A 142,652-nucleotide genomic window follows, 5' to 3' on the forward strand; every position below is an offset into this window, starting at 1 on the left:
AAAGGAAAAAACGGTCATTGAGCATGCATGACCGATGGGAATTCTTGACTTAAGGGACCACACAGCAATGGCATTTGGAAAGCATCAAGGTTCAATCCGCTTCATGATTTAACAGAATTGAGTTTTTAGGAGGTTTGTGTAGTTAAAGGACAGGATGCCATGAATATCGGGTGATTCTTGTATCTAATGGTTGTACATGGTAAACATGTCTTTTCTTCTTTTCCTTTCCATTGTTTTGTTCTCTGTTCTGTAATTTAATTAGCAAACATTGACATAGCCTCTGAACTATTACAGGATATGTTGAATATTGTTGTATTTCACAAATTTATGCAGCATACCTTGATTCTTTAACAACGACAACTTAAAATAACTCTTCTTCCCTTCAATATGTCAAAGGCAGTGCAGAGAAACCTCTCCTCTCGAAAATTTAATACCCCTCCCATCTCATTGGTTAAGGGAGGGCTCTCTCTAATCACTAACCAAGATATTTAAAAAGGCCATGTTTGACATTGAGCCTCGAGGAGTCAAGAAGAATGGACTTACCAAAATGTGGTTAAGTGTGGTATGTCAGGCAGTATTAACTACTATATTCCATTAAGTATGATATTACACGCGAATGCCAGTTCAGATTAGATAGATTTCTAAATGATAAAATAAACTAAAATTTCTTTCGTTCTATAATTAAGATATTACAAGCTAGTACAGTTCATATTTTGATAAATTTGTAAATCTCTTATGTAGGAGAAGAAAATGATAAGACAAATAAAAATTTATTTCATGCTTAAAAAAGTTATTTATCTCATTTTTGTAAAAAGCTCCTTTTGTTTAATTTCTTTATAAGTTAAGGTACATTTAAAAGAAAAGTTTTATTCTGATAACAAAAGAAGAAAAGTTTCATTTGTTTTACTTTCTTTTCCCATTTTTTCTGTAAGTATTTATTGGAAACTTTATCCAGATTAAGAAATTATACCAACTAATATTTGCCACAACTCATAACTAGTTAGCTTGAGTAAATCTTCAAATTGGCAATTTGCAATGATAGGGATTTAGATTTAACTAAATGTGCTATTTGAATTAATCAATATTTTCTAAAAGTTAAAATAAATATACTAAATATTTTCAAAACATATTTTTATATAAATAAAAGCAATTTTTATGAAAAAAAATGAAACAAATGAACGCTAAGCAATAATAAATAGCCTATTTAAATCTTAATTAATAAAATGTTTATTAAACGGGCATTTATTTGTAAATTTGAATGTTAATTCATGAAATTTATTCGAATAAATTAAAATAATTTATAGAAAAAATATAATAAAATTTCATGAATTTAAATAAATTTATTAGATATCCCTCAATTCGTAATAGTAATAATAATGATATGATGATGATCACAACTTAGTAATTTAGAAATCTTGTGATTTTCATCCTCCTATTCTTTTATAATTTTATTTCTTTTATTTTTAAATCAAGACATTTTATCTTTCACTTTTAATAAATTTTTATTTTTTTTAATTTTATCCCCCAATTTTAAAAAATCCATGATTTTACCAATTTTAGAGGTTGATGGTATACTTCTTAATTTTTTTATATAAATTAATCCTATTAGCAAGTAAAAAATTTAAAAAACATTTGGCGCATAACTAATAAATAGACACTTGTTAGTCAATGCTAACAAAATACACATTAATATTTGAAATTGATCATTTAGACTAAAATCAGATTAAAATTATGAATTTTTTAAAAATAAAAAATAAAGTGTCTCAGTTACAAAAAAAATTAAAATCCTGAATTTTGAAAAATAAAAATACAAAAATTACTTTTTACAAAAAAAATATTGATGTAAACAAACTAAGATATTTTGAAATATAAGAGTACAAAAAATTACATTTTACAAAAAAAAAAAATATTGATGTAAACAAAATAAGATATATATCACTATCCTATGTTATCAATACACCTTCCACTGAAGCTGTAATTCCAAGGGGATTAGATTCACATTCAAAAACTAATGATAAAATTAATATTTGATCATTATATTTATCGTAATAAATAATAACTTTTTTCCAAGTAAGATAATTAAACATAATACAGTACATAGTCTGCAATTTTGTTACTCAGAGAAAAAACAGTACGCATTTTGAATCAATAAATTTACTAACAAAATTAAAATTGAAGTCTCTCGAATAATAATATTTTTTTTGAGTAAAAAAAAACGGATTATTTCACTTTCACATAAAAGTAAAATAATATTATTCTTAGGACACATCGACCGTAAAATATCTAGCCGCGCTGAGCCCTTAAACCTAGGCTACTGCAATGGGATGACGATTAAAACCTAACAGATCCGGGGCATTGCAGAAAGACTAAAAGGCTCTCTTAAATATCATCAAAATCTGTAATAAATCTTCAGCAGTTAGCGAAATTCGGAAAGGGCAGTTTCGTCCCTTCGATCCAATTCTGTGCCCTAGCAATCCAACACGCGCGAGTGAGTCAGTGTTATTATAGCGCAAACAAGCAAGGAATCGGGCCCGCGCAGTAGAAACTCGAAAGGAATCAGTGTTTGTGTGTTTCGCATATTCTTCTCCGTTTTAGATTTGAGAGAGAAGAAGAAAGAGAAAATTGGATAAGATAGTTTTCGTTTTCGGCGAAGAATTGAAATCTGAGTGAACGATGGGAGTCCCAGCGTTCTACCGATGGCTGGCGGAGAAGTATCCGATGGTGATTGTGGACGCGATCGAAGAGGAAGCGGTCGTAATCGACGGCGTTCAAATCCCCGTCGATACGAGCAACAAGAACCCTAACAACATCGAATACGATAACCTCTATCTCGACATGAATGGCATCATTCATCCTTGCTTTCACCCCGAGGATAGGGTAACATTTCTCCTCATTGCTCAAATTTACTTCAAATTCCTCTTCGTAACTTGATTTCGTTTATTTATTTATTATGCGTTGTTTTGTTGCAGCCGTCTCCGACGTCGTTTGATGAGGTGTTTGAGTGCATGTTCGACTACATTGACAGACTATTCGTCATGGTGCGGCCGCGGAAGCTGCTCTATATGGCTATTGGTGTGTGTTTATTTCTTCGTTGTGATTATTTGTGATTTGTGATTTGTAATTGCGTTGTTTGTGTTATTGGTGAGGCTTATTTGTTTTTGTTTTTTTGGTTCAATTTGTAGACGGTGTTGCGCCGAGGGCGAAAATGAACCAGCAGCGGTCTAGGCGGTTTAGGGCTGCGAAAGATGCAGCTGATGCGGTATGTGTTGTGCTAAACTTTTTTTTCTCCATTCATTGTGTTGGTGGGTTTGGATGCTTTGAGATGCGTCAGAGACTTCATTCTTTCGTGTTTGTTAGTATCTAGTAGAGAAATGTTATTTGTACAACAAATTTTACATTCAAGAGAGAAAAAATAGTGAGAAGTATGAGATGTCATGATGTATGAATAACACAGCTCTATCTAGCACTTGTGGAATTTGTATGAACTTACACTCTTGGGTTCTAATAAACAATTCAGTTGAATCAATGTCGTGCCATACTAGCTGGTAATTGAAAGCTTTAACTGTGCACTAGTCTGATTACTGATGATATATTGAATACTCTGGTCTTGGTCTTGAGTATTTAACCATTTATCTACTATACTTTTAAAATTTTTATATCAGTTTTGTGGCTTACATCTACTGGTAAAATATTTGTTGAATTGCGAGATAATCTTATTATAAAATATAACTTCTCTTGTAACTGGTAGTGTCTCTTGCTTTCGTCCCTTCCTTTGTGTGATTAATGCTGTTGTTGTTGTTGTCTTATGATACGGGTGTGTATGTGAGCAACTTTCAAGAAAATCATGAAATATTTGAGAAGATACCTAGATAAGATTTTTGCCTATGTTTGCATGCTTTTCTCGTGTGATAGGCTGCTGAAGAAACAAGGTTAAGGGAGGAATTTGAGAAGGAGGGAAGAAAGCTTCCTCCTAAAGGAGAGTCACAGACTTTTGATTCAAATGTCATTACACCTGGAACTGAATTTATGGCTGTTTTGTCAATTGCACTTCAGTACTATGTTCATCTTAGGTTGAACAATGACCCTGGTTGGCAAAATATTAAGGTAGAGAGTTCATTTTATAAAAACTGTGTGGCTGTGGCTAATGTGTACCAGTTGAGAGGAGGATCTTAATTAATTTTATGGTTTATGTTTGTCTGTGAAGGTTATTCTTTCTGATGCAAATGTTCCTGGTGAAGGGGAGCATAAGATTATGTCCTATATCCGCCTGCAGAGAAATCTTAAAGGTTATGATCCAAATACACGACATTGCCTCTATGGTTTGGTATATATCTTCCAACATCTTGTTGCTCTTCAAAATTTAACTTTTGATTTTGTTTATCAAAAAAAGAAAAAAGAAATCTTTTTGACTTTCACTCAGTGTCTTTGTTTCTTTATTTATCATGGATATAATTAACTTCTTATAATTTGGTGTCTGATGACAGGATGCTGATTTGATTATGTTGGCATTGGCTACCCATGAAATTCATTTTTCAATTCTTAGAGAGGTTTGTGCCTAATGAGTTGCTCGCTCTTTGTCTCTGAAATAGAGCTTATTAGTGTAGTAAAATAATTACATGATGTTGACAGTGAAGAATGATTGATACAAATTTATGCAATGTTTTTCGGTTCTTTCCAACAGACTTTTTTGTGATTGAATTGTTTGGTAAATAATGGGTTATGCAGGTTGTATTTACTCCTGGACAAGACAAATGCTTCCTCTGTGGTCAGATGGGTCATATGGCTGCAAACTGTGAAGGAAAGGCAAAAAGGAAGGCAGGAGAGTTTGATGAAAAAGGAGAGGCTATTGTGGCGAAAAAGCCCTTCCAGGTTAGGATTTGTGATTTGAAATTCCTACATGTCATAAAGTTATCTTATATTGTGTATGACAACATATTTTTTGTTACTTTAGTCCTTAATTCTCACTTCCTTTTTTTCTTTTGTAGTTCCTAAATATATGGACTCTGAGAGAATATCTGGAGTATGAGATGAGAATACCTAATCCTCCTTTCGAGATTGATTTTGAATGCATTGTGGATGATTTTATCTTCATGTGTTTTTTTGTCGGCAATGATTTTCTACCACACATGCCTACACTAGAGATTCGTGAGGTCTGGTATTCTAGATCTCTTGTTATCTCACTCCCTCCCTTTTCTATTTTCTATATATTTGGTGTGAATCAAATTATAAGACTGGTCTTCTATTTTCTAAGCATTTGTTGTGGATTTTGTCCTTGACTTAACGTAACTGGTCTTGGACGTATATTGGAGCTGTTTTTTTCCCTTTTCTCATTCTTTGGAGTTTGGTAGCTAATGTAAACAATTTGGGGCAATTTTGAAAATGATGGGTTTGTTCTTTTATCAAAATAACAAGGAACCAACTATCAAGAAAGCTTAAATTGTTAGGTCGAACAAGGCTAAAATGCTTTGCTTTGATTTGTTGAAACATGAATAAAGTATCAAACCCCTCTTCCTTCTCTGAAATTTAACTTAATTTAAATCGTGATTGGTCATGCAGGATTTCGTAGCTTAGGATTAGGAACAACTAATCCCAAAAGTGCAAGCTTTTAGATGGAGGCAAAACAGACATTATAATATATCTGACATGAAAAAACTTTAGAAGTAGCTTATAGACTAGCATGCATTTCTGCATGTGTCTGTCACTGAATCAAAACTTTTAATATATATGGTATTGGACTATGAATCAGTTTTCACTGTTTTCAAAAGTAGTAATGGCTTTGAAATAACATATCTGTTTTTTCACATATTTTTGTTGGAAGATGTATGAAAGTTTAGGTGGTGTTTAATTTGCAGTGACCTAGCATTTCATGAGGTTTGCTTTGTATTCAGTTTTGGACAAGTTTGGAATTTGGGTTGAGTTTAATTTTGACATGTAATAATGAGACAAGCTGTAGGGTGTTATCATATCAAATTATCAGTATGAACTTTACAACGGGTTTACTGGAATAATCATAGGGAATATAATATGTGATTCAAACCTCAGTTGAGTTAATGATTAAGACAAAATATATGGTGATTTTTTTTTTAATTTTTGCATAGCATAATTCATTGTACAATTTTTAAGTGCAGAAAAATGTGTCAGAATTTTCTTTCTCTCTAAATTTCAAGAATTGTGTCAATGTTGAGGCAGAAAGAAGTCCTAAACTTTACCATCCTATTTAATTCTTTATTTTTGATGTTTGGCAGTAATTATGGTGTATCTGTTATGAACTTATGATATCAGCAGTGTATTATCTGACCTGATGTGCGATATTTTATGCTGCTTTAGGTTATGTAACTGATCAATTTGTTGGGAATTTCATTTTTTCTACATAGGGTGCAATTAACTTGCTGATAGCAGTATACAAGAAGGAATTTAGGGAATTCGGTGGTTATTTAACCAATGGAAGCACGGTACGTGATGGTAACGGGTGATTTGTGTGATATGCTGTGCCACTTTTCATCTAAATAATGTTCATGTACAATTTTTCTTTTTCTTTCGTGCTTTTTTCCAGATAAATTTGAGCAAGGTGGAGCACTTCATTCAGGCTGTTGGATCTTATGAAGATAAAATATTCCAGAAAAGAGCTCGATTGCATCAGGTCTGATTTTAGCCTGCAGTTAGCTTTGGTTGATGGCCAAGTAGTACTGTAAATATTATTCTGGTTCTTATCTTGAGAGAATTATGAAAAGAACCCGGAGGCTTTGTTATGCAAGCATCTGAAATTGTCAAGTTTGTCTGGCTGCATGATAGTGATGTTTAAATTATTCAGATTTTTTCACGCACATTGAATTGCAAGACTCTATGGTTTTCTGGTATTTAATTGTTTTTCAATATATCCTTTTGTCATCATGTCTAGTTGCATCTCTTTTCCCTTTTAAGGACTAGATAGAGAGAGATCATCCATTTGTGCCTATGGGCAGAGTGTGTATGTCACACTATTGAAGAAGTGTGACTGTTCAATTTTTGTCACAGTTTAGTGCCATGTGGTATATACAAAAGGAACATTTTTGAAGGAGTGAGAGATAATAAAAATTTCTACTCATATAGTTTTTCATCATGGTTAGAGATGCTTGGCTGTTTATGAAGGTGATTCTTCTTTTGTATTTATTGTTCTGCCTTCAGCGACAAACAGAAAGAATAAAGCGTGAAAAGGCACAGGCAAGGAGGGGAGATGATGCTGAGCCTCAATTTAAACCAGAGTCTTTAGTTGCAGTTTCACGATTCCATGGTTCTCGTCTTGCTTCAGCTCCAAATCCTTCACCATTTCAACCATCTGGGCATTATAATTCTCAAGTGTCTGCATCAGTTAGAAAAGACAATAAAGAAGCCTTTGAGAGGCCTTATAAAGTTGCTAGGGTTTCTTCAGGAGCAACTGTTGCTGCTGCTATTGTTGAAGCTGAGAATAATCTTGAAATAGATGTATGTTTTCCTGCTTCAGGAGAGGCATTCTTTAGAACTATTATATGGGCTAACCTATTACTGGGTATGAGCCTGGCAAGAAATTTGTCATGTTCTCAAATCATTATTATTCTAACTTCTAAGGTTTTTACATTGAACTTGTTATTTCCTTTGTGTCTTGTCTGAGTTTATTTTTCTTTTACCTTTTAGGCTCAAGATAATAAAGATGAATTGAAAACAAAATTAAAGGAGATACTTCGTGAGAAATCTGATGTATTCAACTCAAAGAATGCTGAAGAGGATAAGGTAAAACATAGAGTTCTTACAGTTCTTTTGTTTGTATTTTAGTTTTCCTATGCATTTTTGCTTGCGGCTTTATTTGTATTTAGTAAGTAATAAATGTGTAAATATCCTGCCTTTGGATAATAGGTTAAATCTTAGTGAATTAATTATATTGTATTACTAATTTTCCCATATTCACGTAGAGGTATTGGGCATCATGATGGTAGTTAGAATTTGATGAATTTGTATCCTGATTAAATTATATTTGCTTTTTTTTAAAACATTTGCTATGGAGCTGAATTTAAACTAGTTTTTTCCCCATTATTTTGAAGTTTACATGTCACTTTATTAGCTGTTTAGTAAGTTATTTCACTTTAAAATACCAATACATTAATATTTTTAATGGTTTTGTTTGTTAAAATATTTGTTATGGCATATTTAATTATTGATCATGAATTGATTCATGATACGGTTCAATTCATGTTTCGGTAAATAAATCTTTTGATTCATGATATGAATTCCGATTTGATAACCTTTGTGAGTTTTGGAGATAAGTCTCTTTTGTTGGTAATTGTTATTAATTGTCCCATACAAGAAACTATATAAGAAAATTATCTTGAGGAAATTTTGGGAGTTTGTTGCAATCTCAGAATGTTAACTATGCTGATGTTGACAAGTTAACTTTCCCATAAAAGAAAAAAATGAAAGGAAATATTAAATGATTAAATTGATGAAACAAACTGAAATGGATTAATTTTGGGCTTAATAATACAATTTTGGTGCCTAAAGTTCAATTGGGTTCCTTAATTATTAAAAAGTTCAATCAGGTCTTCAATTGTTTAAAGCCACTTCAATTGGGTCTTCAATTATTAAAAAGTTCAATCAGGTCCTCCAATTGTTTAAAAACACTAACAAATGGAGTTGACGGAAAAGGGTTTGATTGTAGTGTTTTTAAATAATTGGAGGATGTAATTAAACTTTTAATAGTTGAGGGACCCAATTGAATTTTCAATTATAATTAATGGCAGCTTTTGGTAAATATTTGTGTTTGGGTGTTCTAATGCAGATGCTCACCTCATCTTAATTCGTTATGCTACAAGGACTGGGATGACCACATTTTGGAACTCAATTTTGTCCAAACAAACCTAAGTTCTTTTTGGATATAGGTTATAGATAGTATATTGAGAAGTATGACATGCTTCCATATGTAAACTTGCAAGTGTGACTTTTATACTGCTTTTTTATTTGTCGAAACTGATTTCTCCTTTTCTTTTTAAGTTATTCAGTTCATTCAGCTTATATTTCTGGTTTCAACAGATTAAATTGGGAGAACCTGGCTGGAAAGAGAGGTATTATGATGAAAAATTTTCTGCCAAAACTCCTGAGGAACTTGAAGCGATACGTAAAGATGTTGTAAGTTAACAAATTGAAGTGTTGCTAATTTTGATTCATATGGAGATCTGGGTGTTCTTATTGCAGTTTATTGTTTAGGTCTTGAAATACACTGAAGGGCTATGTTGGGTGATGCACTATTATTATGAAGGTGTTTGTTCTTGGAATTGGTGAGTTCCTTTTCTAGCTTTTTTCTGGAGACTGTATGAGTCTGAAATTATGTTGGCTTTTGTTTACCTTTAATGTATGGCACTTGTATTTTTCTCTTTTCTCACCTTGATGATTAAATTTGTGATGATGTAATTTTAGGTGTTGAGTACTTAATTTTAACACTAGTTTGGTTGAAACTTGTCTGATGCTTGCTCATGACCTTGTTCCTGGCCTGTTATTTTATTCTTCTGCTGCAGTTTCTTTACCAAACTCCTTATTTTATATTTTCGGTGAATTTGGGTATCCGTGTCTTAGGTCCCCTCAGACCAATTCTTGATATTATAATAGAAACTGGTTCAGATGAAGTACAGAAATTAATCTTTATTGGAAATTCTTCCTCTGACCCAGTGCCAGGGTGGTGGCATAGTAGAGGAAATAATAAAAAAAAACAGTAAACCTTACTGATATTTGAGAGACCAGTGCTCTCCTCAACAATGCCCTCCTACAGTTTTGATGCCTTCCCTCCTTCCCATTTTTTTTAATTTTTAATATTCTTTTTTACCATATTTTGTAACTAACTACTGTTGGTCTGTTAACATGACTATGATCTATTTTAAGGGAATGATCCCTTGTTTCGCCTCTATGCCTCCTCAGTCCTCACATAAACCTTCTTAATAGGGGGTCGGAGTCTATCAGATTAACTTTGATAGTTTTAGTAGAAATGAAGAGGCTAAAATTTTATGGCAATGTGTGATCTATGAATAAGGTTAGAATTTGTGAAAGTACTTTGAAGTAAGTACATGTTTGGTTGGGGTTGATATGTGGAAATAAGCACTTTGTTTATTTAATCTCTGTTATCTAACTGGTTCTAAGTATGGCTTCCTTTGATTTGTTGTAATTGTTGATTTACAATTTAGCATCTTAGCTTTTTCTAAAATGTCAAACACACCCCTTTTTTAGAGATATTGATGTCTGATTTTAATTGGAAAACTGTAACTCCCACCCTATGATTGCGAACTACTTCAATTGGACTAAATCCTTTGTTTGAATATGTTGGAACAAATGCTGTTTTGGGCCTTTAATACTTTCATCTCATCACCTGTATTGACAATATTAACCACAGCACAAGCTAATTGCACTAATGTTTGCTGTGTGACACTGGTAATGCTACATACATCTATCCTTCCTAGACCTACCAGGGGTGGGGGGACCTTGTGCACTGTGTTTGTTTTTTAGATAAGGAAATCACGACAAGGACAAGAACAATAATATACTTCTATTGCCTGTGAATTTCATATGTTTTCTTGATCCAGATGGCATCTACAGGAATTGCATGTCTTATTTTATAAAATTTATTTTGTTATAAAACAGGTTTTATCCTTATCACTATGCTCCCTTTGCGTCTGATCTCAAGGGCCTTGGTGAACTTGATATTAGCTTTAAGCTGGGTACCCCATTCAAACCATATGACCAGCTTCTAGGGGTTTTTCCTGCTGCAAGGTTTGCATGCTACGCAACTTATTATTTTTATAAAGAATTGTAGCTTTCTAAACTTCAGTTAGTGTGACATTGGGACTATCATATGTCTGCAGCTCTCATGCACTTCCTGAGCCATATAGGAGACTTATGACTGATCCAAGCTCACCAATCATTGATTTTTATCCAGTTGGTATGTATTTATTAAAGTGGGTTATTAATTTTAGTTTTAGAAGTTCCTCTGTATTATGATTTGCTCCCTATTTAATATTAATGTTGTGCCTCAGACTTTGAAGTGGACATGAATGGCAAACGCTTTGCTTGGCAGGTTCAATCCTAATTTACCTTTGCCTTTTCTTTAGTATTTTCTAAACATGGCTGCATCATAGCTCATAATATATCATCCTTCCTCTTTGCAGGGTATTGCTAAGTTGCCATTTATTGATGAAGTGCGTCTTCTTGCAGAAGTTCAAAAGATTGAAAACTTGTTAACAGTATGTCTCTGTCCTCCTTTGAGTTCGGATGCACATTTGGTTCAATTCACTCCCCACACCCCCCCCCCCAAAAAAAAAGATTATTTACTTATTTTTGCTTATATTTTGGTCATATTTCTATTAAAAAAATAAAAGCCAGAGGAAAAGCGACGGAATGCTATAATGTTCGACTTGCTCTTTGTGAATTCTTGTCATCCTCTCTCTGCGTGCATAAGTACACTTGACAACAAGTGTAAAAACATGCCCAACAGTGAACGGGCTGTGGTCAAGGAAAAAATCAATCCCAAAGAAAGGTCAGTGCATAATGTTTTGCAATTTTGTAAGAAAACATTTGATGATAAGGTTTTAATCGAATTTTGTTCTGGTCATAGTTGTGGATTTGTTCTGATGGAGCATTATTTATGCTTGTGAGTCACAATTTGTCTCAAGATTATGCGGCAAGCCATAATATGATCTTTGATCTTGTATGGAGAATACATATTGAATTTAAAATTTTCTTAAGAAAAAAATTGTGAGGCCTCTGTGTTTTTCATCTTTTGATTGATAATGAAACAGTATTTTGAGAAATTAGTCAATTAATACAGAATTGCTAGGTATCTATTACTTTTAAATTTAAGCTTGGATATAGTGCATGTGAGTGCTAGGAACACACTCTCTAACACTCTTTTAAACACCCTTTCTGTAATTGGTTGAAATTTATTGAAAACTATAAAATTGGGAGAGAAAATATTAAATATGATGTAGGACCCACAAAATTTTCAGTTTTAATAAATTTCCAACTAATAAGAGTGTTACAAAGCATGTTCCTAATATTTCTCTACATGTATTACTGTCACTTTAAAAGACATACTAAAACAATAGTGTGCAGCATGGCTGATCAAAATGTGGTTTTAGGTAGTGAAGCATTTATCGCCAGTAAGCTAAATGCTGCTGAAATTCTCAAAATGTATTGGTTTAGTCACTTGGTTTATAATTTTGAAGTAGGCATAGCTGTTGTTTTAAACGATACATGCCATTTGTGTATGCCAATTGCTACATTATTACATGAACATATACATATTACTATATTATGATATGATAACATGAAGGGGCCTTGTTGTAAGTTTTTAAGGAGGGTAGTGTTTTTTAGAGTAGCAAAAGACGCACAATAGCTGCTGCTGCTGCAATAGAACTTCATTATAGTTTTCAAGTGCATGAAATTGTCAAGTTTGTTTACTTTATATATTCAAATTCAAAATGACATTTTTAAGATCTTGCTGGACTATTTTCTGATGTTATTTAGGGATACATGCAGTGGTGGAATGAATGGTTACATATCCTTATGTGGTGGAGAACCTTGCCCTCCTATCTTTAGGTCTCCTGTTGCAAGCATGGAAGATATCATGGACAATCATGTTATGTAAGTCTGTCGAAGCTGTGGGTATAATTTAATAAGAACATGATTTATGGTCATGAATCTGAAAGTTGCTGTGATTTATCTTATTTCTTTTTTCATACCTTGTTGCTCAGATGTGCAATATACAGACTCCCAGATGCACATACACACATTACCCGACCACCTCAAGGAGTTAAATTTCCAAAAAAGGTACTAAATTTAGTAGCTGCTCCTTATTCGTACCCTCCAACTTCCAAGTCCCTTTCCCAGTCTTGGGTTCAATTTCAAATGTTTGTCACATTAAGACACTGGTCTTTTTAAAGTAGTATGCTTCCTTGTGTTTCGTCTACTTATACTGTAATGTTGGTGGGAAAATAAAATTATGTGCTGTGTGTACAGATTGTTGGAATTGAGGATTTAAAACCTGAACCTGTTTTGTGGCATGAAGATTCAGGCAGGAGACACCATGCTGAAAATGGGAGGTAAGGCTTTCTTTTAGTGTTATATTGAGTTAAATTTATGATTTACTGTTGTATTGCATGCAGCAGCTGGTCATCTAGTAGGGCTAAAACTGACTGGTTCTCCCTTTTTCTGTATCAGGAAAAACCCTCCAGGATCTATTTCTGGTCGGGAGCTTGGGGATGCAGCACACAGACTCATCGTCAATTCCTTACAGGCAAAGGTTGATACTAATGGATACCGCCATCCGCATAATGGTCCTCCTATATCTTATCCTGCACCCATGGGTCATCATCGACAACCATTGCCTTCACATGGTTATGAATCATGCCCGGGATACGTTGCAATGCCGCCACCTATTTCAGCTCCCTCACTCCAAGGCAGACCACAGTTTGCACCTTACAATGCTGTCCCTACTGCTCCGCAGTATGGTTATAATCAACCATACCCTGCGCCACCGGTGGGGTACAATCATCCTCGCCAGCAATCAAATCCTGTCGAAAGAAATGACTATCAACACCCTAGATCACATAATTATGAAAGAAATCACCATCAAGGTAGTGGGGGTAGTTCAAGGCATGGATATCAATCATCAGGAAATAATCACAATGCTAGGTTTAATAATTCACATGGTAGTCACCACAGCCAAAGCTTCCAACCTAGAGCTCATCAGAATTGGACTCCACGAAACAACCCGAGTGGGCACAGGGATCATGGTCAGTATTCGTCCAATCAATATTCTTTGTTAGATAGAAGAGGAAACAGGAATCAAATGCCACCACCTGGTTACAGTCGCAAATAAATGCACTTCGTTCAGGGAATATTCTTCCCTACGAAATAAAAATTGTTGTACCATATCTTTTTCTTGCATTTCTCCTATTAAGTCTAGTCGAGACAATACTTAACCAATTTTCCATTGAAGAGTGTCAAATTATAACCCCCAGAACTCAGGTTTGATAACATTTTTATACTTTGATAGGTTATTAAAATTGATTGTGTATTTTGTCCCGAGGCTTGATTGTATATCTCTAAAACTTAACTTTTATTCAGTCTATGACGCTTGGTTCCTGTTTTCTATTGATGTGTTGAGCATGAGAAATGATGGGTAATTATGTATTTTCTATTGCACATCTGTTAAAAATGTATTTTTCAATTTTATAACTAAAAATATCAGTAGTAATTACGTTAACCAGTTATAAATCTAGCAGTAATAAAATAGTTATGAATCTTGCATATGTAGAAGAGATTGTGCAAATATAGCATCTTTTGGTACAAATGTTTTTCGGTCTAAACCGCTTTATAGTTTATACGTGAAAGATGCAAAAACTACATCAGTAGCTTCATTTTAGACGTGAAAAACCGCATCTCTGTTCTAGGAAGGAACATGTTTTTTACTTTTTAGAAATGTGTTACAAGTGGCTAAGTTAAAATTTTATTGTCTTGTGAAATTAGTGGGTCAAATTTTCCTTACTAGTTTGATTGGGCTTGGTTCTTTGGGTGTGTAACAATGAATGGGGACTTGAATTCTGCACCTCCCATTATTTAGTCAAAAGATCATTATATCCTTAATGAAATTTTCACCTCCCATCTCCCCACCCTAACACCTCCCTTATCCCTTCCGTCAATTTTAACACCTCCAGTGATGGCATCTCCTTTGACGGCCACCTCTTGTGATAACATCTCCTTCGGTGGCCACCCCCAACAATGACATCTCCCTCCCTTGACACCCACCCCTTGTGACAACATCTCTGAGAGGATAAATGACAATTTTGTAAGCAAAAAAAGTTTTTGGAACTGTTGTTTTGGAAGTATTTTTGCTCACAGAAAGATGATTTTGGAAAATATTTTTAAAATTCAAAACAACTTTTTTGGAAGTGTATTTTATACATTCTGAAAAGGAGATTCTTGAAATCAATATTGGACTTACAAAAAACCCATTCCAGAAGCATAAGATACAATCTGGAGTAGCCTTTCTAGAAGTATATTTTGCAACTTTTAGAAAACATTATTTTGGCTTATGGAAGGATCATTTTGGAAGCAAAAATTACAATCTATAATGGGCTTTTTTAAAATACACTTCCATAAAATCTAGAATAGTCTTTTTGGAAGTATAATTTGTACCTTTTAGAATGGTCATTTTGGATAACACTTTTTTTTCCTTATAGAAAAGGTGTTCCATAACTGTTATTCTTTTGGAAAGGTCATTTTGTAAGAATATTTATAGCCTTACGAAATGTCTGTTCTAAAAATAGGTTCACAACATAAATGTGAATGTGTTTAAACATACCTGTGGAGTGGAGAGGGACTTCTATGGTGTTGAGTTAGATTTGCTTTGTACCTTCATTAACTACGAGAAGAAGAGAATAACTAGAAAGGGAGTCTAGACTTGCACGGTGGAAAGAAGAGAAGAACATGAACGGGCTACGATTGCAGGAGAAAGAAGAGGAAAAAGATAAAAGGAATAGGTTGGGGTTTTTCAAAAAATGGGAGGTGTAGGATACATTTAAGAAGGTACAAAATTCAATTTCCCAATGAATGAATTTTTTAGTTAACATTATGACAAATTGACTCATTGAGATTGAGATGAGAATAATTAAACATAATAAATAAATCAGGTGAAATGTCATATCCATATTGAAATGTGTCATGTCCATATTGAAATGTGTTAGGTGTTGAAGAATGAAAGATATATTATCTTAAATATGATATTGACTTATTGAAATTAAGACGAGAATAATTAAATATAATAAATAAATCAAGGTGAAAGGTCATCTCCATATTAAAATGTGTTGGGTGTTGAAGAACTAAAAATAAAAAGAATTATTTAAAAAATTAGTTAAGAAAGTCTAGAATCAGGGTAACATTGTCAAACACTCAAGTGTAATGCGGTTAAGATTTAGAGCAATTGCGATTTTTGCTTTTGGATTTTTAACGTTTGTTTTACTATTACCAAAAAAGAAAAAATCGTCAACCGATATGCGCACGAGGATTTCATAGAAACATCCACATGAGTTTGACAACTTTATAATCCAACAATTATTGGATAAGCATAACTTTTCCCTTGTGAGCCCCGCTTTCAAGTGGTTTATTTTAAAATAAATAAATAAAAGAACGAAATAAATAATTCAGTTTTGTTGTTTTTATTATTATTATTACTTAATCATGTTTAGTTCCTGAAATTTGGGATAAATTCGGGTTTGGTCCCCAAATTGAAAAAAAAAATAGTTTCTTAAATTTTAATAAATGCATTTTTACTCCCTACACTATCACACCACATTAATGGAAATAATCAAGGTAGTGACATGTCAGCATTTGATAGTGTCTACTTCCAAATACCAAGTCACCACTTTTGTTAACGCTCTTAGGCTCCAGGGATTGAAATGTATTTTTTTTTCAATTTGGAGAAAAAAAAAGATTTATTTCAAATTTTAATGACTAAAAATATAATTAAGTCTATAATTATTATTATTATTTAAAAGAGCAAAAAATATGAATCCTAAAACCACAACAGTTTGCACTCTCACGCTCTTAGGTCTCCAGCCCCAAACAATCCTAACCCTAAAACCAAAATCATTTTGAACAACACTGGCTCATTTTTGTCATACTGGATTTCTAGTTGTCTACAGACCCCAGCACCACCGCCACACCAATCCCTCTGTCATCACCAATTCACTGTCCAGGAACAACACTTGACGCGTATTCACCTTTGGTTTGACTTGTTTACACCTTAATAAAACATTTAACACTAACGCTGTTAATAGAAAACTGACTAAAAGATCAAAACAAAATGGACCAAGATGATATTTTAATCAATCTTTTATTTTAGAAGATATTTTAACCAATCTAATACTTAATTCTTCCGCACTCGGAAGACCTATCAACATTGTTCTTTAACAAAACAATTAGTAAAAGTCAAATCCAAGAGTCTTAAATCAAAACTTTTTTGTCCTAATTAACCAAACCATTATTTACTAAAGCTATAGTACAGTTAATATGATGTAATGATGTCTTCCCTTTACGAAAAAGCATGAGGATACCATACATGCATGTTTCCCAAAACAATGCATCCGATCATGGATTCCAAATATCTGGATGCAAGATGCGAGTAGTGGTTTTCAATGGTGGTTGCCCACCTGATTATTTAGTATTAAGAATAGTTTTTTTCCCCACCTGATTAAAAGATGAGATCTAATGTTTTTCAGTTAAATTCAATCAATCAGATAAAAATTAAGAAAATCAATTTAAAACAAAAGCTTTTGTTTATTTTTTGTTGTTGGAATTCCAATCGTCACAAATACCATGAATTATTATCATTTTTTTACTATTAGGACATGAAATTTTAAAGTCACGATTTCTTATCGCATTCTCAAATCATTCACTAATCAATCTATACTATATCACTATTAATATATAGTTTCATGAAATTGATTTTTGCAACATGAGTCTTGGCTCTTCCAAACATGTCACCACGATGCTATGGCTACTATCTCTACTTTCTTACTTAAAGGGGTGTTTGTGGATCAGTTCGAGTTGGTTTTGGCTAATTTCAAGACCTAACCAATTAAATTTGATTGGTTTGGTTCAATTTAGTTTTTGTAATTTTTTTAAAATTCAACTCAATCATGAATAGTTTGGTTCGGTTCGGGTTAACGAGTTAACCATTTAAACTTGTTCTTTTTTTTGTCTTAGAAGTACTATTTTATATCATGATTCATCCGAATATCCAATACAATTAACACAATATTATCAAATGTCTGAAAGTAGTAAAATTGATTCATTTAATATTATCAACATAATATTCTAAAATAGATTAATACAACATAAAACAAAATATTTTTCAACGAGATGTACTATAATAGTCTGAATCACAATTATTTCTTATCAACTAATTCTTTGTAATAAGCTTTGCTGCAATCAAATTTGTTGCAACTAGATTTATCTTATATTTGTGATTTTTTTTAAAAAAATGTGTTATTTTCATCTAAACTTTGAAATTATAAATTAAATTATATTTGTGCCAAAAAAACACTTTGAAATTATATGTTATCATATATTGCCATTTTATTGTGATTCTCTGTGAACTTAATTTTTTTTAAAACAAAATATAAAAGAGTATAAAATTTTATTATAAATTTATGTGTTTATATATAAAATAAAATAAGTTCTTCGTCCCTTTTAAATTTTAAAAGTTTACTTTTAGTTACTCTAAATTTTTTTTGTTACAAAAAGCTTAAATCTGTTCTTCTTTTTTTTTTTTTGTCACAAAAAGTTTAAAATGGGCCGAGAACACGTATGACGTATCCCTTGCAAGGTTAAGAAAATCACCAATTTTATTAAGGATTTATAATGAAATTTACATATTCTCTACCAACAAAAACAATTCTGAGAATCAAAACTCAAACCACAGTTAGTGTAAGCCAAAGATTCGACCAATTACATCAATCCATATTGATTCTTTGGACTGTTCAAGTATCCATAAATCATCACTCTACCGTTAGTGTAAGCCAAAGATTCGACCAATTACATCAATCCATATTGATTCTTAGGACTGTTAAGTATCCATAAATCATCACTCTAAAGTTAAACATCATTCATTACTATTACTTTTAAAAAAATCTACTACTATGACAATTTTGAATTTGAGAAAGTATGAACTATTTGGTGGAATTTATGCAAATTACTTTTGTAGAAAAACTAAGAGTTAAGAGCAATTTTAATTAGATTGAATTCAAAATTTTAATTTAAAATGGTTGTGAATAATTTCTTATTTTTCTTCATATGTGATATAGACTATATAATCTCCTTAACAATCTCTATGTCCTAGGTCAGTGTTTTTTCTATGAATATTAAACTCATTCGTGGCTAACCATGTTACGGGTCTGTCATTTTGTGTATGAATAGCATAAAATTGGGATACAATGTTTCAGGAATATTTCTTCACTTTACTTATAAAAGGATATTAAAACTCACACTTCAAAGAAAAAGAAAAAAGAAAAAAGAATGATCGATTTAGCTAAATGGATAAAAGTCCATCTTTTCACAGTTGTTAAGGAGTGTGGATCACTCTTTCCAATTTTCTTGCCAAGTTAAATGCTTTCATATTGTGGACTTGTGGTCCTCTCTGTTTTCATTCTCTGAGCTATGATATATTCCAAATGAGTTAGGGATTGGATCCTTGTTTTAATATTTTGTACAAAAAAGATAAAGAGTTGAAGATAAAAGAAAAGATAAGAAAAGAAGAAGATGCACTGAACTAATAACATTTCACTTTCAATTTCATTCATAATCTTCCACGTATTTAAACCTTTTCAAAAACATTCTTCTCACAAGTAGGCCAATATTTCCTTAGAATAGTGTTTCAATCTTGAACTTTACCTCTCTAGTTTACAAAAGAAGAAGATATTATATCTCTTAAGTTTAAATTTTTAATTATAAGATTAAAATATGAAGCAATACAAAAAATTAAGATACTTTCAACACTTAAGACTAAACTATTCAATGTCACCCTTACAATTAAACAACTTACTGTGTGTGAGATTGAAAGCTGAAAACAAGAGAGAATATAGAGTGTAAATTGAGTGTAGTTTTAAATTGATTAACAAAAAATTAAGTACATGTTACAAAATTTCGGGTTATTGTGAAGGAGAGGATGACTGATGATGAATTGAGTAGAGAAGAGAATGGGACAAATCGAGAAGATAGAGAAAAAAAAAACATTAATTGGGGAATTATGGAAGGCGTTAGTGTATAAGGATTAAGTCCACTTAATTTAATGTATAGAAACTAAATTAATCGATTTGAAATTAGAAATATTAAAATTAAGTTTGATAAAAAAAATATAAGAATAAAAAGTATATTTTATTTGATTTTTTATTATGAAAATAGACTATATATTAATAGTGTAAAATAAATTGATAGTACAAAACTATTTTATAATGTGAGTACATGATCATTGTTAAGAGAACTATCATATATGAAAAAGATTTATTTAGAAGAAATTAATCTTTTTCTTTTAGTTTAGAGATGTCTTTATATAAGCAAAAAAGAATTAAGAGTTGCCTAATAATTAAATTCAAATCATAAAGTAAGATCAATACTTTATTTTTATAATCAACCTCATTTTTATTAATTTTAAAATACTAATCATTCATTATTTATAAAGGGTTTTATTTCACTGTCATCTTGATTTAAATATTAATAATATCATTTCTTCTTCTTCATAAAAATACCTTATCAAAACCAAAAGAAAGACGCTCTTATTCACGATAAGTTTCAATTTACAAGCTATAATATCTTGATATATACCTAATGACGTATATGATGTAATGCATAAAGTGGACTCAATAATTTGTCATCGTTATAATCAACCTCATTTTTATTAATTATAAAATATTCATCACCCATGAAAGGATTTTATTTAAATATCATCTTTAATTTAAAGATCAATATCACAATTATTCCCATTAAAGCATCTGATAATAAAAAAAAACATTCATGATAAATTCCACTTTCCAAACTCATAATGCCACGTGAGAAATAATGGGTGGAACCAAAATACTGATGGAATCCCTGTTCCACGCACAATGCAAAAAGGTGGATCTTCGGGTTCTCAGTTCTTTAATTTGTTTGTTGCTTTTCCATGGAAAAAATTATTTCATGTACCCGGTGAATTATAATAAAATTCTGTGTTTATTTTTACTTTAACAAATATTTAGTGAAAGAAACAAAATTTCAATATAATTTTATCCAGTCAAAACTATGCTATTATTTTTCTTTTTTACAATAATAATTATATCATTCGGATCGGATTGTAACACGATCCTTAAGCCTTAATCTCTACGCCCATTGTGTATGAGATTTAAGAATTGTGTATTCTTCGGGTCGAATAATAACTTGATTCTTAATTCTTAATTTCTACATATATTATGTTTGAAGTTCAAGAGTTATGTAACTTGATTCTCAAATATTATTTGACCTGATTATTTCAATAGATATTTATTCGATCAAATTATTTTTATCTTTATAGTATCAAAATTTCCAAGAATATGATATAACATATTAATACACCATATGATTCAATCCTTGAATATGAGAGGAGATGTGAGCAGTACTTTAGGTTTAAAAGGTTATCATGTTGATATAGTAGGTAAGTTAAGCAATACACTTTAATATTTTGAACTAGGTTGTCTCCATCTATTAAAAAATCATTTTCTAGAACAATAACATTAAAATTTAAACTTAAAATCTCATACAAAATTACAAATTACTCAAACCATTCATCATTATAATAACCCTAATAGATTTAGGTTATTAGGTCGCATAAGAGAAATCTATTGCCACTTGTTAATTCTCATGGCCTGGTGTGAATCACCCTCTTCTCGAAGTTAGTGCTGCATACATGACGCCACTTAGTTTTATTTGATATACTTTAGTATTCTTTTCAATGAAATATTAAAATAGGATTCCTAAACTTGTCTTTCGACTTGTGAGTGCTGTACCTATTATGGCAATAGGAATGAATCTTCCACGCCTCAATTCAAACTTATCCAATTCAGAGCTTTCTCCACATTCTTATCTAATTCAGCTGGTGGTTGCCTCGTGCTTCCTTGTAGACTCTTTATTGTGTTTGTATCATCTCTTTACGTTTTTTCAGTGTAAGAATTCAAAATAAGTATAAAAAAATTTATAATAATTCACAAATCTTATTTAATTAACTGAGTTAACCTCCCTTAATATTTATCCATTCGTTTAAAGTAAAAAATAATGATTTCTTTTCCTTTGCTGCAGTACGTAATTCTTGCAAATGAATATGCATGATACTTTTTTAGAGTTTAAGTTTAGTGTATCATTAATATATAATAAATATTCAATTATCCTTAGTAATAAAACACATTTTTTACATTCATAATTTATTTAACTAAAACTCTGTTTCTTAAGCTTAATTAGCCAGTGAGCCTGCTGTTTCCAAAAGGCAGGGCCACAATATAAAATATAAACCACGCAATACTGGCCATAAACGTGAACGTGATGTTTCTCCAGCACCTCACACGCAGTCTTTGCATAATCCTAGACACTAGCTAGTTGATTAATTACTTGATTACATATATTTAATTCAAGGAAGATTATTGACTGTACAATATATAGAGTCGGTTTGAACATTGAACATATAATTTTTAATGAATATATAGTTTATTCAGCAGGGTGGTGTTTGACTGAGGTTTATTTAAATTAATAATTAACAATGATGATAACGTGGTTTCACAAAAAGAAATTAGACAATTAGGTTAGAAGCCGTTCCATGTTTAATTCGATGATCCTTTAAAAGGCTGGAGATGAAACAAAGCTAAATCTTTCTCACTAACACAAATATATAAGTTTTATTCTTATAATTTATTATTCTCTCGCATGGATTTTCTTGGGTTGGTTACGTTCTATCAACTATATGTCTACTCCAATGGTTCTGGCTGAAGAAATAGCCACTTGGCACATTACTAATACACCATTCTTTTAGTTAGTAAGTAAGCATAGTGTTCACCGTAACTGACATCCGCGAATTTGAATTGAACAAAATCGATCTAAACAGTTTGAGTTGAATGTATTTAGATTAAAATCGAACTGAACCGATCAAAATTATTCCTATACGAATTGAGTCACGAGTTTAGATTTATAGATTCGATCAAAATCAAACTGATCAAAATGTTTAGAATTTTTTGTTTTGACTTTAAATACTCCTAATATTGAGATTTTAAGTGTTGAAACTACCATTATAAGAACTATTAGTGTTAGAACTTCTTTAAGGTATTATTTTCAAGTACATTATTATTTGTTTCACATTTTTTTATTATTATGTTTATAATATTAATGGATCATATTTTATTCATTTATTTTAACAAAACAACAATATATTTTTTTTAGATATTTTTGCAACTATAATTGTAAGATTTTATAATTCTTATGATGATTCAAAATTTAATTAGAATGTAATTTTTTATATTGTTATTTAATTATAAATTATTATTATTTTTACAAATTTCTCGAATATCCTAGCTTGGTGTTATAATTAATAGAACACCTTGATACAAATGTATATAACTGTAACTTTACAAAAGTATTCCTATAAGTAGGGACTACTTAATTTGATGATGGGGAGATTCTGGCAGGGCTCTAATTCTAAAGTGTACCGGAAGCAGTGTTGGTTAGGGAAACCTCTTATATAAACAATTTTTAAGAAAAATATTGGTGACACATTCTTTTAATCATATTTTATCTTTGATCTAAAGGGTTAATATAATAGTGTAAGATTTTGTCATGTTGTTTATATGAGTAGAAAATTTGTATTCGATTCACACTGTATTCAAAATTTAATTTTTAAGTTAGAAACAATCCAATCATGCATGAACAAAATTAATATATGATTCAATAAGTTGGAAGAACACCCATAATCTTTAATCAAGACAAAATAACATATCATCTTTTTAATTGGATTTTTTTTTCAAATATTAAAATTTTATGAGTCTCACATCATATTTAATAATTATATCTCATGAATTCATAAATTTTAATCAATTAAAAAATGCATCCATGTTTAAAAAAATATGTTAGAATATACTGTTATTACTCCTAATTTGTAATTAACTGATAATATAAAACTTGTTACATTATATAAAATGATCAAATGAAATATAAGTTCTTAAGAAATAACAAGTCCCAATGTTTACATTTTTAAAACTATAAGAAAAAAATAAAATGATGGGAAGCAAAAATGAGATTATAATTAAAGGAAGAATATGTGACGAGTGGAGATGGATGACGATAGATTGAGACAATGATGTAAGATATGATGCATTGCAGACATTGATATGCGATATTATCGTGTGTGGGAAGGGGGCATAGAAGATGGATCTGATTCTCAGATTATTTATTTAAGAGATTATCTGGCACCAGTTCTATCTCACCACTTCAATTCTTCTACTTAACTAGCATAAAAATCACGTTTGCAATTCTGCGTGTTCTTTCCCCACCCTTCATTATACGTACATATTCATCCACCCACCCTCTAGCTACCAATAAAATTGTTCACTTTCACTAATTAATTTTATAGTATGGAAATTGAAGAGCAAACGATGAAAATGATGATGAAGTCGTCGTCTAGGTTCAGACGTATCTGTGTTTTCTGTGGCACCAGCCCTGGCAAGAACCCCAGCTACCAACTCGCTGCCATCCAACTCGCCAAACAACTTGTAATGTCACAACTCAATTATTATTATTTCTCTCTTCTTCAATTCGGACAAAACCACCTTTATTTATTCTTTTAATTATTTAATTAGAATATATATGCACTCACATATCACACCACTCAATTTTCTTTCTTTAATTCTGATCGTGTGTGTGTACCAAATCAGAGTAAATATTCCCTTGGCTAATTAAAATTTGTATGAGTTGGAATAGTAATCAGGGAATCAATAAGTATTCATATTAATAATCTAGTAAGTAAAGATGAATAGACAATTGAAGGGCTATTATTTATTAAGAGTTTAATTAACTAGATTGATGATGATGATGATGTGGTAAGATCAAGAAGAAGAAATGATGAGAATTGGATATATATATATGCAGGTGGAGAGGAACATCGACTTGGTTTATGGAGGAGGGAGCATTGGGTTGATGGGTTTAATCTCACAAGTTGTGTTTGATGGTGGACGCCACGTGTTAGGGTAATTGGATCTTGTTTCCCTAGCTTAGCTATATGTTTCTGTACTTGTGATGTTCATATTAATATTATTATTGCAGGGTGATTCCAACAACTCTTATGCCAAGAGAGGTATTTTTATTTTATTCTATTTTTCATAAGTTTAGAAATGTTAATTGATGAGTGGTTTAATTTGGGTTAAATAAGATAACGGGGGAAAGTGTCGGAGAAGTGAGAGCAGTGTCAGGCATGCACCAACGCAAGGCAGAAATGGCGAGACAAGCCGATGCATTTATTGCGCTGCCAGGTACTCCATAATATAATAACTTCATTTCTTTCTTCTTCCACTTATGCATATACCTATCTATGTCACAGATTCTCACCTTTTCTGCGATAACTATCTTACCTTTTTTTTTTAACCGCACATTATTTTTTTTTTCTTTCAACAACATCATACTATTTATTATTTTTTTTTCTTATTTTCCTTTCTAAATATTAAGTAAGAATTGATTCCTATATTTAAATAAATAAAATCTATAGCGTATGGTCATAATTAAGCTATACTTTTTATTGATAATTCTTATTTTTCATTTAGATTTTTACTTTTTTTTTTCTCTTTTCATCTCTCTCTTTTAATATCTCAGTATTTGTGTAATGAATGATATAAATTTTATCTATAATTATAATTTATCTATTTATTTATAAGAAAAAAACTCAATAAAATTGTTACATGGGAACTTTTTTAATTTTTTTATCTTTTAAAATTAATTTAATTTTATATTTCATTTATTTTTCTATTAAAAATTTATATATATTCATGTATCTATTCCTTAATTATAATAATTATAATATTATATGCATGTGGATATGTTTCTTAAGCATCTCAAAGCATTTTATCCTTTGACCAATATAGAAAAGCTCTTGTTATTGCATATTTCATGAATTAATGACCAAGCTTTTCAATGACCGAGAACCTGGATCTACCATAAGTATATATAAAAAAGACTTTTAATATTATTATTATTTACGAAAATATATTTCTCAAATTCAAAAGGTGAAAGGTTAAGACTTAAAAGTAATTGAAAGACTAATAATAAAAATGCAGACATAAAACGTAACTGTAAAAAAATTAAGTTGAAAGTCGCATTGGTGACAAATGCTTTGTTTGAACTTTTATATTCAACTATATAGTAAATAAATTAGTTTGGCCTCCCTCTTCATCTAAGCTTAATTAAAAGCCTCTTCTCGCGCGCCTTCTATTTTCAAAACACTTAAAAATAATATATTTATTAAAGTGTTAGTAAATTTTTGTGGTCCCTTTTTATATTACGCACTGAATATTTTAAGATAAATTCAGATAGATTTTCACCACTGATTGTAATCAAATAAATAAAATAACTGCCTCTTTAATTTAGTGCTTGTTTAAACTTTTTTGGGGGTTTTCTTTTTTTTTTTTAAAGAAAAATCATATTAAATATATTTCTTTGGAAAACTCTTAAAATAACTATGTAGTTTTGAAAAAAAATAAAAATGAGTAATTTTATATAAAAATAATAATTAGGCGAAGTATCCTCTAAAAAAAATTAGGCGATAGTAACTTAAAAAATTGACTTTTCTTCTTTCTCGATCTTCATCTCTCTCCTTTCTCTTTCCTCACTTTCTCTCTTGTCATATATATATCTGCACTTTTTTATTTTTCTTTTAATAGTCTCTTTTAAGGAAAAGATGATAAAAAAAAATTCCACAATTTAAATTTTATTTTTGAAGTTCTCATAATTGTTTTTAAAAAATGGGGGCAAATATCCTCTGTTGTCCTGTGTTCCGCGCAGAGAAAATAGCTTCTAAATATATCTTTATCAATAACGAATCATAACTGTCAACTGTATGCTGCAATTAGTAAGATTCCTGCCGTGGTTTTGATTTTATTATGCATTATTGCATTTGCATAGTTATAGAATGATATATATATATATATATATATATATATATATTGCATAGCTATAGAAAAAGCAAGTGCACTTTAATGTGCAAAAAAGAAAGAATATAATATACTGATTTTATTGGAAATTTGTATTCCTTTAGGTGGATATGGCACCCTGGAAGAACTACTTGAAGTGATCACCTGGGCTCAACTAGGAATCCACGATAAACCCGTAAGATATTGAAAATCAAATCCCTTCATGCGTTTTGTTTTTAATATATTAAATATTACTAATACTTAAGGAAGAGGAAGTGCTAGAAAATATAAATTCCTTAGTGGAAGTGTACCTAAAGTCCGTAGAGTAAAACATTATATTATTGTAAGTTCGTATAGAAGAAACATTACTTTTGGGCACGTATCGAAAAGACTAAAACCCATTACAAATGTGACACTCACACACTAGAGCCGTTTAATATATAATCGAAAACACTTTTTTTATTTTGATTTGTGTCATATCCCTAGCTCACATCACATGTAAAATACAATAAGTTAGTTTCGAAATTAAGTGTTAACTAATATGGCATATTATATTATAATGGGTTGATGACGATAAAGAAAAGACAGAATCATTGGAAAGGGATAAGTGTGCAAAATGAATGATTAACGGGGAAATTAAATGAAGCAGGTGGGGTTGTTGAACGTGGATGGGTACTACAACTCGTTGCTGTCATTCATGGACAATGCTGTAGACGAAGGTTTCATTACACCCGCTGCCCGTCACATTATTGTCTCTGCCCAAACTGCCCAAGATCTCATGTGCAAGCTTGAGGTACCTACGTACAATGCAATTCCCAATTTTCCATTTTCAATCTCACATGCTCTAGCTAAATTTATTGTTTAATTTGCAAATCATACCTTCTTAAATCTCATTAAAATACTTCACAATGTTATTGTATTTGCACATTCATACATAACCATTCCCCTGTTTTCCTTCTATTTTTCTTGTCATTTCATGTGAGAAGGAGACCAAAGAAATCTAGGAGATAAAGAATATGAATATCTTTGGATAAGTTTTTCATTGAACACTTATAGAAAAAAAAAAGGATAAATATAGTTTTTCACATAGCTTAAAATTAATTTATACACTACAATTTTTAACAAATTAGAAGAAAAAAATTTCTATAAAAATTAAGTATAGAAGTTAATTTTAACTTATGGAACAAGTTCAACTTATTTTATCTTTTTTACTTATTTTATAGGCGTGCAGGGAAAAGTTTATACAAAAAAATAATAATTATATTTCTTTTAATTTTCTATAAATAGCATATGTTATTTTGTCTGATGTACAAAATATTCATTTTGAGTCTGATTAATGAATCCACAATTTTTAACAAAAAATATATATATATAATATCTATAGATGTGGCTAACATGCGATAACATAAACATATATATCCAATTTGATGTGAGTTGTTCATTTGATATCCACCTTGTTGCTGATTTTACCAGGAATATGTCCCGAAGCACTGTGGCGTGGCACCAAAGCAAAGTTGGGAGATGAACCAACAGTTATAAAAAAGTTAACACTGCAAATTACCAAATTCAGATACTTGTCGTTAACCAAGTCGAATCTACATATTTTCTCTACCCCATTAGAAAATAGCTTTCTCAATACAAATCAAGCCTTTTTTGGCTGACACTGTGTAATTGCGGATCAGAATCTGATCTGTATGATCAAAGAACGTAACACTAGAAAACTTCCATCATTAATTGTTGGTGCTTATAGATTCTGTGTTATATAGTAAAGCTTGCTTCAGTGCAGTCATGGGTACTTTCTAAATAGCTTTTTCAAACAATTATTCAGTTCTTATATCGATTAGCTATTTTTCTATTTTTTGTTCGTTGATAAAGTACACGCGTTTATATAAACTTTTGTGTATGAATTTGGAAATCTCTTATGCTATAATAACAAAAGTAATATGTAATAAATGTAGTTTAATTGGCAACATAAATTAAATCTGTGGAGAAAAAATTGTGAACCAATCCATAAAAGTACTTTGTGGGAAATATTGAGATCTCACCGAAAAATCAAAAGATTTTAATTATGATGATTAATTTTTTTAAAAATAACAATAAAAAAAGTAGTTTAAATCTACGATATGAAAGTTATTATAGTAATATTTTTAAAAATATTTCAGAAATAGATGCTCTAACATATTGTTTTTCTTACAGATGCTCTTACATATTGTTATACTATTTTAGTTAGCTGCTCAAACATATTGTTATAATATTTTACTTAGTTACTTACATCAAGGATGAATTGCAAAAAATAATTTAACTAATAAATACTTATGGTTAAATTACTTTCCGTGACACTAAGGTATTTGCAACTTTTTATTAGGTTTTTGAACTAATTTTTTAATTACCTATGTCATTAAACTTGTATTTATTTTTTAATTAGGTAATTTTGTCTAATTATCATTACAAACAAATAATTATTTGAGTAAGTTCTGTAAGTTTGTAGTAAGCTAGGTTGTTGTAAGGTGGAGCTTGAAAAGTTTGTGAAAAAATAATTGGGTTGAGTGAATCGGTAGAATTGATAATACTAACATGAAAAAAGTGAGAATATCGACTTGGATATGTAAGAATGTTCGTTACAAACCCAATGGATGACAATATTATACTTACAAACTAATTAGGTCTTGATATTTTTCATAACCACTGTTAGACAAGAGGATAAGTTAAAAAAATAAGTATTTCTTTCATTTTTATATATAAGATCCTATCACATCTTTTAAGAAAATTGATTAATTTAATTAGTGATATTAAATATTTCAATAATTTGTACCATTTCTTTCAAAATTATACTTAATCTTTTTGAAATTAATAACCTCTCTTTTCACTTCATTCTTTTTCACCTAATTATTCGTCTTTTTCAATTAATAGGAGAGAAAAAGAGTTTATCTCATTAATTTCTAACATTTATTATTTTTTGACTATTAATTAAATAATTAAGAGTACTTAAGAAAAAAATAATTAATAAAAAAGACAATTAAAAAAATAATCTTATAGAAAAGAATAAACAACTTTCTAAAAAGATTCTTATATTATATATATATATATATATATATATATATATATATATATATATATATATAAGAAATACAAATTATAGGACCCAAGTAAAAAAAAAAAAGCTTAAAACTGAATTAAAAATTATCAAATAATTAAGAATCTGTAAAATAATTTAACAGATACTTATTAAATAAATTTGTCAGTCAAAGATTTATATCATAAAATTAGATTCATTAACAAGTTATCCGATCTCGGCCTAACACTGATAAAATGTTTTGCCTTTAAGATAGAAAAATATAGTAACACAATTTAATAAAAAAAAATTGAACACACTTGTCATTAATTAAATATTTATAGATTTTTTTAATGAATTTCACTAGTATTTAATGAGTTTTTTCTTACTCCTAATTTTATGGTTTTTAATAAACTTTAAATCAATAAAAAAAAAAACATATTAGAGTCTCTGAATAGAATATTCTCAATGACTTCATCATAAGAGAATCGAATGATGCTGAAACAGTTGGTGCACATGTAACCAGATGGTCTAACTTTGATCACATGGTTCTAATTCTCATCTTCGTGGGAACACTTTATTATTATTCCACTTGGTTATTTGTTGACTTTAGGCATATCAAACTATTTTTGTAATTACCCACCCTTTTCACCTATCCGCGGTCAACACCACTGTACATTAAGTATTTTACGGAAGTTGCAACCATTAATTAGTAATGTGTTGTTGAAGACAACTTTTAATTAAAAGATTGATATGGAAAGGCAACGATTGTGACACATTGAAATAAATAAAGAAAATTTGAATTAGAGGGGGGGAGGTGCAATATTGACAGATGAACTTCCATCGGCATTTATGAGCACGAAATTCTGGATAATATGAATTGACATTGCTAGCTAGTATTATTAAGTGTATGATAGATGAATATTATCTTATAAATATTTTAAGCCAGTTCCATCATTATCCCTGTTTGTTTTCATCTTTTTCTGTTTTTTAAATAAATATTCAAATACAGAGTGAAAACTACATTTTTCTGTGTCTCATGGTGAACATCGAATAATCGGACCCACCTGCAATTTGTCTGATTAACAGAGTCGTACAACTTACCTAATTCCAGGTTTCCCAATTTTGTTCTTGTACCATTGGTTGAAAATGTTCAGAATTCAGACTGGTTGTGATTGGATCGATAAAAGCTAGATATAATTTCATTTGATTTAGAAATTGTTCATCGATCTCTAGTCTAAGGATGAGATATTCAAATAGAATTTATTCTAATTGATACAAGTTGAACTCCAGTTAATATATCTATAATTGTGTAAAAATTAGAGAAAGCATATCTAAGGTTTCAAAGCTCTGTTTATCTGACTCGTAATAATAAATATTTCTTATGTTATGAGGTGTGAATTGCATTTCTGAAATAAATCCTGCGATTTATGCTACTGTCAATTGTTAATGCTTTACTATCAGTTACAATATTTTTGCTATTGTATGGGTCTTGATACATGGTTTGGAAGGTTTTTGATTCTCATAGAATGTTATATTTGTAATCTTGTGATTGGATCCAGGTTTAGTAAGAGCAATCTATTTAAAGAAATAAATCTAACACATAAAAAATGAGATAATGTGTTAAAACACATGAAAATAAGACAATATAAAATTTTAAGATAAATACTTATAATTTTATTAAATAAAAAATTGTATTTGTTTGAGAAAAGGGACAAAGGACAAATTTAGCTTGTGTTATGGGGCAGCTGTCCCACTTAATCTTTAATTTTTCTTAATATAAAATACACATTTGCTCATTTAATTTAAAATGTAGTTAAAAAATTAATGTATAATATAATTATATAAGGATTGTCCCCACTAATCTAATCTATATAGGTAGGTAAGTATTGCCCCCACAATTTAAAATTTTTAGATCCATCATTGCATGGGAATACGTCAGAGAATTCAATCTTATAAAATTGTGGGTACAAAATATGAAATTTTATGATAAATATATATAATTTTATTAAACTGAGGAGGTATGTGTCCATCCTTATATACATAAATAGGTTTGCCATTGATATTGAGTATTCACTTTGTTTATTATGTGGACCAAAGTTTTCTGGACAAGCTCTGTAACGCAAATGAATTAAAATATTTGAAATAACATCTATTAAAAATTAGAGAGAAGAAATAAAAAAAAATAACTATCATAAAAATAATTCATTTCATTTTGTGAATATTATTATATTTAAGTTTAATTAAAATCAATTAGAGTCAATTTAATAATAGAGATTTGGGTAGTTTGCACAAAATACTATATTGAAATTTTATTATTGTCATTATATATAAAAAAAAAAAGAGTCCAATTACCATCTTCTAACATGGATATTGAGAATTTGTCCCTGTTTTGCTGCACAATAAAATGCCAATAAATTCATACTTATCTTTTTATTTCCGTGTTTTTTCTATTAAAAATAATATTTACGAGAATAATAATTGAAATTGAACAAAACAACTGATGGTGACCATATCCATTGGTACCACGTGTATAAAACAAAACAAAATGAAAGGACAAAGTAAGTGACAACCGACAAGGGCTGGTGAATGGCCCCTGCCCCTGTTAAAACTTAAAACTTTAATTGGTGTTCTTGAAGAGACGTAGCTCTAAGAGAATTATAATTCTAATTATGATTTACAACACTTCAGAATTTCTTTATCATGAGCTATATTGATGTTGGCAGATAAAGGCCTAAGGACAATGAACCGGTGGGTTCTCATGTGCTCATGGCGTTCCACTATTAGAATTAGAGTCAATTATTCCATACTCTTTGAGTTTGAGGTATCTTAATTTTCTCTTGATACTGGCTTTTTTAATATATTACTATTTTTTTTTTATCGAAATCCTAAGTTCGAATGGTAATTTATCTTTAAAATTTGTCATATGAACTGAATTTGATCCCAATATAAAGTATTCATTTTTTTAATTCATTAAAATATATTACACTGGTACCTCTTATTTATTTAAAAATATTGTATTATATATCTCTACTAAGACAATTGTTGTAAACATTAAAAGTTATGCATAATCTCAAAATTTTCAAAGAATATCAATGGTTATTCTTCGTCTTGTTATTTTTTCGAATTGGCCCAATATAGGTTCTAAAACACCTCAAATGCACGTTATTGTAAGACTCTTACACTTCGTTTAGAATGCAAGAATATGCGGAGAAGGGATAGAAAATAGAGGGATACACATTTATTAATAAACATAATTTTATAGTATATTTGAGGAAACAGACGATTCTTTCTTTAAAAGTCTTTCACTATAAATTTATATGTTAAATTTTTATCAATATCAAAGATTAATTATAGAATAAATTATAAATAAAAAGTGATGAGTTTGAATAAAAAGTAAAAATTGAAAAAAGTAAAATTTTGAAAAGAAATAAAAATTGAAAAATGTAAAGGATTTAAAGGAAAATAAGAATTAGAATTGAAATGTTGGTTAACAACATTATCTTAACCCGTCAATATGTGAGCGTCGCATGGATTTATGAACATTGTGTGAAAGGTGTTACATATTTCAACTCTTATTACAATGGTACAAATTATTATTTATAGACAATAATTCATAATTACTCATAAATTCTAGTAACTTTCGGTCATCTTGTTCATTATCAATGATTTTTGTCTTCAATCTTTAGCTTTGTCAATGGTAGTTGTTAAGAGGAGCGGACCAATGAAAAAAATTAAGGAAACCATATGGTAACTTAGATAACTTTATAATAAAATTCTACATTAATTATTTATTTATAAGAAAAATATTCAAAATTTATCTATTAAAATGAATTTCGATGAATATTGTGTACAACTTATTAATATTTCTTATTATTATACCATGTTTTTGTATGAAATACTTACCGATTTTGTTGATAACTAAGCTTAGTCAAAAAATTTAATTGTCCATCTTTATTGGGTCTCTTCTCTTAATCACATTTTTTATTTTATCCACATAATTCCATCCTAAGATCTTGTTTGAACCCACTATTACTCAAACCAACAATATATTAATGTATAACTTAATATTTGATTTATTTTTCTATAATCAATGTCTTCAGATAAAAATAATTAATTTAATATTAAATATAATATATATATATATATATATATATATATATATATTAAAAAATAAAATTTAAAAAATCAGAGAGACCAAGGCCCCTCACCTATACCTTAGTTCATCCCTTCGTCTCTCTTAATCATCCAACATATCTTATATCTACCCATCTTTCTTGTAATAACATTAATATTAATATATTTTCTTTTGGCCGATCAATAAAAAAAAAACTATACTTGAGTATAAGACTTGTTTTTCGCCACCTTCAATCAATTATTACATATTAAACAAGTAGTAGTTGTAATCTTTAGATTTAGAAGGAACAATTGAGCAAATGTGAAAAGTTGATAAAAATCATTCAAAAGAAATAATAATAATAATAATAATTAAAACACCCTTTGCCCCCATGACTTTCAATTCATTTCGTTTCCATAGCTTTGTTTTCCTCTTTATTAATTTCTGGTTTTGGATAAACATCAACAGCTTGATAAAGTATATATCCCATGGAAATGGGAATCACACGCATTTTGTGATCATCAGTCTTTCAATTTTTCCTTTTTCTCCTTGTCAAAAGATTAAAAGAAAGGTAAAAGAAACTAATAACGGATTTAAGCATTGATAATAATAGCGACCTTAATGACGCAATTAGTATTGGTCGATGTCCCACAAAAGTTTGTTTGTAATTGAAGTTCGAACCATTGCGTAGCTTTTTCCTTATGTACACGTGTTAATGAACTATGATTCCAATATTTTCCCCATCAATTTCTTGTCAAAACATTAGTCGAACTTTGAAAAATGTATAGCCATCGAAATAGAAATAGGAATCCATTCGCGCACTGTGAGTTGTGATAAAAGAGACAAACGGATTCACGCTTTGAAAGTTCAGGCAGTTTCATGAACGTACTCAAATTCAAGAATATGGGACCTCCACGCAAATTTTACACTAAATTCAACAATTATTCTTCTGAATGTTAACATGCATGAAAGTAAACAATTATTCTTTTGAATCACTCACGTACCTTATTCTCTGGTTTCAAGGAATTAGAGAGGTGAGGAGAGGAGAAGATTATTAATATTTTGAACTTTGTTTAATTTAGTATTTAAATTTAGATGGGAGAAAAAAAAATAAAGGGATTAAAATCTCTCTTTTGTTTTTACTAACTGAAAGACATTTACCGCCACATTTGTTTATCTATATTTTATATTTTTTTTCGTAAGGTGTAAAATTTGATATTTTATTTTAGTTTCTTTTCTTATACATTTTTTTATATACAATGACGATATAATAAAATTTGAAACTTGGTGAATGAATGGGATTAATTTAAGACTTTTTTTTTTCAATTTAAGACATTTTTTACTGCAATTTTCTAGTGGATTCTTAAAATAATGTTTTGTTTTTTACAATAGTGGTACTGCGAGGTTTGATTCTAAAACACCTTACAATTAAATGATCAAAATTCTCTACTGTTACTGTCAGGTCAACCTTATATTCATTTTAATAGTATTTTTTTAATCTATTAAAAATACTAACTTATTTGAGGGAAGGAACAATGTATTTTGTTAAGAGGGTTAGTGAGGTAACTATATGACCTATGGGAAGTTGAAATATGGGAAAATTCTGACTTTTTCTCTTTTGATTTTTTCGCTTCTTAAAGTTAATATAGATATTTAGTAATTAAAGTTAGTAATAGGAGCACACGGTTATAATTCTTCTTCAATATGAATATTCTTCCACTATATAGAAGAATAATAGTAGGGTTAGAATAATGTGTTTACAAAATTGTCTCACTCTAGTGTGGTCCACTCAAGCTTGAGGATAGAAACTTCCCAAACTATTTATCTTATCTCTCAAAGAGGCTCTCTAACTTGAATGAAGACTCTTACCCTTATTTATACTACTCCACCTCCACAATGAATGGTGGAGATTACTTATATCCTATGGTGGAGATTAATTCTCTAGAATACTTCACACATTCTAGGAGTTTCTATACTCTTTTACTCCATTCTATATCTTTCCATACTCTTCCATAAGATTTCAGAGATTTTTACAAGCTTCTAGAGAATTTTACACTGCTCTAGAGTTCTCTAAAACATTCTAAAAAATTCTACACTTTTTTAAAAAACTCTAAATTTTTTTAAAACCTTTTCAATTAAGGAGGAATCCTAACAAAACAAAGTGTAATTAGCCTATTTGTAGAATTAAAAAGATAAAAAAAAATAAGAAAAAGTGTACAGAAAACGAACCTATCATATCTATTATTGTTAAGATTATATTTTATTTTTAATATTGAGATATTTAGAGCAAAATAAAAAAAATGATTTATAATTTTTCCAGGGCAGTAAAAAAAATATTTTCTAAATATTATATGCTTATACTCTCATTTCTTTAATTGATACTCATAAAAACATTATAATTTATTATTATTTTTCATTCTCTTTGGTGGAATTTATCCTGGAATTGAAAATGGTCGTGCTATAAAATTTGTATTGTACATTTAAACACTAAAAGTATAGTATGTAATATGGTACTTGTAAAGGAATTATAGTGACATATAATATTAAATTATTAATACAATTTTAAGAAATTACTAATCTCTTAACAAATTTTTGGAAACACTCATGAGCATTACCATGGAAGTACAACACTTAAACTGTATACATCAATAGAAGAAATGAGAAAAGGGAGAGTTGAATCTAGTGAAAGGGAGTAATCTTCCACAACGTGTCAAATAAAAGTTTGAATCTTAATTAGATAATGCGTATATATTAAAAAAATTTAAAGGCAAATAATATTATTAAAAATGGTATTTTTGATGATACAATGGGGAATAAGAAAAAAAACATTGAGGTAATAAAAAAATAAAATAGCACATCTTTCTTCTGATCCAAAAATAACAGATCAGAATTATAAAGTCCAACGCGTGGGTGGGCTCAATATTTGGTGACTGTCCAGTCCAAATTACATGGAACTTTCATTTGGGTTCATAACTAACCACCCAAAAAAATATCTTTTACAAAATAATTTAAAATTAATAACTTATTCATATATTCAATCTATGATTATTAGCATGGTATTTTAAATCTATTTATTAAATTTATGATTTTTATTTAAATTTTTATATATAAAAAATATATTATTAGATTAAAATTAATTATAATAAAATCAAAAATAGAAATCTACTTAATGTAATAATTATAAAAAAAAAGTATAAAAAAACATTAAAAATATATTTTTAATTTTTTAAAAAAACTTAGGTGATACAAATTTATAATCCGTATGTTTATTAGAAGGGATCATTTTAAAATATTTGAAAAAATATTGGGTGCAGAAGTTTTTTTTTAATATGTAGGAAGAAAATCCCAAAAATAACTATTTCATTTAAACTTTTAAATAATTATTACTTTTCAAAATATAAACAAAAATATAAAACAGAAAAATGTAGCCAAAACATTGTTTTGACTTTAGTGATTTTAACTGTTTCACCCAATATTTGTATTTTTTTTCAACAAAATTGTTTTTTTATTGTAATTATAATTTTTAAAGTTAATTATGAAATTCTATTATCCAATAAATAAATAGCGTAGAAAACTGGCACACCATAGAGGGAAGGAACTGTGAAACCACCCAATCGAATCACGACACGTTTCCTTCCGCATAATTAATAAATATTAATATTCCATAATTTCCTGGGTTGAAAAATTTAATTAGAAAAATTTGATAATGCTCTTTGTTGGGCGATTCGATTGAGTGCGTGTTTTTTGTGTGTGGAGAATGGATATACAGAGTTCAATTTGAGAAAGAGGATTCGCCATTTCAATTCTCTCTCTCTCTCTTTCAATTCGCAGGTGAGTTTCCACAGTTACCGCGCTTCTTTCATTCCGATTCTGATATATTATATAAAATCATCGATCCCCATTGTCCCTTCATCAATTTTTTCACCCTCTTAGGGTTTTAATTTTCATTCGATTTTTGCCCTTTTACTTATGTGAGTGTCTGTAATTTTGTTGATAGGCATTGCCATTTTACTTAATCACTGACCACGGCCTTCAAAAAGGGTTTATCTTTCATTCCATGCAGTGCTGCTTTTTCATTCGTACTTCTATTTTGGATCACTATTTATAATATTTCCATTTCAATTTTTACTTTGAGACATTAGAAATCTGGATAAAAAAATTTATTTTTTATTCAATTTATGGTGCTGCTATTCACGTTGTCTTTGTGTTTGTAAAACATGCAGAGAGGTTCAGTTTGTGTCATGTGCATACAGCAATCGGATTGTTTGGATCAGAAGTCAATTCGAGGTGAAAATTACCAAGCTTTTGTTCTGTTTGTTATGTACCCATCTTTTTTTTTTGTTCTGTGAAAGGAAGTTATATTATGATTTTTTTAGGTTTGATTACTCATTTGATCCTTATATTTGTGCTAAAAACTCTTAGTCCCTATATTAGCATTCTTTTTTAATGTTTTAGTCCTTGTTGTTGGTCTTCAGGCTATGCGAAACCACCACAAAATGGGGGCATAACGACTAAAATGGACAAGAATTGCTTGTATTGGGACTAAAATGTAGAGTTTTAAGGTATATGGACTAAAACAAAAAGTTTGCACCGGATAGGGACCAAATGATTAATTAAACCAATTTTTTTTATGATACCTGTCACAGAATAGATTAGTAGAATAACACATGACTGTCTGACAAGATTCTTTATATGAGAGTGTCTGATAGTTACTTATCGCGAATCGAACCGTATCGTGAATCGTAAGATTTGTGATCAATAATAAAACATGTCATATACAACTAATAAAGACACATAAAAGCACAAAGTGATGATCAATAACTAAAAAAAAATAACTCTAGGAGCATTTTAACATAAATAAATGTACCAAAAATCAAAACACACCCATATATATTAGCATTTAGAAGTCAAATAGCTAACTAAGTGACATGTAAGCTTCAAAACAAACAAACATCCAAATCATAACGGCCGCAATGCCAAAAAAACAGTGGTTGCTGCTGCGCAAATTCAGGCAGTATAGCCTCCCAAAAAAACAGTGGCTGTTGTTGCACAAATTCTGCAAGAAGCAACTGCTGCTGCACAAATTAATAAGTGTAAAATACAGTTATTTATTCAGCAAACAGAGGGACCATCAATGTGTAATGGTAGCACAATAAAATTCAAAGAAAAGGAGAAAAGAAGAGTGGCTCACTCTGTTTTGTCGATACTCAGGAGGAACAAAGAACAAGTGAATAAATGAAGAGGAGACGACAATGAATGAAAAAGTGAAGAGACAGTGGGCCTCCCTGCGTCAGATTGGTTTGTCCCAGAATCGCACGATTCATGTGCGGGATGTGATTCAAGCAATTCATGTGTGATCCGTATTGCCAAGGCCATGAATCATATCATATTGCATGTATCATATCGTGAATCGTATGATACTGATAACAATGCCTAGGATCCATGAACTCCAAGCAACCGAGAGAACTATTGTCTGCATGGTCCTTTCATTGCCCCATGCAAGAATCTCTTGTTGATCATAGGCCATGGATAAGGGATGTCCGTTTTGTGATGAACTTTTGACTGAATGTGTGACTTCAGTATTTGTGAATATCATTTATTTTCTTCCTTTTCCCAATTAAGCCAGATAGTGCATCAACATGTATTCTATTTCTAGTTTTCTAATTTATTTAGTCAGCTGCCAGTTAAATTCTTATGTGTAGTGTTTTTCTGAGCTTGAGTCTTTCAGATGTTGGAGGTCTTTCTATGTTATTGCACGTGTGTCTTTTTCTTTCCCTTTTCTCTTCATATAATATAATATGGTTATTCATAATATGAAAAAGAAAGCTAGGAAAAAAAGGCAAAAGGATGTGAAATATGAGGCCTTTTTTCTTTCCTCATTTTCTTGCTCAATTAGCTTTAGTGTAACCATTGTCAAACTGATGCTAGTGGTATTTAAGTCCTCACTATTTCATACACCTAGTATCCTCCATGGCCCACTTATTAGTCTCTACTATTATTCTTTAAAAAAAAAACAGAGATTGTCCCAAGTTTCCCCTTTTTGAGAATGTTAATGAGTAAACTATTGAATTATACGTGTTTGTGCAGGTGTAGATGGAACTTGAAGCAAGTAATCAACCCAAGCAAGAGCGTTCAAGGACAAGATGGACAGCATCCCTTGACAAGATATTTGCAGACTTGGTTGTCAAGCAGATTCAACTGGGGAACAGACCAAACAATGTTTTTGACAAGAAAACATGGAATCACATTCGTGATGAGTTTAATAGGCAAACAGACCTTAATTTCAACAATAATCAATTGAGGAAGCATCTAGATGTTCTTCGGACTCGCTTCTATAATTTGAAATCTGCTTATGATCAAAATAATGACTTTGTAATGGATGATTCCTGTTGCATTGGCTTTGAACAGTGGGAAGATATAGGGGTAAATTCCTTTCATTGTAGCAACTTTTTCCTCTTTATTTTTAATCTGAACTTTGCTAGGTTTTGTGTACAGGTGCAGCCTAGGAATGAAACTGTTAAAGTGAAAGATTGTCCAATATATGAGCAACTCTGCACAATATTCATAGATTCAGCTGCTGATGGGAAATATGCCCAATCTAGTCATTACGAAGAGTTGGACAAATCTATCGGAGCAGATGCAACTGGCTTTACTCCATGTCCAGAAGCTAAGGTCTCACATTATGTAAACCCATCAACATCAAAGTTTATTCCAGGGAATATCTCAACTGCTGAGAAGCTGACCAAGAATTCTATAGATAGGAAAAGGAAACGATCATGTGAGACGCAAACTACTAGTCTGGATCAAGACACCTGCAATGCTATGGCAGAAGCCTTGTTAGGTATGGTTGCTGTTTCAAGGTTAAGGGCAGTTGTTTCAAGTGTAAGTGATGATAAATTCTCCATAACAAACTGCATTAAGGCTCTAGATGAGATAGAAGGCATTGATCAACAGCTCTATTTTTCTGCCCTGGATCTCTTTGAGAACCCTAGCTTAAGGGAGACATTCATTTCCTTGAAAAGTGTCAAGATACGGTTGACATGGTTACAAGGAAAATGCAGCAAAACTCCCTTCCATTAGAACAGACTTAAAGCCATTTTGAAATCAACTGTAATTACTTAGTTATAAATACTTCGTTTAGTATACCCTTCTTTTTGTTTGACTGTAAGTAATCGCATTTGAAGTTTTAACTCTTGCAACAAGTGGTAGTTGTTTACAAGTGTTATTTCATCTGAACTTTACTTGCATAGTTATTTCTTCAGATATGACTTTTATGAACCATTTAGAGCATGTTTGGAAAAAAGATGAAAAATGACTTTTGAGGCAAAAGTATATTTGTAAAAGGATCAGAATTCTTGTTTTTGTTTTTATTTTCCTTTTATTCATTGGATCGTGCGTCGCAGTAATTTTAACTGCAAACCAAACAATCAAACATGCACTTAATTTGCATCTTTGTGACTTGCTGATTAAATGTAAACAAGTGCCAATTTAGCTCGCATCTTTGTGACTTCTGATTAAATGTAAACAAGTGCCAATTTAGGTCGCAAATGCCGTTAGCATGTTTTGTGAGTGTGATTTATGGACCTTTGGTTTGATACGGAATAGATATGCAGATTTAAATCATTTAATGTTTCACTTAGCATGTCCTATTTAATTGGGCGTGAACAGATATAACGTTTCTATGATGACCGTTCCTGAAATTTTTTGAATGAGAACAATGATAGTATTATTTTAAGAATTCAATCCATTTTGAAAATTATTTTATACAATATTTATGATTTATAAATCGAACCAATTTAGATCGAATTTGTAATTCTTTTTATTTCATATTTTAAAAAGAGGATAAATTATTAGATTTGATTTTTTTATTGTACATTCATATAAACCTAGAACAGATATTATAAATTAATATTTTGTGAGGGTGGGTCAATGTTATTTGTTTTGTTAATCCTTTAAAATTAGACTTTAATACTTTAACTATTTTAGACATTTTTTCATTTAAATATCTGTGAAATTAAGTCCTCTAAAAATTAAAAGACAGAAGTGCTAAATAAATAATTTGTAAATTTAAATATAATAATTTCATAGAATGATATATTGAGGTCACTTTAATTTAAAATGGTCCTTAATTTTTTTTAATTAACAAATTGATATCTAGTGAATTTGTAAAGTACTATATAAATAGTTTAGTATTTCTTTTCTAAAGTAAATTATAATAATCTATTTATTAACATATACTAATACAAGTAAAAAAAAAGACATTATTATTAATAAATTGTCAATAACTATTAATATAAAAATCTAATATTACATTTGTTATAGAGTTTAATTTTTATTCACTATTAGCATAAATAATTTTACCTTATTAACTAATTAAAAATCATCTTAATATAACTTTAAAATAATTATTATAAAATTTAATTTTAAATGATTCATAACAATCTAAACAATACGTTCCAATTAGCATCCACCAAAGAAAAAAATTAGTCATAAAGAACGCTTAATTACTTTCAAATATGAAGTCAATTTTCCTTTGTTTTTTTTTTTTCTGATTACTTTCCTTTGCTAATACCCTGTCAATTCAAGCTTGAAACTACTACTTGCTTCTTGTGTTACTTTCAGTCACTGCGCAGCCAAGGCCATTGCCTTCTTGCAAATATTATATAATTCAAACCCATCTTAACAGGCCTTAAAAAAGTAATTTAAACTTAATAAAAACGTAATAAAGAAAAGAAATTGAAATAACGAAATTTTTATCGAATGTGTTGATAGTACAATGTTTAAATTACATTGAATTATAAGATAATAGAAAACTAACATCAACTTATAAGCTCAAGGTACAAGCTGGCCTCTTCTACTGCCAAAAAAAATCATGTTTAACGCAAGTGATGAACTATCCTGAGTTCTTTTAAAAAAAAGTATAGTTTGCTAAGGTTTAACATAGTATAAACATAAACCACAGACAAAAGACAAGACCTGTCCAAATTCTTACAACAGGAGACATTGAACAATTGAATAAATTAATGCCTAGAAAACGTCAAATTTTTACACACATAGGCAACGAAAGTGAGTGGCCTAATATCATATGATCATCGATTGAAATGTAAACCAAATGAAAGCATCAACATGATTTTGACAGTTGTATTAGGTGTGTACACAGATCAAAGAAATTACACGAGTACAATAACCTCATACTTGGATACAAAATCGGCACCACTTATTCTTAGCTTGCCTCAGTCATCATCTTTGAATTCTCTGATTAATATGAAACACAAAACACTGGTTAACAATACAATTCAGAAGACTTCAACACTCTTCTATAATTATCATCAGTTTATAGCCAGATGTGATTTTACTAACCCAAGCAATGCTCAAGTTTTTGTTGAAGAAACTTATATGATGCAGTAATTTAAGGTTTCTCAAATCATTCATCCATCCTTTTATCCTCTTATATGTTGAATCATTCTTTATAGTTTGATTGCTGATTGACAAAATTGTCTTGGTATCACTAAATTTGTTCAATTAATAAATTATAGACCAAACTTAGATGAAGTTCCTTATGTTCTTTTCGTACTGCTTTACAATCAAAATTGTAATTTCTGTTTGGTAATCTGTGTAATAATGATTTACATTAAATGCCACATAAATTACTGAGTTAAAACTCTAATTTTGCCGAAAGCACTTAAAAAGAGCTGTATATAAATTGTCCCAACAGGCTGCAGAATTTCATACCTGCGGTCAAGGTAACGAGGTTGAATTCCAGATCCTTGACAAGTTGTGCATGTCAATGAACCAACACCGTCACAATTTATGCATCGAGACACCTCCTCCTCACCTCCACCAAGTTCAACTGTCACATTGCCATTTCCCAAGCAAAATCTGCATTTCTCTGGCCAAAGTGTAACAATTTCAAAGGAAAGAAGTTCAAATTTGTAAATATATGAAATAGCAGATCCATGGCTTGCTGCGGTGTTTTCTTCTCTTCTTCATTCTTATTAATTCAGTGCGGTTGAATTGTTTCCCTTTTCCATTCTTATAATTGATTGAAAATTTTCAGCCATTCATGGGGAAGACAAAGTGCCTGTGAGAATTAATTTTAATGCCATAGCACACACACAAAAAAAGACTTACTTCATTGTCTGGCACAAATTAAATAGTTTCAATTTGGCATCCTCATAAGCATCACGACCTTTTATTTTGTTGTATTTGGATTTGGAGGTTCAATTCCCACAGATGCTATTCATTCCAATTTCCCTATCCCCCACTAATAAGAACCTTGGGAGAACTATACCACAAAAGCTAGTTGTTATGGTTGGAGAGGCCAAGACATTATTATTATTATAAATCTCATACTTTCAATGTCACTATTTCAGGCATCACCGTCCACACACCGAGAGACATGTTGAAATGCTCTCATACCAATCTTGCAAGAACCACACCACAAAAAGCTAGTTGTTGTAGTTGTAGAGCCTTATACACCCCACACTAGAATTTCATACTTCCAATTTGAGACTCAAGTCTCACACCTTGCAATTGAATTCTAACACCCATCACCAGACCACATTAGTAAGTTTCATGATCAAAATTTTGACATAAGCTCTTATAAGATAAGAACACTTATTAACACAACACTTAAAGTTATTTAGCTGAACGCATCCTCATTCTACTACAATTACAATTACAATTACAAATTGTGACCTGCTTTAATAATGGTCAACATTGAAAATTTAATTTCCCTATAGAGTCCAAGCTTTAAGTATGAAAAATGATGAAGAGGAAAATACTTACGAGCGCCAGATCCATTGCATGGGAAACAGGGCTGTGTGTTTTCTCGCTTAGCCTGAAACAAAGAGAAGCTGTAATCAAAACCCAACTAGAATTGCCAAAACAATATTAGATTAGAATAAATAAAATAAATGTTATAGTGTGGAGTCAAAAACACTTCACAGCATTATCAATTTGGGTTTCATAGAACACTGGAATGCCAATCCCAACAGCCACACTAACAACACCTACACTTATAGCCACTACCTGAAATTAAAAACATTTTATAATTCAATATTGATTAAAACAACAAAAAGAAACAAGTAAAGAAGTGAAGGAGGAAGTAACCGTGTTTTGATCAAGGTCCAAAGCTCTAATGCGTGGATAAGAAGTGGGTTTTGGTTGAATATTTCTATTTGTAGGCTTAGAATATTTGAGAGGGCAACAAAGAAAGGAAGATTGCAACTTAGGCCGAGAAAGAGAAGGAGACAGTACTGTCATCTCTCTCTCACTTCAGTTTAATTTTCTGGTATGGTATGGTATGGTTATGGTATCTGAACTCAACTGAAAAATGAGAATTGAGGCAATGAAACTCCCAACAAACAACATCATCCAACCAAAAACTAGTGGCAGGAACTAAACGACCACATAGTCATTGTCCCATCTTCCACGTGGATCTATTATCATGAACCATGCATTCCAATTCCTTATCACCCCAAAAGCCCATAATTTATGGAAATTAAGCCCATGATCCAACAAGCCCATCATTTTCTTTTGCCACACTTTAATAAGATTAAGAAGAATAAGTTCAAGTCTAAACTCTAAAGAATTTTGTTTCAGCAGATAGGTAACTCGAAAACTAAAAGTGATTGTTTAGATTATAGTTTCTACACTTAAGTTTGGGTTAAATTTAAGTTTGAGTTTGCAAAAATATTCTGAGGACATGTTTGATTTTCCGTTCAACTTGTTGCAAGTTCAAAGAAAGATCTACGGGTCCAACATAAAATTTTAGTCTCACACATATTTCTAAGATATAATTAAACATGATCTCAAATTAATTTTACTCTTATACATACTTTTAAAACTTCTCAACGAAAACCCAAACATATCCTAAGTAATAACAAATTTAATGATAAAAAAATAACACACATTCCTTTTTAAATAGTTATATCACTTTAAGTTCCCTTTTGCCCTTAAGAATAGGTATGAGCAAGTATTATTTTTGTGGAGATCAAAATAAATTTTCCAAAAAAAAATTATTACTAAAAGTAAATATTTCCTTAGATATTTTATCAAGTTCAAAATAATAATAAAAAATTATTTCCATAATCATGTAACTAATAAAAGGTGTTAAATAAATATTTAAAATTTATTAATATTTTACACAATTAACTAGAAGTAACCATCTTTAATAGATGTATTAGAGGAGCAATGAGATTCAACTTTCACTCTTCCTTACACATAATTAGACTCTCAAACCTAAGATTTTTTTAAAATACCGATTTTAAAAAATGGTCTTTTAAAATTATTTTCCTTAATTAATAATTTGTAACGACTCCATCGATTTTGATCAAATTTTTTTGTGCCTTATATCCCGATGTCCTCCGAATAGTAATACATTGTCACATGCATGCACATAAATCTTCTACTCAATAATAGCCTTCTGTGCCATTTGCATTTTATTCTCAATAATAGCACTGCAAACACGTTGGAGTATTATTTGAACTAGTTCGATTGGGTTCGGTTTCTAATAGATTTGAAGTCCAAAATTGAACATTCCCACTACAACCCACATGAAATCGATTTTTCAACTCTCTCTGCCCAAAAACTCACCCCAAACATTTTTGTCGGATTAATTAGTCGGGTTAAGATTGAGTCGTCACAGATTCACGTCCACCTTTATTTTTATCACCATATTATTTGCTTTTCCCATGATTAGGGAAATGCTAAAAGCTTTTATTTTTTATTTTTTTTTTGTCATTATTTGAATATTCCACACTATTTAAGTGAGAGATTGATCTAATTTGGAGAAATGAAACTACTTAATTTAAAATTGGGTTATGTACGTAGGTTGAACTCTAACATTTTATTCAGGCTCCAGTCACATGATTTAAAGCTCACTATTAAAAGCCTTTTTAGAACAGTTTTTAAAGAGAAATAATAACTTTTTTTAAAAAAATCTCTTAAAATGTGATAAAAAAATAATTACTGTTATGTATCCATGAAGGAAAGAAGATAAACATCTTTTTTTTCTGAGATTCTTTATAAGGTAAAACAAGAAAAACTACGAACGAGTTGTGTATAATAAAACGAAAATGATGAGAGGATGGGCATTATATATATATATATATATATATGAGAGCGACAGGCCAACAAATAGACATAATTAGGTGGCACATGAGGGAATAACCAACATTGAACATTGATGTTGAACGTTGGCAATTGGTATCATGGTACATGATATCTATATTGAACATTCGTATGTCCCATATAACATGCAATGGAAATATGGAATGGTCACTCGTACCTTTGAGAAACGTAGAATCCAAGGCTTTCCTTCTTATTTTTCTTTTTTTCACCCCCACTTTTTTTTTCTCCTCTTGATGAGGAAACATCATCTTCTCCAATGTCCACATGGCTCCCTTTTCGTTTGGTTTTCCTTACCTTTTATGATATGTATATAATATTATTAATGATACCCTTATAGGGTCCCTTTGCCTTTCTGAAATATACTTGAGCCTTTTATTACATGAGAGTCTCTTTTCTTCTAACCTTTTACTTTTGATGTCAATAATCTACCATGGTTTGTTGTTGTTCTCTTAGCTTTCTTGTGGTTGACAAAAACTCTCAAGACCCGTGGCCTCCACTCCACCGCTTAAAGATAATAATGATCCCAATTGCTTCTCTATGCAACTTCTTTCTGAAGGGACAATGGCATAGCATGCCCCATCAAGGGCATAAATTTAAATGGATGAAGATTAGGTATAACTAAATGTCAGCGGATTTTTAATTTATCATACCACATATGTATTCAAATGTGACCAGGAAGTAAAGAGATAGTTCAAATTGTGGATAAAAATAAATGGAGAAAAATGAGTGTTCTAGTGCACTATGCCATAGTGTATATTTTTTGCTTAAAGTGAATCGATCTATTTAAGGGTAAACTGATATTTTTAGTTAGAGTTTTATGGTCAAGTTAAGAATCGAATCTTTTGATTAAGAAACTCAAATATTAAACTATTTATATTAACAATTTTGGTTGTTATAGTGTATTTTAAAACAATTTAAATTTCAGATTAAAAGATTCAAGTACCAAATCATGTATGGTAATAAATTTTTTATTGTTATAATGTATATTAAAACAGTTTAAATGCCCAAGTGAGGATTTTTTGAAGGGTTGGTTAAACCATTTGATTTTCTATTACTACAGTTTTGGACACGTTAATGTTTTTTAATGTAGCACATAATTTTGTGTTGGAGCATATTGCGCCACGCATCCAAGCACAAACAAAGAAGACGCCAAAACCCATATGATATCCCACGACCACGTGACTATGGGGGCTTCACAAATGACTTTATTTAAAGCAATGCGCTGCTAGCTGCTCCTTGAAACTTAACTAGTTGCTTATTTGTTCATAAATGAATGTGTTAAACCTAATTAATGAAGTTAGAGAGAGAACTGGACTAATTAAGCAGTGATCCAAACTACAAATAATGTGTTCTAGCTAGCTTGCACTATTTACCTTTTAGTCAGATCAAGACCATTCTTGTTTGTTCATCTATCACTACATGCATGTTGCACAAAGAAAAAACATTTACCCGTCATTTCTAAGTTATATTTAACTAATCTATCTACAATCTGATTAACTTATCTGAAGATAAGTTTTCACAACCAGACATTTCTAAATTATATTTTACTAATCTATTAGCAACCGGATTAGCTAAGTTTAAATTTAATAAGTTTTCTTTATGCTTCTATTTTTTAAAATAAATTTTAACTCCTAAAAAATATTAGAAAGAGTATTATTACTAACTCGATTCCAATTTTAACATATAATGTTCCCACTTTAATGGATTGTCAGTATTATTGTAGTAAAAAAAATGTATTAGTATTCTATTATTCATTCATGCGCTATGCTTTTTCTTACAATGCACTGTTAGAGACTTAGAGTGCATCTTAATCTATCCACAAGTTTACCAATTAACTAACATAATTTAATTTATGCTGATTACCCACACTGATAAGATTCTCTGCTCAGATTAGACGCCCCAATTGGCTACCTCTCCTCTGAATTGAAATCTGAGTGGTTACTTTGTCATTTTTTCATTCTCGCACCATCGCTGAAAGTTATTTTTGAAACAAATAAAACATTCTATCACAAATTTATTTCTATAACAATCACAAAAAGTTCTAATTTTCTGCAGTTGCTTTTGTTGAGGTATCACTTCAGATTCCTGTTCTTCCTGGTTATAATAGCATTACTCCTAAAATTAAGGCAAAACAAATGCGGCTAATTGTTTACAGTTTTTTTAATGTTTTTTTTTACAGAAATCAAATACATTACAGTATTATAAAACTTTGTAATATTATTATTTAATTAAAATAAAATTAGAATTTAACTTTCATTACTCATTATTGACGGATTGAGGTGGATTTCATTACCGTTACCAATATAAAAAATAAGCAATTAAATTTAAAATTAATACTTTTTAAAAAATATATATCAATTTACTCCAATTAAATGTAAGCAATATATAATGGCTATAAACCATTTTAGTCATCACATTTTTTTTTCTCTTTTAACTCACTCAAATGTGATTGCACACATTATAACCAACTTTCCAAACCACTCCTATTTTCTCTTATAAACTCTTGTGACAAATTAGTTATATTAACTTTTTTTTTAAAATGTTAAAAAAAATTTAAGAAAAAAAATTATGTGCTTAAAAAAGTATGTAGTACCTACATTTTGAGAAATTATTATGTGATTTATAATCATTATGATCCCATTTAATTATTTTTATAATTAAAAATTTAGCTAGATCTGATCCTAAGGATTCATTTGTGTCAATACAAGCCTTAAGTCTTAGTGAGCCTTTACCAATACACTTATAAGTTATTTACCAATAAAGTTCTTATGGGAATCAAACTTATGTTTTTTGGAAAGGTTTTTTTTATTAACTAGATCAATCTTTATTGACGATCCATTTAATTTTTATATAACATATAGTTAAGTATAATTAATAATTTCATGTAAATTAAAATTTTTAAATGTCACAAAAATAGATTAGAATCATGAATATTTGATAGTAAGAATTACACATTTATTTCTCATATAAAATAAAGAAGATTGAAAATGGGGAATCAATCTTGTAATTAGTGAATTCTCAATGTTAACTTATTTGGCCTGCAAAATCCTAAATTTTCTTTAATCATATTCATTGAAGTTAGTGTTTATATTTGTATCAACTTGAGTCAAAAGTTAGTTTGGTGGTGAAAGTAAAAAAGATGAGAGAGATAATAAGTTTTTTTTTTAAAGAAAAAAAAAAGATTAACAAACTAATAACATTAATATGATAGTAATATATCTGAATTTTTGTGATGATTAGTTGAATGTAATGCAAGTAAAGAAGTGAAGGATTACTTGAATTGAATATGACCTATGAGTTATTGTAAATAATCTTATCAACAAATTAAAAAAAATTGTATGTGAAGGGTAACTGATGAGGCACAGGAAAAGGTTACAAGAGGTCGATGCAGAGGATCGTTTCCCATAGTCTATAGTCTATAGTGTATGCTCCAATAGACTCACTCATTCTACGCCCACACACTGACACTGACCCATATCGCTGTGAAATGAAATTGCAAAGCTAAACAAACCATTTTCATTTAAAACGGCTCTTCTCTTCTCAGTCACTCCAACTTCTAATCTTTTTTCTCTTTCACTCACTGTTTCTCTTCTCCTCCGCATCTCGCAGCCGACAACGTAACGGTTCGCGGTACCCGTTGCTGCCGCCGCCGATCTTTCTCAGCCTCCACCGCCAGATTTACCTCTTCTCCTTTCGGATTCGCATTTCTCTTTCTCCACCGCAACACACTCACCTTCAGGTATTTCCTTCTTTCTTTTTCTTTTAAATGTTATTTTTGTTGTTCATTTGCGATCTGTAAATCAAATCAGACGGCTTTAGTGCATTACTCAAGATTATCATTGTTCTCGGAACTCTGCACTTGCATACGGAAAAAAATGTTTTTTTTAAAAATAGGAAAATGGACTTTAGGATATTGTCATGATGCAATTTAATGAGCGTGGAATTGGAGGATATTTGGTCTTCAATTGTAGGAAGTTGCTTGAATGTTACTTATGTTATGCTGTTTGGAGTAACCGTTTTTATTTTTATTTTTCAATGTCAGGGATACAAAATGATAGGATCCTTTCTGACCTGGGCCCTTGTGTATGTATTTTTGTTTGCTGTTCCAAATTTTCAGTTTTTTTATATGAATGGTTTGCTTTGTAATATTTGAAATTTAATGATTTTATTTGGCATTTGGTGTAATGGCAGGATGGTTTTTGGCTATGCTTATCCAGCTTATGAATGCTATAAAGTGGTTGAAAAGAATAAGCCGGAAATTGAACAACTTCGCTTTTGGTGCCAGTATTGGTATGCAGCAAATAACATGCTTGGTTCTGCTGTTTGTAAGAGAAATAATCGATTTTTTGGATTTTCAAGAGGTTGTTGCAAAAAAAAAAAAAGATTTTTTCCCTTCAGAATAGAGCTAGTTGAAACACACACATTTGTTGTTTGTGCTTAACTTAACATGACAACTTCTTGTGACAAATACTGATACCAACTTTCTTTTTCTGTGTTGCAGGATTTTGGTGGCTGTTTTGACAGTATGTGAGAGAGTTGGTGATACTTTTATATCATGGTAGAGGATTCTATCTTGCATGTATTCAGAGAATGTTATACTTAGATCTGCTTATTAACAAAAAAAAGTTTGTGATTTCTTATTTTTGAATTGATTTCTTCATGAAGGGTCCCAATGTACAGTGAAGCTAAGTTGGCATTTTTCATATTTCTGTGGTATCCTAAAACTAAGGTATAAAATTACTTGCTTTGTTAGAAAATCTGATATCATTTTCTTATTTGCTTCTCTTCAATATGACAGTAAAAATTGAAATTTGTGTTAGGGAACAACATATGTGTATGACTCCTTCTTCAGACCATATGTTGCGAAACATGAGACAGAAATTGATCGCAACTTATTGGAACTAAGGACAAGGGCAGGGGATATTGCAGTTTTGTATTGGCAAAGAGCTTTCAGTTATGGTCAGACTAGAATATATGACATTTTGCAATTTGTTGCTGCACAATCGACTCCAGCTCCTCGACCTGCTCAGGTAGTTAATTATGATTATGCATATTTTGTGTCTGCTATTATGTTTGAGGGTGACTAAGTATGCTAGAATATCAACTGTCAGCTTTCTTTCATGTGGCATTGAATTATACCGCATATCCTTGTTTATTCTGTTTTTTAATGCCAAGATATGTTTTTTATAAGTATGCCATGATACTGTTGAAGATACCACTATTTCCTTCCATGTTTGTATGTTGTTAAAAGTTATATACAGTCGATATTCATTTGTAACTTTTAATTGGTAGATTAATTAATTGTTGATTGGTCATTGAAAGGATATTTTGTTCTTTGTTATGCTACCTTTGAGGATTTTATCTCATTTCCTTCGCATTCTTCTTTATGCATAATCTCATGAACAAACAAATTGTCTCTTGAAACAACAGCCACGACCGGGTGTGAGGGGGGTTCGTCAACAGGCACCTGCAAAACCAGCTGCTGCAGCAGAACCACAAGTTGAGGAACCTCCATCTCCTACCTCTAGCACATCTTCAAGTCAGCTCCAGAGGGAGGTAGAAGAGGAATTGGGTTCTTCTCCACAAGTTCCTAAAGCACCCACATCTGTAACAGGTTTAAGTAACCAGAAAACTCCTGTAGCAGGTGTAAGTACTCAGAAGTCTGCTGGAGCAAGTTTAAGTACTCAGAAGTCTACTGGAGCAAGTTTGAGTACTCAGAAGTCTAATGTTGCACCTGAAACAACCAACCAATCTGCACCAGCAGAGGCAGAGCCAAAACAAATTGAAGCAGCTCCATCTTCAGCAAAAGAAAATGGGAACTCTCCTCCTACTTCTACAAAAGAGACCTTAATGGAAGAAAGCATTCGAGTTACACGTGGTAGACTAAGAAAAACCCGATCAGCAGGAACTCGCTAGCAAATGAATATTGTCAATTTTTAGTCTGAAATAGGGGTAGGTGGACAATGATGGGCATTGAATTGTTGTAAAACTTGATGTAAATCTGTTTTTCTAAGTTTCCATTCCATCTTCATTTTATATATTTTTTTCACAAATTTTGTCTTGGCATAGAAGCATTTGTAGCCTGATGCCACTTTATGTGGACTTAGATTTCAAGGGGGTGTTTGCATCGGCTGCTTTGTATAGCTGGTTTTCATGTTAGTGCAACAGTATTACCCAACATTTAAAGGGAAGGCAGAACTTCATTTATGAGGCAACTTTTGTCCATACTTTTTGCATGCATTAGGTGAAGCAGGTTGGTTATTCACCTGATCAACAAAAAAAGTTTGTTTGGCATTTTTAATATAGAATCTGCTTGGCAATCGAATTATTGATAGCCGTGATCAACATACAAACAGTGTACTCAACTAGAAATATTGAAAAAAGGGTCAATTCCCCTCGATCTGATATTTATATAAAAATTTCTTTATGATAAAGACCTGCGTACATGAATGAAGAATTTCGAGAGAGAAATTTGATTCATAACTGGATTTAAAATACTACATATCAATATCAAATGACTTGTTTGGGTATTAAGCACAATTTTTTTAAAATGATTAAAATTTCATGTGATTTTAATTAGTATTTGCAATGAAAGAATTTAAAAATTATTTTCTTTTTGTTTTTTGTTATATTTACAAAGATTTTTTTTAAGTGAATCAAATTTCTATTATTTATTTCTACACCTACCTCACTCCTTTCCTCTCCATCACTCTCTTTAACACCTCTCCCAAGTCCCAAGCCTTAATCGTTAGCAATTTTTTTTTTTTTTTAGTAATAAGATACAAATTTACGCTTTTATCTAAATTAGAATATACAACTTTATAAGTGATTACTCTTGCTATCTTAATCAGACATTTTTAATATTCTCTCAACTCTTTTTTTGTAGTCTCTTTTTACTTTTCGATGAGCATTCTTCATAGAAGTTAATTATATAAAAACAAATATTTATCACGTGCGATGCTAAAATACTAGTAAATAGAAAAATATCAATGTTTAATTTTGTTTGTATGAAATTATATTGAAATTAGAATATCAAATACTTAATATTGGATTTTTATAGTTTTTAACCATTCATGATAAATATTTTTCAAGTTTTTATTATTTAAAAATTAGCTCATTTTTTTGGGTAAAATTTTATATTTAAATATAATTTTTTTAAAAATGAAATTTTACATAAGAAATGAAGCTTTTTACGAAAATAGAGAATTTGAAATATATGAAATTTGAATTTTTTTCCAAATCAAATAATTTAATTGAAATTTCTAATTTTCTGTACATTTCAAATTCCTTAATTTCTTTTTTTTTTAATCTAAATACTTCCTTAATGGATTTTCTTCTTCCCATCACGTGAATACTTTGATAAACTCTTAGGTGCAGGATAGGAAATATGAGTTAGTAGAAAGTTGGATTGCATGGTTTCTATTTTCAAACGGGAAGTGTCAAGAGTATTTAGAATTTGACGTTGAAGGAAGGCAGACGTGTTCAATAAATTATTTAACTTAAGTTTGACTTGGGATTTTAGAACAAATTTGTACCGTTACAACAAAGATCTGGTTGTTTTTTAATTGACTTGATTTTATATACTTAATTTTTAGTTAAATGCGCATTTTCATTTTGCAATGAAATAATTTTTATTGTGATACTTAATTTTGGTTATAAATGTTTCAGACGTAATATTAAAAGAGCTACTTTCTACCGCAACTTAAATCGTGATTTGATGCTAAAAAAATTGTAGAGACACCACTAATAATTTTTCAAACATTAGTTTATGGATAAAGCTCATGAAACATTGTTTTTATTTTATTTTTTTTTCAATGTTCAATGAAAGCACAATAACAAAATATAGGAACTAGAGATAAATATGCTGAAATCTAGTTTGGCAAAAATTCTTGTAGAACCAGAAATTCGTTGAAAGGTTTGTACATATTTGAAAAGGAGAGAATGTTGAGGTAAGATGTACGAGTGTTTAATATCCTCACATTTTAGTCTGACAATTGTAAACAACCTTGCAATCTTTAATATTATGCAATAACAAAACAGATTGTACGATCATTTCTAGCGTTTTCCCACTCCAAATGGTAGCACATGCACGTGATTCATCACAATTCACAAGGGTTAAAAAAGAGTGATATGATATGAGATGGGTTGGGGCAGGGAATTTCCTCTAGCCGTTAGCATTACCCTTGACTTTTGACAATCTTATCCAAGTCCCAGAAATCCATCATTGTCGAGAATTTAGTTAATTTGTATTATATCTTTGATCTTTGATTAGAAAGGGAGTACCAAAATGTAAATAATAATAATAGTAATAATTTTGATGATGTTTTTTTTATAGTGTAAAACGCATGTATCTTTCGTGGGAATCGGGAAGGACTACGAATTATGATAGATAGTAAAATTCTTTTTTTAAATATTTAACACACATGTATATTTGAGATTTAAATCGAATTCTGATTAAGTTTAAATAATTTCACTTAATTGATTCATGCGATTTTGAAGATGGTTTACCGGTGTGGGAAAATGCAAAATAGGTGGCATCAACTGTCCTATATTCCAATTGGTTTGAGTAATATTTGGCAACGCCTATTCAAAGAGTTGATTAGTGTATATTATTTCTCAATCAACATCAAGAATGAGATTATCTTTTTATTGTTGGTTTTTAGAATGAGATTAGCTTTGAGTCATCGCAAATATATATGACGGCATAACCAAAGTGGGCCTATAAAAATGCAGTTCCTTCTCTATGCCACTCTCCATGAGCGTGACAGCCCAACCAATCCTGCAAAAGTAGCAAAACCTCAATCCACTTTGGCATAAATATCTATTAACAATATATTTTTTAACAGATTTCTTTTAATGTTATTTTAATATTAGTTAAAGTTTATTAAAACTCATTAAATAAGAGAAAATTTCATAATTTCAATAAATTTTAACTAATAATAAAAACTGTATTCAAAAGAGTAAGTTAACAAGTGTGATACAACCATTTTTTTTTAAATATTCTTGTTACAACTCTAATACTCCCACTACGTATTTCTTTTACAATAATGGAATGCTATACTTTACATTTATGTGCTCACTACATATTTATATATCTCTTTTATCTGTTTACTAACGAGAAATGCTAATAATACATAATGGATATTTTTGGAAGAGCAACAAAAAGAAAAACTCCATCACCATAGGCTGTTCTTGGAAAATCAACAAAAAAAAGGTAAATTAAATAGTAATTTGACGCCACTGGAGAGCGATCCATCACCAGTATTGTTGAGCATCCATTGCTAGTGAAAGCATCTGTTGCTCTTCATACGTACATAATGGATGCCATAACAATCAGCAATCATTATATAACTGTATCTTCCCCCCCCTAATTTCACAGCAATTGAAAAATAGAAATAAAATATAATAATGAAGTAATTGTGAGGCTCATTTAAGTAAAATTTCAGAGTTATATGATTAGAATAAAAAGTTGATTGAATTGTTCAAAGTAGTAAAAATGATGTAATATTATGAAGAGTGAAAATTTATGTACAATCATTTTTAACATGTTGAAGTTGTTTAGTTGGATTTTCCCTAACTTATTGCTATGTCCCACAGTTGCTTTTAAATTTTAAAACTCCTTACCAACTTTTTTAATTGTATCTTGGTAACACACATTTGTTGGAGGGCCTATTTGCTAAACTACAACAACTAATTCCTCTTATTGTGGTGTTTGGTACTAGTTTAGACATACATTGTAATTGTTTTCAACAATTTAAAATTAATTCTATTAAAATCCTTCGTACCAAACTCTAAAACAAATAGGTTTGAATTAAAAGGTTCTAGATCAATTAAAAAAAACTTTTAAAAATTATTGGGTTGGAATAAAAAGTTGGTTGTGATATTATGATGAAGTGTGAATGAACAATGGTTTGCTTGAATGAAGTTGCTCAAAAATACGCACGCGTACTAAAAGGGATTTCGAGTACTGTATGGATATTTTTAATATAAGTAAAACTTTAAAAAGTATAAATAAAAATATTTAAAATTATAAGTGAGAAATACATAAGTAATTCAAATAAGTATTTTAAGATTTATATACCAAAAAAGCACAAGTATTTAAGATTTAGGGAGAAACAATGAAATTTAGGCCAACACAACCATAATTTTTTTTAAAAAAATAACATTAATATCAATTAAACCTTCTAGAATCATCTGTCAAAAAAACCCTTCTAGATCATAAAGCCAACATTTTATAGACTTTCAATTTTAACCTATAAGATATCAAATTCTTGTTAAGAGTTGGATAGAAATGTTTACGCACAGCAGTTTTTTAATACAAAAGAAAGAGCTTAAAATCAATGCCAAGGATCCGATTTTCTATTAGTTTTTTTAATAAGTAACAATAAAGTTCCATCAGAGTAACAAAAATTAAATTCGTAAGAGACTTCATAAACGAATTGCTAAAAAAGAATTTAAGCAATTTGGGATCTTTGATTATTCTACTGCATTGAAATAAATAATAATAAAAAAAAAGAGAAATAGCAACGAAATAGAAAACATTACTGAGTCTTAGCTTAGTTGGGGAGGTATGAGACAAAAAGGCTTAAATTGTGTGAATCTCGGCTTGCAAAACACTGAACATACGTTAGCAAACAAAATCCTTTTGTAACTTTGGAACTCAATTTTTAGAGGCTGCTCCAGAATGGATATATCCAAACATAGGCTTAGGCTTCATAGTTTGATTTAACATTGAAAGCGGAATTAGATAAAAATTAATTTTGAAAAGACAAGAAATTGCATTGAAATGTGTTAAATTTGAAAAGCGATAGAAGTGAATTCCTTGTGATAAAACAAATAAAAAGTGAGTACTGATGAGATTTTAGGAGACAAGAAAAATCATCTAAAATACAAAATCTATAAGAATATCATAATATTACAGCCCACAATAAATTTATGCGCCAATTAAAAGGTTTGCAGACAGTAAACATGAAAAAAAAAAAAAAAGACTAGTGTACAGTGGCCATATTTTTCCTTTGGGCGACCAAAATCTCGTCAGAAACTAAAAAAATGTTGAATTAGTACATTATAAAGCAGAAACACAATTGGTCATTGGGATTCATGTGCTATTATCCAAAGGAGAGAAAGTTAGTAATCAAAGCAAAACTGAATATTCATTCTGTGCTGCATATCTTAGTCCCACTGAGAATGTAGCCCCCAAATGAGCTCATTTGCATGCATGGGTGAGTTCTAGATGGAAGTACCTGCCATATATATATATATATGAATAAATTGTTAAAGGGGGTCTGTATTTTGTACCATAAAAAAAATTGATATGAATAACATAAATAATGTAACCAAAGGACTTCATAAAACTTTCTCTAGTTTCATAATATTGAAAGGAATGACACAAACTTATACCTGGTATTCACGCAGCCAAGGCTCTGTTATTTGCAATCCAATAGCCATTTTCTCAAGCTGTAAATTGTGCATGCAAGTTGCAAGAGGCTGCATTTTATTCAATGAACAAACAAGGAAGATTCTGTTAACAATCTTATTAATCAATTGACATTGTTTAATCAATTGTCAAAAAGCAGCACTCCGCTTCTTTAAATATGCATAAGGATTTGATTAATGTAAGTCAGAAAACAAGTGACTTCTTAAAAATTGTTAGTATTCAAAGTCTATCTTTGATATGTTCCTAAGGTTATATAAACAAAGCTACCCAGATAAAACAGTATTACATTCCCAACATAAAAGAATTAAAAGAAACTAAACCAATTAATTGATAATATTATCATGCACGGATGCCTTTAAATCATATCACGACTAAGTTTGAAATGTGAAATAAATACCTGAAGATATTGGTGATAAATAGCAAATGGAGCAGAGTCTGCTAAAAGGGGCAAGATATCTCTAACCAATGTCCAAGTATCCAACTCTGGTGCAGCAATAATTAGACTGTACGCATGGAAAAGAGGAAAATGCTCTCAATTCAATGATTCTTTGAACAGTGAGGCAAATATTTAAACTTATATACCTAGAAAAACCATTTTCCTTCCACAAGTCAATGATTTCTTTTTGCGCCCTTTCTCCGGCCTTTGGAGCTTTCCAAACTTCTTTAGCAGGTTCAGTATTCTCAGCCCCAAGATCAGAAATTCCATTTTCCGATGAATGAGAGATATCCTCCATGCTGGTCGATGCAGATATTTGATCCTGCACACTTCATAACTTCAGACAGTGTGCAAACAACAAGATAGAACTGAGCAGGAGATCAAGGAGGTCCTACTTACATTTGACTGGCTTTCCACATTGCACGCATCATCAGGTTGCAGAGTTTGTTCAGGTGATTCTTTTTGTGATAACAAGTCAGAAATGGGAGACCGTACAATTCTGCAAATAGAAGATGATAGTAAAGCCAGAGGCAAGAACCAAACATACACATGCAAACTGACCAGCTAATGTGGCTGTAAACAGTGTAATAGACAAGTGATTTGAAGTCATTTTCTTTGGTTTTCAGATAGTAACATGGAATTAATTTAATTATATCCATAGATATCTCTGAAGAAACTTCCATAAAATTTTCTATTTTTTCTTTGGCTTCATAAATTATTAAAAGAAAAAATGTGTCTAAAACTACTCATTTGAAAGAAAAAATATTTTGCATTAATATCATAAAAAATATCCAGGTCAAAACAAAGAACATCCAAAACTATCTTTGAAAAATTAAAGCTTAAGAAAATGCTAACTGTTTCTCTTTTAGTGTAATCACTACTGCAAAAAGAGTGATAAAAAAACCATTTAGATGATTTTAACAAGGAAAATAGTTTGGTGAATGCAATAAAACACATATCTGACCTCTTGCAGATTTCATCACTTAAGTTAAATATCCTCACAATATCCATGGAATATGGTGCCTGCCCAATATATGAGTTGCATACAAAACCAGTACCTGTAAAATTCGCAATATCACTTGCTCAGTCAGAAGATTGTGTAAAACAAAAGTGAATATATCTACATATCAACAGTAAAGTGCTATTTTCTTTATATCTCAATTGTTGACATGTGAAGTTGTGATCATTCACACTTAATTACACATTTTATTGGGGAAAATAGCAATATCTAAATGGCAAACTCAGTTTAATTTATACCATACCTCCTAAACGTTCTGCCACAGCACCAGTAAGAAGGCCACCAACCATATCAACTACAAGAATGTCAGAATTTGAAGAAACATTACCCATGGAAAGTAGAAGGGACAATGTGTCCACCCGCAAGAATCTGAATCATTATATAGTTAGTTAGAAACAATATCAAGGATATATGCATCACTTAATCTAGAGAAAATAAACCCACTATTTTAATTCTATAAACAGCCAAATATGTAATTTTGTATGTATGTACGGCAAACAGGATACACAAGTCCACAACAAAGACAAATAAACTCAGAATATTTACATCCTCACACCGATAATAAATTCAGAAGACTGGCTACTTCTCAAACCCATATTTCAACACAAAAAGGTGTTTTTAGCAGGGTGTGGTAAAATTAAAGAATAAGTTATATTGACTCAAGTTTTTGGTTTACAAAAAAAAAACACAAAATTAGCAATTGTGCAGCCTGCATATCTAGTCAAATCTTTAACATGTCCAATGTTTGAAATTTGCTCTATTCTATTCTATAACTTTTTCCTCTTCTTTGATTAAAACCATATGCATACATTAAAGATATTACAATGCTTGTTGCTCACAGTTTACATCATGCTCCAAAAGAATAACTCAATTCTAATAGAAAATAAACGAAAATGGTAAACCTGCAAGGAAAAATAGCCTTCACATGACCAAGATAAAGACTCACCCAATTTTAGATGGATACTTCTTAAAATAGGCCTCACATATACTGGAGAAAACAGATGATAACAACCGTAAGTAAGAGAGTAAAGACTCAAAATATCAAAAAACTGATACAGTATACATATTACATCTACAGATATGCTTGACAAAATATAAAATAAGTCACAAAATGCTTCATAGGAGATAAATATTATATTCTTGATATTTTCAGGAATAATTTATTTCCAATGTCCAAAGAGCATGCTATATCTATTCACCAAAAAAATAAAAAAGAACATGCTCTCTACATGATTCTATTGTTTGTTGAATCAAATATAATGGCCCTGGTCCCACTTCCATCAGACAGTTTGTAGTACATTGACAAAAGGCATAGCAGCATAATGTCATTTCCATCAACAGAACAAAACCCAGAATGTCCAAATAAGCTAGATCTTTCAGGTAATCTTTTATATCAAGGCACAGTTATCGGTTGCATGGAGAGAAAAATGTGAACCATTTATAAAATGTAAAAATCTAGTGATAACAACAGCAGAGGAAAATAATCAAGGTCACCTTCGAGCAACAGGACGCCTCATAAGTACTTTTGGTGCATATTTCTTCTGCTTCTTAAGTCTATATTTCTCCTGCAAAAATAGCATAAGATTCACTTCAATTTCATTCCTAAAATTAATATATATATACACACACACACACAATTTGGTCCCAAAAATTTCCATCTATACTAAGTAGTCCCCAAAGTTGTCAACATGCTAACAAGTTCAACCTTAGCAGTAAGTGATGAAAGTGTTCGCAAGTTGGCAATCTGAGCAAATACACTGTGTAAGCAGAAACTTTTTGGAACCAAAACAATACAAATGATACAAGCAATATTTTTAGGTAAACAAATTGTATAGTATTTTCTTCAAAGTAAACAATCTAAGCTTTTCATGCGTCAAAATACCTGTGAGAATGATGTTTTCTTCTCGAATGTTGCACTATTGGCAATGAGAGCTTCAATTATTTCATTACCTCCCGCACCCTGTCTGCATAAAAGATACAGTTTATTCTTTCACTACTGAATCCCACAAGATTGGCAAAGAAATAATAACTCAACAGTTCATTTCAGAAAAGCAAGTAGAATTCACACAAACAAAGAATGGCACAAAAACTGCATTCGAATTATATCACTTGTAAAATCAAGGTCACAAAACCAAAAACATCCCAAAATAACACCTAAAAATCTTCACCATACATTTCATTTGAATCCCCAAAATCTAATAATACCAAGAACCAAAATTCAACCAAGGGAAGATGCACTCACCTTCGCATGGCTTCTATATCCTCACCAGTCAGGCTCTGTGCCGTGTTATTGTCAACCAAGGCACGATTGTCCCTCGAATCAACATTTGCTCGACCATCTCTCACTTCTTCAGGATTATTATCATTATTAACTTTGTCCCTGGACTCGACACTTACTTGACCATCTCTTACTTCTTCAGCATTATTACCATTAACTAAATCACAAATAGAGAGGCACCATACATGTTAGAGTGCAGGGAAGTATCCCAATTAAACTTCAAAGAAACAAAAAAACAATCACATTGACTCATTCACTCACTTAGAAAGAAACATATACCCCGTCCATTATAATTGTCGTCCTTGTTTTACAAGGACCAAAAAAACTGATAAATGAATGAAATAGAATGACAATTTTACAAAATTAACCTTATGATCATTAACTCATTTTTAATTTTTGTAGTTTATATCATTAATATTATAAGAGATATAAGTGGAAAAAGGCAATTAATGTTAAGTTGAAAAGACATTTATTTATTCTTGCAGAAACGATTATTATGAGACGGAGGGAGTAACGAATAAGGCGGTTAGAAACTAACAAAGGCAATTGAAGCATAACCAAAAGTGAATAATAAGATAGCAACAACAAATATTAAGAATGGCAAAAAAGTAAATAGATGAAAAGGGAACATGCCTTGTGCGGGAGAGAGGAAAGGTCCATCGACTTGAAAAACAGTACCGAAGGGACAGCCAATTAACGGTTGCAGAGAGCAGTTCTTATTCCCAATCTTCAATTTTCTAATGAAGAAAAAAACAATTTTTATTATTTAGAAATAAATAAAATATTAAACAAAAAAGAAAAAGAGAAGAAAAGAAAAACTGACGCAGCGGGGGAGAGACGAGCGAAAACGAGACGGTCACCGTCGTTGATGTCGAGCAAGACGCTGCAACCTTCCCATGTGACTCTGCTACTACTACTTTCACACATCTTTCTAGTTTCTATGAACGAAAACTATTGATAACTTGAGTGAAATTCAGAGAAAGAGAGAGAGAGATCTAATACTAATATGAATGAATCTATGTATCTTTGTTTGTGTTGTGCAACTGCAACAACATGCGTCACAATACCAGACCAGACATAAACCCCTGACAAACAAACATGAGACAGAGACTCACTAGGGTATTAGTATTAGGAGGATTTAGGATCTATTTTACCGCTGCGTTTTATTTTACACCACTTGGGCTCAGAACTGCATAAATCTTTTATCTATCCTTTGCCGCCTGGGCCTCAACGTTATTTCAACTATTGGGCTCTCCCTTTCGTATTCTTGTCTTTTGCTAAATACACCTTCTGTTTGCTAAGTTAACCCCCTTTCTTCTCATTAAATTTGTTTTAACCCATTATACCATTTTAACCCTGTTTCTACACACACCCCACTAATGTGTTCTTCGCATAAGTTGTGTTGGAGCCCAGTGTTTACACTTACACCATGATCTGGGGGTTCCGCAAAGCAAGCATGGCCAAGAGTGCACACAAGGTGTTCGATAAAAGGTGCTACGAATCCAACATGGTTACTTTCAACACGTTGATCCACGAGTTTTGTAAAAGAGGTGACATGGAGGGTGCTCGGAGGGTTTTTGACAGATTGGTGGAGAGTCAAAGTTGCAAGCCGGATGTGGTGAGTTTTACCTTGGCAAACAGGGAGGTGTAACTTAACAAGCTAATAGGTCTAACTCTAAGCAAGTTTCTCCTCTTGTAATTTGGGATTCCCCTTCCCCTCCCATCCTTCCAAACTATCCTTCTTCAATATAGTATTGGGTGATCTCTATGTTTCTTTTCCAAAAAACAATTCCAGTAATTTAATTTCGAAATGAATTAAACTCCCTTTCAAAAAATTTAATTAGAAAAGAAACAACAACAAATTTATTTACTTTAAATGAGAATAATTTTAAAATAATAATTAAAGTGCAATTAAGAGTGTAATTGCTGGGAGTGGATATTGAACACTTAATATTAATTAATATCACTCATTTATAAATAATTAATATTATTTAAGAGGTGCATAAAATAAAATATTCTAAAACCTTGGCATAAGTGATTTGTGTCGGATAAATATAAGCTATTCTAATTAACAGATAAAAGATAGATTAATCTTATCTAAGAGATAAAAGATATCCCTCCTCGAACTAGAACATTGGAAGATTGTGAACCTAACTATTTAAATTTAAAATACGAAAACAAAATCTTTATATTTATCCTATCCAAAAGATCAAATAGCAAATTAGATAAGCAAACAATTATCTACATCTGTTATTAAATATGAATTTGGATGATAAGTGATTCTAAATTGATTTAACTACACATACTTAATTAGGTCACCTACCCATACTATAGTAGGGTGGATCGATCATGACGTCTTTTCGTTGTAGTTGTTATGTTATTTTTTATTTTTATTTTTTCATTGTAGTTGTTAAATGATTTTATTTCAAATATTTGGTATGGAATTTGATCTAGTTTATACTTTTTCTTTATGCTTATAACGTTGCTAATTGATCGAATGGTTGGCCAAATCTATGTCTGACTTAATAACTACTCTAGTACTAATTCCATATGGACTTGGCCCCATTTACTAAATATTAAAACTGATTTCTCATCCTTTTCTGTGTTGTACGTTGAATCTCACAGAAATTCATGGAATATGACATATGTAATAAGACGAACTCCATGATACCTTTCGTTAATCACATTAATTGTGCATGTTATTTCTCCTTATTATAATACCAAACTTCTGCTTGTGTGCTGTGAATCAGGTCCACATGCGCACGTAGGCTGGATCCGAATTATAGTTCACTTGTTTGTATGTTTTTTTTTTCTATGCATGGTTACAAAGAAATTAAATTATTGATGGAACACATACACTATGTTATTTCTTGCGAACTATAATGCATCACATGTGAGTTAAATACAGTAACTAAATTAATAACTAAATGCTTTTTTAATTATTATTATGAAACGGACTTTAAGAGCCGAAACACAAACATAACCAGCTAGCGAGGGAAATGAACATTTGACTCGTCTTCTAACAAAGGGATGGTCAGAAACAGGGGAGGGAAATCACCATAAAATAGTACAGCCAAGACAAATTAAGACCAATAACTAACTGTCAAATTAGCATACTAATGTCTTCCATAAATAGTACATCCAAGACCTAAATAAAGACCTATAACTAACTCTCAAATTAGCAAACTAACGCCTTCTAGCTTAGTCAACTATACTAACATTAGTACTCGAAACAAAGAGTGTGATTCTTTTCTAGCTTGATTACCCTTTTAGTTTTTACTTGAAATTCAAGAATGGATAGAGCTTAATATGTTTGAATCCTCATCAATTAATTAATAAAAAAATTATATATAATTTGTAAGGTATTTATTATAAAAGCTATTAAGCATATTATATGTGATGATTTATAATTAGATGACACTATAAAATATACTTGCATTGCTAGTGTCATTATTATTTATTCCAATGGATAATATATATTTCTATAAATAAAATATTCACTTTTTTTGAACAAAAAGAGAAATAATATATGAACACTTTTACTTTTTAATTACTCGCTATTAACACCGATAATTTTAGAATTGACCTAATGATGAATGAGAATTAAAGCAAATTTTGAGAAAAATTATTTTAGTTTAAATAAGAGATTTTTATAATGAATTTTTTTATCAACATATATGACCTTTTTATACTTAAAAAAAATTAATAGCAAACAATTTTTGTTGGTAACCCTAAAGCTTGAACTTTAGTAACCTTACTCTTGGCCGACCTTGTACGTTTTTTTCTCTTCATTTTTTTTCTCACATTATATTACTTGAATCATACCTATGTTTTCTCCCTTCTCTTTCTTTTCCTCCCTAGTTGTGACATGAATGCTCCGTTTGAAACCATTGAAAATGAGATTCACACAAGAAAAAAAAAACAATTATTTAAGTGCATGTGTTGGAATGAAATTAAGTGACAACATCTAACACAAAAATCATATCAAAATACTAAAATGATGTAGAAGGCATAATGATAATCTGAACAACATGAATCGATATGACATAATATCAATACAAACACACCCTTAATCATTTATTCATTTTGTTGCTTAGAGCAGTTTTAGTAGAAGAACCTATTTTTAATTTTTGGATAATTTTTTTGTTATTTTTGCTCTAATGGTGAACTCAAATTAGATACTTGAATTTCACTTGTGCAGAACAAAAAATATAAACTTTTTTCTTTCTAATGACATTAAAAAATATTTTTTTTTTACAAAAGGGATTTTTTTTTTAGTTTTTCTTCTGAAATTCTAACTTCCGGCATGAAAAACTCTCGAGTAAGAATAATAGTAAATCTAGTGGATAAAATCCTTATTAAAGATGCTAATGAAAGTGGAAAGAATGAACCAAATAGCTCATGTGATCCAATCTTATAATAATTCTTTCACTTTGGGAAAGAAGAAAGAAGAAAAAGTGTTTTGGTACAAAAATTTGAACATTCATCTCTTTATATACTTTTTGTATTAGAGTTTTATGTTATTATATATATATATATTCTCCTTTTCTTTTTATTTTTTATACAATTAAATAACAAAAAAGTTTTTTTCCTACTAAAAAACCCAAAAGTGTATGGTTGTGCGTATGAGCTATGAATACATATTTATAGACATGGAAAATAAAAGAAAAAGAAAAAGAAAACGAATTGGGAATGACATTGGAAGGTGCAAATTGGCATATGGCTGCTTATTCTTTCTCCGTGTTTTACATGATGCCTTCTTGGCTCATATGCTTTTAACTTTTGCTTGCTTTCAGAATCTTGGGCCCATCAGATATGATCGTTTCACCGTAGCAAAATTAAAGAATCGAAAATGCCCAAGGCTACACCCTACAGTACTCAAACCAAATCTCACAAGTTGCTTCACTACACTATTCTCTTTCTCGGATCTATTTCATAGTATTCTTATTCTTATTGGTTTATTCTGACGTTAAGGAGCTTTTCCTAGCAAAAAAACATTATATTTGTTGGACATCTATGTTTAACAAAAAAAATTCATAAATTAATTAAAATTTGAAAGTTAACTTTTAATTGGAAGTATGAATTAGAGATGCTTGATAAAACCAATTGTTAAATTAGTAAATAAATGTAAAATAACATCAAAACATACTTTTTTTACATAAATTATATTTTTTATTTTATAGGAAAAAACATTTTTTATGTAATTATAGTCTTAATTTTTTTAATTAATGTTGAATTATTATAATTTTTTGTGTAAAGATGAAATGTTTTTAATAATAAAAGAAAGAGTATACATAAAATGATGTTTAAAATAAATAATGTAATGTTAACAAAGGTTTGTTTTTAATTAAATAATATAATATCAAAGGAGAGAACGCGTGAGGAATTTTATTAAATAATGAGGTGTAAGTGAAAAAATAGTAATCAATTATAAGTTCAAATGTTTCAAGTAACATATGGAAAGCACTATATCATTGTATTATGAATCATCTTATACATGATTATTCTAACCAATGATCTTAAGTTTAAACTTTAAATATGTAATTATATTAAATACTTAAAAGAAAATTTTTATCATTTTTAATAATAGGTCCTGTATGTTTTATTATCTTGAAAGATATTTATGATGTCTAAAAAATATTGTAAAAAAACTCTATAAACAAATAATTTAATTAAAAAATATTTTTAATGTAAATATTTTTTATATATATTACCATTTGGTCATGAATTGTCATATAGTAAAATTATTGACTTTTGTAATCATCATTAAATGTATACTTAAAATGATTTATAATCGGTTTGCACAAATAATATATTAAAATTAAACTCATAAACAAAATAAAATAAATTTGTTTACCAAATACTTCTATTTAGTTCATATATGCTTATAAGAAATTTAAATGTAAGTTATTTAAAATGTACACTTGTAATCCTCATCTTTAATGTTTGCTGAGTGGAACATCTAGGAAACTTAGAAATGTTGCCGTACGTAGATATAAAATCAACAAGTCATTCTTTATCCCCTATAATATATGTGGCACCATTCTTAGAAACTACACATCCTGGTCAAGTGCCTATTTCTGCGCTAGCTTTCATTCATCAAGTTATATATTGATGAGTTTTCACATTTTGTCAAATGTTCCTTTGTAAGTTATCCATTGTTTAGAGATAACTTGTCTACTTGACCTTGCCTTTATATTTGTAATATATATTCGTTAAGTACATAGTTATTATGATAGTTGCCCACTTGTCCTTGCTAGCTTTTCTTCCCCGGTCCGTTTTTGAGAAATCAAAACAATAGTGAAGAGAAACGGAAAACTGCAACAAAGATTGGATAGCACATGGTTCGATATATGGCTGTTCAAACATACAATGATACGATATAAACATCCCCCAAACAGTTAACATTTTTGTTTTTTCCTCACTGTAGCAGTAGGCCATACCTTCCTAATGGAACAGCTCAGTCGAACCATATGATCAAATACTAATATGATGAAATACTAATAAGATCTCATTTTATTAAAATAAGAATAGAAATTGAAATATTATGCATATATATATATATAATATGATAATGAGTTAAAATTAAATTAAAACCAAAAGATGAATCTGTGTTTTAGTTGAAAGGACAAGCACCCCACACAATGCTAAAAACTTAAATCCGAAGTAGAGAGAGAAAGTATGAAGGAATAGTAACAGATACTACTAGTAATTGAACACGTCCGAAATTTAGAGTAACATTTATTTATTACATTCCCAATCGCCTACCAGAGGTAAGTCCATTTTAATTTCACGCGTTTGTAGGTCCAAAGCACTGAAAGCAGGAAACTGAAAATTATATATTAAAAAAATAAAAATAAAATAAAAGAAGAGATTAAGTTGTGATACAAATACTACTAGTACCACTACATATTTTAATAACATTAATGAATAAAATAAAGAATAATTGCATGTCCCACCAAACAGCAGCACCCTCTGCACCCTCCTTTATTACACATCTGGGATCCTCTATTCTATTGTCATTCATTTACGCAAACTCCTTCAGAAAAAAGTTATTCAAACTTGAAAATAGAACCCCGGCCTCACTCTTCCTTTGTTGTATGAAAGAGAGAGAACGTTTTGTTTTGCTTTACAAAACACTCTCTCATGGCTCTCCTAACTTCCTTACCTGAACAGTCCTCCAGTACCCCCAAACGCCACCACAAGCGCAAACCCCAACAACAACAACAACAACAGAAACAGAAACCAGCTTCCTCATGGGACCAAATCAAGAACCTCTTAACCTGCAAACAGATCGAAGGGTCGAGAGTGCATGACCCTTCAAAAGTGGTAAGTGGGTACTCGAAGCTAGGGTCATCTTGCAGCTCCATATGCAGCTTCAGAGATGTGGTTCATGGGAACACACGTGTTGTGCACAGGTCTGATAACTCCTCACCAGAGAGTAGTTCTCTGGGTCAGGAAACTAATGGGTTACTCACTAGGAAACCTGTTACTACTACTACTACTACTACTACTCGCTCTTCTGCAAAATCACACGGTGGAGCAACCTACACGTCATCATCATCTTCCAGAGGCATGCAATTCAGGAAGCTTTCTGGGTGTTATGAATGTCACATGATCATTGACCCTAGCAGGTATCACATCATTTCCATTTCTTTTCACGTTTTAGCTTTTTTATTTTTTTCCCCGAACAATTCAAGTTTTAGAATTTGAAAGTCTAATTGATGTTTTTTTCTCAAATGCTGTCCTTATTTGACACCCACTGCTAGTGGTATAAAAGTGAGTACGGATGATTAAAATACTAAATGAGGACATTTTAACCTAAATACATCAATTTTTAATTCGATTAACTGTTTTTTAGTTTGTGGGAAATTTAAATATCAAAAGATATAGAAATGAGGTAATAGTATCTTTTATATATATATATATATATATATATATAATTCAAATTAATTACTTTAATTTAGCATTGTAGCTTCATTTTTCCAACTTAAATTAATTCCGTTTATAATCAAACAATGAAATTCAGGTTGCCAATTGCGAGGAGCACTGTGTGTGCTTGTTCTCACTGTGGTGAGGTCTTCCCTAAAATGGAAAGTTTGGAGCTTCATCAAGCTGTTCGTCATGCTGGTACTCTTTAATTTCGCTCTATTTTTTATTTCAGAAGAATACATGCATCATTAATTCCTTTATAAATGCACTACTATATGCGATTTAATTATTCCTTTGTATATATGCACCGCTACTAGCAAATGCTGATGATGTTTACATCTTTTGTCAAAGGCAAATAGTAGTAATCACGTCCAATTCGAACATTGATAAGAAGAATAAAGTTAAGTAGATTTTTTTTTTCATTAAAAAGGACATATTTATTATATAAAAAATGTAAAAGTATTAAACAGTAAACACTAACAATTTTTTTAAAAGTAATTAAAGATATTATATAGAATGGAGTTAATGCTATTTAACTAATTCATTTAAGGCATTCATTGACGAAATTCTTTATCAAATTTGTTTTCCATGAAGAGAACAATTAGAGTAATATAACAATAAAAAAAATTCATCATTCTCTAATATCATGACTATTTCACTTTAGCTCCGATGTACTGTAGTCCGATATAGATCTGATGGTTTGTTCGAGAGCATGATAACAATTCTGTCTATATCAGTGTTAATTGATTGAATTGCCTTGTGCTTGAGGGAACGTGTTTGTGGGGTTAAAATGTAAAAGTAAGCTTCGAAATTTGAAACATTGAGCAAAATGGACTCCACCTTCATGCATGTCATGATGCAGATTGTTTTTGAACTGTTTCTCCGATAATCTTGCTCATGATTTTTCCTTTCTTGCCCTCCCACACTCAGCAAGTCTTCTTTTAACATTTTGAAGTCTATTTTTTAATAGATTTTACTTCTCCTAATAAATTATTGCTTAAGACAGTACATTATCAATAATTAAATCCCCCTTGACATGTTTGAAAAACTTGAATTATTTTTCAACAGTGTTGAAAGTTTGGCCATCAATTACTGTATTTAAAAAATACTTTTAATTACTGACTACACAATTAATGTTGCACTGCCAACACTTTAATATATTTTCATTCTTTAATAAAAACATACTAGCATAATAAGTACTACTAACATGTTTGAAAAACTTTAACTATTTTTCAATTGAGTTAAGTTTTTTGAAAAATAACGCACTTTAATTTATTCGAATTCTTTTTTAAAAAAACATCGAATAACCTCTTCATTCACCATTCACAAGATGCACCCACCAAAATTTCAGTGCATTAGTTGTGGGGGCAAACGTATCTGTAGATTACTTGTTCTGTAGGAGACTATACGTACGATATCACAGCTGTCTGCTGTAACGAAGATAAATGATCTGCCTCCCCAAATATTGCAAACTCACATATCAATTCTAAACTCATAACTATAATCATATCTTCTAAAAGAAAACTATAATCATATACTAGAACATGATAATTTTTTCAATTTAGTAGAATCAGATAGAAAAAATTATTTGCTCATAACTATATTCAATGATCTTTTAAAAAAAAGTATAATCAGTGATATCAATATTATCTGTCTCTCCATTCAAAGAACATGAAAAGGATAATATTTAATTAATACTAATTGCTTTGAATAATCTTAATTTAATTTTGTGTTTGGGAAACAGTTTCGGAGCTAGGTCCGGAGGATTCGGGTCGGAACATAGTGGAAATAATCTTCAAGTCGAGTTGGTTGAAGAAGGACAACCCGATATGCAAGATCGAACGGATACTAAAAGTGCACAACACCCAACGCACCATCCAACGGTTCGAGGAGTGCAGGGACACCGTAAAGAACCGTGCGCTGGGCAGCACCAAGAAAAACCCCAGGTGCGCAGCAGACGGCAACGAACTCTTGCGGTTCCACTGCACCACCTTAACGTGCGCACTGGGCGCACGTGGCTCCTCCTCCCTCTGCGCCTCCGTACATGGCAGTTGCGGTGTCTGCACCATCATCAGGCACGGTTTCCAAGGTGGTAGTTGCGGCGGCGGCAGTGGAGACCACGGGAAGGCGAAGGGCGTGAGGACCACCGCCAGCAGCGGTAGGGCCCACGACTCTGTTGTGTGCGGTGACGCCACGCGCAGGGCTATGCTTGTGTGTCGCGTGATCGCTGGAAGAGTGAAGCGCGTGGTCGAAGACGCGCCGTCCGAGGAGGAACACGTGTCGGTTGCGTCGTATGATTCCGTTGCTGGGTACGCTGGAATCTACTCGAATCTCGAGGAACTTGTTGTTTTCAATCCAAAGGCTATCCTTCCTTGTTTCGTAGTCATTTACAAAGTCCCTTCGTGTTAGCAAGCCGACAACGATTCTATTTCACGGTCCTTAGTGCATCTTGCGTATGGAGAAAATTTTGATAAAAGAGATGAAACTTATATATTTTTACGCAAGAAAAAAAATGTTACTAGTAGTAGTATAATATTAGTATATTTCAATTTTCACAACTCAACCATATAACAATGAATAAGTTACTAGTTGTTAGTGTTAATCTGTATATTTCAGTTACAACTTAATGACTAGTAATTTATTGATCGTTAATTATATTATATGGGGTGTGAAATAGTAGTACAAGTGAAATGTGAAAGAGTAACAAAGAAATATATATCATCGTAATTGAGTGATGGAAGAAGAATGTTGTAATGTACTTTTCTATGCTTGGGTGTGTCTGGTTGGTAGTTCTACAATGCATGCACAAAGCACACGCACGAGGCATGACCCATCAATGATCAATGGTGGAAGGTGGAAGTGTGTTTGATGTCAACCTTGTGAATATCTCACCTACTTTTAATTACAATGTCTCCGAACACTTTGTTCTGTGAATGAATGCTTTTTAGCTCAAAACTGCTAAACTGAACAAACATGCGTGTTTCTGTTCAATTTGCCGGTGATCCACTTTTGTTTTTGGGTGAACTTAAGGACTAATTTTTTATATATGAATTTGACATTTCCAAACAAATGTTATTTTAAATATATGAAGCTAAATTAAGATCAATTCTTTAATCTCATAGGATATGATTATTTATCATACCATGTTACTCCTACACTGTACATGTGTCTAGTATCTGAGAACATTAATTTACTATAACAAGAAATAAATGTGGTTTAATTTTTTTATAAATATTTTTAAAATTTTATCAAATATATATTATCTTTATGGAATCGGATCTCCTACTGCATGGAGTGCAGTTCTAAATCTAACGGTGATTAAATTTTAAAAGCAACTACATATTATCTTAGTTAATGTCCTCTTTTTATAGATAAGTCTTAGTTAATGTCCTGAACTTTTTGGTTACGGGCTAATTAAATGAAGATATCGATTGCTCATGTGACGAAGACAGCATGCCGTAAATGAGTGACTATTCAGCTCAAGCATTAAAACATTGACCTGTCATCTTCAAACCACACTACCAGGTCCCGTAATAATTAGTGAGTCTACGTTTTCTTTTCCTTTCAATTTTGTATAGGAGGAAAAAGTCTTTGCCAAAAACAAATGATAATAATTACTACGATGAAAATTGAAAAAAAATTATTAATTCAATTCCAAGTTTCAAACAATTGTGTTTTTTTTTATTCAAACAGTTATTATGTAAACAAAAACTTGTCGATATCATTAATTAAAATTGAATAATTAAAACAATAAGATGAAAACTACCAAAGTCTTTGCCAACTTTTTTAGCATCATAAACTTTTAATTTTGTTGTGGTTAGAAAATATGTGATGATGCAAGATTTTATTCTTCCAACTTTAACGTCTACTGTCCCGACCACCAAATACATTTATCAGCTAATATAAAATTATTTTATCTTAATTAAAAGTTTTAAATTTAAATTTTGATTATTTAAAATAAATCTTTATTGTGCATAATGATCATTTCTATTCAAACAACATAGTTTATGGTAAAAGATACTTGAGGTTTATATAAATAAAAACACCCATTATCTCGATAAATTAGCACCATTTGACAATTTATGGAGACATATATAATCATGGTGGTCAACTAAATGACGAGGCATTATGCAATTATTGAAAGAAAAATAGCAATAGGAATAAGAAAACCAAGACGAGAGAGCAGGTTGGGACGTGATCGGTTAGGGTTGTCCTTGAATAAACAGCACTTTAGCAAGAAGGGCATAATGAAGAAGATAGCTTTTCTATCCCTTTTTTTTTGTTTCTTTTTGAAGGCATCTAGGCTTTGAGAGCATTGGAGAAACACAAGATGATAATTGCCAACACATGCTTGAGCACATGGAGGAGATTCACTGTTTTTTTCTTTCTGTCTAGAGCAATTGTATTTTGGGACAAAGTCATACATTCCAAAACAATAGTTTCCCACCGAATCTAACATCCCACAAGGCCATGCTAGAGAGGAGTAAGTAATGCCTTCTTCATGGTTTCATTTTCTTAATCATAAATTAAGCCTTAGCTAGCTTTTAAGTTGGAATGCTTTTCCACAGCAAAAACGACAAATTTAGGTTTCATGGTTTTCTTATCCTTAAGACTTCTAATCATTCTCAAAAGCTATAGCGACTTAGATAAAGACCCTAGGGATGAACTTTTCATCATCTTTTTTTATTTTATTTTAAATTTATATATGCACTATCAGGGAAGCTTTTGTTTTTTACTCTTTACTTTTTTTTCCAATTGTTTTTCCTCACATTTTTTTAATAAAAATATTACTTCTTATTGTCAATATAAGACTAGTTTTATATTGTCGATAAGTTATGACTTACGGATGAGTAACGTTAGATTTTCTCTTTCACAAATCTCTCTAACACTAAAATAAATAAATGAAAAAGTAAAATACTTTTGGTGTAATAAATGTTTTAATATTTTTGAGAAATTAGTGTAGAATAATGGAAATAAATTAAAAGGTTCTTATTGTTAATAAAAGAGAGTAATATATATTTTTCGAACATAAAAAGTTTCTAAGAATGCTAATTGTGATTGAGTAAGAATTTGTATTTCTCAGATTTATATGTGAGAATAAAATTTTCATACGATTATAAGGCTTTGGCAGAGCCAAAATCCATCAGGTTTACAGATATAAAATTTTGATTTTTTTTATTACATAATTTTTTTGAGGTTTAAATATATGTCTTGTCTTTACGTTTTTTTCATTTTCATTCCAACAAATTTATTTTTCATTTTAGTTTTTACAATGTATTTATTTTATTTTTTTTCCTTAACTCACTTTAGATAGTATTTTTAAACAGTAAAAAAAATGTTATCTAAAGTAAAACATACATCTTGTAAAAATTAAAATGAAAAAAAATGATTTTACAAAAATAAAAAATAAAAAAAAGTATTAGTTTATAAAAAAAATGTATTTAAGTTTTTTTTAACAAAAAGTCCACCATACAATGTGAATAACATGCAATCTCAATCAGTTGTTTTTTTTCTACCTCCGGCTTTGGTGATCTCGGTCTTGAAGAGTAGTTAAAAAAATTGTTACAAAATATAAGTTGTTTTATAAAATTAATATTATATTAAATATTTTTAAAAAAATTATCCTCAATCAATATTTCATGCATTAATACAACAGTTTTTTAATTATTGTGAATTTTTTTCTTCTAAATCATTAGTATTTACTCATGCATTTATATCATTGATTAATTTTAAAAATTACTTATTTTTTCACAAATAACACTAGATATAATACATATTTTTTATTTCATTAGGTGAAGTAAAAAGGTGTCAGTCCATCAAGTTTATATATAAATTTGTTATTATTAATGAGAATTCACCGAATCAACTACACAACTAGTTATTGACAAAAAAAAGCAACAACTAAACAACTAATTGGGCTTCAAGAAAATGAAATCTCACGCAACCCAAATTATACTAATTACCAAATCAACTACACAACTAATCGACAAAAATGAAACTATACAGCTAATTGGTTCAATTAATTGGGCTAATCACCTTCTAATTGCTTATAGCACACTTCATAAACATTCAAGTTTTCCCCCCCAAATAGTTTATGATAAGAATGTGAATCCCATTTATCACAATAGGAGATTTGGGAAAGAAAAAAAAGTTAGAGGACAGGATGTTAGAAGGAGCGTCTAAAAATGATTGATGAATGGACTTTTGATGTTTTACTTAAAAAAAATTATATAAATATAAAAAAATTGACCCAAAAATCTGTCAAAAGGTGAAATAATATTCATTCCATATAAAAGATGTGCTTTCCACTTTGAACATTATTAGATTGATATACCTTTCTTGATTAGTTCATTTTAATACTGAGAATATACAAGCTAATCAGATAATGGAATTACACCATGAAAAAGTAAAAATAAATATTTATTGTTTTGCCTTTACAATAAAAATTTAATCGATTCTTTCTCATCATAAATTTAATCCAAAGACACTATATTATATTCAGCGTTGTCACCTGTATCCCCGTTGATTAGTTCCCCACATTACAACTATTTTAATGGCCCACGAGGCTAAGACTAAGGGTGGTGAAAAATAAAGTGGGACTATTACAGTTGTGCATTCCATGATTTATATTATACCAAAATCAAACAAATCACATTTGCATCTGTCCGAAAAACAAAATCACCTTTTCCCTAATCACCTGTCACACTCAAACAATCATTCTTCTTAGAGCAATAATGATATTTATATAACCAATTCAATTTATGTCACCTTAATTTTAAGTAATTTAATTAATTTTCTATTCAATATGTATTTTTATTACAAGTTATTTAATTCATAAATATTTATTTTTCTTATATTATATTTAATACAAAGTAGACAACTGGTGAGTGATAGTTATTAATACAAACAACTCTTTTCAATTTTAAACGACTCAAAATCAAATTTGACACATTAAAATAATATTTTTTTTATTAAGTAACCGATTAACCAATTCCCATTATAATGCTCTTAATTAGCAAAACATTGTAGTCTCTTGAATAAACATGTAACGTTTTCTCCTTTGGGTAACTTTTATTTCATGAGAATTAGGATAGATATATTTTTTGAAACAGAGAAGCTTGACTTTCTTTTACCTGGTATTTGCATGACAAAGGCCTTACTACTTAAATTAGTAACTTTCCTGTACAATTCACAAATTTAAATAAATTATATGAGATAATATATTATTAGTGTTAAATATGATAAAATTACAATATTTTAAGAAAGATGATCATTCTGAAATGTTGTTCGGCCCAAAAGGGCCTAATAACCCATTCTATTTGACAACTACAGTGGTTAAAATGATTAAAATCTTCAAAACCTCAAGGTACGGTTTTCATCTCTTCTTCATTCTTATCAGTGATCAATACTGACTTAAATATTAGAGTCTCTGCATTTATATTCCCTCCAAAGCAAAGCAGGGAAGATCTCCATTGAAAGTCCTATTCAACTAACGTTGAAGGTTCAATCTATACTCTTCTCCTTTTCGGCCAATTGAACAATTATTATAAGACTTTAAAATTACAAAAAATAAACGAAAATAAAATATTTAAATTAGATGTACTATATCTATCAATGTAATAAAATGTTTTAACATTATCATGTACCGATTACTCATTAAAAAAATGCCTTGTTTTTCATTTGTTTCTTCTTCCTCTTCAACTATACAGCATGGAGAGAGCCACAAATATTGGATATTAGAATATTCGTGAGTGTGTTTGGATTGAAGAATTTAAAATTCTGAAAAATTTTAAATTCTAAGAATTTTAAATACTTCAATTGAAATTTTTTTATTTTCAAAATTTTGTGTTTGGATAAAAAAATTAAAATTATGAAGGTGAAAAGAAATAAATGAAAAAAAGATATGATTGTTATACTAGTTATACGTATTCTTCTACGTTTATACCCGATCGATGTTTCATGAGCTCAAATGTTGTTTCTTAAAATCATCTTTTAAAAAGGATTGTAAGAAGAGAAATTGAAATTTCAAATTTTTAATTGTTTAACATTCTATTTTAAAATTCTAAAATTTTAAATTCTTTAAAATAAACACCCAAACAATGAATTTTAGATTACATAAATTCAAATTCTCTTATAAATAACTTTTTTTCAATTAAAATTTTCTATAGAAACGTAATCTAAATGAATTTGATTTGTTAACAAAGAGGACAAAGCATAGAGATGTCACGTTTGCATTGTAATGTCCGCCACAATCCCAACCTAGCCAAAATGTAATTACGTAGTGCATTAGACAAAATATATCTAGCTCATCTTAGGTCCCGTATCTAACGGTTAGGTCCTTGCATAAAATATTTTAATTTAAATTTATTTCCCTCATTCGTGAGTTTTTTTAAGTTACTAGTATTTTTTTCTTAATCATTACTTTTTTGTAAGTATTTTTTTTAACATACAGTTGATCAATCACACTTGCCATGTATGATTGTTTCTAATTAATGAAATTTTACATAATCAGAATCGAAAAAAAAATACTCTGCCAAGTAAATATATCGGTAAGGTTAACTTTTTTGTAATTATGATTAACCTAGGAGTTAGTATTAAAAAATTCATCAAAAAGTGTTTTAACTAACTTAAAAGATAGTACTAGTAAAACGTAACGGTTGTAAGTGACACTGTACTGTACTCTTGTGTTCTCACTTTTTCATAAAGAGTGTTGGATCAGCTGAAAAGAGATCACAGATAGATAGATAGAGTAGAGGCAAACGTAAGATGATGTCTGTTACTGTTGCTGCCGACACTACCTCCGCCGCCGTAGGATCCTGTCTTTCACGATCGCGGCGGCGGTGCTTAACGGTGGCTCTCCGATCTAAAGTGTCAGTCACCCCAACCAGAATATTGACGAAACTCAAACACGAGTGTGCCACTCCTCTGCCCCTTCTTCAGCAAGTGGCCAATAACATGTCTTCTGACATGCGAGCTGGGCTTGCTGCAGAGGCTGGGCCTGGGCCCGGGCTTCCCATGATACCCAGCTATGTTGAAAATCTTCCCACTGGGTATGTTCTGTTCCCTTCCCAGCTTTCCTTATTATTGTTATGTTCCACAATGTTAATGATTTATTATTGTTGTGACATGACATGACTCAGGAATGAGAAAGGGTTGTTTTATGCCTTGGATCTCGGAGGAACCAACTTCCGTGTGCTGAGGGTGCAGTTGGGTGGCAAAGATGAGCGTGTCATTGCCACCGAGTTTGATCAAGTTTCCATACCTCATCAACTCATGTTTGCTACATCTCAGGTAACTCATTTATTTTAATAATTAATTTCATTGCTGTTTTCAAATATAATATTTGTTTACCACCACCAAACATTGGATCAACTGTTGCCAGATTGTTTCAGCAAGTTTCGGATTTAAGTTCTAGATATGAAATTGTGTTAACTTCTTAAAGAAGGAGATCTTTATCATTCATAATTATTCTATCTAATTCGAAAAAGATTACCATCTGTGAATGATAAATATGGTTGAAAAAAAATAATCTAAAATTTGTTTGTATCTAGCATATAATATATATCTCTTTGCTATAAGTTTGCCCATCACTTAACCAAAACTTTTCTAGGAGAGGATGAGAAAACATCTTGACAAAAAATAATTTAATTTATATTGTCAACCAATCTGGGATTTTTATAAAATATAAAAATCATGGTAAGTTTGACCTTCAAGATTTATTACAAACGTTAATAACTTTTATATATATTATTTTGTGATAAGATGACAATGTAAATTGTTGACATTTTCAGTATAAGTATTTTCTCATAAAACAAATCCTATGTTTGTTTTCAATTTCAATTGCAGGAGCTGTTTGATTTCATTGCTTCGGGGCTAGCAAAATTTGCGTCCAAGGAGGATGGTAGATTTCATATCTCACCGGGAAAAAAGGGAGAGATTGGCTTCACGTTTTCATTTCCTGTGAAGCAGGCATCTATTGATTCTGGCATACTAATCAAGTGGACCAAGGGTTTTGCAGTGTCTGGAACAGTATGTTTTTATCTATCTATGCTGATCACTATTATTTAACTTAGTGTGCATTCTTTCACAGATCAACTTAAAGCAAAACTCTAACAATATACAGATCGATCCTAAATCCTAATTGTCACTATTTTTTAAAAAAGATAAATTCAAATACAAGGGCACTATACATTATTGAGGGGCAATGTAAGTTGTGTTGTTAATCAGGATCATTAACTAGAGTTTTATATTTTGGTATAGTTAGATAGTAGCAGAAATATATTAACATGATACTAGCATGACTTGGAACTGCTAACTCTTTATGCAGGCAGGGAGAGATGTGGTGGCTTGTCTGAACGAGGCAATGGAAAGGCAAGGAATAGACATGCGAGTTTCTGCTCTGGTATGTTGTTTTAATGTGAATAGTTTTATAAAAGTTTAAGAATTTAATGAAAATACACTTATCCAATCATGAGATGTCGTATAAGTATAATTGAAAATGGTTGATTTTTGTGCTAATTACTTTGAAAGGCATATGTAGAATGGTTTATAATTGGTTATACAGTGTGCCAATTTATCAAAATTAAACTAAGTTTAAACCAATACAGTGGCGATAAAAAAATATAGCAAATTCCTTCCTAATAGGTGAATGATACCGTGGCAACGTTAGCTGGAGCAGAATACTGGGATAATGATGTCGTGGTTGCTGTCATTTTGGGTACTGGAACCAATGCTTGCTATGTTGAACAGATCAGTGCCATTCCTAAGTTACAGGGCCATGTCTCTTCTTCTGGGAAAATGGTTAATAAACACTTATCTCCTTTGTTTCATCATATCTTGTTTTAATGCTTTATATGAACTAGATCATCTTAATCTGAGAAAAACATTCCTTGATTCTCAGATCATTAGCACTGAGTGGGGTGCTTTCTCAAATGGTCTCCCTTTAACCAAGATCGATAGGGAAATGGATGCTGCTAGCATCAATCCGGGTGAGCAGGTGAATTTTGGTAGCAACATTCTTCATAATTTAGTTGTTCTGAAATAGTAGCAAGTAGAAGAATCATTCTCTGCATATTACTTGGCAGATATTTGAAAAGACAATCTCGGGAATGTATCTAGGCGAAATTGTTAGACGAGTGTTGCTGGAAATGGCTGAAGAGGGTGGTTTGTTTGGAAAATCTGTCCCGCAGAAACTATCTACACCTTTCATACTCGGGTAAGATTTTTTATTTTCAGTTAAAATCTATGCTCAAATCATATACATTAATAGATCACATTGCTAGTAAAATTTGGTAATATGGCATTCACTCTATACATGTAGCTCTAATTTCATTTTACCGTTTCTAAGTTTCTCCCCGTTATTCCTTTTTCTTTAAATGGGGAAAAAAGGTTCTACTCATATTTTGTAATCATATACACTTTACGTTTAACACTCTTGAGCTATATTCATATGCCTTTATATAAATTTAACAGGACCCCAGATCTATGTGCCATGCAGCAGGACAGTTCTGGCGATTTACATGCAGTTGGGTCCCTCCTCTATGATAAAGCAGGGGTAAATTAATTTCTAGTCCTAAAGTCTAAACTTCTGATAATTTTAAGCACCTGTTCTATAAAGATGGTAATTTCCCAAGAGAACTATTATATAAATAAGCACCATTTTGTTATTTTATATTGCAAATATAAAACTCACTCTTTCAACAGTATTTTTTAAAATAATTATTCAAAATATATTTTATTTAAAAGCATACTCCTTGTGGACCAGATTTTTAAGATGATGCAGAGTTATGATCATATTATTGTCAAACAAGAGCAATGTGTTTTATTGTATCTGCTAAAAAAATGCATATAATACCCATCCTATCATTAATTTTCATTTTGTGTTTTGTTTCCATTGGGTCGTTTCTCTTCAGGTTGAATCCAATTTAAGTGAAAGAAAAACAGTTTTAGAGGTTTGTGAGACAATTGTAAAGCGAGGTGGGAGCTTAGCTGGTGCAGGAATAGTGGGGATTCTACAAAAAATGGAAGAGGATCAGAGAGGTCTCGTCTTTGGGAATGGGAAGAGAAGTGTTGTTGCCATTGATGGGGGCTTATATGAAAATTATCCTCAATACAGGGCTTATTTGCAAGATTCAGTCACAGAGCTGCTAGGAACAGAAAAGTCAAACAATGTGGTGATAGAGCATACTAAAGATGGATCTGGAATAGGAGCTGCTCTATTGGCTGCTTCAAACTCCATGTACAACCAAGACTTATAGTCCATTATCATGCAAATAAAAATTGAAGGAATAATCCATTTTTCCTTTTGTATATGGGAGAGGAAAAGGTCACTTGATGGAGGTCCAAGATTATTATTTTTCCTCATAAACGTAGTATTGAAATTTGTATTTTATATAAAATACTCAAGTCTCTTGTTACTAGATCTTTATATAATTTTAGTGGATTGGTACAGTAATCAGTAATGTATATAACTGTTTTTTTAGTAACGTAATTTATATATAAAAAAAATTACATTTTTTTATACAAAAGAAAGAAATAAGAAGAGAAGAGAAAAATGTGTAATAAAATAAATGTTGTGATAGAGAAAAATAAAAATATGTGAAAAAAATTGTAAAAATGTAGTATTAGTAACATTACTTATTTGTCTTGATACAATTAAATTAAAATCAATTAATTAACTCTAGAAGTAAATTGTAAGAAAATGATTAAGTATTACTTTGTGTTGTTTAATTTAGTCTTAAAATTTTTAAAAGATATAATTTAATCCTCAAATTCTTAAAATTTGAATCAATGTAATCTTTAAATTTTAAAAAATAAATAAATTTGGTACTCAAATTTTAAAGAAAAGAATAAATTGAACCATTTAAAAATTAAATGGTTCATTGTAAAAAAAATTAAAGTGAAATCGAATCTTTTAAAAATTTAAACAAAAAATTAATTTATCTTTGATGACTTAAGACTCAAATTCAACAATTTAAAAATCTGAGAATCAAAGTGAACAAACTAAAATAATTTTAAAGAACAAATCGATAATTAAGGCTGATTTAAATGTTAAATGTTAAAAGTTGGATGAAAGTGAAGTTATAACCGGCCTTTGGCTCGTCTGCGTGCGTCATTACACGCTAGCAAAGCTGCAGCGCAAAAAGAAAATTAAATTAAAAATAAAAAAGAAAACAGAGATGTTGAAACTTGAAAGTAAAGTCGTTGGTAGGATCATCATCTCTTTGAGTTGCCATTGAAGAAGAAGCTCAGATCGGAAAAATTCACCTCTCCAATCCCAATCCCATCGTTGCAAATGGTTCCTTCGTTCATCATTCTATTCCCTCTTTCGCTCCATAATTACAATAATAATCTCTTCGTTCCAATATTTCTTTTTTCCATTCTAAAATTCGTTTTCCTCTTTTCCGCATTCGCAGATCCGATTCATTCTGTTGCAGAACAGGCAGGGCAAGACCCGTCTTGCCAAATACTACGTTCCTCTCGAGGACTCCGAGAAGCACAAGGTCGAATACGAGGTAACAATTTCGTCTTCCTTCCCACGATTTCACTTCTTCTTCACACACAACAGCACCTTAACCTAATTTTGGAGATATAATGTTGGTTTAGTGATGAAAGGAGAAGGAAAGGGGGAGAGGTCGCGGGTTCCAATCCCCTGCTAACAAACAAAAAACTAACAGTATTAACAACTAACATTTGCCGATAAAAAATAAACGCCTTAACCTAATTTTCCTCAATTTCGCAGGTTCATCGGCTCGTCGTAAACAGAGACCCTAAATACACAAATTTCGTCGAGGTCAGTGCTCTCTCCACCATTTTCTCCTTCTTCCTTTGCTTTCACGAAGTTGTAATTGCATTAATTCTGTCATGAATGTTCTATGAGGTTCTGCTTTTGTTGCTCTTAGGTTGTCTAAATTGTTATAACAATTGATTTGTTGGTAACTTGTCTTGCAGTTTCGTACGCACAAGATAATATACAGGCGATATGCTGGGTTATTTTTCTCACTCTGTGTTGATATCACTGATAATGAGTTGGCGTATTTAGAGTGCATCCATTTGTTTGTGGAAATATTGGATCACTTCTTCAGCAATGTCTGTGAGCTCGATTTGGTTTTTAACTTCCACAAGGTTTGTTAATTCTCTCTTCTTGTTCCTATACCGTGTTTGTTTGTTTCTTGCATTTTACCATCAAATAATCATGGGATTGTTGATGTTGATGTTGATGTTGATGTACCATTGTACTGATCTTGATTTTTGCTGCATTTAGTCATGAGATTATTATAGTAGAATGTTGACAAACCATAGCCTGAACTAATCAATATGCTAGATTGTTTCTTTAGCTGGAAAATTTCAGTTTTGTTGCCACTTATTTAGCTACACTGATCAATATGAATCCCATCCACTGTATACATTAACAATTTAACATCCTCCAATGGATGTATGTATGTCTAATCTATAACACATAAGTTTTGCTGTTTTTTTTTTTTTTTTGTTTCCAAGTGAAGTTCATGATCGTAATCCTCTTTCTTAAGATTATTATTACTATTTCTTTTAATGTTTCCTTACTCATTTAGTTTACCTATATGTCTTCAAGGTCTATCTTATACTTGATGAATTCATTCTAGCGGGTGAACTGCAAGAAACAAGCAAGAAGGTATGCATTCTTTTGGAGTTACTAAGCACTTTGCATGCTGCTACTTGCTAGTGTAAGATTTAAGCTGTGTAGTTACACTATGATTCCAGGCGTAGTTGCCTACTTCGGTAGCTTCTTCCAGCATTTTTTCTCTACTTCTGACAATTGTGTCCTGGGTGTAAATTTATTTGAGCTAAATTTTAGGGCATAGCAAACCTCAAATAACAAATCTATTTTTGTGCTTGCAGGCTATCATTGAGAGAATGGGGGAACTTGAAAAACTAGAATGAAAAATTACTTTTCAGCAGTCATATCAATTTGGAGATTTCGATGACTTACTCATGCCCTTGGCTTAATTCTTGTATTTCAATTGTGATACAGAATTTTGAAAATCTTTTCCGTTGAGCCATGTATTCAATGCCCTTTACCTTCGCTTCTTATTCGGCTTATGTTTATATTTGTAAGACATTTATAAAATCAGGGTTTTCAGTAGCCTTTCTGTTACTGTCTCTGTTTTGTTTCACTTTTTATAAATTTATTTGCTCTTCTTGGTTGTTAGTAAAACACTTAATGGAAATGTAATTGGATGATTGTAGTATATAAGCAATGCAAAACGATTAATTTTGATGGTACAAATGACCTACTAGTGAACAAGTGTTGTATATGTTTCATTTCAGTTAGATGAGTGCTAGGTGTCCTGTGAAATGAAAATATTTTTTTCGTGATAGTTTCAAGTTGCAGGTCTTGCTACAGTGTTAACATTTGTTTTTTCCTCGCAATTTCACTAGAGCAATCTCCTATAGCAGCTTGCAAGTTCTGTGCTACTTTTGATGTGAAAGGCGCAACTCTAAGGGTTTGTTTGGTTTAGATGAGAAAAATAAAGAAAAGAGAAATAGAAGATTTATTTATTTAAAGTAGAATGTAAGAAGTGTGGATCCCACAAAATAAAGTATAAAATTCCTCTTGTATATTATTTCTTTCCTCGAAAACAAACATACCCTAAAAGCTGGATGTGTAGAAGTATAAAATAACTGAATCGTTTTCAGGTTGCTCATCACTTTACAATCGCATATGCAGTGACTCTAATTTCTTCACATAATGAAGGGAGATGACGAAGGTCTAGTCCATTTGTCTTGGAAGGGGGCAAGTAGCTGCTTCTGTTGCCCAGAGATTGAAGTGATCTTGGATCCAAATATTTCTTGTGATGCAGGGGAACAAGGAAGGATGGCTTGGGCACATGGACTCAATGCAGAAGAGTCATGCCTTCCACTTTGCCAATTAGGATATTGAGTCCTCAAAATATTGAAATTTACTGTAGACCTACCTTGTTCTGCTTGTTGCACCCCCCAGAAGCTTTGGTGCTCTTGTTGTTTATGTGAGACTGTTGAACCATAATGAGTTCCGTATAACGGGTTACCAAAATAACGAGGTTGCTGCAACCGAACCTGCAGTCAATTAAAAGCATTGCGGAACAATATTAGTAGTATGACGATAAGGGTGGCATATTTATGAGGATATTAAATTGCACGTTAGTTTGTTCAATTCATTATTAGCAATAAACTATAGCCACCACCTCATTTCATATGGTTAAAAAGATAATCACATTAAGCTAATTTTTACCAAAGTTGGACCCTAGATTTTGGAGCCCATTTTATTTGATTAATACTTAATAATAGTGCTCTTGCCACAAAGAGAGATCTAATACCTCTGGTCCTGCAACAGAAAGCTGATCAAGGTAAGAAGTTGAGGCATACTGTCTCTGAACAGCAGGAATTGGTATGCCCCCATGCAGAGGTGCTAGTGACTGTAAATAAGGCACTTGCAATTTTGATAATGGTTCCAACATACTTCCTATTTTATTATAATTATTTTCGAGCTTTAACCCATTACTTCCTGCTGACAAGGACAAGAAGTTGAAATTCTGCACAATAAGGATAGTCATTAGAGCATGAGGAAAATGGTGCAAGGTGTGGCATATTTACCAAAATTAACCTTAATCTTACTTGCTGCTTTTGATGGCCATACTGTACCACAGGTGTTGGAGCAGCCTGTGATATGTTTCGATAATGGCATTGCTGCCGAAGAATAATATTCTTACTTTCATGTGGATTCCTCACAGTAGAAGTGATTCCATTTTTCATTTCGTTTGAGCTGTGTACTTTTAAAAGAACTCCACGCTTTGGTCCTTCATGTTCTCTCATTTGATGACATTCAAAAAACTCAGTTTCTTTGAAAACCTGTGTTTTTGGCACCTCTAGACTCTTGATTATATGACTGATGTGAACATGAGCTGCACACTTCTTCCATGATCTTTTAGGAATAAAGATCTGCACGGTTATTCATTGACAACAATAAATAGCTGTATGAGAGGAGTGTACATTTAGGATCAAGAGATTTTAACATAATAGAGGCAGGTCAGTCCAAGGGTAAAGCAACTAAAGCTTGAGCATTAGGCCTACCAACATTTGCTATTAGTTTTTTAAAGCAAAAAAGGTCACTTATGTTGACTAAAAGGCCCCACATATCACTCTTTTCTTTAAAATAGAATAAAAAGTCTCTCAATTTTTACTTTAGGTCTTAGTTTCTGTTGGGTCGGCCCTTACACGGTTAACTCTAAGTCACACAAAAACAGCAGTAATAATAGATTTGTTAGTCCTTACACTCCCCCTAGAAGAACAAGTTGAAGTTTCCATTGAATCCATTTTCGAGGCACGGATTGCAGCTTCCAGCCAATCAGGAGCCTTAGTAGCAGAAGACCTTGGGGAGAAAAATTCATCAGGTTTGGACAAACAGAACAAGAAGGATTGAAATCAAGCCACTAAACAGGTTGAAAATGTAAAGTGAAAGAAATTTACTGCAGATAAGCCTGGCCTGCTGGTGCCACTGGAGACAAGCCTGGCCATAATGCAAGGCCTTCAAGTAAAAGAAGTTAAGAATCAGCCAAATTGATGTAAAAATCTTTAGCCTATACTTGAGTCCCGGAAATGAGAAATCAACACTATAAAAAAAGGACATTTTGATCTTTTAGGGAAGTATACCATTTCCTTTTTGTTCCTTGATCAAATGCTGTTGTTGCTTACAATCAACGTCTCTTACCTGAAATGCAATCCAATAAAACCAATAAGAGCAGCACTAGCTCACAACAAGTTTTGGTAGAACCACACTACAATCTGTGTAATAGTTGAAATGCTCACCGCCTCAAACGCCACATCTGTTTTCCTCTCAACTTGAGAAATCCGTGATAGTTTGGGCATATTTAATCTGCAATGTCATGAGAAAACATGTAAAATATACACAAAGAACGGTTGAAAAGCATAGATATTTCAGATTGCAACAAAAAAAATGACCCACCCCATTGCTAGACATAACTCAGAGTCATGCAATGCAACTTTGTTGCTATTTTCACGCTTAGCCGCCACAGGCATGGTCTGAAGATTTATTGTTAGAGAAGTGCTATGAGATGGCATCAAGAGCGTTGCACTCTCAGGCAAATCAGGTTGTTTTTGACCAACAGCTTCATTCAACCAACTGATTTTTGAAGCTTCTCCAGCTGAACTTTCATGATAACTAGGACTTGCAACAGGAGCAGTTGCTGAGGCTAGAATAGAATCTATGGCAAAATAAAAATAATAATAATAATAATAATAAAGAGAATGAAAAAGAATAAGTTAATAACTAAGATAACTTTGTCGCTCTTAATAATCCTACTCAAATATAATAAGATTGTCTATTGTAAAAGATACATGTGACTCAAATATAGTGTATTTTAGACTACAACTTGTTTCTTATAAATAGGACTAGAGGTAATAATAACTAAGACATGTATCCCAGATAAGGGTGAGAATTGAGAATGAATAAATAACCTTGAAGAGCAGCAGCACTCGCATTATCCTCCAAGTCTTGCAAAACTGATGAATTATCTGGCAAAAATTTGCCATCTAAATCCGTACTATTATGATTGGAGGCATTGTGAGGGAACATTCCAGCCAAGGCATAGAGAGTCTCCGCAACCTCTTGCTCATCTTTTGTGATGGGCCCAGAAGCTCCTTCTCTAGGGGAACAGTCACGCCACATTCCTTGTTTCTGCAAAAGCATAAAATTCCAAGCAAAAGTTGAATTAGAAACAGAAAAAAAATGCTTAGAAAACCAACCAAGCAAAAGGGTCAAGTTTTGAAACCGGCAAACACAGCCCACAGATATATGTCTTACTTACAACACTCACTTTGGACTTCTTTAGACTTTCCTTTTTGAGAGATTCTATTCCATGCATCGTATGCTTCAACTTTTCTGAATCAAGTAACATGGATTCGCGACCCCGTTTTTTCGTCACTATACAATTTAAAAATAGAAAAACAAAATCATAATATTTTTAGCAAACATTATCTTTTTTTTTTCCAGTTACATAAGAAGAAAACTACTTGGTCAATTATAGTAAATTAATATTTAAGTGAAAGTAAAATATATTACAATAATTAAAAAAAACATATATCAAAACAGAATCCGGTAGTCCAATTATTACAACAAAGAAAGAAAAGGAGGGGAAAAAAAAGATTTCTCACATATTGCTTCAACTCTAATCCAAAATCAACATCAAAAGAGAAAATACAAAGGAAAGTGCATATTATGCATAACAACATTTAAAGGCTTGGATTTGGAATTTGAAAGGCACGCACCTGAACGTAGCTTCCGTGGAACAGAGGCACCGTTGCAGTTATTCAAAAACTGTGAAATCATTGAAAGGAGAGAAAGAGAAGGCAACAAACTCATAATGGTGAGAAAAAGGTCGATATAATAATGGGAGATATAAAGTTTATCTAGTGGTAAAGAGAAAAAGGGAAGGGAGGAGAGGTTGCAGGTTCCATTAATTAAACATACATTCTTATGAAGCTTGAATCTGTTGGTGGTGGCGATGACGGTCGAAGAAGGTTCATGTGTTTGCTGTTCAGAGACATTAATACAAGCCATTTGGAAGGTCGACGACGGCGTTCCGACCGCACTCAAGCTTCTCACCTTTTCCTTCTTCGAGAATCGAAGGTCCCCACGGCTCAAAACTATCCCTCACAAAGCGAAAACAAAAACTAAAAGCTCAGATATAGGTAACAACTAACAAAGGGAAGGGGAAACTGCGTTATCTGCAAAAACTCTTCGTTATCGGGAATGCTTGCTTAAAACAAAGGAAGAAAAAAAAAGAAAAGACAGGAATAACGACAAGAAGCATAAAATAGGTTTTTGTCTTTTAGCGCAGGAAAAGGTTTGGTGTTGTGTAATTTACTACCACCGAAGAGTTTGTGTTTGTGTCGTCGCTTGTTGGCGTTTGAGAACGCACTGCTTCCACGCCTCACTTTTGTTGGAGCCTTGTCCATTTCTCTCTTCTACTAACTCATAACAAATAAAGTCAAAATAACAATAACAATAAGAGAAGCTTCACTTCAACGTGTTGGTTTGTTTCTCTCCTGTGAAGATGAAGTTGAAGTGGAAGTGAAGCAGTGTTTGAGTGTTTAGAGAGACAAAAAGCGAGTGAGATTTGAGAATGAGATTGTACGGTTACTACACACAGTATGGAAAATAAAATAAAAAGAAAGTAAAATTGCAATTGGTGCCTCTGCCTCCTCGTGTTCAGAGAATCAGGTTCGAACAGCGAGCAAATAGACCCAAAAGTGAGGAGAGTGGTGTAAAAGATCTAACGAGCAATAAAGGGAGGTACAAGGGAAATTGAGAGTAATTATTACCCACTCACAGATACTATTTGGGCCATTCAATTTCATGCACTCACTATGGTTTTATGACCTTGGAAATTATAAGCCAGGCTCGTAAAGAGAACATTAATGATTTAAATAAAGAAGAAGAAAAAATTGTGTTTGTTTTAAAGCAAGTCTTTGAGTAAAAGGGTGGAATAGAGAAAAGAGAAATACAAGATTCAAAAGTGTGATTGTTATTGCACAGGTAGACAAGTGTTTTTTCTCTTTTTACATGGGGATGATAGGTGACTCTTCTCCTTTTATCTCTTACTCAGGGCGGTTTCTTTCTTCACTATCTACTATTTGGCAAGTTGAGGGATGTGGTACTAACAAAAGGTATAATAATGCTCAAGTAAGATTTTGGTTGAGAACAATAAATGAGAGTATTAAATGAATATGAACAATGTCTTATCTCAAGATTCTCATAATTATTTATAAATACCTTAGTGAGTCTTGGATTCATGGGCTTTTGTACCTCATTACCTTATTAAGTTATGTGTCATTGATCACCATTAAGTGTTTAAGACAACTCTAACGATCATCATCAATATAATCTTGATAATTTGTGAGGTAGATGATGAAAACTATTCAGATACTCGGTCAGGTCAAGTACCTGAGTATAATAGGATTTTTTTTGTAAGTTGTCATCGATATATCAAAGCATTCATTACCTTATTAAGTTATGTGTCCCTATTAAGGGATTAAGATAGCTCTAATGATTGTCATTAAGATAATCTAGGTACTTTTTGAGGTAGATGATGAAAACTACTCAAGTACTCGGTCAGGTTGAGTATGTAAGGATAACAAAATGTCTTTTGTAGGTTGCTATCGAGATATCCAAGTATTCATTACCTTATTATGTTATGTGTCCCTAATCACCATTAAGGTATTAAGACAGCTCTATCGATCATCACTAAGATAATCTTGGTAATTTTTGAGGTAGATGATGAACACTACTCAGGTACTCGGTCAGGTCGAGTACGTTAGTATAACAAAATTTCTTTTGTAGGTTGCCATCGAGATATTCAGATATTCATTACCTTATTAAGTTATGTGTCCCTAATCACCATTAAGGGGTTAAGACATCTCTAACGATCGTCATTAAGATAATCTTGGTAATTTGTGAGGTAGATGATGAAAACTACTGGGTACTCGATCAGGTTGAGTACCTGAGTATAACAGGATGTCTTTTGTAGGTCGCCATCGAGATATCCAAGTATTTGGCCTGACTAAATGCCTAAATATGGGTAGATCGCTTTTGTTGATTAGGTGATAGAAGTACTCAAGTATTCGATTAGGTCGAACATGGAAATATCATCCTTGTCGATCAGGTGACAGAAGTCCCTAACCGAATACCTTAACATGGAAATATCACCTTTGTTGATTAGACCAAATACCTGAATATAGAAATAGAACCTTTGTTGATTAGGTGATGAAGGTACTCAAGTGTTTGACTAGGCCAAATACTTGAATATGAAAAGGTCACCCTTTGTTTGTTAGGTGATGAAAGTACTCAAGTATTTGGCTAGATCGAATACCTTAGAGTCATATGCCCTTATTATGGATGCTTCAATATTTTAAAGGTATTGTGAGGGATATTTTTGGGTGTTCGACTTAGCTGAGTACCCATATGATATAGTATTTTTGTAAGAAATGATTCCTTTCAAAAGTAAGGAGGTTTTGGGTTAAGTTGAGAAGTGGCACTTACATCAATTGCAGAGATAAAGATTCTTCCTTTTTAAGTATTTCACAAGGTGGTACCTAAGTCCTCTCAACATATTCTTATTAGTCTTTGAAATTTGGATTTGGTTTTTCTTTTTCATAGTGCACTTTGCTGTTTTTTTAATCATTAAAAAAATTAATTGCCAAAGTTCTTGTTGTTTTTTTTTTGTTTGAACCAAGATATCCCCAACAAAAGGTTAATGACTAATCATCGAGTTACTGAGATCCATTTAAGAGGTTGAGATTTTCTAACAAATGTTTTTTTATGCGCACGAGTCAGGCATCAAACTCATGACCACATACTTAAGGAATAATGTTATTTGTCAATCATGTCACACTAAATTTCTCGTTGTTTTTATTTTCTAAAATACACTTTTTTTAAGATAGCTCGTATCCAAAACCTGACTTCACACTCGCATTAATTTATTTTTTTGTTTAACAACTTCGAGAAGTCAACTTTGGCCATGTTGACTTTCCAATATTGACAAGTTCTAATAATTTTTATGATAATTTAAAAACATCTTATATTTTCTAGTAATGAAAAACCATAAGAAATTGTCAATACTAGAAAGTTGGTGTATCAATCATATTCTTAGTATTGTTAAACGGAAAGAAATGCAATAAGTGAGAAGTTAACTTTCTAGGTGCAATTTCTCTTGGTGAACAAAGTATGAGTGTTCATCGATCTGGATCACTCTGCCGATTCAAATCAAATCAATTAAATTGGTTTGGATTTTTTCCTAATTCGGGTTGGACCCGAACCAAACCAATTAAAATCGATGACAATTGATTCATTTATCAAATTGAAAATTTTTAATTTGAACCAAACCAAATATATATATTATCAATTTTTATTATTTTTCAAATGTTGAAGTTACTTATATATTTGTGCACTTTGCTGTTTTTTTAATCATTAAAAAAATTAATTACCAAAGTTCTTGTTGTTTTTTTTTTTGTTTGAACCAAGATATCCCCAACAAAAAGTTAATGACTAATCATCGAGTTACTGAGATCCATTTAAGAGGTTGACATTTTCTAACAAATGTTTTTTCATGCGCACAAGTCAGGCATCAAACTCATGATCACATACTTAAGGAACAATGTTATCTGTCAACCATGTCACACTAAATTTCTCATTGTTATTATTTACTAAAATATACTTTTTTTAAGATAGCTCGTACCCAAAACCTGATTTCACACTCGCATTAATTTATTTTTTTGTTTAACAACTTCGAGAAGTCAACTTTGGCCATGTTGACTTTCCAATATTGACAATTTCTAATAATTTTTTCGATAATTTAAAAACATCTTATATTTTCTAGTATTGAAAAACCATAAGAAATTGCCAATACTGGAAAGTTGGCGTATCAATCATATTCTTAGTATTGTTAAACGAAAAGAAATGCAATAAGTGAGAAGTTAACTTTCTAGGTGCAATTTCTCTTGGTGCACAAAGTATAGGTGTTCATCGATCTAGATCAATCTGACCATTCAAATCAAATCAATTAAATTGGTTTGGATTTTTTCCTAATTTGGGTCCAACCCGAACCAAACCAATTAAAATCGATGACAATTGATTCATTTATCAAATTGAAAATTTTTAAATCTGAACCAACCTGAACCAAACCAAATATATATATTATCAATTTTTATTATTTTTCAAATGTTGAAGTTACTTATATATTTATGTTGTTTTGTGTATTTCCTTTGCGTTTTATGTCCATCATGACACTCACATAGACTCGCTTTGACATTTTCGTTTTCCTTTCTCACATAACCCTAAAAGCGCATCGCTAACATACACTTATAGAGTCTCCTTCATGAGTCGTTTGCCTTCCATTTTTTTCCTGAAACAAACTCACTCAATTTCGTTGAATTAATTAAAATTGAAAATAATTTTGGAGTATTATTGATAGGTCCATTAGCAACTGTTTTTACTAAACTGTGATAATTTATAAAAAGAAAGTATGGAAAATAATTATTAGAGTAAATCATACTGGTTTCTCTTATATTTAAAACTAATTACATTAGGCATTCCTTATTATTTTACCCCTCCAGAAATTTCTCTAAATTTTTGTTATTCTATTACACTGACACCCCTGCACCACGAGATTCTTGATTTTGTTAACTTAAAGTGGTCATGTGCCGTGACATGCATGTTTTAATGAAACATCCTGACCAAATTGCCCTTGTCTACATTTATGTTGAAATAAATAAATAAAAACTAATAAAAAAAAGATGAAAATAAAATTATCAACTGTTCACCTTCATCACATAGTTATTAAACTCGGTCTGCCCCGGCCGATCAACTAAAATTGGTGGATTGGACCCATTTCTATCCCAGGCCGGGTTGCTTTGTTTACGGGTTGCTAACTAAAATCCTATAGAAAAAAAAAAAGGAAATAGTAACCAACCCAAGTTCAAACACAAGACCTAGGCTCCACAACTCACCAACAACTGAAGCAAGACACAATAGTTGTTATACTCTTTAACAAATTTAATATATATATTATTTTACAGATGAATTTTTCAAAAAGGAACTTAAGAAAACTTGAATCCAAGATCTTAGAGTGCTTTGAAAGTTCGTTAATCATTAAACCAACATGAATTTTTTGAATAAAATATATAATAAATTATAAATTATAACATATATTATTCTTAATATCGTCCCACTTTTTATAGTTTATACTGTATTAAAGATAATAATAATATTATGTGTTTATACTATAATAATATTATCAAATTATATTAGTTACATTATTTTTTAATATATATATATATATATATATATATATATTAGATCTTACTATTTCTATCCGATTTTGATAACATTGGTTGGCCACCCTAAAGCCCGTTTGAAACAAACACCGCAAAACATTGAATCCTCCGCCGCAAGGCTTCTCGGTGCACACACCAAACCATGTTATTCTTGATTGGGTGGTATGAATAAAAGTTCATATCCGTGAGTTTCCTTGTGTTTTTTATTGTGTCGATTCCAATCTGAAGGCTATTTTGGACATTTCACTAAAACTTAGCACCCTCCGTTTAACTGTGTTGGCTTGGGGGAACAAAAGTGATGATGCATTTCAACATATATAGTCTTGAGTCAAATAAGTCCAACACATGATATACAAATATAATTTGCTCTAATTATTAATTGTTTTGAACCAAACATATATGTATACGCTGTTTATTTTAATTATCCTGCTCAAAGAAATCAACGGTTCTCCTCGATCGTTTAGTTGTATCCGTTGGATCACCGTCCAAAGTTCACACGTAAACTACAAATTTTAAAGGAAACTCCGTTTTGTTCAGAACAACCGAATGGTTTTATACTTATATTATAAAGGTTTTTTTATGGTATATAAAGGTTATTTTACTTATTCAGTAAAAAAAAAGTTATTTTACTTTATAGGTTTTGGAAATTTTTTTTACATTGGGTCCTTAAAATTATATTTGTTTTACTTTCAAAGTCATGATTAGCTCAACTCATTACCGATCTCAACACACTTAATGTAAAAAAAATCTATTATCTTGGGACAAAAATCGATTATCATGGGATTGGGAGGCACAATATCAAGGGTATCTTAACACTTATGGTAACAAATTTTACCCTATTTCCCCTCTCATCAACAATGTTTTTTTTTTTTTAATGTGAAACCACAACTTTTTATATTTCTTCCTTTGATATTTCATCGTTGTCGAACAATGTGAGTTTTAACCATTCATTTTATTTTATTTTAATTTTCACCTTTTTCTCTATTTCTGTGGTATTTTTCATGGATGATATTTATTGTTTGATGATTATTGTCCCAGAAGAAGAAAAAGAAAACAAATTCATCGACGTACATATATTTATTATGATCTGATGAGTCAAAAGCTATTGATTTTGTTTTCTTTTTATAGTTTTCTTGTCAAAATAAATTAGATAGCTAATGTTGCCAAAAGAACAGAAGCGACAATGGATTTGAGGAATCTATGCATGCAACATGAAAAGTATTTCTTATCTTCCTTCCGTGTTTGGTTTGTCTATGCACACCTGCAACTGTAACCTCTGCGCTTATTTTTAGTGAAAGTGTGTACCCAAACACACTGCATTTCTTGTCAGTGAGATTGATAGTAATAAGCTACGTAGCCATTCAATCATGGTGCCACTCTCGATGCTTCACAACCACGTGCAACTCTGCTTTTCTTTTCTTTTCTTTTTCCTCTTTAGCTGTAACAGTATTTCTTCATCCTTTATTTCTTTTCCTCCTTTTTTGAATTAAAGTTATAATATAAGTATAAAAAAAAATTGAATAAAAATACCAACAGAGACACAAAACGGTAACCTCACAAGGGCATAGGGCATTAGTTGGTGAAATAAATACATTGAAATTTGTAATTTCCATACCTCTCTCTTCTCTTCGGGGCTACTTCTCTTCTTCGTTCTCAAAAACAACTTAAAGGTTTTTTTAGGAGAGAATTAGAATTATTTTTATTTTCATACAAACCACAACATTTTTTATGAGAGACAATTTTAATCAAGTCAAACTGAATCATTATAAACAACAGCAACAAAACTATCTTTCTAAATATGTAAGACAAATGCATGTTCAAACTCAAACTCCACATGAGTAATTAAACTAGAAGTCTACTATAGTTGAAAGTTATATAACAATTCAGGAACATTTTTACTAATAAGATATAAGAGCATATCGGCATAGGATAATCCTCAATCCACGCTTTCTCATAAACTCTTATTGAGCTGCAATAGGTTAAAAACTAGTCCTTAATGTATTTTTTGCTACATCATCATTTTTATTAAATAAAATTTATGAAACACTAATTAAATAATGTGAGTTTTACTCATATTTAATATATCTTAATTTTACTCGTATTGGTTGTCAGATCCTTTAATTTGGGCCCCGTTTACTTTGAAACTTCATAAGTTGGATATTTGGATCAACATGCAAAATGATACAAAAAATGAGATCTGGCTGGTCCAAAGTAGACAATTACTTAATGCACCTATTTGTTTGCTTGGGAGCACGGAATTTACGTCTGTTTGGGGTCATAATTTTTAATAATGGGCTGCACCAAATAACAATGGGGTGCATTAAGTAAATTCCTCCAAAGTATACATGCATCAACCTACAAGCCGGGCCTCATTTCACTGTGGACCTGTTTCGCTCGCATTTTGGACTTCAACTTTCTTTTCCACGCTTAACTTCGTTAGTTTGGATTCTCATCAGCGGGAGCATATGCAAAACAAGTAATCCCTTTATAGTTTTTTTAAAGGTTTAATTACTTATTTAATCTTTATAATTTTTAAATTTATCTTTTTTACTTTTTATAGTTAATAATTATATTTTTTAGTTCCTGAAATTTATATTTTAATTCTCAAAAGATATTGTTAAAATTTTTTAACTAACGAAATTAAAAAAAATTAACGACATAAACTTTTTGGAAATTAAAATGTAAACTTGAGAGATTAAAAAATTCACTTATTAACTATAAGCACTAAAAGAGATAAATTTGAAAATTATAAAGATTAAATGAGTAATTAAACATTTTTTAACATAATACCTTTGTAGTGTTGTTAACTCAAAATTTCAAGTGGATGATTTTTCTTTTTTATTTTCCACTGCAAATCAAGTGAATAATATTTTGCATTATTAATTTTTTTTTATCGGTATACCATAATTAAGGCTTTGAGATCCCTAGTGATATGACAAAGTATTTCTCATAAATTTCGATCTTTTAGATTGACTATGAGATTAATCTTTGATTAGAATTTAATTATATTTAAAATTCTTGGTCCCTTTCCAAATAGTGTATTATGCATAGATAAACTCAGTTTTTCTCCCACAAAGTCAACTTGGATGAACACGCGGTTAAGTTTTATACTAATGATATGGGTATAATACGGTGGAAAAAAAATCTAAATGAATGTAATAAATAATGTTTGTGTGAAAACAATACAAATAAGTTTTTGCTGGTTTCCTTTCCGTTTAAAATTTTAACAGGGTATCACAAACATTAGATAATTTCTTACATATTTACGGAGTACCATTTGAGCAATTTTTGCGGAAGGTGTGGTGGAGTTTATGGAGACACCGGAATGGTTGTGTATTCAGGCAGGGACCAAACGTTTGATAAGCAATTTTAACCATAGTTGCTTCTGTTTGCTCTGCATGTGCACATGACTCAAAGTCTGAAACGTAAGCAAACTGTCAGCCACCAAGAAAATTTTTCAGCGGAAAACACGTTCTGAAACATTTACCTTAGCATTTAAGAAAAGAAAAATAACCTTAGCATAAAAGAGGCTTAAATCTTACCAAACTCAAATCCCCCCCCTAAAGCTTCCACATTCCCTGCGATAAGGCGTAAGTAACCGTTGTGGAATTGATAAAGGTGGCCACTTCTTACGCGTATGCCACCCACATTATTAGTATCTGGAGGAGTTATTCATAGGATAACCCTAAAGATACAACTATTTAATAAATCTCTAATCTAAAATATAAAAAAATAAAACTAAATCTCTAAAGTTCATACTGATAAAAAACAACCAATAACAACGGTTCATATAAATAATAATAACTTTAGATTAGAGTTCAAATTTTGATTAACTCTTAAATATAAAATAAATTTTATTGAAAAAATAATATTAATCTCATTTGCACTTACAATTTCTGACCAAAAAATTTAATACTACTTTCAACCAAACAACATTATACCAATATCTTTTTTTTTTAAATGGTTATTCAACTAGCCACTTGATATTTCAAATGTCTGAGATAAATTTCTTATAGGTCTCACATTTCACTTTCGCTATTTCAAATGTCATGAATATTATTTACTCCGGCAATAACTCAATACTGTAGGTGATTCCGCATATATAGTTATACAAATCATTGAATTAAAATTACATGTATTTTTTTACAAGGAATTAAATTACATATTGATGGTTATAAAATTGCTCAAATGATTATTTTTTTTCCGGGAAATAATAAGTATATATACACAGAACGAACTATGGTTAAAACTTTGTGCATATATATACCAGTGGTACCAGTACCCAAATACCCAGAACGAACTATGGTACCACTCCAAATAATATAGTTACACAGGTCAAATAACAGGTCTTAATAAGTATTTATTCACAGAACGAACTCTTTGTGTGTGCCTCTGAATACATATTAAGATTAGATTCAATATACGCACAAGGGAAAAAAAAAATAGTGGACAAGGAAAAAAAGAAGGGAAGTGATTTGGAGAGTAAAATCTATTAAATTTTATGTTTGAATTTGTAAGCAAAGAGGATTATTTTTCTTTTTGGTGGGAAAAAAACCTTCAAAGATGTAAATACTTTTATAAAATGTTATAACCTTTTTTACTTGTACCTTTTGATAAATTGACACATATTTTCATAAAAAAAGATATACATTTCAAATTTACCTCGTTTTAGTGAAAGAAAAAACAATTTTTCCTACTCACATCATTTGATAAATAAACACGTATTTTTATAAAAAGAATTTGATAAGAATATAATCTCATTATAAAAGATTTTATACTATAAACTAATAAAAGATATTTAATTTAACTTTTAAAATAATTATTATAAAATTCAATAAATTAATTATATTTATGATCATAAAAATCTTTTTACCATCCCTACGTTAATTTCCAGGATTTTTTTAATTGACCTCAAGTGAAAATAGGATTAAATAATTACATCTTTAATGACTAGTAGAATTTAGACACTTGTCATATATTTTGAATTTTATCATTAATGCTATAACAATCAAATTTAACACATCATCTGTAATTTCTCTTTCATATCATTTTTGTATTAAATTAAAACTTTGTAATTTTTAATTACTAAAAGTAATTAATAATTAAAATTATACTAAAATACATAAATATATGTAATAAAATTATAAAATATTAATAATTGGTATTTTTAATTAAATATAAAAATGAGAGCTATTTAGCTAAAGTTAATTTTTATATATTTCAATCAATTAAAGAAAATAAAATTTATTTTTCTAAAGTTAATTTTTATTTACCTAAATTTGTTTTTATGAAAAATAATTACCTGAATTGAATAAAGAATATATATTTTTATAATTAATTAAAAATAATTATTAATACTTTAATATTTTATAATTATTTACATATATTTATGTGTTTTAGTATAATTTCAATTATTAACCTTTAATTGATAATTATAAATTTTAAATTGTGCACATAAATGATATGAAAGAGAAATTAAAGATAATGTATTAAATGTGATATTCACAACTTTAATGAGAGAATTCAAAATATAAGACAATTGTCTAAATTCTATTCATCATTCAACATCAGATTATTTTACTTTGGGTCAATTAAACAAGCTCATGAAATTTTGGAGAAAGAATAAAACATTAAATATGATAATAATTACATTAATGGTAAAATTTAAAACATGACAAATGTCTAAAATTTATTGATCATTAAATATGAAGTTGTTTAAGCTCATTTTTACCTTGGTCACTTGGCTTAATTAGACAAATCCTAATTTATTAATTGGAGCTAGCTCATTTGATTGAGGAGGATATATGAGTGTTATAATCCTTTAATAATGTTTTCAATTTCTATGGATAAAAACCAAAAGATAAACCCTAATTTTTAACATGTTTTCCATCTAAAACTTAAACAAAAAGAAAAGGGACCCAGCTTATTTAATTGAATTCTTCAATGTGGGCCATAAATGCAAGTATGCAACAACATTTATCCCATTACCATGCAATTTTGGGCTATAAATATAACAATTTTCTCTTCATTCATACAAGTCACAAAGCCTCTTGATCCGGTGAAAGAAACAAAATTCTCATCTTCAAGTCATGGCCATCTTTAAGGCGCTCCTTGCTTCAATCCTCATTTCTCTGGTCATTGTGAATCTGGTGGAATCAGATACAATGGTAAATCCTAATTATATGTTAAAATTGTTTTGCTCTCTCTATATTTTTTTCTTCCCGAAAACCTTAAAAATGAATTGCTGATAGTTTTTTTTTTTTCTTTTAAAGTATCAGGTAATCAAGAACACGGTAGAGGGATCAAGTCCTAGCCCTTCCCCGCCAACGATCGGTAGAAATTCCTTTAGTAAACCTTCTAGTTAATCTTTGATGCTATGTTATAGATTGAATATTTTAATAATTTTTTTAATCTCGATCTTACTTTATAAAAAAATCATTTTAATTCTTCTTACTTTACTTTTCACCGTCGCTTTATACTAAAAGGGATAATAAATTGCATATTATTCTATTTTACAAAGTTATATTAATAAAGAACTTTTAAAATGTCAAAAAGTAAAATACCTTCCTCCTATAATCTGAAGTTATAAGGTTTGCTTAATTCCTTCGTGTCTTTTTCTTGAACAATCGAGTGTTTATATACATACACACACACACACACATATATATATATATATATATATATATATATATATATATATATATATATATATATATATATATAAATTTGAAATTATTAATTGAGGTGCATTATTGTAATATATTGTAGATTGTGATGTTGAATGTAATCGGAGGTGTCAATTATCATCAAGACCAAATTTGTGCAAGAGAGCATGTGGGACGTGCTGTCAGCGGTGCAATTGTGTGCCTTCGGGTACCTATGGTCATTATGAAGAGTGTTCATGCTATGCAAATATGACCACCCACGGTGGAAAACATAAATGTCCATAATTAATTATATCCATTCATTGACTCTTGTCTTTTAATATATGAATTCAAACGCGCGTAATAACTAGCTTGGGTGTTTTATGTATCCATCTTAGATGGCACATGATTAATTATTAATAAAGTGAAATTTCTCACCTTACTTTGTTTTTAATAAATATTTCTTAATTTTTTTGTTTAAAAAAGGAAATATTTCTTTCTTAAAAAGAATAATTCCTCGTCTTTCATTCGTGTCTTAAAGGTAAAAATGATGATCGATGAGTGTCAAGCTTTCGAAAGATGCAAGTTTTGATTGTTGAATTGATCTTCAATGGATTAACTATTAACTCTCAAGAAAAGAGACCCCTCATTTGCAAATTAGCATATTGCATCCATGCCCAAAAAAGCAAAGTTCAACTGGTTACGGCTGTTATCCTATTAATTAGAACTACATATCATTTTCTGTATACCAAAAATTTACTTTATATAATTAGTCATCTAATCCATTTGAATACAACGATTAGTCATTGAGAGATGTTACAATTAACTCTGTTGCTCAAATCCATTACACTTAAATGGTAAAGATCTAAATAAAATGTTTTCGCTACTTTTATCAATGTCTCCTATTTAGCTTAAAATATAGATTGTTCAATTGAGGACTTTTTAATTAATAGACATGACTCTATCCCAGTCTCATCTACATCTATATCAGAAGTAGTGTGCCATTTATATTTGTCATTTTTCTTTACATATACAAGACTTTGCCAGCTTGTTGAAAATGTAAATATTGGGCCAATTAATGACCCAATCCCGTCATGGATGTGTATGGTATGCGAAGAGTATGCTTTCATCATATGGGAGTGAGATTATTCTTCATGAAATGAAATTGTGTCAAATAGGATTCTCTAGAATTTGCACTTTGCTTGATGGTGAACATTCTTTTCTTTTCTTTTGTCTTAGGCTTAGTTTTGAGTACACATAGGAGATAAAACCGATCTATCCTACCTTATTTTGACCCACCCATCACTATCTATCAAAATTGAGATAGGATGGGTTGGTCCACCTTTTAATGGTGGGTTCAAAATCTTGATCGATCTCATTTAGGGGTGAGTTGATGGGATAGCTCACTAAAAGTAAAAAAATATATTTTAATATCTTATTTTATAAAATTAACTTAAATAAATAAATTTAATTAAAGAACGTAAAGTATATAAACTATTTATCTTAAATTTGATTTTAATATAAATTTTCTTATCAGAATTAGAGATATTGAATTTATAAAAACAATAATAAATATATATTGATTTTTGAATGATTCTATAAACTTAAAAAAATACTTGTTAGTATTTACATTTTTTTTATAAAAAAAATTATATATATGACGGGCCAACTTGTCCCACCATTAATCCATCGGATTAACAGGATAGACTAATGCAGACTTGCATGTTGAGTCACCTAATTCAACCTACCATTTTTGAGGGCCAGTAAGCCAACCAGTCAAGCCTCACATTGCCAACCCTAAGAGCATGTTTAGAAATTGGGTGTAAATGAATTTTGAGACAATATTGAAATGGTGTTGTCTATGGTGAAGTCTTAAAAAACAGTTTCACATGTGGTTCATCAATTATACCTGTTGTCGGAGGTAATAGCCGATTACATTAAAAAATTGCAAATATGGGCCTCTTGATTCACTATTCGCCTTTCTTCTCAATCCCCAAACCGTCTCCTCTTCTTTGCGTCTCCTCTGTGAGATTTGTCCTCCTTATGCAAAGATCATCTAAATCACCCTAGTGTTTTCAAAACACCCAGATCTATTCTTGAGGCATCCGTTGGTATACAAAACCTAGATCTTCAAAATCAAAGGTGGCGAGCAAATCCACTCAGAGGTGGCGAATATGGACTGTTTGAGCCTGGTGGGAGTGGATCTATTCATTTTGGTGGCGTTTGGTTCCACATCAACTTTATCCATGTCTTTGTCCTCTCCAAGTTTGCGTACAACTCTAACCATCACCACACGAATAACATCATTCATGCATGAAGTACCTCAGATGACCCCTATTCCATGCTACGTCACCTCCAACACCCAGATCTACGTTGCTCCACATACACAATCACCATCGTCATCACCATTGCATTTTTTAGGCATGTGGAGATCTACAACGAGATTTGGGTTGTTTGGTTTTTAGTTCTTATTTTTCTATAATGTTTATTTTTTGTTTGCTTCATAATTTATTGTACTAAAATTTAGTTATTTTCTAAGAATAACATATTGAGAATTAAGTGAGTTTCTTGTTTATGATTGTGTTTTTGTTTTTGTTTGAAGACCATTTCGATCCTTCTTTTTGCATTTGTATATTCATTTGATAAGAGATTTGAGTATATTATGGGTTGAGATATTGTTGTTGTCTTGGTTGTTTTTGGAAGGGGTAGGAATATTGGAATTGTGGTATTTTGAATCCATGGTAAAGTAATTTTGAGATGAGATTAGAGAAAGGAGTATTTGCATTCTTTGTTTTTGGTGAACACATTCTAGATATAAGAGTATTTTGGGTATATGCCACTATACACTTTGAAGTATTCTATGATTCCTTTACAACCATATTGCAAAAGGACTAAGTTGTAATTTTTAGTTAAAGGCTTAATTGCAAAAATAGTCATCCTATTTATCCTAACTCACTAAATCGATTCTCCTATAATTTAATTCATCAATTAAGTCCTTCATTTTTTTTCCAATCTGACTATTTAAGTTTTTAACCCCGAAATTGGACGTTGACGGTTAAAGGATAACATTGACTATCATGTGTCATAATCCTAATCTCCAATTCCGAATTTGGAGAGCTAAAAGGTAACATTGACAACCACATTTCATAATAGGATTATGATATGTGACAGTCAATGTTCAATTTCGGAAACTTAAATAGTCACATTAAAAAAAAAACGAGAAACTCAATTGGTAAATTAAATTATAGGGGAATCAATTTAGTAAGTTGAGATAAATAGAGGAACTATTTTTACAATTAAGGCCTAGTTAAATTGTTGAAGATCTAAGCAATTGGATCAATCACTTGCCCACCCAAAATCTCAACCGTTAAATAAAATATGAATATCTCTAACGTTGACAAATAAGAAACCACGTGTGAGGCCCTTGCTAAGACTTCACATTAGACAACACCTATTACATGCTTCTAGTTACTTAGCTAACCAAAAGTTGGGGTGAAATAAATGAAACCCAAAGTTACTTAGCAGTTCTTGTTCTTGATTTTAAAGGAAAGAAATACTATGGGAAACAGCTGGACTGCTTTATGACAGTGACAACATTGTTTATAGGATGAGGTTGAGGTTGAAGTAACCATCATCACATTCCTATATGGGGCAGAACCATAACTTGTGCAGGTTTTTGTCACCCTCACGACTTCTCCCTAACTAGACGCTTTTTAAGAGAAATAAATATTTCTAACATTTGTTTACTCAGGATGAATTTTGAAACCTAATGTGATCTTCTTAGAGATAAGGAAAAATGATTTTTTTTTTTAATAAAAAAACCAAAATGTGAGTGATGATTTCGTTAGCTAGCTATAATGGAAATTTTGGGAATTTGTTACTGTTGCGATGCCTTACTAGTTACAGGCTGTTGCCTTGGCAACTTATTATTATGCGAGCAATGTTATGATAACCTTTTTTTATAATATGATTAGCTTAACTTTGCATCCCTTACGATGACAGTCAATTGGGCTTGACCCTTTTATTAGATCTTCAAAATGGGCTTATTTTATTTTTTATTTGAACATAGTCTAACTTTTTTCCTGAATAAAAAAAAAAAGCATGAGTGTCTCAATTTCAATGGGTCAAACATTAATCACATATTTGTGATGAGTGATTTGCAGGAGCGGACCAAGAATGGGATGAGGGGGGAGGGGGCAATCACACACACACACAAAAAATAAAAAATCCAACAATTATATATTATTAATTTTTATACAAAATATTATAATTTGTTGTTTCAATATGTTAAATTACATTAATAATTTATTAAAATACATAACGTCTCATCACAAAAAAAAAACACACAACCTCTTTCTTATATATCATGAAAATAATTAATAATTACTAATTTTTTAACAATTTTTGTTCAATGTATATTAACAAGCATTTGATAACAAATTTATCTTTTATCTTCTAACAAAGTGTAGTCTTCTTACTAAAATATTAAATATAAAATATAAGAAATTTAAAAAAAAAATTGTGTGGTGGGATATCTTTCCCTCTTTGTTAATGTTGTCAATGTCACAACTCATCATTACAACAAATGTTATTGCATATTTTCATAATTTAAAAATTATAACAATCTTCAATCAATACAATGACACTTGTTTATATGATAATTTTTTTATCAGGTCTTGTTTCTATAAGATTTGAAAAATAAAAACTCGTTGAGTTACAAGAAAATAAAATTTAACAATTAGATATTAATTATGTAATAACTAAAATTTAATTAAATATAATATTTAGATCCAGGTTTCTTAAAAAGTATAACATTGCCATTAATTTTATAATTTTTAAAAAGTTAAAAGATAAAAGTGATTATATAATCACTAAATTTGATAAAATATATTGCAATAAGATTTCTTAAAAAACTACTGTTGATTTTATAATTAAAAAAATAATGTTAAGAGATAAAAAATAATTACATAATATTTTTTTTAAAAAAATATAATATTCATTTTCAAGTTAAATTTATTTACACCAAGAAAGTTTGACTCAATTGGTTGAGCAAAGTTGTAAACCCTCTAGTATTGTGTTTAATTTCTACGAATAAAAAATAGATTTATTTACTTAATAAAAAATCAATCTCTTTAAAATAGATATAATATTTATCTATTATTTTTAAAAATTATAAAAAATTCAGGGTGGCCAAGGCCCCCTACTTCCTTCATGGGTCCACCCTAGTTATTTGTCATCAACCCAAATTTTTTTTTGTAAAGGATGGAAATTAAATACATGTGCTTCAATTAAATAAATTGTTCCCACTTAATTACATATTTAGTCTTTGAAAATGCAAGAAACACACTAAAAAGGGAGAATTGAATAGTGTGTTTATCAAAGATAAAAAAAATATTTCACAATAATAGAAAGTATGGATAAAATAGAGACAAATATTGTTCGTTCACTAATAACAAATAGACAACAGAAAATACACAAAGTGGTCGTCCAATGACAACTAGGGGTTTCTTAAAACAGTTTTTCAAATAAACACTATGTGTAAAGTGATGTTAGAGAAATGTAATAAGAATACTTAATAAAGTAATATGGAGAGAAGTCGAACAACTTGATTGATACTAATTCCTTCAACTTGAGTTACATCCAGTTCTCCTTTACTCACTAGTAAAATGTTTCACTAATCAATAAATGATAGCAAACAAGTATTCTAACCTATCACTCCTAACTTTACAAGTATTCTTAACATCACTTTTGGTATCTTCTTAGACTCCCCCAGTATCAAAGAACCCAAGTATTTTTTTAACACTAAGTCACTCTTGACTTTCACAAACGAAAGTTTGATTGAATACAAGTATTTTTAACACTCAAAGAGTGAATATATAATTAAGCACAAATATGAATTACTTTGCTTTGCAAAGGATAATAACAATGTAAAACTTGTTGTGTGAATAACAAAGTTTCTGTTCAAATATTTATTCACTCTTGTTCTTTCTTTTTCTTGTTTTTCGTCAGGTGCTTCATTAAGGGAGACATCCTTTTATAGACTTCAATGGGATATCCATTGCGGGATTTGCGTCGTTATCTTGATAGGACTGTTGTCTCACATAGAGGAATTGGTTGACATGTCAAGCTCTGAATGGCAAGGATTTATTTGAAATACAGATAATGCCATGTGCTTTTTGTCCACTCTGAAAGCGACCTTCAAGAGAATATTTCACGGAAGCCTTCTATTCTCTTATATACTGTATGTTTCTTAAATTCAAACACTAGTTATTCAAATGTAAGAGAGACAAATAGAATGTGAATAAAACAGTACATGAGCACTTCCCTTTTTCGTGACACAGTTTTTGAGACTGGAAGCACAAGTTTACCTTATGACAACGTGTTATATTGTTATGCATAAGAATGGACACTCATTGAATATAGCATGTTGGATGCTAAGTTAAAACAAAGCATTATTTCTATAGATGCGGATGATATTCCTTTAACATAATAATCTTGTCTACTTGTCAAAAACTAATTAGAATATCAATAATTTATACTTATGTTATACATCAAAATCTAGGTTGGATGAGACACATGATCATCTAGACCTAACAATCTTAATGTTTGAAAACTCACATATTTGCATGACACAAACGCTTGACTCCTCTCTTTAGGTTTGACTGTGAGCTATTTTTCTCTTTTGCACTCTATTTATTCACTGAGTTTAATTTCTTTTTCTCTTCTTTAGTTTAATTTTTTTTTTCTCTTCTTTAGTTTAATCTATACTTTTTTTTAACTGTGAAATTTGTGTTTGTTTTCATTAACAAACAAAATCCCATATGTATGTTTGAGGAATGAGACAATTTTTTCTTTGGAGGCCTTTTATCTTCTTGGTAGGCCCTTTGTCATGGGTCTATATGTTAAACTTCTATCAATATCAAAGATTAATCATTGGAACAAATTATAAACAAAAGAGTAATAAGTTTCGATAATATTGATTCCAATGATAATTCTAATAGTATTTTGAAAATAATTCTAATAGAAATCTCATAATAATTTGGATAGTAATTTCGATAATAATAAGAAGTAGGGATTGAAAAAAGTAAAAGGGTTTAGAGAAAAATAAAATCTGAAATTGAAATATTGGTTGAAAATATTGTCTTAACTCGTCAATATGTAAACGTCATGTAGACTTAATAGGATATAAGTGTGTTACATATGTTTTAACATTTATTATAATGGTACAAACTAATATTTATAAGTAATAATTCCTAATTATCCATAATTTTCCATTGTCATCTTTAACGTTGACGATATTTGTCTTCGATCTTCACCCTTAAAGACTTTTGTATCTTCAATCTCTATTTTTGATATCTAATGTCTTGATGCTTTCTAACTTTTCATTTCGTTTATCATCGTACACTTAATCAAAAGACTATATTTTGATGCTTAGTGAAAATAGTTTATTGAAAAACTATTTCTCAATATTTTTTTTGTAAAAGATAATTTTTTATAATTGAAAAATATCAATGTTAAAAACTTTTTACCCCCTGACCGAGTTCTTGTGTGGGAAAAAATATATTGATTGGAACAGAAACGTTGTATTCACTCAAAATAACTAGTAATAATTTATCGAGTTTCATCACACACATGTGAGTGATGTGACATGTACAACACCATCTCTCACCACACCTCCACGATGGTATTATATTCATAATCATTCATACAGTTGCCACTTGCCACTACCGGAACAAAAACAGAGTTTACCCCATTTCATCACTCCGCGACATATTGCATGCTGAATATGCCGGAATTGCTTGACATTATTGAACAAGAAGAAGAAGTAGGAGGAGGGAAAGGCGTGTTTTTTGTCGTCTTGGTCTGTAATATTAGGTTAACACACTTTTGAAACTATTGGATGAATATCCATGGCTCACATTTTGAATACATGCTTTAAATTATATTTATTTAGATAAATAACGAGCTAGTAGTAGTAGCATGTTGTGTATTTAAAGGTTGCCATTAGCCAAATGTATAATGGCAAAAGTTCTCCAACGGCACGAAATCCTGCTCTTGTAAATGATGAAATGTATTTTTAGATTTTTTTTTATTTTTATTTTCAATTCAAGAACAAATGTGAGAGCATTATATACATGCAGATACTAAAATCACAATTTATTCCCTTTTAAGATTACAAACTTGTACAAATAACGGTAATATATGTGCAGAAATTTCTTTTTTATAGATATAAATGTAAAAGAAAATGAAAAACATACATCCCATTTTGATCTAATTGAAGGAAAAAGGATAAGAAAAATGAAAAATGGCAAATATAATAAGTGATGTATTGAAAATAATAAATAAGATAAAAATGAAAATATATTAATAATATCTCAAATGTAAATAGCATGTGTCCCAAATTATTCCATGAGTAATTGTCATGCACATAAATGAAATATACGTGTTTGGTTTCTGCAATGTTACACGCTGATGCACGTGTGAGTCAGCAATCAACATCAAGACAGTGATATGGTGTTTGTTATGTATGTTCATCTTTTAATTTTCATGAAAGTTTTAATTATGTTTTTAATTTTTAGTTTGAATTATGGGTGACTTGTTTTGTAATTTTTTAAACGATTAATTTTATTTATTTTTAAGATAAAGCTAAATTGATATTTTATCAATTTTTACTTACAATTTCATTTTTTTATTTTTTCTTAAAATTTAAATAAACTCAATCGATTAAATTATTTTAATTTTTTATTAAACATGCAAAGTAAAATATTAAATTTTATTCAATTTTTTTCTTAGAACCTAAATTCATATTATAAATTCATTCAATTTTTTTTAAAAAATATTTGTATATAAAATAATATTTCAAAAAATTTAAGTAAAATATTTTTTTAAAGAAAATGATGAATTCGCTTAATTTTAAATTATTAAAAACTGAATTGGCTCAAAAAAAATTCAAGGAATCAAAATTACGCATACGAAATTAAAGAGATTAAAACTGTAATGAAATTAATTATAAGAAAAATAATCTAATGCTTTTTCAAAAAATCTTTATTATTTTTATTATCTATATTTATCTACTATCTATTCATAATACAGAATTCAAGTCATATATTTTTAATAATACATAATTAGCACAATTTTTATTCAAATGCCTAAGAAATATTCTCATCCCTTTTTAATATATGATGACCTCGATGTTCCTATACACCGTCGAGAGCCAATTTTGGTCCATCTCATTGATAAACGCCGTTGGTTTCAGAGACTATTTCTTTAATCTTAGAATATTTTTTTTTTGAAAATATATAATGAGAATGTTATTTTTGAGTATTTAAAAAATGTGTAATAAGTCTTACAATAAGTATTTTATTATCTCATAATAAAGGTGATCGAGAATAAATTTTCTCAACTCCATATTCCTAAAATTAAATAAATAATCGGTGAAACAAACACTTTCTTATAAAATGACGTTAATAACATCTAATAAATTTTTTATATTTTTAAAAGACAATTTCTATTAAGCTTTAATTAGCAAGCTAGCTAAGAATACTACAATTATTTATAATATTGAGTGGAAACTAATTTGAATGGTAAAATATAAAATAATTTGAAAAGTGTCAAACACAAATAACGAAATTATAAAACATTAACTAGATGATACGATAAATGAAATGAAAATATCACATAAGAATTCTTATTAATAGACAGACGATGGAGATGGACAATACAGGGAAGGCAAGTACACCATAACAGAGAAGGGAATTAATCACATCACAATATACTTATTAATTTTGTGAATATACAACCAAATTACAAACCAAGATCGATGATTCAACACGTATTGAAAAAGGGGTAATTTGATTTCACGATGTTATTCTTTACTCTTAAAGCACATATTAAGCAATTAACATGTTATATATAGTATTATTTTTATTTTATAATATAAATCAAAGGCATGCATAGGATAGTGGTCCAATTAAGTCTAAGGGCACTTGCGTTTGCCACCATGAGTAGTCAAACTTGCATAGCAGGGACACACTTCTTGGTTTCCAGCAGTGCCAGGTGGCACGCAGTTACAGCGTCTACAACAAGTTCCACAAGCTCTTTGGCAGAGGCGTGGACGAGATGATAAACGGCACCTCGCAGCACATGCTCCGTTACAATCTGAAATTAATTATTACCATCAACACATAAAAAATTTGTATACTTAACTTCCAATTTCAAATTAGTTATGAATTTTATATATGAAACTTTAGTTAGTACCTATCTGCTGAAGAAGAGACCCCTGCGTTTGTGCATGTGCCTGCGATTCCTCAAAAACATGGTCAAATTAGTTAATTTAATTGAGTAGAACTTAGTTAAAAGAAATTAACAAATTCAACCTAACTTGGTTACATAAAACGAACAAGAAAGAGAGCTAACATATTTATATGGAAAAATTAAGAAGCAGAATATTTGAATATTTATGTACCGATTGATCAGCATCAACGAAATGAAGAAGGAGAAGCGACGCAAGAAGGGAAGCAATTATAAGCTTAGAAAGAGCCATGGCTATAGGAGAAGGAGCTTAATTGAAGATGTGTATATTATTGTTATTGGGAATGTTTTGATTGATTGCTAAGTGCGTGGAATGAGAAGCAGAATGAGGAGGGTATTTATAGTGTTGATAAGAGTTGTATATGAGGTATGAACAGAAGGTGGTAAGTACTAAAGTACGGGTAGAATTATATAAACGTGAGAATATGTAAGTGGGACACTGTGATGTGGTGGCTAGTGACTAGTGAGGGAAATTTGGTAGTGAAAACTCAAAGGGATCTTGGAAGCATCAAGAAACGCGGCTAAAATATATGATAGCTAGCCTTGCCCACACCTCACAACAACAATTCCATAGTCTTATCTTAATTTGTGTCTGGACTTGCACACATAGTTGTTTAACCCAAAAGTTGATATTTCATGAGATCATAAAAACAAGTCAAGTGATAAGGTAACATTCATAAAAAAAATGAAAAATTACTTACCTAAAGGGTCGGCCACCAATTAAAACATGATGCAAATCAGATTTTTTTTATCTAATTAAATCACATGTATCATCTATAAAAAGTAATTTTATTTAAAATTGATAGGATTATTATGAACAACAATTTTTTTCTTCTAAATAACTTGATGCAAACCAAGTTAGTACTAATGTAAAATATGACATGAATAATGATAATCAAGTCTTGTGCTGTTGGTTTGGGTAATTACCAGTGTGGGTGAGTATGATATGCCATTTAAACGACTATTTGTATAAATTTGGCGGCGTAGGGTTTAGGTCAAATGATGTGAGCTAGGAAGCGTTATTACCTAGTACATTTCGATTCCCATGTATCATTGCATTGCATAATTTATGTAAATGTTCGTGGCCGACCCTAGGAGGGTCATATTACGGGACTAGGTAGGTTGCATTATTGGGAATGAGGAGGGTATGACATATTGCAAGAATACACGGAAGGGTTCAATTTTTTTTCATGTACACGGAAAACTACAAGTGCTGAATTATTAATGTAACAGCCAAAAATTCTGTAATTGAAGTGCCCCTCCGTCAAGTTTGGCTTTGATAGATGGTGATATATGGAATTGGATGCAATAATAAGTGTGTGGAGAGTAGGAAGAGTAACTATTTGCACAAAGTAGGAAAAGGATTGCTAAAGCTGATGCAGCCAACCTTGACAGCTGGATGCGGCGGCACACAGCTGGATTATGCTAAAATGAAAATTTATCATCATGCAATATTACTTGCCCAAACCCAGTGTAGTTAAGACAACAACAAAAGTTGAGTTTTTGAGAAATATTTTTTTAAAAAAAGAATGAAAAACTTCAAATATGATTAAGTTTCCATCACTAATTAATCGTATAATTGATCTGGAGAATCCAAATTTATATAAAAATATTTTGAAATAATACTAAAAACCCAAATTTCTAATTACAATAGTTATCAAATAAAAATATTACTTACCCCCACCCACTCCAAAATAAATATCTCGGAGTGCTGTCATCGTGAATTTATTTTATTTTAATGATGTTTCTTACGTGGTTTATATTTATCCTAATGCATTTAATTTTGTATGAATTGTCCCCCACTCCCACTGCCACATCCATTTGAACATGTAAAAGGTCGTGGGCAGAGGAGAGAAGAAATAGGTAGTGAATTGGAAATGGAATTCCATTTCGTATTCCTTAGGCTAAAATATGTGGTGTGGGTGCGGGGCAATCATATAAAGGTGAACAATAAATAATAAAAATAGTATGCAAAAGAAAAAAGAGAAAAAGGGAATAAAACATCGCAAAAGAGAAAATAGTGTCTTGTAAAGTAAATCTGTTTATATAAATAAATATATTCATAATCAATCATTTGAATTGTGAAGGAATTTGTTGTACAATTGGTGGTCTGATTTAATTTAAGGTAAGGTGAGCCAAAGCATTTAGTATACTATTAGCACACGCTTAGAGATCGATAGTTTTTTCTTCTTCTTTTGAGAGGCACAGTACTTATGAATTTTTTTGGACATGAAAACTTATACTGATTACTAAATAATCTATTTTCATATTATTAATTAGAATATAAAATTTAAGAGAATGATCTCAATTAAATATTCTTAATTTTCTCTCATTAAATACAATTTTTTCTCATTATCTCCGTCACTGGTGAAAAAATTATCTCCACTATTTCTAATGACCATCATGACTCATACAACTTTGTGTGTGTTTATACTAACTCATTTAAAATATATATATTTTTTCTTGTAGTTTCATGATTTTTTTAGAAAAAAAAGTATTTTTGTTCTATATAAATAATGCTTATAAACGCTACCTGTATTTGTTTTTGGTTGATTTGAGTGTTTATGATAAATATTATATAAAAAAAACGCACGAAGGTACAAAGACATGGATGCTTGAGAGAATTAAAAAGAAGTATAAGTACCTTTTTTTTATAAGCTAAAAAATATTATTAAAACTGAGTATATATAAAAAAAATATTCAAATCCATTACATAGTTTAGACTAACACAAGACGCTAATACAAAACAGTTTTCACCCACCTCATTAAAGATCCCCTGTAAATACATTTAAGGAATAGTCAAACACTAAGAATATCAGTATAATGCCTAGTAATATAATCCAAGAGGCTAAACATATGTACTAGTACTAGTATACGAGGACAAATTAAAATATATAGGGTAAATACAGGACAAATATTGTTTTATGCCTTCAACGTGAAAAATTATTAGATGATTTAGTTCTATTATTATTAAAATATCTTAAATTAAGAAATAATATAATTAATTTTTATTAGATAATTATAGAATATATCTTTAATTCAATAAATATATATTTGATTGTCCACGAGTTAATAATTATTTTTTGGAAATTAGGTCAATGAACTTCTTTTAATCTATAAATATTAATTATTAATTTATTAGTTTTTTTTTTGTTATCAACAAAGATTAAATATGTGACATTTTCCTCATTTCCGACCATGAATAACATAGTTAATTATTGTTAGGTTGCTTTAAATATTTTAAATTAGGGTCACATATGTAGCGATTGCTAGTAAATATAAGTAAATATTGTGGTATTGTTTCGTGAAGTTAGATATACAAAAAGGGCAAAATGTACTAGAGTATTTTGCAATTGCCTACTCTTACACAGTTGATCCAATAAAGTTTGTTGACTTATAAGATTAGTTGAGTGATTAAAAAATAATGACACATTTGATCTTTGTTGTTTATAAAAAATTAACAAATTAATAAAATAAAGTTGATTGACCTAATTTCCTCAGAAAGATAAGCTATGTAACCTGGCTGATATAACTCATATCAGGGATCTGAAAAAGAGAATGTTAAAGTTTTACTGGTCGTGAACAAAGCCGAAGAACAAGTTGTCTGCCAACAAGGCTGCAATGCAACCAAGATAAGGAAAAGGCAAAAAAGTTGAGAGGGATTTACTAATACATCATACAGCTGTTGCATGAAGATGCTAATTTGTCCATCAACAAATTAAGGACATTATAACTATTTCTTTTACGTTTTGGATATGTTTTAAAAGATATTTTTATGTTACAATACGAAAAACATAATGTATGTCACTTCAAAAGATCCGTTCCCTTTTACTACTTTCACTTGGACCTGTCAAATAATTTGACACCACACGGACCCTTTTACTATTGATTCGAGTCAGGTTGGATTGTAAAATTTAGTCCATCTTAATTATATAAAACAAATTGTTTCCATTGTCACAATTTCTGAAAACTATTTAGATTTAATTCTAAATTTTATCATTTAATTTTTATAATTTTATTATTTAATTTTTCGTTTTATAAATTTTATCATTCAACTTTTTTAATTTCTTTACATTTTATCACTGACATGTAAAAAACAAACAAATTGTTAAAGAAAAATAAAACTACATCATTTTATTATAAATGAAATGATAAAATATTCAAAAATTGAAAATTTGGGAGGTAAAATTTGCAAATTAATAAAAATTTGATGATAAAATTCACAAAATAATAGAAAGTTGAATGATAGAATTCATAAAAAAAAAGTTACATGATAAAATTTAGAAAATTATAAAAGTTGAATGGTAAAATTTATAATTAAATAAAGTGTTTAAACATTTTAAAATCTTATATATATATATATATATATATATAATATTTTATTATAGAAATAATTTAATATTATAATTTAAAAACAAGATTATAAAAAAATCTTTTATGGAAAAGTTTACTATGTCTAAAATTAATCTAATCTAAGTATATAAAGGCAATCAACAAAAATGATTAAATACATTTTAATTATTATAATTATATGTAATATGATTATTCTTTAAACATGTAGTCGTAAATTCAATTGTTAGTTTATGCGTATAAAAAAATAAAAATATATCTTAAAAAATATCAACCCATTAAATAAATCTTAATACTTCAAAACATTAATCATTTAGATTTTCGGTTTAAAAAAATATTTTGGTTCACGTAAAAAACAAGAAAAATCAGTGTAACACAACCTCATTTTTTTAAAGGCAAATATATGTATTAATTGATAAATATAGAATGTAGATAACCCTGTATAAGGTGTACAGTATGGCCTGTAACTACCAAAAAAGTATACCCATGTACAATCCCAAAACCAATCATCAATCTCTTCTCACAGAAAGTTTCAGCAAAATAATCCGTGCTTTCTACCTACAAAAGTCATCTAAGAACTCACACAGTCACACACACAACCTCATATTATCTCAGAGGTAATTAATGTAATTTATTACTATTATTAATAATTAGTTTTCTCTATACTCCTCTGTGGAGTATATGGCAGTGTGACACGCTCACTGATCATTAGTTTTCTCTTTATCTGGCTTTTCTTTCTTACTTCTTGAGCACGAATATATATGTAATCTCATCTCTGTGTGACATTAATTCAGAGTCAGCAGAGCTATAAGTATATAGCAACAACTTACGACAACATTCACTCCCTCTAAATTCAAATCCAACAAACACAACCTTAGTACATATTTTGTTTTTTCCCCAATACTATGATGTTAGAGTTAATTAAATTAAATACCTTATTTTAACAGGTCCAAGCGGATCATCACCAATTATTATTGGTAAGTAGTTAATTATGAAATTATTATTGCTATTATAAGTTTTATAATAATATAATATACTCATACATTTAGGGACAAAATGGTCATTTATTATTTATTTATTTTGGTACATATTAAAACGTATATTTGAATAAATGTGTTAAAAGTTGTTAATATTCTTTAAATGTGCCGTCTAAGGGCCTTGTTCATGGCCCAACCTACAGCTACCAGTGAAGGAGTTCAGCCATTGGGCCCAAAAGATTCAGAGCTGAGTCCATTGTTCTCTTTAAGCTTCTTTTGAAAAGTGAAAACTATGTTTGCATGATGGCGGATTGACGATGACGATCACAAGCACCTTGCAATTGCTGAAAGGACCTCCCATTAGAAATTAGAAGGTTTCTCATACCCTATTTTCCAATGCATGTTTTTTCTTTTAAAAAAATATTGGCAAATATTTTCCAATGCATGTTTCTTTAAATTTTTTTATTGGTAAATATTTTCCAATGCATGTTATAGCAAAACGTACATTGGTGTGGTTATGGGAACTGTATAGAGTTGTTCGTAGATATGCTATTGGAACCTTGTATGAGTTGTATCTTCTTATATGCTATTTGATATGTTACTATATATTAAGATGCAGGATTGTACCTCGAGTGGGTGGGTGATTATGAGGTTGGGGAAGGTGTAATATTAACCAATTCTAGTTACGTACCTTCTTGTAATTTGTTCTCATGGCATGGCACAACTTGTGCTTATATTAATGAAAATGTTTATTTCTCCGAGAAAAAAAAAACAAAAAGGTTTTGTTTTTCTTTTGTTTTGAAGTCTTTGTTTTTTTAAGCACGTATTCTATTATGTTACAACAATGATTAAATTTCTTATTAGTCTAAGATTTTTTATTAATGTAATTGAGATAGTATTTAGTAAAATAGAAAAAAAACTAATGTATTAGATTAATTTATAAAAATTATAAAGATCCTTTAATTTAGTTTATGATAATTAATATTAAATATAGATTGTTTTATCTTTATTGCTATAAATTTAGAAATTAAGATAATTAACATTTAATAATTTTAAAGACTAAACTAATATTTTCATAACTCTAGGAAAAAAAGAATTAATATTCATAACTTCATAAACTAAATTAACGTGTTACTCTACATAAATAAGGTATTATAATTTTTGGGTTTGTAGGAATCACAGATAATTTTAAGAGTTTACGATAACTCATTCATCTTTCTTCACTCAACTGAGTTTTAGAACCTGAAAAAAAAAGATAAGGTATTATAACCACTACAAAAATAAACATACTTTCCATATTAACTCTAGTATTGGATAATATTTGACATACATATCAACAAAAAAAATAAAATCAGAGGGAATCTGCATAACAAAAATCAGAGGGAACTTTGTAAATTGAGTTTATCTTATTATTTTATCTAAACTATATCTCATTTTATCGATTCAATATTCAAACTTAATTCTTTTCAAAAATATTATTCTCCCACGATTAAGATTTGATCTATGCAAGTCTTAATTGCCGATCCGCTTGCACACACAGAAAGGCCAATTCTGTCGCCGAAGTCAAAACTAAGAGATCGATGATAAGTTTTCCATCTTTTTGAATCGATCTTTTTTATGGCAAGATTTGCCAAATTAGTTTCATCCCTTTCCCTTCATCACTCAGGAGTATAGGGATGTTGAAATCTAAATCAATAAAAAAAAAATAATTAAAAATTAAACTAAAATAATTTTTTTATTTATTTGGATGATTTTTTTCGAATCGATCAGTATTTTTGAAACTAAATCAAACTAAATTAAATCATAATACTTATATTTACATTTATATTATTTTAGTATATATATATCATTTGACTTTTAGTATTTTGTAATGTTATGTATATAAATTGATATAATGTATATTATTTTTTTTAATCTTTTTTATTAAATATGTTTAATTTAAAATTGATGAAAAATTAAAAGATATTTATTACAGAAAGTTTAATGTACTAATAAGTTTTATAATTATTGATAAATTTTGTTTTTCCTGAAGTTGTTAGCAATTTTTAAATGTAATTTAATATAAAAACTATAAAAAAATATATAAATTTAAATAAAAATAAAATAATAAAATATTAATTCGATTCACATTTTATTTTAAATAAAAATTAATAAAATAGAATCAAATATATATTTTTTCAAGTTTAATTCAAGTGAATCTTTTAAAGTTCAACTTAAGTGAGTTTGTGATGAAAAACTAAATTAAACTGACTCACAAACACTCCTGAGGAGTCCCTGCCTTGTGGAGCTGTCGTCGACACGTATTAGGGAGCAATGTTGGAAGCCCAAAATCTGCTACCTTAACCAAATAATTGGTGCTTTTCCCATGATGTCGGAAGCGTGGAGATAAGCCAATGCAGTAGCAGTCGTCTCTAATCATTTTCTATTTATTTTTAAAGAATATAAGTAACTAGCTAATTATATTTATTTTAGTATAAAATTTTAATTTTATAAATAATATATTTTGAATATATATAATGCACGGATATTTAGTTTGCATAAAACAATGACACACATGCATGTAAACCCTAGCTAGGACAGATAGTCAGTGTAATTTTTATATTTAGTTTGAATATAATGCATTATAGACACAATTAGGATTTTTTTATTATATTTTTTCCTTTTTTAACTTCTCTTATCTATTTTTAATTTCTTTGATCATTCTTCTCTCGCTCTCAACATCTATACAGCTTTCAAGCCAGTCCATATTCAGAAAAAGCATAGAGAGACACAATTAGGATTGTGAGAAACAAAAGGAAAAAAAACCAGGACAGAACATGATGAAGCACGGTTGTTCATCAAAGTTGCACACTAAAGAAGAGAAAGAAGTCGCTAAAATGCTTCTGGAGTTTCAGCATTCAGAACCTCCCTTGTTGAATTGGGGTCGCAAGAGGAAAAGATCTGCAGTTCAAGATTGTTTTTCTCCATCTCTTGTTTTTCTGCAAAACCATTCGCGTCACACAAGAACGGTTATGAAGAAGGTGCTGCTGAAAACGGAGAACGCTTCCAGCCCTGATACACCTCTCTCCTTCCATCCCGATGAAAACCCTAATCTCTCCATAAAACAACAGTCTCCCAAAAAGGTATCTTCTTTTTTCTCACCTTTTGTCATGCCTTCTCATTTATTTTTACAAATGTTAATTATTATTTATTAATTCTTTTTAACAGAGAAATCAAATTCACTATATTTTTTCTTTATTTTCTTCTTTTATCACCAAATCTTTGGATCTTTCTTTTTCTTGAAATATTTCTACATCACAGGAGTTGGACTCAATTCAATAAAACCTTCATCTTATTTTATTTCTTCTAAATTATTATTTTTTTAACTGCAAAAAAAAAACAATTTAATACAATCAGCAAAGTTTAACCACAATCTGTGATCAAACCTGCCAACAAATATCAGAATAAAAAACACAGTGCTCAAGCACACACAGAACACCTCTCCCTACGAAAACACCCAGAGCTATGAATACATTTGAAATCTCCCTCCCTCTATAAACCGCTACTGACGGAAAAATAGGTCAAATTATTGTATAAAAAAATAGTTCAAATTACTCACTGCCCTTAAGAGGTGTAAATTTCTTTTAACAATTCTTGTGTTATTGTTACTAAGTATTTATGAATTTTATTGATTGATTTTTGTAAACAAACAAAAAAAAAACTTTGATGAGTGAGTCTTCTTTTTCAAATATATATTGTTTTTACACATAATACTTAGTTTAAAACCTTAAACTTACATTTTAATTTTTAAAAAATTAATCGAATGAAGAAAGAATATAATTAAAGAATCTCACGTAGAGTTTGTGAGTTTGAATTTCACTTTCTTTTAAGATAAGGTAAATGTAAAGGGTTTTCCTAAACGGTTGTCGCCATTCCCTCTCTTAAATTTTTTAGAAACGGAAGAAAATGATGAAATTACTTAATGATTAATCCAATTTCGTATTTTATTTTCATTCAACTCATATCTTGACCCAAAGGCAGGTTTGGATATGTATTACTCTTTGTTCCATTGATGGTCACAAGAGTGAATGATTTTTGGATGTTAAAAACCACTACAAAATATAGAAAAAAAATCTTACAAATTTGTCAATTTTTCTTTTTTCAATCTCATTTCCTAACTTTCTTTAATCGTTTTTTTCGAGTTTAAATAAATATTTTTTCTTTTACTCTTTTAAATGTTCTGTCCATTTACAATAATCAACACTATCTTATCGATCAGATAATCTTTTTTTACTTCTTCTTTGAATTCTCTTTCCTTCTTAAAAATCTAATACCTTTTCTCTCAAGTTCAACGTTACAAATATCAATTCTAATGTTCTATCGGAATCAAAGGTCATTGACAACCTCAACAACTTAACTTTTAAATTTACCTTTCTCTGGAATTAGCTTGGTGGATAAGATGAAGAAAATTAGGGAAGTAGGAGGTTATGGAAGAAGAATTTACAAATTTATAGATTTTTTTCTTGTATTTTGTGATGATTTTTAATTTCCCAAAAATTATCTATAATCATTAATGAAATCAAAAGAGTAACATGTAGGTTCAAATATTCGAACCAAAACGTATAGAGTTTAATTCTTTGAGGATGAAAATAAAACTCAATTTTATATGATTGAGTTTCAAATATTTTAATATTTATAAAGATGAAAAATATATTTTAACTTATCATTTAAGTTTTTAAAAATGTCATATAAGTTAAGTTATTTGGTTCTCTCTTTTTAGTTGCCTCATTTTGTCATTATTTCTGTTTTTGGCAATTTATTGAATTTTTGGATTCCATCGGTAGATAGAGTTGCCTCATTTTAATCTTTTGTTTAATCGGAACAGCAGTTGTACAGTGTGAAGCTTTTCTACGCCAAGGCGAAGGCCTTCAATTTGAAGTTGAAAGCAAAAAAACAAAAAACAAGAGGTACTCTATTTTAAGAAGAATGATTCTACCATAAAACCATCATCTTCAAAATTATAAAAACTATTTTTTTAAACCGAAAATAAGAGCCTAAAACACATTTTATCTTCATATTAATTTTCTTTATTTTTTATTAGAATCTTCATTTTTTTAATCAGAAAAAGGTATATATATAAAAGGGCACAAAAGGTACCCTAACCGTCCTTTTTTTAACAATCCTATTTTGTTTCCCTGTTACCTTTTGGACTTTTTTCTATCAAGATTTTACTCGTCATTTTATGTTGAAAAAAGTTTAATGGAGATCCTAAATCTTTATGAAACACTTTAAAAATAATAAAAAAACATATATGATATAATTTTTTATGCAATATGAAGAGAAAGATACAGAAAAGCAAGAGATATTGGTGGAGTATTTAAAAGAATGAAATGCTGTATTTGTGTATTATTAATTTATTACTCACTTTTATCATCTGTGATGGTGGTCACCAATTTTCATTTTGATTTACAGCTAATTAATGGCCAAAAAAGTGAACCCACTTTGGAATTTGGCGGGTCAATGCTGCAATCGGTTCATGTCAATGGTTCAGTCAACCCTTCCGGTTCGAAGGCTCAAAATGAAAAGCTTCTGATGATGCCTTTTCAGAATCAGATTTCTGGAGCAACCCAAAGTGAGAGATTTCTTGTGTCTGGCCATCCAACGACGTCGTTGCAAGTGCCATCAACTTCATCTAATGGATTGGGCCACGAGGCCCATCTGGCCCATCCTGGTCTAAACACCAACCCAGTAGAGTTCACCCAAATAAACTCGTCTCAATCTCAACCGTTGGATGAGGCCACAGCAAACAGGGAATTGAATAGAGCCCTTGCAGCTGAAGCAAGACGGAGGAGGATTCTGATTTTCAGGCTAAAGTACAGCCAAAAATCACGTAATGATTATAGGTGACAACATAGGCTTATTTTGCCTTTTATTCTTTTAGAATTTTAAATATGAGTGCTTAGTGTCAAAGATAACAACGTAGGGTATTTACAAAAAGAAGGATAAAGAACATGTAGGATACTTGATTGTGTCTTGCTACGATTGGGATTGCCACATCTTGTGCCAATCTTAACTGTTTTTTTTTTTTAATAATACGTTGAATCCTTTTGCTGTGAACAAAATTGAGTGAATAGACAATTTAGTTCCTGAGATTGTATCTATTTTGCATATTAGTCTCTAACTTAATGTTAAATTCAAAATAATTCATATCTTTGCATAAGAGTTGCAAAATAGTCCTTCCGTTAAATTTTAAAGTATAGTCATTAGTGTGGTCAATTTTAGTGCCACGTGGACTATCCAACGTGACACTAAAGGATGACGTGGTATGACACATGGTCGTGTCTCCTAAAAGATGTCACGTCATTTGATGATAACAAAATGAATAAATAGGCAATTTAGTCATTGACTTTGTACCCATGTTGCATATTAATCCCTAACTTAATGAAAAATTCAAAATAGTCTCTATCTTTTGCATAAGTGTTGTAAAATAGTCGTTAACTTAAAAGATGCTAGAAATCTTGCTTAAAGTGTCAATGCATTGCAAAGGTTATGCCTTGCACGATTTTTGGCGGCGCAGATTTCTTCTTGGATTTCTTGTCATCTTTTGATTCCTCTGATTTTTTCTCTTCTTTCTTTTCTTCTTCATTTGCTTTTTTCTCCTTCACTTTGTTTTCCTCTGGTTTTTTCTCTTCCTATTCAAAAAAAAAAAAAAAAAAATCAAAACTCGGAATGATACATTGATGGTAGTTGAAGAAAAAAAAAGAGACAAAGAGAATGGTTATGCAGACCTCGCCCATTGGTGTTGATGGCTACAGAGATAAGGTTGTTGCTGTTGATTTTTGGTTCTTTTTATTTGTGCAAGTGTGTGTGGGTTCTTTTTCGTATATATGTCTCAATTGGTTCAGAACTATCAAATTTGAAGAAGCCACTCATTCTATCATCATCAAATGATGTGGCATTAAAATTGACCTCACTAACAGTGTTACTTTTAAATTTAACGGAATGACTATTTTGCAATACTTATGCAAAAAATAGGGATTATTTTGAATTTTTCATTAAGTTAGGGACTAATATGCAACAGGGGTACAAAGTCAGGGACTAAATTGCCTATTTACTCGTTTTGTTATCATCAAATGACGTGACATCTTTTAAGAGACACGTCCACGTGTCATTCTTTAATGTCACATTGGATAGTCCACGTGACACTAAAATTGACTTCATTAACGACGTTACTTTTAAAATTTAACGAAAAGATTATTTTGCAACACTTATGTAAAAATAAAAACTATTTTGAATTTAATATTAAGTTAGGAACTAATATATAAAATGGATACAATCTGAGAGACTAAATTGCCTATTCACTCGGAAAAAAATATATGTAGGATTGAATTTTCTATTTTGGAAAATTTGAGAGAGATTTGGGATTCTTAATTTTGTGATGAATTAAATTTAGAAGAGATCGTGAATAAAATGAGATTACGGTACTTTGTTTACCAGTGAGAGCATTTCATGGTTTTTACTTTTTTATTTTTATTTTTTATTGACGATGGACTTTTTTTCTAATTAAAACAGAACTTATCTATTTTGCGCACAAAATATTTTTTTAGAATGATATTAAGGCTAGCAGAACAGTTGTACACTTTTCATGATTTCTTCAGTGTAATTATAACATTAATTTCAATAGAATTCTTCTATTTATTTATCTTTTAATGTATCCTTTAAACATTGGTTAGCAAGATTATTTACTTTTTTTTTCCACAAGGAAAGCCTTCGGCCTTAGAGTACTTATAGAGCATTAGAGTGGAACTTACATTTTACCTTATCCAAAAAGATGACTAGAGCCCTGGAGGCTTTCTCATATGCGACAGTCTACCTTACTTTAGGTTATTAGGAATGTCAAAATCTTATGAATGCAAAACATTTTTCTTTTAATTTTTCAGTGAAATAAAAAAAAATATTACATCAATAATAATCTTTTATTCCATTCATTATGCAATATAAACAATGTCACACGTTTCCTTTTTTTAATCGAAATAATAGAATTAAATGTGATATATAAATTTGATTACACTTAAGAAGAATAAATTGTAGCATAATTAATTTGATTTTTTATTACTATTAAAAGGTTAATTTTTTTAGTAGGTAATTTATATCTAAAATTAATTATACAATGAAAAGTAATTTTTGTTTTGCTTCTTGAACAAAACAATGTGTTTCCATTGCATATCTCAAAATAGACAATGATAACATGTTTTTGCTATGTAACATGCACAACATATGTTAGGAGTGAGACGTTGATATATAACATAAATGTGTTTTTGTTATATAATATACACATTGGATCAACAAGTCTAGTCTAGTTCAATTGCTTAAAAATTAAGTGTGGATTGTTGATAAATTACTTACTACCTTAATTTGATTTTTATGAATAAAAAATACACATTACAAATATGTTTGTATTGTGTGTAAAGTGTATTCTTAACTCAATGAAAATGTATTTCTATTATATTATTATATAAGATGTTTCTTCTCATAAAATATGTCTTATATATATGAGAACATACCATATGAGAGAAAAATATTATATATATATATATATATATATATATATAAAAGAGTAAGATGATTAAATTTATATTATATAACTAAACATGAATCATTAAGATATAGTTTGATTCTCTCATTCTCGTTCACGTGAGATATGCCTTAAATGTGAGAGAAAAATATATTATATAAAAGTGAGAGAATTAAATTTGAATCATATAATCAAACATGAATAATCAAGACATAATATTATATGTGATCACTTAAAATCATGTGACTTTTTTACTTTAAATTTTACTTAACCATCTATGTATGTTTATACACAATCATAAAAAACATGAAGTGAAGAAGTAAAATATACTATCCTCTCTTTATCATTATTACAAGGTTCAAATTAAAAATATAATTTAGTAATTTTATATGATTTAATATAAAAATTTTCATGCATTAATTATTTTTTACAAGAAGGTTCTTCATTAATATGGATTCTAGAATGATGTGATAGTGGAAAAATATAATCCATTAATGTTTGTTAAATTAATTAAAAATAAATTTAATATTCTTAATTAAATTAATTAATATTTTTAATTTATAAGAATTAATTAATTGAAACTTATAATAAGAAAATAAAGGAGCATATACTTATAGTTATATGGCGTTGGTGGTGTCTCCCATGCATCCCCCAATACCGAACATAGAATTCTAGATAAGCCAACCTTTCTTATTCATACACTTACATTATAGAACAATGAACAATCTGGTCTACGAGGAACATATCAAACAATTCAAAGGTAATTAATTAATACGCTTAAAACTTAAAAAAGGGATACGAACATCACCAAAAATATAGGAGAAATAGGTAGAATGGAAAAAAGTAGAGACAGACATATATAGATACATGACTACTAGCAGGAAATTTAGTAATTAAAACAAGGTAGTGATGAACCATTTACTGGTCCTAGTAAGCTTGTTCCCCCTCCTCAACCTCCTCCTCATCGTACTCATCCTCATCAGCAGTAGCATCCTGATATTGCTGGTACTCTGCCACCAAATCGTTCATGTTGCTCTCTGCCTCAGTGAACTCCATTTCGTCCATTCCTTCACCAGTGTACCAGTGCAAGAAGGCCTTGCGCCTGTACATTGCAGTGAATTGCTCACTCACCCTTCTGAACATCTCCTGAATTGAGGTGGAGTTTCCAATGAAAGTGCACGACATCTTCAAGTTCCTCGGAGGGATGTCACACACACTCGACTTAACGTTGTTGGGAATCCACTCAACGAAGTAGGACGAGTTCTTGTTCTGCACGTTGATCATTTGCTCGTCCACTTCCTTGGTGCTCATCTTTCCCCTGAACATGGCTGATGCTGTCAGGTAACGGCCATGGCGGGGATCGGCGGCACACATCATGTTCTTGGCGTCCCACATTTGCTGGGTGAGTTCGGGGACAGTGAGGGACACGTACTGCTGAGACCCGCGTGAGGTGAGAGGTGCAAACCCCACCATGAAGAAGTGGAGACGTGGGAATGGGATCAGGTTCACTGCTAGCTTCCTCAGGTCGGAGTTCAGTTGTCCAGGGAACCTCAAGCAACAGGTCACTCCACTCATTGTTGCAGATATCAGGTGGTTCAGATCACCAACTGCAACCAAAAGATTAACATTAAGAGTGTATTTGATAAGGTATTTCAATTAGTTTTTATCTTTTTTACTAGTTGAAAAATTTGTTTTATTATTTGATAATTAAGTTTCTTTTAGTAGTTTCTAGCCTAAATTAACCAAGTTATTGTTGGTTACATGGCTAATTAATTACTTGGGGGTGGTGGAAGGGAATTCTGGCTATGGGAAATTTTACATGATCTTAAATTATGATACATGGTCTTGGACAATCTTCACATGATACATAATTGAGTCTTAGATACTTATGTAGTCTCATATTTATGTAACTGTTTCAAATTGCTAAATGTTTGAATGTGTGCAAAAATGAATGCAGGGAATCCGGATCTGAGTGGGAGTCAGTCGAATCTTTATCTGACAGTTTTACGGTAATTGATTGTGTGAAAAAACTTTATCCACATTTTCCAATTGTTGAACATGTGAATGCATGGAGAAATCCAAATCCAAGAGGGAGTGGTACTTACAACTAGGAGTGGTGAGTTTTAAGGTCCTGAAGCAAATGTCATAGAGTGCTTCATTGTCAAGAACCATGCACTCATCTGCATTCTCCACTAGTTGGTGAACGGACAAAGTAGCATTGTAAGGCTCCACAACCGTGTCAGAGACCTTTGGAGATGGAAAAACAGAGAAAGTAAGCATCATTCTGTCCGGGTACTCCTCCCTGATCTTCGATATCAACAGTGTTCCCATGCCAGAACCCGTGCCTCCTCCAAGTGAGTGACACACTTGAAAACCTGATCGAGAAAAAGGACTCAAAATGAACATACATGAAACTCAAAACCATATAATTTACCCATAGTGAAGCTGCGTTATTGTTTCAGGTTGTACTCATACAAAATCTTCTGATGTGCGAAAATACATTGTTTGAGGTGTAGTTATAAGGTTGGTTAGGTGTTAAAAGAAAAAAAGAAAGAAAGAATAATGTCATAGATTATCGAAATAAAGAAACATTGTTTGAGGTGGCACTTGTAAATTCATGTACTATAGACTGTAGTGAACAATTGGTCTTTCTAAGATCGACATTGAGATAAAGATTTTGATTCACTTTTGTTACCCTCAACTTAATTTCCAATTTACAAAAGTAAAACCACATTGTCGGTGCTTACTAATTGTTACACTATCAAAGTCATGCACATATAATTAGGGGAAACAAATAAGATATTTATTTAATATTCAACGAGGCATGATAAAGTATGGCCACGTGGTCCCTTCCTGTTCTCCCACTACACGGGTCAAGTGTCAACTTCAGCGAAATAACATATGGGCTCAAACAACAAAAATAATGAAGCATCAATTATTGCAGCAGAAAGCCGACACCATAAAAAGAAAAGAAAATGAACCTGATGCAGTGATAGTAGTACTAACCAAGTGAGTTCCAGAAGCCAGATCTAGTAGCGTTCTTTTAATTATTCTAATAGATCTATAGTAATAATGATTAATCAGCACATAAGCACAAAAAGAAACTCCATATACATGATGATGAGTGAATGAAAATATAATATTATATTAATTTGTACACGATAGTACGTACCTTGTAAGCAGTCACAATTCTCGGCCTCTTTGCGAACGACGTCGAGGACGGAATCGATCAACTCGGCACCTTCGGTGTAGTGGCCCTTGGCCCAATTGTTGCCGGCGCCGGACTGGCCGAAGACGAAGTTGTCGGGCCTGAAGATCTTGCCGTATGGGCCGGATCTGATGCTGTCCATGGTGCCGGGCTCCAGATCCATGAGGACGGCCCGGGGAACGTACCTTCCGCCGGAGGCCTCATTGTAGTAGACGTTGATCCTCTCCAGTTGGAGATCGGAGGCCTCGTCGCCGGTGTACTTTCCGGTGGGGTCGATGCCGTGTTCGTCGCATATCACTTCCCAGAACTTGGAACCGATTTGGTTCCCGCATTGCCCACCTTGCACGTGCAATATCTCCCTCATTCTTGTGGTTATTTTCGGGTTCTGATATGAAGCGCAGATTCAATACATTTATATTTGCCTCTCTCTCTCTCTCTCTCTCTTTCTCTCTATATATATGGTAATTATGGGATCTGAGAGAGGGTAATAATGGAAGGGCGAGTGTAGGTGGTGTTCAGGCGCCAACTGTACCAGCGCATAACTGTCCCTCTCAACCTCTCTTCCATGTATTTCGCAAGCTCTATTCTTGGATACGTACGTGAATCCAATGTTATCTTTTTTCGTATGTATACACTCTATACTATATACTATACTATATATATATATATACACCACACGACTCTTATCAATACATAAGAGAAAATCTGATAATCGAATATACACACATTAATTTGCTACTTATAAATTCAGGAGAAGGAGATGGTATTCCAGTTTACGATTTTGGTTTCTTCTCTCCCTTTTTCCCCTGTTTCAAATTACAGATGTTACTTATTTAAAAGTTTTGGTTATTAAACAAGTTCCTCAAGATTATGCTAACTAAATTGCTGGGTACTTTAATACTTTTCACCTATAACAATGTAACTAAAAAACAATCTCACTGTTTTGATCGATCCTTATAATGCATTAATTAAAGAAATGAGATAAAACAATTTTCAATGGATTAATTTAGTAATTATCCACATTTTGAAAATTTATTTTTGAGGCAGAATTTTTTATAGACTAATATGATAGTATTTAGTATTTAAAATTTATTTAATGGTCAAAATTAATTATTAAAAGATTAACTCATCAAATTATGAATAACTAACTTGAGGGTTCATGTTGGACTTTCTTACTAGCATTTTCGTTAGCTCACTATCACTTTTAACTTCTCTTAAAAATCTGTCTTAAATCTGTCAATTTTTTTAAGGCAATATTTTCAGTTTTTTTTTTTTACTGACAGTATAAGAATTTGGAAAATTTATTTTTAAAGTATTAATCAGTTTATGTTTTATAACAATAATTACATATACTTGGGTAGTTGAGTTATCATTCGTCAAAATTTATAACTGCTACTGAAACATTCATGACTATTAATATATGCTCTATAGATTTGATTATATTTATTTATTACAATACGTATAGAATGGATTTATTCAAGACAAATTAATAAGGGCCGGTGTGGGAGACATTCACTTGCAGGAAAGGAATTACGTAATACTTGTAATACTAACAAGTATCAAATAGTTTTAAAACTATAAAAAAAATCAAAAAAATGCCATACAAGGAAGAAAAAGTATCATTAACCATTGGTTTAATTACTTATTTAATCTATATAATTTTTAAACTTATCCATTTTAGTTCCTGTAATTAATAAGTTGATTTTTTAATACCTAAAGTTTAATATCTTTAATTTCTGAAATTTATATTTTAATTTCCAAAAGTTTTTGCCATTAAAAGTTTTTAATTTTGATAAGGATCCTCTTAGAATTAAAATATAAATTTAAAAAATTTAAAGAATTAAAATATAAATTTAAAAAATTTAAAGATTCATTTATTAATTATAAGGACTAAAATAAATAAATTTAAAAATTATAGAGAATATAATTAAATCAAAACAATTAATTAAAAGGATTAATTAAGCACCGAAACTTTGGTGTTTTGGTGTCACATTGTATAGTAAAAGAAATTAACATTATAAATACATGTTTCACTAGTAAGAAATACAAATAATTACATGATTATTATTATTATTTTTATCTTATATATGATTTAGATTTATAATTATGGTATTATTAAAATAATTATTATTATATAAATATATATACACACACTGAAGTCATGCATCATGCATGATTAAATAAAGAGAGAAAAATACACTGTTAATGAATGTAATTTTTTGTTATATTATCTTTTAACCATAAATATCATATGATAAGTTTATTAATTTCATTAATAAACTTATCAAGAATAAATTTTAATTGGTTGATATAATATAAAATAATGTATACCCATTAAACTCACAAATAAAACTTAATTAGTTCATGTATTATATTTTTTAACGTTATTATTAAGGTGTGAGAAAATTTTCGATTATATTTTATATAAATATATTAACACTTTTTTCCTATCTTTTATATGAAGAGTGTCAGTAATACACTCTAATACATTTTTTTAACACATTATCTATTTTTGGTTAGAATTGGCTAAAAAGTATATAATCATAAGTGAAATATATTAAATATGAAATGAGACTTGAAAATTATGTAATTTCTAAGAAATCTCAACGAAGGATAGAGAGTGTATTTAAAACAGTATAGTATATTAAAAAAAGTGTTATTAACATTTTACCTTTTGCATAAATTCGTTTAGCTAATTTGAGCTATTAATATTGCATGTCTCTCAACCGTAAAATTTTTACTTACTACTTTGAGTTGATGAAGATTCTTGCATTCGATCATGTGCTTTATGACATGTTGTGCAATTGAGTAACTTGTATAAATACATCCTTGTCCCATCTCCCATAATTAAAATAGAAAATAATTCAATCATATTATGTCACGGAAAATTAAGAAACGGTGCATGTGTGTACGTACTCCATTATTGTTTTATTTTGACCGATTGTTTTATTGTATTATTATACTAGTTGGAAACCACGTGGTGTGCACGTGGCTACCGACGTTTGTCTGCATTGATGGGGTAAGGTGATGTTCTCCAATTTAACATTTTGAAATATTAACAAAGATTTAAATATTTTTATATATTCACCTTAATCTTATGTTCTCTCTATATATATATCTATACCAAACGCATTGATTTGTAACCAAGAAATAGACTTAGGATCTATCATTACGTTAACTTTGAAGTGAATTGTAGAACCATTAATCATTTAATCCGTTCAGGATGTCAGAATTAATAGCGATTACGTTAACTTTGAGTTTAATTTTTACAAGGAAGGTGCTAGCTAATAAACGCGCCGTTGTTAATGTCGTTGCTAGCTAGGTTGCTCAGCAATGAAATGTCTCATCTTGCTTCACCATATTTATGGTGAGATTAAGAAATTTCAATCAAATACAAAGGAAGTTATCTGCGTGATTGCATCCAAACGCTAGTTGTGACTTGTGAATGGGTGAATTTCTATTGGCTCATAACGTAGAGTATGTTTGGTTCAAATTGAAACCAATTAAAAGACAAAAACAAAAAGTGAGAAAATTAAAGTTATAATGAGTTGTTTTGCTATTAATATGGAAAAAGCGATTTGATTTTCTTTAAAGCACGTAAAACCAAACATACTGGTAGTTCTGGCATCTAACACAAGTTGGGATCGAAAGTTGAAATGTGAAATTCTTTTTTTGAAGGGTGAAATGTGAAATTCTTATCATGATTTTTTTTTTTTAATTTTAACTATAAAAAATATTTTTATATAAAATTTTGTAAATGGAAATAAATAAAATAAGGTGATCGTATTTTTGTAATCAAAAGTGAAAATAAAAAATGAAAGTAGAAAACATTTTTGCAAATCAAATGATACTTTATAAGCGTTATTTGATTTAAGAAAGCATTTTTTGTTTTGATTTTTAACTAGAAAAATGTCACATGATTTTAATTTCATTTCTTCTTTTTAAAAGTTTATATATGCAAAATACAGTGAAAGCAAAAAATGAAAATAGAAAAGAATAAAAAATGGGTCTATGACCTTGAGCAACCTCTAGAATTTGACGAGGTGATGTCTTTTTGGCATTCAATTCACACCCCAACCAAGTCTATTAATTTTTTCCACATTGTTGTTGCCATCGCCACCCATGCTGCCCCTTTCCAAACAAAACCATGGCTTCAAGTCGTGATCTCAAATTTTTAATAGGTGATAGTTTATGAAGTATTACTTTCTCCAAAGTCTTATGTGGTCTGTTTTTAAACTACTAATTTACTGTTTACTCAAATGCTAACATTATGCCATAATTTTCTCTAAAGAGTGATGTTAATGTAATGCATAATTCTTCTGCCAGCAGCAACATATTCGTGTAATCTAACATGTTGTATGATGCCTGCATGAATTGCTTGCTCAAGAGAAGACACAAGCATCAAGTTCAGTACATGAGGAGGTTGACCTTGACGAGTTAATGGATGTATGCTTTGCAAACTCTTCAACCTCATCTTATATGGAGAATTCAGGGAACCGAGGGTGATTTCTTAGGCAAAGTCACAGGAAGTGAAAAAGTGATTTGTCACTTCAACCATAAGGAGTTCTATAGATGCAAGTATGTTATTGACTTAAATATTATTCCTTGTGGCTCATTATCTTTCTCTGTCTCTTAATTTCTGACATGCATGGTTACATGTGCCTGTTGTTGTATTAATTTCCAGGATAATGGATAAGCATTTAAAGTCTTTCACCAAAGCATATTGATACGAAGTTCATCAAGCTTGATGCAGAGGTCAGCATGAACCATTCTATGGAGATGATTTTGGAGTTTGCTAAGGGATTGAGTCAATGTAACTGTTGTAACATTGGACATATTATCTTAATGCAACTCTTTATCTTGGTAAAGAGATTGAATGAAGTTCACAATTGAAAATAAATTTCAGAATGCACCATTCTTTGTTACAAAACTGGCTATCAAGACTTTACCTTGCGTCATACTGTTCAGGTGAGGCCTAAATCTGTAATTGATCAATTGGGTGTAATGTTTATCTTCTTCATATCCATTTGGATTTTGGGCTTATAATCCATAGCAATCATATAGAAGCTATACTACGCTACAACTGTTGTATGAACCTGTCCCCGTAGGAAATTGCTAACGTTTCTCCCACCCAAGGGGTATCAAAAGTTAGAACTTCATTTGTAACAGAAGAAATTGATCATATAGATTTTCAAAAATGGATTTTATTATTGTTCATTGTGAGTGCATTAGAAGCCCCTAAAATTGGGCCAGGGCTTGAATGGTACCAAACTGTGAGTGCATGAGAGAAAGGGAGTATGCATGAAATCAGAGCACCAAACTTCATTACCACCGTTAAACCAAACTTCATTATCATATTATTTCATTGTTACATCAAAATATATGATTACACAATTTTAAATGAAATGCCAATTTGAAAGATCACGTCAAGGTAATTTTTCAAGTAGTATAAAGTAAGTTAGTTATAATAAAAAAATGAAAAAAAAAATATTTGTATGAAATAATATTTCCAACTACATATTTTATTAAATATTTGGAAGGTCATTAAGGTTAGTTTTGGATGACTTGGAATTGTTAAAAAATCAATTGTAACATTGAAATATTCATTGCCAATATTCCTGCACGTAACTAATTTCTCTCTCCTAGTATTGCAACTTTATATATTTTTAATTATAGGAAATGCATTTTTCATATAAAGATATAATAATTTATTTTTGTTTTCCTTTTTTTATTAAATCATTTTAGACTTTAGTATGCAATTAATATCTTAATTTGGTTTACATAATTTTCACCATAATGATATTTTTTTTAGAAAAATATGGTTTTAATCCCTATACTTTCATTGAATCTTATTTTTAGTTACTAAATTTTCATATCTTGTTTATAGTCCTTCCTGGTAAAATCTTTACTAGCAATGTTAACTTGTGCTCTAATGTTATTAACTTATGTCCAACGTGACAAATTTGTAAAAGGTAAGGGTATTATTTGTTTTAGAAGGGAGTAACTTTCGGACTTGCATGTTAAATTATAATAGGTGAGGGTATCATTTATTTTAGGGAGCAAATGTTTCGGTTATAGGGATTTTTTGCAAAATGGTTAAGTACCAAAGTGTCACCATAGAAAAATATTTTTATATAAACTAAAGTGGCACCATAAGTATCACCGTTACAAAGAATACTAACACTACCAACCCGATGCACCATTGTATTAAATGGTTATAATTTTTTTTTTGCATCTTTTTAACTTTTGCATCTCTAAGACATTTCCCCATTATATATAATTACTAGTTCTTGCTTTTAACAACAACTTTTTCCCACACCTACATTGTCTTCATCTAGGGTGTGAAGAATGAGATGTGAAATTCGAACCACAGCTCCTACGTGCCGATGTAGTTTTTGAAAGTTAGGGTTTAATATATTTGGGAGAGATATCTTAATAATTTCTTTTAAAAAAATCAATTCCCCATATGATTTTAATTTTTTTTAAAAAACATATTGTTTGTCATGTTAAACACAAGTTAACACATTTAGTGAAGATTGTGTGAGAAAGGACTAAAAATATATATATTTTTTTTGTAAAGTTTAGGAACTAAATTAGAGAATATGAAAGTTTAGGGACTAAAAATAAGATTTGATGAAAATATAGACACTAAACATATTTTTCCTATTTTTTAATATATAAAGTTATATCTCTTATTTTTTTTAAAATAGTTTAAATTCATTAACAGTGTCCACATATAAACATAATGAATTCATTCCTTTTATTGTTAAAAAAATGAATTCAATAATTTTAATAAATAAAAAATCAATAAACTTAGCATAACTCATGTAGAGGCAATGAGATTTTACCATATGGTTAAATAAAAATATAGATTCAAACGGAACAAAGCTATAAAAATTTTGAGCATTGGAGAAGAAGTCATTGTTATTGTTCTCCAGGTGCTTTTCTTATCTAACCTTTAACTATGATTCAGATAATCACATAATGACTGACAAGTTTCATCTTGAACAAGGAAAATCTCTAACCATAGAATAGACTATTTTTTTCAAAGGCTGAGACACATCATGCTTCCGTTCCTTCTTAAATCATCATAATATTAAATATTTATTTAGTGTGTGACGGAGGGAGATATGACTCATATGAGAGGACAAACAAAAGAGAAAATGGATGCAGCGGGTTCGAGTTGTGGGGAGTAAGGCAAGTGGAGAAAATATTTTTTTTAAAAGTTAATTTTACATATTTAATTCAGATTAATCAATTGAAATTATTTTTCTAATTTTAAAATAAATGAAAACTATTTATCTAAAGTGAATAAAGAGTATAATTTTTTTAGTTAATTAAAAATAATAATTATTAAGATTTAGTATTTTTATATTTTATTACATATATTTATGTGTTTTATTATAACTCTAATTATTAACTTTTAATCAAAAATTATAATTTAATTAATTCTTCATCTATTAAAGTAATAAATAATATGACATGTACGTGATAATCAAAATGTAATAATTTTTTTAAAAAAATACTATACTTGTATGTTGCAAAATGAATAAAATAAAAATAACAAAAGAGTGTATGAAAAAAAATGTATGAAATGTGCTATGTGTATTATATATGAAATTTTGACTTCAAGAGAGGGAAAGAATGAAACATTAAACATGGTAATAATTAAATCAATGGTGGAATTCAAAATAAGATAAATGTTTAAATTTTATAGGTCATTGAAAATGTGGTTGTTTAATCCCATTTTTACTTTGAATCAATTATATAAATCATTTAAAATTTTAAAATGCATTTTTCTTAAATATTTTCTTATTAAATATCCATTACTAGTGGTTCAAGTGTCAAATATCAAAATATTAAATAAGGATATGATCTATAGGTGTTTTAATTATTTATATATAAAAACTCATCCAACATATATTTTCGTATTTCCCACGCTCGTTGTGGTAAAACACACCTTTCACGAAAAGACAAAGGAAATAGTTATTAGAAGTTGATCAACGTGTTAAATTCAACGATTGTGACGTCGTCGTTGTGTATCGGTTGACCAAGTGCTTGTTTAGTTCTAAAATAAACTCCTTGATATTAACGTAATTAATTTAAAACCAACTCTTAATAGCAATTACAAGAATCCAGTTAAACTTTTTACGTTAAATTAAATTAAGCGAGTGGTAATAATAAACGATGAACGAAAAAAAAATCATAAATTCATAATTTACGTAGCGTTGCACCAAACTTAAGACAAATACTAGGACTATGGAGTTACGTGGAGTAAGTATAGTAAGAAAAAAATCATTGCCTAAAACAAACAAAACTGGACAAGGTAGGCACTGGGCGATACTATAGTTTTGTGCGTTTTCACGTTGGCTTTCTCTTTCATACGTAGCGCATGACACTCACACACTATCAAAGTTTGAAGCAGTCTTTGATTCCAATTACATTTCAACACTGTCACGGTTCATGCCCCGAAATTTCCTCTCCTTTCGGTTCCAATTACGCTCCTCTTATTTTAATTTCATAGTTTACTTGTCTTATTATTTATTTTATTTTATATGTTCCACAAGGATATTCAAAAAATTAAAAATTTCAACCACTCGAATATCCTTCATGAACCTATCTCATTCCATTTCAGTCAAAGCCAAACTCCTTAATCATCTCTTTCATTTTTGTTTGCCTTTTGTCTATTTCTTCCTCCTTGCCAATTCTTGTTCTGGAGTTTCCGTTTTGGACTTGGACACTCTCTGTCAATAGTACTAAATAGGTATGTTTCCATTGAAACACTTATTGGGGTGATGATATTCAGTGGATTGTTGAATCAAAACAGCTTTGGTTTGTTATGTTATTACTTTTTTTTTTCTCTCTCACTTGTCATAATAAACTATGCATGTCAATGTTATTGCTTTCATTCTTTATTTTTATTTTTTCTGTGTTTTGTTTACCATGTTATATAACTTAAAGATGCAAAGTCACACCTCTTGTGTAAATTGAAGTAGAAGTCGAATTTGTGCAGGCGTTGAATTTTTAGACAATAATGGGGTCTGTTTGCTCAGCTGGTAAGGCTGAGAAAAATAAAAACAAAGAGGTTGAAGGGAAAGCCTTGGGGAAGAAGCTTAAGAAGTTAAAGAGCATTGCAAAGGGGAAAGAAGATTCTTATTCAATTTCAAGGACTGGTAGAAAGCAAAAGAAGCTAAACTCCGGACTTTCAGGCGAATTCAAATTATCCACTCCTAGTCGAAAAGAAGGCAAAGAGGTGCTTTCCCTCCACTGATTTTTGTTTCTAAAGCTGAATTAATTTGTTAGAGTGGTAACAAAATATTATTCTCCTGAAACGTAGAGTAAACACATTTTTTTAAGATCTTGTGTGTGAATAAAAGTCAACAAATTTATTACACATAATAACTTGCAATTGGATGACCATGTAAAAAACCTTTACAAAACATTCTAATTAAATTCTTTTTTAAATTTGTAAGGGGCCTTCTTACTATAACAATGTTGTGTTAGGAAAAATAATTATATGAGATAATCATAAACACGTTTGCAAATGTATAAAGGATCAATTATGAATGAGTTGGAAGATTAATTACATTTATGCATTCCACTTTTGTTTTGACTGAAAGATATGTTAGCCAAATTATTTATTAAGGCAGAGTACCTGTTTTCATCCAGTAAACTAATAATTGAGGTTAGAGGCCTTAATAAGAACTTGTTCTGATTTTACATATTGATTATTTTGAAACATGAACTGATAGAAAACTTTTTTTTTACTGATAATTGTGAAATTATAAGCAGAATAAAATGAATCTATTGCTGCTTTTATTTGAGTTCAATGAAAGGCATCTCTCATTCTGTTATGGAGCCTTTGCATTGGAAATTTGATTAATGATGTCTCTTCTTTTCACAGAGCTCCCAGAGAGGCTCCTTTTGGGGAAGAGCTGGTGAGAGGGCAGTAGAAGTTCTTGACACACTTGGAAGTGGCGTGCCGAAGTTAAGCAATAGTAATGGGTTTGGCTCTGGAATGGCTCCTAGAGGGAATAAAATATCTATATTGGCATTTGAAGTAGCTAATACAATAAACAAAGGAGCAATCTTGTTTCAATCAGTTTCCGAAGAAAACATTCAGTTCCTTAAGAAGGAGATTTTACAATCAGAAGGGGTGCAACAATTAGTTTCAACTGATACAAAGGAGTTAATAGGTCTTGTTGAAGCTGACAAAAGGTCTTTTGCTTGTTTAGAGAACGGAGTTTTATATTCCCTTGGATGTATACATATTTTCCTTTCTCTAATGTTCTTTATCTCTGAATTTTTGGGGGAATCTGTAGGGAAGAATTCAATGTCTTCTCCCGGGAAGTTGTTAGATTTGGAAATATATGTAAGGACCCTCAGTGGCATAACCTAGAACGATATTTCTCAAGGTGACTTTGCTTGCTTTTAAATGTTGGCTAATGACAAGACTATGCTAACTCATCATGATTGAATTCTCAAATAATTACAAACATTTCAGATTACATTTGGATATCTTGGACAACAGGCAACCAAGGGTAGAGGCAGAAATGACAATGCAGGAATTGACCACTCTAGCTCAGAATACTGCTGTAAGCAATGATTTGTCTCCTTGGTTAACTGATGTCTGAGCAATGAGCAAAGCCGTTATGTCAATATTTGGGATATCTTATATGCATGCTGAATGGTTTTATATCGTATACTTTTCGGTATTACAAATATGCATTTTGTAGCATACAGGGTCGATGTATTTGTAACTGTTAAGTGTTTAATCTATGATTGAAGTTGATGTGCTTAAAGTTCAGTTTTATTCTTGAATTTTTCATTAGTTCCTTCTTTAAATAACTTTTTCTTTTTTCCACATAGGAATTATATCACGAACTAACTTCGTTAGAACGTTTTGAACAAGATTATCAGCACAAGCTTAAGGAAATGGAATCCTTAAATCTTCCTCTCAACGGTTAGTAACTTCACAATATAGTTTTCCCTAAAAAGTGTTTAATCTCATTTAACTTCTCTAAAATCTGATTCTAATTTATCCAAACAAGTCAATTAGATAACTTCTGTTGCGGTTAGTTGGAGTTGGTTATTAATTCTGTTCTTTTCCCTCCATCATATTCAGTGTACATACTATATATTCACATAGAAATCAATGAAACATGTGTTCTGCGAAATTTCCACTTCTCTTAATCTCAGTCTCAATAGCAAGAGAATAATATTCTTAATTTTTGGTCAGCCCGAGAGTTATCATTTTAGGTTGTCAGTCTTACACATTATCTGCAAATTATAATCTGCAGTATTTAACTGATTTTTGACAGGTCAATTTCTTTATAATTGTAGGGGACAGTCTCACTGCTTTTCAGATTGAAATAAAGCATCAAAGAAAGCTTGTTAGGAGCTTGAAAAAGAAATCTCTTTGGTCCAGAAATTTGGTTGAGGTATACGAGATTGTGATTCTAATAACTATTTTATAATTTATAGGAAGGAAAAGTTCGTCTCATTTGAAACTTTCATAATTTCAATCTCCCTGCATTCCCTCCATTTGAATAGATAAGTTTTGGATATCAATGGAGAAGTATTTTACATCAGTGGACTTGTTCCGTGCAATTACTTACTGCAGATAGTTGAAAAGCTTGTTGAGATCGTTACCCATATAGATCAAGCAATTTTGGAGTTCCTTGGAGATCATGGTATGAGATCATATCTAGTAGGAATTAAAAATTAATTATTATGTGTCTGTATGCATGCTCTTATGCACAAGGAATTCATTATATCAAGTAAGCTTGTGGTCTGAAGTCTGAACTTGCTTCATCAATCACATCCCTATTTTTTTTTTATAAAAAAAATGATAAGAAAATCACATTCCGTATTGTGGTATACTTGTTGCTCAAGTCTTCTCTGGCTCTAATTGCCTTGTGAAATCATCTTTTGAAATTTAAAGCAGTTTTTAATCATTTTTTCCACTGTATTTGATTTGATTTGTATTTTTCCGCTGTCTATTACTTGGGTTTCATTGATATACCATTAAAAAACATTGAGACATATATCTCTAGAACATTTTATGAAATTGTGGATTCTGGCAGGTGCAACCGCTGTCAAGCATTGTAATGGTTCTGAAAGACTTGGTGAAGCTGGCCTCTCACTGCACTATGCTAACATTATCAATCAGATAAACATGATTGTAAGTTTGTACCATGCTAGTGTAATTAAGAGTAACCTTAGCAAGTAGTTGTTGTTGCCAGAATAAAATGTGTGTTTCTAACTTGTATCAGGCATCTCGTCCAACCGTTCTTCCTCCAAATATAAGAGACACATTGTATCATGGATTGCCAAATAATATTAAGAGTGCACTTCCTTCCCGGATGCAAAGCATTGATGCTATGAAAGAGGTATGTCTTCCCAGCACTGCTAGCTTCATGATCATTGGAGTTTTATTTCTTGATCTTTGATTATGCTAAATGCAAATTTTCTTTAGCTCTCCATCACTCAGGTCAAAGCTGAAATGGACAAGACTCTGCAGTGGCTCAATCCATTTGCCACAAATACGACCAAGTAAGATATTTTGTAAATTTAAGAAACTCGATATCGGTCCCTAATTTTTAAATAATTATATATATATTTTTTGCATTGATGTATCTTGCAGAGCACATCAAGGTTTTGGATGGGTTGGCGAATGGGCAAATACATGGTGAGTTTTTGTTTCATATTTTTGTATGGAGAATTGTATGAATATCATTATTGTTTTTATGCTTAAATATATATAAGGTCTCTTATAAATGATTGAATTTTGTTTTTGATCCCTAATAATTTTTTTGTTCTTTTTTAGTATATAATTATTAAAAATTTTGTTTTGGGTCTCTATTGATAACGTTGAATAAATCAGTTTGTACAGTGACATAATATTAATATTATTTACCTGATGATAAAAACTTAACAAAAATTTTAAAGTATGAATAATGAAAAAATTTATTAAAGATTGAGAGCAAAATTCTATTATTTGTTAGCGACTAAACATATTTTAAGTCTTGTTTTTATGGAGGACAATTGAAGTTAGCAGTATGATTTGTGGTAATTTTGTTGCGGTTTTCAGCAATGAGTTTGGAGAAAATATGGCCAGAGAAAGTAACCTGATTCGCCTCCAAACACTTTACTACGCTGAGAAGCAAAAGATGGATTTTTACATAATCGAATTGTTGACTCACCTTCACTATTTGGTTACATTTGTAAGATACAGACACAATACCATGAGGCCAATGCCAACAAGAACTTCTCCTAGGCGACTTGATTTTCAATCAAACATGTTGCAATTTATATCTTTAGACAGTATTAACAAGCCTTTGGGATCTAAACTTTCTCAAGAGGATAAAAGATTATTAGAAGAGGTAACTATGAGGAAAAGAAGCCCTGGAGTTAGCAAAAGCGAGAATCTTGAAGTAACCAAGAAAAGAAGTGCCAAAGTTTGGCATCATAGCAATAGTGTAGGAAGTTCACCTGTTACTAGAGAAGGCTTGGAGCACCAAAGATCTAATGTTTTGGATATTATAGATGGGCTATAAGATAATACTAATAGCTTGGTCAAATTTTTACATCTCAATACCGACGATAAACTTCATTTACTTA

General features: G+C 30.5%; 15 protein-coding genes across 27 annotated transcripts in view; 10 read left to right on the plus strand and 5 right to left on the minus strand.

Annotated features, from left to right (window-relative positions):
* The window catches only part of LOC114391848 (filament-like plant protein 4), a 6,340-nt gene extending 5,986 nt beyond the window's left edge, over positions 1–354 (plus strand). The window contains exon 6 of the mRNA XM_028352842.1: positions 1–354. This exon is cut by the window's left edge and continues 402 nt beyond it. Coding sequence (XP_028208643.1) covers positions 1–21 — 21 coding nt within the window. The 3' untranslated portion in view covers positions 22–354.
* Positions 355–2,338: 1,984 nt separating this feature from the next.
* LOC114392403 (5'-3' exoribonuclease 3-like) lies at positions 2,339–14,145 on the plus strand. 3 transcript variants are annotated; one of them, XM_028353528.1, is made up of 23 exons: positions 2,342–2,877; positions 2,970–3,072; positions 3,183–3,259; positions 3,913–4,104; positions 4,205–4,324; positions 4,485–4,547; positions 4,726–4,869; positions 4,986–5,150; positions 6,375–6,452; positions 6,554–6,640; positions 7,165–7,461; positions 7,651–7,746; positions 9,040–9,135; positions 9,214–9,284; positions 10,636–10,764; positions 10,857–10,933; positions 11,028–11,068; positions 11,160–11,234; positions 11,370–11,527; positions 12,517–12,633; positions 12,744–12,819; positions 13,009–13,091; positions 13,210–14,145. In XM_028353528.1, exons 1-23 carry the CDS (start codon positions 2,674–2,676, stop codon positions 13,868–13,870), a joined length of 3,210 nt encoding a protein of 1,069 aa, XP_028209329.1. In that variant the 5' UTR covers positions 2,342–2,673; the 3' UTR covers positions 13,871–14,145. The 3 variants fall into 3 exon arrangements, with proteins under 3 accessions (XP_028209331.1, XP_028209329.1, XP_028209330.1); XM_028353529.1 differs by having other exon boundaries at positions 12,529–12,633; XM_028353530.1 differs by lacking the exon at positions 13,210–14,145 and having other exon boundaries at positions 2,339–2,877; positions 12,744–12,818; positions 13,007–13,092.
* Positions 14,146–23,978: 9,833 nt separating this feature from the next.
* LOC114392497 (cytokinin riboside 5'-monophosphate phosphoribohydrolase LOG1-like) lies at positions 23,979–28,534 on the plus strand. 2 transcript variants are annotated; one of them, XM_028353655.1, is made up of 7 exons: positions 23,979–24,308; positions 24,685–24,782; positions 24,859–24,889; positions 24,965–25,064; positions 26,840–26,910; positions 27,361–27,507; positions 28,188–28,534. In XM_028353655.1, the coding sequence occupies exons 1-7, from the start codon at positions 24,171–24,173 to the stop codon at positions 28,251–28,253; spliced, it is 651 nt and encodes a 216-aa protein (XP_028209456.1). In that variant the 5' UTR covers positions 23,979–24,170; the 3' UTR covers positions 28,254–28,534. The 2 variants fall into 2 exon arrangements, with proteins under 2 accessions (XP_028209456.1, XP_028209457.1); XM_028353656.1 differs by having other exon boundaries at positions 24,022–24,308; positions 27,364–27,507.
* Positions 28,535–37,555: 9,021 nt separating this feature from the next.
* Positions 37,556–41,130, plus strand: LOC114394092 (L10-interacting MYB domain-containing protein-like). Of its 3 annotated transcripts, none has more exons than XM_028355663.1 (5): positions 37,561–37,714; positions 37,881–37,962; positions 38,107–38,170; positions 39,971–40,306; positions 40,379–41,130. In XM_028355663.1, the coding sequence occupies exons 4-5, from the start codon at positions 39,977–39,979 to the stop codon at positions 40,961–40,963; spliced, it is 915 nt and encodes a 304-aa protein (XP_028211464.1). In that variant the 5' UTR covers positions 37,561–37,714; positions 37,881–37,962; positions 38,107–38,170; positions 39,971–39,976; the 3' UTR covers positions 40,964–41,130. The 3 variants fall into 3 exon arrangements, with proteins under 3 accessions (XP_028211462.1, XP_028211464.1, XP_028211463.1); XM_028355662.1 differs by having other exon boundaries at positions 37,881–37,924; XM_028355661.1 differs by lacking the exon at positions 37,881–37,962 and having other exon boundaries at positions 37,556–37,714; positions 40,379–41,124.
* A 1,752-nt stretch (positions 41,131–42,882) lies between these two features.
* LOC114391427 (protein disulfide-isomerase LQY1, chloroplastic-like) lies at positions 42,883–45,263 on the minus strand. Of its 2 annotated transcripts, XM_028352433.1 has the most exons (5): positions 44,996–45,258; positions 44,831–44,914; positions 44,672–44,723; positions 43,616–43,772; positions 42,883–43,138 (listed from the first exon to the last, which is right to left on the minus strand). In XM_028352433.1, the coding sequence occupies exons 1-5, from the start codon at positions 45,146–45,148 to the stop codon at positions 43,117–43,119; spliced, it is 468 nt and encodes a 155-aa protein (XP_028208234.1). In that variant the 5' UTR covers positions 45,149–45,258; the 3' UTR covers positions 42,883–43,116. The 2 variants fall into 2 exon arrangements, with proteins under 2 accessions (XP_028208234.1, XP_028208236.1); XM_028352435.1 differs by lacking the exon at positions 44,831–44,914 and having other exon boundaries at positions 44,996–45,263.
* A 5,190-nt stretch (positions 45,264–50,453) lies between these two features.
* On the plus strand, positions 50,454–53,242 carry LOC114392158 (HVA22-like protein i). Its single transcript, XM_028353201.1, has 7 exons — positions 50,454–50,756; positions 51,060–51,100; positions 51,209–51,307; positions 51,519–51,575; positions 51,683–51,746; positions 51,838–52,047; positions 52,448–53,242. Exons 2-7 carry the CDS (start codon positions 51,069–51,071, stop codon positions 52,931–52,933), a joined length of 948 nt encoding a protein of 315 aa, XP_028209002.1. The 5' UTR covers positions 50,454–50,756; positions 51,060–51,068; the 3' UTR covers positions 52,934–53,242.
* Positions 53,243–57,893: 4,651 nt separating this feature from the next.
* Positions 57,894–63,320, minus strand: LOC114392037 (tRNA (adenine(58)-N(1))-methyltransferase non-catalytic subunit trm6-like). The gene is made up of 13 exons (XM_028353074.1): positions 63,010–63,320; positions 62,820–62,923; positions 62,151–62,343; positions 61,791–61,872; positions 61,403–61,473; positions 60,855–60,896; positions 60,153–60,277; positions 59,855–59,948; positions 59,290–59,389; positions 59,037–59,212; positions 58,852–58,957; positions 58,418–58,504; positions 57,894–58,260 (listed from the first exon to the last, which is right to left on the minus strand). Exons 1-13 carry the CDS (start codon positions 63,111–63,113, stop codon positions 58,171–58,173), a joined length of 1,374 nt encoding a protein of 457 aa, XP_028208875.1. The 5' UTR covers positions 63,114–63,320; the 3' UTR covers positions 57,894–58,170.
* Positions 63,321–69,191: 5,871 nt separating this feature from the next.
* On the plus strand, positions 69,192–73,109 carry LOC114391399. Its single transcript, XM_028352402.1, has 3 exons — positions 69,192–69,820; positions 70,216–70,316; positions 71,863–73,109. The coding sequence occupies exons 1-3, from the start codon at positions 69,333–69,335 to the stop codon at positions 72,525–72,527; spliced, it is 1,254 nt and encodes a 417-aa protein (XP_028208203.1). The 5' UTR covers positions 69,192–69,332; the 3' UTR covers positions 72,528–73,109.
* Positions 73,110–78,775: 5,666 nt separating this feature from the next.
* Positions 78,776–82,583, plus strand: LOC114394236 (hexokinase-2, chloroplastic-like). The gene is made up of 9 exons (XM_028355908.1): positions 78,776–79,168; positions 79,259–79,409; positions 79,965–80,147; positions 80,446–80,520; positions 80,763–80,918; positions 81,019–81,114; positions 81,203–81,333; positions 81,591–81,672; positions 82,031–82,583. The coding sequence occupies exons 1-9, from the start codon at positions 78,885–78,887 to the stop codon at positions 82,373–82,375; spliced, it is 1,503 nt and encodes a 500-aa protein (XP_028211709.1). The 5' UTR covers positions 78,776–78,884; the 3' UTR covers positions 82,376–82,583.
* Positions 82,584–83,233: 650 nt separating this feature from the next.
* LOC114393233 (AP-2 complex subunit sigma-like) lies at positions 83,234–85,318 on the plus strand. Its single transcript, XM_028354507.1, has 6 exons — positions 83,234–83,415; positions 83,534–83,632; positions 83,860–83,910; positions 84,069–84,242; positions 84,709–84,768; positions 84,996–85,318. The coding sequence occupies exons 1-6, from the start codon at positions 83,413–83,415 to the stop codon at positions 85,035–85,037; spliced, it is 429 nt and encodes a 142-aa protein (XP_028210308.1). The 5' UTR covers positions 83,234–83,412; the 3' UTR covers positions 85,038–85,318.
* A 307-nt stretch (positions 85,319–85,625) lies between these two features.
* On the minus strand, positions 85,626–90,487 carry LOC114393231. Of its 5 annotated transcripts, none has more exons than XM_028354506.1 (13): positions 90,023–90,487; positions 89,623–89,798; positions 89,421–89,469; positions 88,970–89,034; positions 88,611–88,830; positions 88,099–88,357; positions 87,942–88,008; positions 87,786–87,843; positions 87,603–87,660; positions 87,408–87,504; positions 86,751–87,074; positions 86,453–86,668; positions 85,626–86,192 (listed from the first exon to the last, which is right to left on the minus strand). In XM_028354506.1, exons 1-13 carry the CDS (start codon positions 90,108–90,110, stop codon positions 85,839–85,841), a joined length of 2,031 nt encoding a protein of 676 aa, XP_028210307.1. In that variant the 5' UTR covers positions 90,111–90,487; the 3' UTR covers positions 85,626–85,838. The 5 variants fall into 5 exon arrangements, with proteins under 5 accessions (XP_028210307.1, XP_028210306.1, XP_028210304.1 ...); XM_028354505.1 differs by having other exon boundaries at positions 88,961–89,034; XM_028354503.1 differs by having other exon boundaries at positions 88,961–89,076; positions 90,026–90,486.
* A 10,512-nt stretch (positions 90,488–100,999) lies between these two features.
* On the plus strand, positions 101,000–102,071 carry LOC114392999 (gibberellin-regulated protein 11-like). 2 transcript variants are annotated; one of them, XM_028354254.1, is made up of 3 exons: positions 101,000–101,152; positions 101,258–101,318; positions 101,754–102,071. In XM_028354254.1, the coding sequence occupies exons 1-3, from the start codon at positions 101,075–101,077 to the stop codon at positions 101,933–101,935; spliced, it is 321 nt and encodes a 106-aa protein (XP_028210055.1). In that variant the 5' UTR covers positions 101,000–101,074; the 3' UTR covers positions 101,936–102,071. The 2 variants fall into 2 exon arrangements, with proteins under 2 accessions (XP_028210055.1, XP_028210056.1); XM_028354255.1 differs by having other exon boundaries at positions 101,008–101,152; positions 101,264–101,318.
* A 9,219-nt stretch (positions 102,072–111,290) lies between these two features.
* Positions 111,291–112,296, minus strand: LOC114392013 (snakin-2-like). The gene is made up of 3 exons (XM_028353051.1): positions 112,095–112,296; positions 111,887–111,926; positions 111,291–111,787 (listed from the first exon to the last, which is right to left on the minus strand). Exons 1-3 carry the CDS (start codon positions 112,170–112,172, stop codon positions 111,606–111,608), a joined length of 300 nt encoding a protein of 99 aa, XP_028208852.1. The 5' UTR covers positions 112,173–112,296; the 3' UTR covers positions 111,291–111,605.
* A 14,194-nt stretch (positions 112,297–126,490) lies between these two features.
* Positions 126,491–129,452, minus strand: LOC114393747 (tubulin beta chain-like). Its single transcript, XM_028355173.1, has 3 exons — positions 128,994–129,452; positions 127,927–128,196; positions 126,491–127,428 (listed from the first exon to the last, which is right to left on the minus strand). Exons 1-3 carry the CDS (start codon positions 129,391–129,393, stop codon positions 126,749–126,751), a joined length of 1,350 nt encoding a protein of 449 aa, XP_028210974.1. The 5' UTR covers positions 129,394–129,452; the 3' UTR covers positions 126,491–126,748.
* Positions 129,453–137,612: 8,160 nt separating this feature from the next.
* LOC114393748 overlaps positions 137,613–142,652 on the plus strand; it is a 5,153-nt gene continuing 113 nt past the window's right edge. The window contains exons 1-13 of one of the 2 annotated variants that reach the window (XM_028355174.1): positions 137,613–137,793; positions 138,043–138,282; positions 138,934–139,247; positions 139,352–139,444; positions 139,534–139,624; positions 139,899–139,992; positions 140,373–140,470; positions 140,653–140,722; positions 141,116–141,213; positions 141,305–141,421; positions 141,508–141,584; positions 141,676–141,720; positions 142,123–142,652. The exon at positions 142,123–142,652 is cut by the window's right edge and continues 113 nt beyond it. In XM_028355174.1, the coding sequence (XP_028210975.1) occupies positions 138,064–138,282; positions 138,934–139,247; positions 139,352–139,444; positions 139,534–139,624; positions 139,899–139,992; positions 140,373–140,470; positions 140,653–140,722; positions 141,116–141,213; positions 141,305–141,421; positions 141,508–141,584; positions 141,676–141,720; positions 142,123–142,588 (1,782 nt within the window). In that variant the 5' untranslated portion in view covers positions 137,613–137,793; positions 138,043–138,063 and the 3' untranslated portion in view covers positions 142,589–142,652. Of the gene's footprint in view, positions 137,862–138,042; positions 138,283–138,933; positions 139,248–139,351; positions 139,445–139,533; positions 139,625–139,898; positions 139,993–140,372; positions 140,471–140,652; positions 140,723–141,115; positions 141,214–141,304; positions 141,422–141,507; positions 141,585–141,675; positions 141,721–142,122 lie in introns of both variants that reach the window. The other variant, XM_028355175.1, reaches the window with a different exon arrangement.

Source organism: Glycine soja, chromosome 17 (genome assembly GCF_004193775.1).
Source record: "Glycine soja cultivar W05 chromosome 17, ASM419377v2, whole genome shotgun sequence".
In the NCBI taxonomy this organism is placed as follows: Eukaryota; Viridiplantae; Streptophyta; class Magnoliopsida; order Fabales; family Fabaceae; genus Glycine; species Glycine soja.

Excerpts from the sequence above, each read along its gene's own strand:
- LOC114392403 (XM_028353528.1), top strand. The coding sequence starts at position 2,674 with ATGGGAGTCCCAGCGTTCTACCGATGGCTGGCGGAGAAGTATCCGATG. Across the intron at positions 7,462-7,650 it reads AGAATAATCTTGAAATAGAT|GCTCAAGATAATAAAGATGA; the intron begins GTATGTTTTCCT and ends TTTACCTTTTAG. Across the intron at positions 11,528-12,516 it reads AAAATCAATCCCAAAGAAAG|GGATACATGCAGTGGTGGAA; the intron begins GTCAGTGCATAA and ends GATGTTATTTAG.
- LOC114392497 (XM_028353655.1), top strand. The coding sequence starts at position 24,171 with ATGGAAATTGAAGAGCAAACGATGAAAATGATGATGAAGTCGTCGTCT. Across the intron at positions 24,309-24,684 it reads TCCAACTCGCCAAACAACTT|GTGGAGAGGAACATCGACTT; the intron begins GTAATGTCACAA and ends ATATATATGCAG. Across the intron at positions 24,783-24,858 it reads GGTGGACGCCACGTGTTAGG|GGTGATTCCAACAACTCTTA; the intron begins GTAATTGGATCT and ends TTATTATTGCAG.
- LOC114394092 (XM_028355661.1), top strand. The coding sequence starts at position 39,977 with ATGGAACTTGAAGCAAGTAATCAACCCAAGCAAGAGCGTTCAAGGACA. Across the intron at positions 40,307-40,378 it reads AACAGTGGGAAGATATAGGG|GTGCAGCCTAGGAATGAAAC; the intron begins GTAAATTCCTTT and ends TTTTGTGTACAG.
- LOC114391427 (XM_028352433.1), bottom strand. The coding sequence starts at position 45,148 with ATGACAGTACTGTCTCCTTCTCTTTCTCGGCCTAAGTTGCAATCTTCC. Across the intron at positions 44,915-44,995 it reads TGGACCTTGATCAAAACACG|GTAGTGGCTATAAGTGTAGG; the intron begins GTTACTTCCTCC and ends TTTTAATTTCAG. Across the intron at positions 44,724-44,830 it reads AAACCCAAATTGATAATGCT|GCTAAGCGAGAAAACACACA; the intron begins GTGAAGTGTTTT and ends TCTTTGTTTCAG.
- LOC114392158 (XM_028353201.1), top strand. The coding sequence starts at position 51,069 with ATGATAGGATCCTTTCTGACCTGGGCCCTTGT. Across the intron at positions 51,747-51,837 it reads TGTGGTATCCTAAAACTAAG|GGAACAACATATGTGTATGA; the intron begins GTATAAAATTAC and ends AATTTGTGTTAG. Across the intron at positions 52,048-52,447 it reads CAGCTCCTCGACCTGCTCAG|CCACGACCGGGTGTGAGGGG; the intron begins GTAGTTAATTAT and ends TTGAAACAACAG.
- LOC114392037 (XM_028353074.1), bottom strand. The coding sequence starts at position 63,113 with ATGTGTGAAAGTAGTAGTAGCAGAGTCACATGGGAAGGTTGCAGCGTC. Across the intron at positions 59,949-60,152 it reads TGTGGCAGAACGTTTAGGAG|GTACTGGTTTTGTATGCAAC; the intron begins GTATGGTATAAA and ends CGAATTTTACAG. Across the intron at positions 59,390-59,854 it reads AGTGATGAAATCTGCAAGAG|AATTGTACGGTCTCCCATTT; the intron begins GTCAGATATGTG and ends TTCTATTTGCAG.
- LOC114391399 (XM_028352402.1), top strand. The coding sequence starts at position 69,333 with ATGGCTCTCCTAACTTCCTTACCTGAACAGTCCTCCAGTACCCCCAAA. Across the intron at positions 69,821-70,215 it reads ATGATCATTGACCCTAGCAG|GTTGCCAATTGCGAGGAGCA; the intron begins GTATCACATCAT and ends AATGAAATTCAG. Across the intron at positions 70,317-71,862 it reads TCAAGCTGTTCGTCATGCTG|TTTCGGAGCTAGGTCCGGAG; the intron begins GTACTCTTTAAT and ends TTTGGGAAACAG.
- LOC114394236 (XM_028355908.1), top strand. The coding sequence starts at position 78,885 with ATGATGTCTGTTACTGTTGCTGCCGACACTACCTCCGCCGCCGTAGGA. Across the intron at positions 80,148-80,445 it reads GTTTTGCAGTGTCTGGAACA|GCAGGGAGAGATGTGGTGGC; the intron begins GTATGTTTTTAT and ends CTCTTTATGCAG. Across the intron at positions 81,115-81,202 it reads GCATCAATCCGGGTGAGCAG|ATATTTGAAAAGACAATCTC; the intron begins GTGAATTTTGGT and ends ATTACTTGGCAG.
- LOC114393233 (XM_028354507.1), top strand. Across the intron at positions 83,633-83,859 it reads AGCACAAGGTCGAATACGAG|GTTCATCGGCTCGTCGTAAA; the intron begins GTAACAATTTCG and ends TCAATTTCGCAG. Across the intron at positions 84,243-84,708 it reads TGGTTTTTAACTTCCACAAG|GTCTATCTTATACTTGATGA; the intron begins GTTTGTTAATTC and ends TATGTCTTCAAG.
- LOC114393231 (XM_028354502.1), bottom strand. The coding sequence starts at position 90,110 with ATGGACAAGGCTCCAACAAAAGTGAGGCGTGGAAGCAGTGCGTTCTCA. Across the intron at positions 88,831-88,960 it reads AGAAGTCCAAAGTGAGTGTT|AAACAAGGAATGTGGCGTGA; the intron begins GTAAGTAAGACA and ends ATGCTTTTGCAG. Across the intron at positions 87,075-87,407 it reads CTTGTTCTTCTAGGGGGAGT|ATCTTTATTCCTAAAAGATC; the intron begins GTAAGGACTAAC and ends ATAACCGTGCAG.
- LOC114392999 (XM_028354254.1), top strand. The coding sequence starts at position 101,075 with ATGGCCATCTTTAAGGCGCTCCTTGCTTCAATCCTCATTTCTCTGGTC. Across the intron at positions 101,153-101,257 it reads TGGTGGAATCAGATACAATG|TATCAGGTAATCAAGAACAC; the intron begins GTAAATCCTAAT and ends TTTCTTTTAAAG. Across the intron at positions 101,319-101,753 it reads CCCTTCCCCGCCAACGATCG|ATTGTGATGTTGAATGTAAT; the intron begins GTAGAAATTCCT and ends AATATATTGTAG.
- LOC114392013 (XM_028353051.1), bottom strand. The coding sequence starts at position 112,172 with ATGGCTCTTTCTAAGCTTATAATTGCTTCCCTTCTTGCGTCGCTTCTC. Across the intron at positions 111,927-112,094 it reads TCGTTGATGCTGATCAATCG|GCACATGCACAAACGCAGGG; the intron begins GTACATAAATAT and ends GAGGAATCGCAG. Across the intron at positions 111,788-111,886 it reads GTCTCTTCTTCAGCAGATAG|ATTGTAACGGAGCATGTGCT; the intron begins GTACTAACTAAA and ends AATTAATTTCAG.
- LOC114393747 (XM_028355173.1), bottom strand. The coding sequence starts at position 129,393 with ATGAGGGAGATATTGCACGTGCAAGGTGGGCAATGCGGGAACCAAATC. Across the intron at positions 128,197-128,993 it reads GAATTGTGACTGCTTACAAG|GTTTTCAAGTGTGTCACTCA; the intron begins GTACGTACTATC and ends TTTCTCGATCAG. Across the intron at positions 127,429-127,926 it reads AAAACTCACCACTCCTAGTT|TTGGTGATCTGAACCACCTG; the intron begins GTAAGTACCACT and ends TTTTGGTTGCAG.